Source organism: Triturus cristatus, chromosome 2_1, assembly GCF_964204655.1.
Source record: "Triturus cristatus chromosome 2_1, aTriCri1.1, whole genome shotgun sequence".
Taxonomy (NCBI): Eukaryota; Metazoa; Chordata; class Amphibia; order Caudata; family Salamandridae; genus Triturus; species Triturus cristatus.
In genome coordinates this window covers 46,696,000-46,840,178 of record NC_140581.1, presented here as the reverse complement: position 1 = coordinate 46,840,178, position 144,179 = coordinate 46,696,000, and the positions used below count along the sequence as shown (strand labels likewise).

Here is a 144,179-nt window from a genome sequence, read left to right as displayed (position 1 = left end):
AAACCCAAACACTTATAAATTCACCAAGATACTATCTTTGCAGTACTCTAATCATTCAGTCAGTGCCTAAGTATTCATACACTGAGCCAGGCCTTAGCACGTGGACTGCTTCAAAGCCCTATGCACTATGCATGCAGTCTTCTAACCACCTAGACACTTGTCTTTCACACTTTCAATTTCCTAGTCAGTATCCATACAGTCCAGCACTTGTCACTGCCTTTGCACTCCTCTAGTGACCCATTCAGTACCAAGTACTAATCTATTCTCTGTGCGAAAAGCCTAGCACTTATAAAGTCACCTAGGCACTCTCCTTGCTGTACGATAATCATTCAGTCAGTACCCAAGTAGTCATGCAGTGAGCCAGGCCTTAGCACATTGACTGCTTTAAATGCCTATGCAGTATGGATGCAGTCCTCTAATCACCTACACAGTTGTGTTTCACACCTTCTATTCCCTAGTTAGTATTCATACTCTTCTAGCAAACACCCTGTGAGTCACCAAGTGTGTCTCCTTATACTACTGTAATCATTTAGTCAGTTAGCATGTAGTGTTTTAGTGAGGCAGGCTTTAGGGCATGAACTGCTTCAAAGTAGTATGCACTATGCATGTAGTGTTTTAATGATCGTTACACTTGCGGTTCAGGGCTATAGTTTCATAGTCAGTTTTTATTTAAAATGTGTTTGTACAGTAATGGAATAGTATAAATTTGAAAGTTATTAATATACATGTATTTGTGATTCTTTTTTACAGATACAGAACAGGAGTGTTTCTCATCTGTTTGCACTCTTCTCGTGCAAGATTATTTGGATGAAGGGTCCTTAGGTGTTTCATCAAACTTGCTGTGCCGCACGAGTATTTTTTGTTAGGATCTCCTCGTAACAGAACTCTTTGGCAAATCTTGTGAGTGACGAAGGTGGCATTGGTCTTTGTTTGCTCCTTGGAAAAAGTAAAAAATTTCCTCACCACTGAAGAAAAACGTTGTTTGTGTGGTGGCTTCTGCAAAACATTTTCTGCAGATTCGGTAAATATTTTAAAGCGGCAACATTTACAGTTTTTGTAAGTTAAACTTATAAACTTTTGTTAGCTGTATGCATTTTATATATCTGTGATTTGTTTCTTGTGGTATTTAGTTGAGAATACCATGTTTTTGTTTTTTTAACAATCTTTCTTATTTTCCAGGTCTGTCGTCGACATCCATTGTCCCCATAGTAGTGTTCCGCCTTGTTGTTTTTTATTATTGTTGTTACATTTTGTTTATTAGTTTATTATTCATATATATGTTAATAAAAAAATAAAGTTTGAAAATAGTTTTTCGTTTATATATTTATTATTATAAAAAAGAAAGTTTGAAAAAAGAATTAATAACGTTTTTGGTTGTTCTCTTAACTGCTGTGTGACTCTTTCTTGTTCTTATTACTGTTATTTGATGGAGTACACCATGGTGTTAAATTTTGGGGGACTTATTGCTGGAATACTGGTGATATCTGCAGTTTGCACTAACTTCTGAATAGTGTGTTAGATTTATCTCAACTTTACTTCCGTTATAGTGCTGATAATGAAATGGAGAGTAGCTGTTCCCGTGCAAAAAGACACGAGGTGCACCTTCCGATTTATTCTAAATACTAAAATCCTGTATTGAATTGCACTGAGGTATTGGCTGCAGTTACAGTGTACACACAAAATCTATTAAGAAATCTCATTGTATTTATATTGATTGGGAATAGTGCGTCAGGTGCTGGATCTTTGATGAGATACACTGCTCAGTTCGTATATTGTTCTGCACACAAAAAAAATCCCATCACAACTTTCACACCAATTGCAATGCGAAACAAATTCCGGCGATAAGACACGTTAGCACCAGGGATTTTACACCTGCTTTCTGCTGGTGTTAAGCAGGACAACTACCTGCACCATGAAAGGGAACACAGTCAAGAGCCACACCAGAACACCCACAGGTACCATAGAGTCAATGAGCATGATACAGGGATACCCGTGAGGGACAGAAGACTCATCTCAACAACTCCAGGACCGCCAATGCCCCCCAAACCCGCATCTGTGCAAGTGTGTCCCTGTGGTCATTGTCTTAGCATGAAAGGCATGAGCCCTGCAACATCACAGTGTGCTGTCACCTCAGCGTTGGCAGTGAGCCTGGATGTGTAGCTACGCACGCATCCTCCTGCATGCACAACTGGCGTGTGCTGGTCTGGGGTTCACAGGTCAGTGCAGGGGTGTGCCTATCCGGCAAAGGGAACGGGGTGTCTCGGACATGTCCGTGTACAGGAAGTGCGGTAAGTGTGTCTCTGTGTTCTGGTGTGGCCTGCTACAAGAGCCGCAGCAGTTGATGTTGTAAACTGGCATGCACCACCTCCAAACGGCACTGTGATGTTGTAGTTGGAATGTAGCAGGACATGCGCAAATAGGCATTACAATGGCGTGCCGTACGAGTGCACGAGATACAACAGCTCACCATACAAAAGTGTGGGGGCTCGTGGGAGGGAGGAGCAGCCGTTTGGCAACATAACACACAGTGAACTCGACCATGTGCCACATGCTGGGCATCTCATCCATGATGACCACGGTCGCAGACATCCCACAACACCAACGACTGACCTTTGTACACATCCTGTATGAATGCAGCGTGGTTTTCACTTCTATGCTCGTTCAGTGGTGTGATGTTGGCGGGTTGTGTGACTTGTGCTCCTTGTTGGTGTGTTTCATTTTGGACATTGTTATTCTATATGTGTGTTGTACTTAATTGTGCATGTGTGACATTCTGCCCATCTTCCCCCTCCCCCCACTCCCTGCTTCTTCCTCTTCATAGTGCTGTTGTGCCTATAATTTTGTTCCTGCACACATAAATACATGTAAACAATAAATTAGAATAGTTCCTTGATTCTTTTAGGTTTGAAAACTTCTCTATTGATTTCCTTTTAATTTTCCATATGAACCGTTTTTTTAATATTCAACAACACATAGAAGTCAGAAGTGCAACGTATTCTATCAACACACTTTCTAGAACATTCTACAACACGTGCAGGTTAAAAGTTCATCAATTTTTTAAAACTTAACGATATTTGTTTGTAACATTTTCTTGAATATTTAACGACACGTGCAGGTTAAAAGTTGATGATTGTTTTAAGTTCCAACAGTGCCTTCCAAATGCAAGTAGCAGGTGTGGTTGATCTGAGCAAATTTTATCCTATGATATGTACTCCACGTTGAAACTGCTTTTTCTTAATCAATCACAAAGATGCTTTTCCACAAAACTAATGTGCACCCTACTTTTAAAAAAGAATGCTTTTCATGATATCTTTAGAGATAAGTTATAGATAGGAATTAGCATTTAAAAAACCTTTGAAATTCACTGAAAAAAACATAGGTTTCAGGGGCGTTATAGTTAGGAATTGGCATTTAAAAAACCTTTGAAATTCACTGAAAAAACCATAGGTTTCAGGGGCGTTATAGTTAGGAATTGGCATTTGAAAAACCTTAGAAATTCACTGAAAAGTGATGTCATCAGTGATGACATTTCAGATGTCATCAGTGATGTCATCAGTGATGTCACTGACCATGTCATGAGTGATGTAATATGTGACGTCATCAGCAGTGCATTGCGGGGGCGTGAGTTACAGTTACCTGAACTAACTATAACAGGGAAATTTCTAGGGTTTTGTACGATGTCCAGCTAACTATAACGCCTCTGAAACCTATGTTTTTTTCAGTGAATATATATATATATATATATATATATATATATATATATATATATATATATATATATATTCACTGAAAAAACCATAGGTTTCAGGGGTGTTATAGTTAGCTGGACTTTTCACTTCTACAAAACTATTGAAATTCCCCCGTTATAGTTAGTTCAGCTAACTATAACTCGCGCGCCCCCAATGCACTGCTGATGACGTCACATATTACATCACTCATGACATGGTCAGTGACATCACTCATGACATCACTGATGACATCTCAAATGACATCACTGATGACATCATCCAGTGAATGTGTGTTTTTCTGAAAAGTAAATAATTTTTATATATGTATATCTCAAGGTCGATGGAAGAATAAATGGGTATATAAGTGTCTAAATGGATGATTTGTTTTTGAAAAATTGATTGTGTAACTGACTGATTAAGTATATCATAGTGAATACATGGCTTAGTGAGTAATGTTTAAATATGTCAATATCTGTATCAGTCTCTCATTTTGTGTATAAGTGGCTGCGTGGGTTGGTGAGTAGCTACATGGGTGTCTATATAGGTTATTAGTTGGGTTTTTGAGTATCAGTCTGAGTGTCTGCATGGTTCGGTGGGGGGTATTACGTAGTGCATAGGTGCATGAATGAGTGACTCACTCTTTGTATGTATTGAAGACAGCATGTGTGCAGGACTGTATGGGTGGATGAGTGTGTGTTAGTGAGTGAATGACTGTCTCAATTGTCTTTATGAGTAACTACATATGTTTTAAACTAGTATATGTGACTATTGGTGTATATAAGTGAGTATATGTGAGAGTGAGAGATTGAAAGAGTTCCTGTATGAATAAGTATGTGTTTCTATAAGTGATTGTTTAAAAGACTAAGTATGTGTAAGTTTCCGAAGAAGTAAGTGTGGTGGTGTGTGTATAACTGAATATGCAAATAAATGTATGTTTGATTCTTTATTAGCATGAGTGACTATGTGTGTGAGTAACTCTATGGATGAGTGGCATTGTGTAACAGGATGTATAGGTGTATGAGTACATATGATGAGTGAATACATGCATGAGTGAGTGTATAGGACTGTTGGTGAATGAGTGGATGTGTATGTGGATCTTAGAATTACTGAAGAAGTTGTTGTAACTGGTATTGGTATGTCCATTGTTTTGAAAAGTTTAGTCTCTATTTTTGAATGTGTGTATCAAAGGTTATATTAGGGTGAGAGGAGGACTGCCACTCTATCACAAGGATGATGTCATCAGTGATGTCATCAGTGATGTCATTTGAGATGTCATCAGTGATGTCATGAGTGATGTCACTGACCATGTCATGAGTGATGTAATATGTGACATCATCAGCAGTGCATTGTGGGCGCGCGAGTTATAGTTAGCTGAACTAACTATAACGGGGGAATTTCAATGGTTTTGTACAAGTGAAAAGTCCAGCTAACTATAATACCCCTGAAACCTATGGTTTTTTCAGTGAATTTCTGAGGTTTTTTAAATGCTAATTCCTAACTATAACGTGCCTGAAACCTATGGTTTTATTCTGTGAATTTCAAAGGTTTTTTAAATGCTAATTTCTAACTATGCCTACAGAGATAGGACATGTGAAGAAAGAAGAAAAAATGCACAGAAAGAAAAAAAAGAAGTGCAGAAAGAAGCAACAGAAGTCCTCAAAGACGAAGAAAATTGCAGGAAGAAGGATAACGTGCAGAAAGTACAAAAATAAGAGCAGAAAGAAGCCTTGTTGCAAAATCATCCTGTACCCTCAACTTTTTCAGACGGATACTGGTGGTAACTGAGTCTGACTAACCAGTTCTAGAGCCAGTGCTATGTTAAAAGACACTTAGAATACAGTGAAAACACCTACATACACTAGGGAACATTATGCGTTGGGGTCCCCCTGTGATTAGCATGACCTCCTCTGTAAGCCCCTAGTACATAATAGGGCAGGGGGATTAAAACGACCTCTTAAAACAGGCCACAGGGCGTTTTTGCACACGTTAACTCAGGCCCCGTCCCCTCCCTTCACCACTGTGTAAACACACCCTGTGTCCGTTTTTAGTTGGGAGATTAAGTTCATTTGAATCCTGAGGGTCCCTAGGGTCCAACTAGCCCACTAGGTACCTCCAGTAAGTGCCACAGAGATGCATTGCAGAGAGGTGTAAAAAGTGGCACGGCCTGGACCACCTCTCTGCAATGCAGCTCAGTGGCGCTTACTGGAAGCACTTGGTGGGCTAGTTAGCCCCCAGGGGCCCTCAGTATTGAAGGAAAATTATATCCCCGATTTAAAACGTGCCATAGTGCATGTTTGCACACGTCACCTCAGGCCCCGTCCCCTCCCTTCACCACTGTGTAAACGCGCCCTGTGGCTGTTCTAAGTTGAGAGATTAAGTCCCCTTGAATCCTAAGGGTCCCTAGGGTCAAACTAGACCACTAGGTACCTCCAGTAAGCGCCACAGAGCTGCGTTGCAGAGAGGTGTAAAAAGGGGCTTGGCCTCAGAACACCTGTCTGCAGCGCTGCTCCCTGTTGCATACTGGAGATGCCTGTTGGGCTAGTTGGCCCTCAGGGACCCTCAGTATTGAAGAGGAATTAATTCCCCAACTTACAACTCGCCAGGGGGCGCGTTTGCAGAGTGCTGCAAGGAGGGGGCGTGGCCTCCGGCACGATGCCAGTCTTTTATTTATTTTAATTTTTTAAGAAGGGGGGCTGTGTGGTTCCCCTTCTTATTCTAATTTATTGGCCCTGATGACCCCATCCCCCAGGGCCTGTCTCCTAATTATATTTTTTTGACCCCAATCCCCAGGGCCGGCCACTGTTTTTTATTATTTTTTAAAAATATATATTTATAGACACACCTAGGACATGCTGGACAAACCGTACGTACCTATCACCATGACGATTTGCGTGATATTCATTAAAAGGCGACTATGCATACAATGGATCCACGTGGAATGTATTTACACCACTAGTATTGCTCTGACATGTCTGATGCCCTACCGTGCCTAATCCCGGTAGACACCCTTGTCGTTTATTTATACAAACATGGGTAGCTATTGACGGGCACATTTAATACACATGCACACCAAGCCATTCAAAGGGGATTCGACAAAAATTCAACCAAAACTATGCAAGAAACCCCCCTCACGGTTAATAAAACACACATCCACTGCCGGATGTGTAATACTTTTTATTTTACTCTCTGGAAAGGGGACGAACATCACTTGAGAGTCACAGCGTGCTCCTGGCAGAGCCCAATGCTGTGTTACACCCACCATTGCCTGCTGAGTGCCACACACCTCTGTGTTGTATTCCACTAGTTAGTGCATATGCTATGACACTCTCTAGCCCATGTGCACTGTAACACCACCCCGTGAATATGTCATGCCACACTTGTCTTCGCACGGGTTATATTGCCCCATCTAACGTGCCTTCCTCGATGCCTATGTTATAACGCACAGTGCTTTGCCATACATATTACAATCTGGGATCCATATCTTTGTCACAGTGCATATGCAACGTTACACTCCCTAGCACATATTTTATATTACAACTTAGGTTACACAACACTGCCCTGTGCATATTACACTCCAAGGCGCATATCGCATAGCACGCGCTAGTGTCTGTGCTATCTCGCGCTCTCCAATGAATCTGTCATTGCGCACAATGTATTGCATATTATATTTCACGCCCGGTTCATCTTATATCACACTTTTTGGTGCATAGTTTATACCATACACTATATCTAGTTTTCATTTTCAATCGTGCTCTCAGGAATATGTTCTGTATAACACTGTGTTCACCTACCCTTTTCACGGGCATTACATTTTGCGATAGGGGGTGGAGGGTCAGGAGGTGTTTCTGCCAAGTGAGCCCGGAGTCACAGTCACAAACGTCCTCTTCTTCCTGAATAAAAGTGAGATTATGCTGCATACTTGTTCATATTTTAAGTAGTTCGCACAGACACACGTTTTAAAAACAATAAAGTTCCTAATACCCGCCTTCTCTGAACAGTTAGCTTGCTGCCCCATCCCCCTCCTCCCTATCCTCTGTTGTGTGAATCCATGGACTAGCCTCCTCCCTCCTGCCATGCATGGTCTGATGTGCTGCCACTGCCCTCAATTTAGTATGATGTACCAGTCCACTCCTCCTGCCCTCCATTGCCCAATTCTATGCCCCATCATTGACCTCCTGCTTAAACTCTGTGCTTAGCTTGCTGCCCCTATTCTCCTTCCCCCTGCCCTCCGATGTCTTTGTGTATGCCCCTGCTCCATCCTTTTTGCCCACCATGTTCCATGGACCTGCCACTCCTATCTACTCTGAGTGTTCTGTTGAGCTGCCACTCCCCTCCCACCTGCCTAGCATTGTCAGATGACTGTAACATGTCCCTGCCACCTCCACCCTGCCTGTCCACATGCCATGCCCCTATCCTCTTCCTCCTGTCCTACATGGTCCATTGTACTGCCACACCCTTCTGCCCTCCCTGGTCTGTTGTGCTGCAACTGCTCCTCCTGCCTGCCCCGTGCGGTCTGTTGTGAGGCCCCTTCCCCTGAACTTTCTTGTCTGTGCACAGGTCCTGACCCTCCCTTCTATCCTCCATCGTCCTTTGTGCATGCCCCTGCACCCTCCTTCTTGCCCATCATAGCCATTGTGCTACCACTAACCCTCCCACTTGCCATGCATGGTCTTCTGTGCTGCCATGGCCCCTCCCACCTTCCCTGTCTGGTCAGTTAGCTGCCCCTGAACCCCTCCCACCTTCCCTCTCCATGGTCTGTGTGTATGCCATCACAGTCTCACTGTTGCTCTTCATGGTGTGTCTTGCTTCTAGTGCCCATCCTGCCTGACCTCCATTGCTATCTTGCTGCTCCTGCCCTGCCCCCTTGCCCCCAGCCCCCTGTTTACATGTGCAGACCCCTACTCCCTCCCTCCTGGCTTGTCTGTTCCATTGTAATGCCCCTGATCCATCCCTCCTGCCCTTTATGGTCTGTTATGCTGCAGCTTTCTCTCCTGTCTGTCCATTATGGTCCTGCCTCTTGCCCCTCTGTTCTCTGTTGTCCATGTGCATGGTCTTGTCCCCTCCCTCTTGCTTTCTATGGATTGTTGTGCTGCACTCCCGTCCCGCATGCCCTGTGTGGTGTATTGTGCTGCTGCAAACCCTGATGCCTGCCCTGCAGGGTCAGTTTGGTGCACCTCTCCATGTCCCTCCTGTCCTCTGTTATCCAAGTCCATGTCCCTACCCCATTTCCTTCCATGATCCAATGTACCATACTTGCGAACATTTTGAACTTGGTAAGAGGGAGGTTTTGAAAAAAAACTGGGGTATTGATTTTCCCCTTTGAGTTACATTGAAAAAGAGGAGATTGTAGACAGGAGACAGATAAAATAAAGCCCATTTGAGCTTAAAAACATTGGACGTTTCCTGGCTGAATCGGATCTTTTGGCATGTATGGTTGTACTACCATTGCCTCTTCCTTCTGCCCACAATGGTCTATTACATTGCCACAGCCTCTCTTGCAAGTCCTGTATTGTTGGTTTGTTGCCCCTGCCCCCCTTTCCACTGCCCTCCATAGTCTGTTGTGCTGCCACGGCCCTTCCTGCCTGCTCACTGTGGTTAAATTGTTGCCTTTGCACCCTCCTACCTGCCTTCAATTTTCAGAGTCCGTGCCCCTGGCCTCTGCCTCTCAACAGTATCCTAATGAACAACTAGATTGCTAACATTCTATATTTATTACAAAAGTGTGGAACGCCTGACGTCATATTGATGTAATCAAAACTGTAATACCTAGAGCATTTCCTTTAGAAATTACATATATGAGAGGGTCTTATTGGCATCAAAATTATGGTTAGTGCTCTAAAAGACTAAAATAAGGACATATTTTCTGAGTTTTCAAATAGCGAGAAAGCACTTTTAAATTATTTGTTACCTTTATGTTTTTTTATCCAGTTGACCACTTGATTAAATGTTGCACCTAGGGGAGAGGATGTGGTGTTACTTCCAGAACTGCAGACTTTGCAACTGGGGAACCAATTTGGAGTTTCTGCTTCAGCTCGACATTCTGTGATTCTGGTCAAATCACTTAGTCTCCCCATGTCTACAACCAAAATGAATTTGTTCTTGTGTGATGTAACCAATGCTCATGTAAATCACTCCAATACCTGACAAGTCTGCACTATATAACACTGCAAAAACACAAAATAATAAGTGTTTTGCACACTTCTGTCATTGGGCTATATTTGGGCTACATCTGGGTGATTTTGGGCTACATTTGGGCTCTTTTGTCTCCGGTGGCCATCTTGGGAGATTTATTTGTTATGAAGTTTCCTAATTTCCTCATGTACTGCAGTCTCCTCAGTAGGAAATGCTTTCAGTTTTTTACTTTGATTCCATCATGAAGGTATTCAGATATGTCACACATTTGCCATAAATTCTGAATGTTAGCACTCTAGTTGCTCATTAGATCACTGTAGTAAAACTACTGTTCACCATGGAAGTCTGCTCCTGGTATTAAAAGTGCATGTTTCAGTCTGCATGTCAGAATTTTTTAATGAAATAGAAGAGGATTTGAGAAGTCACTCAAAATGTGCCCTCATTTTCTTTCTTCAGCATTAATCATAATTTCTATGGCAAAATGAACCCCCTCATTGTGTTCCTTTTTAAATTAAATGTTTTAAGTGTTACCAGTTTATTCCAATCAAGATGGCTTCAGGTGTGCCATACTTTTGTCATAATGAAGACAGTAAGCACTCTAGTTGTTTTTAAGAACACTCTGGAAAATTCTGTCATTGGGCTATACTTGGGCTACATCTCGGTGATATTTGGGCTACATTTTGGCTCTTTTGTCTCTGGTGGCCATCTTGGGAGACTTATTTGTTATGAAGTTTCCTAATTTCCTCATTTACTGCAGTCTCCTCAGTAGGAAATACTTTCAGTTTTTTACTTTGATTCCATCAAGAAGGCATTCAGATGTGTCACACATTTGCCATAAATTCAGAATGTTAGCACTCTTTTTGCTCATTAGATCACTGTAGTAAAGCTACTGCTCACCAGGGAAAACTGCTGCTGGTATTGAACGTGCATGTTCCAGTCTGCATGTCAGAATTTTTTTATGAAATAGAAGAGGATTTGAGAAGTCACTCAAAATGTGCCCTAATTTTTCTTTCTGCAGCACTAATCATACTTTTTATGGAAAAATGAACCCCCTCATGTTGTTCCTTTTTAAATTAAATGTTTTAAGAGTTACCACTTTAATCCAAGCAAGATGGCTTCAGGTGTGCCATACGTTTATCATAAGCTGGACTGTTAGCGCTCTAGTTGTTCTTTGGAACACTCTGGGAAGCTGCAGTAGAACACAAAGGAATCAACTGACAGTCACTGCCCTTGTTGGATGTACATGTTTTACTGAGAATGTCAGACTTCATTCTCACATGACTGAGAAAGATAATGTGAATTTACAGAAAATAAGCTCTCAGTTTAGCTTATAGATCACCTTCCAAACCTCTGTGGTTTATAAAGTAAAATCACATATATATCTGGGCGGAGCCTAACCACACATCTCATCGTGAGATCTGATTGGCTGTCAGCACTTCATCCAAGAAGTGTTGGCAGCCATCTTGGGACCAATATACATGATACCACCTCATTAAAAAGCATTGCAGTTAATAGGTGGTTTTAAAACTTTAGTTACATTATAAATCATTTGTTGATGGTACCATACCCATTTTAGGAATTGTTGTATGTTCTAAGGTGATTTTACCATGTGAAAAAGCCTTCTGCTGGGATATCATGAATCATGTTTGAGAGAAAACTATTTTCACATGCTTTTCCCACAGGTGTTTGGAAGGTGATCTATAAGCTAAACTGAGAGCATATTTTCTGTAAATTCACATTATCTTTCTTAGTCATGTGAGAATGAAGTCTGCCATTCTCAGTAAAACATGTACATCCAACAAGGGCAGAGACTGTCAGTTGATTCCTTTGTGTTCTACTGCAGCTTCCCAGAGTGTTCCAAAGAACAACTAGAGCGCTAACACTCCTACTTATGATAAACGTATGGCACACCTGAAGCTATCTTGATTGGAATAAAGTGGTAACTCTTAAAACATTTAATTTGCAAAGGAACAAAATGAGGGGGTTCATTTTGCCATAGATAATATGATTAGTGCTGCAGAAAGAAAAATTAGGCACATTTTGACTTCTCAAATCCTCTTCTATTTCATTAAAAAGTTCAGACATGCAGACTGAAACATGCACTTTGAATACCAGCAGCAGACTTCCCTGGTGAACAGTAGCTTTACTACAGTGATCTAATGAGGGACTAGAGGGCTACCATTCAGAATTTATGGCAAATGTGTCACATCTGAATGCCTTCTTGATGGAACCAAAGTAAACAAGCTTTGAAAATGCAATAGGTCTCGCCCTCGTTTAAGTTAAAGCAAATCTGTTTGTAATTAGGTGGCTTTTTAGCTTTGCTTTTATTAGTGTTTTTCAAAATTTCATGTACATAACATGCATATATGTATATGTATGCATGCATTTATATTTGTATTTATATAGATATGAAGATTATATATATGTTTATATATGTATGTATTTATATGTACATATACATATATATAAATGCATATGCATATATGTGCATATGTGTGCGTGTAGAGGGGTAGAGAGAGGTAGAGAGGTAGAGGTGTAGAGGTAGAGACTTAGAGGTAGAGAGGTAGAGAGTAGTAGAGAGAGAGGTAGAGAGGTAAAGAGTAGAGGATGAGTAATAGAGAGTAGAGAGAGAGTAGTAGAGAGTAGCAGAGAGAGTAGCAGAGAGTGAGTAGTAGAGAGTAGTAGAGTGAGTAGTAGAGAGTGAGTAGTAGAGAGTAGTAGAGAGTGAGAAGTAGAGAGTAGTAGAGAGTAGTAAAGAGTGAGTAGTAGAGTGAGTAGTAGAGAGTAGTAGAGAGTGAGTAGTAGAGAGTAGTAGAGAGTGAGTAGTGGAGACTGAGTAGTAGAGAATGAGTAGTAGAGTGAGTAGTAGAGAGTAGTAGAGAGAGAGTAGTAGAGAGTAGTAGAGAGTGAGTAGTAAAGAGTAGTAGAGAGTGAGTAGTAGAGAGTGAGTAGTAGAGAGTAGTAGAGAGTGAGTAGTAGAGAGAAAATAGTAGAGAGTGAGTAGTAGAGAGCAGTAGAGAGTGAGTAGTAGAGAATAGTACAGAGTGAGTAGTAGAGAGTGATTAGTAGAGAGTAGTGGAGTAGTAGAGAGTGAGTAGTAGAGAGTAGTAGAGATGAGTAGTAGAGTGAGTAGTAGGGAGTAGTAGAGAGTGAGTAGTAGAGTGAGTAGTAGAGTGAGTAGTTGAGAGCAAGTAGTAGAGAGTGTGTAGTAGAGAGAGAGTAGTTGAGAGTAGTAGAGAGTGAGTAGTAGAGAGTGAGTAGTAGAGAGTGAGTAATAGAGAGTAGCAGAGAGTGAGTAGCAGAGAGAGTAGTAGAGAGTAGTAGAAAGTGAGTAGTAGAGTGAGTAGTAAAGAGTAGTAGAGAGTGAGTAGTAGAGAGTGAGTAGTGGAGAGTGAGTAGTAGAGAGTGAGTAGTAGAGAGAGAGTAGTAGAGAGTAGTAGAGTGAGTAGTAGAGAGTGAGTAGTAGAGAGAGAGGAGTAGAGAGTAATAGAGATTGAGTAGTAGAGTAGTAGAGAGTGAGTGGTAGAGAGTAGTAGAGAGTAGTAGAGTGAGTAGTAGAGAGTAGTAGAGAGTGCGTAGTAGAGAGAGTAGTAGAGAGTGAGTAGTTGAGAGTGAGTAGTAGAGAGTGAGTTGTAGAGAGTAGTAGAGAGTAGTAGAGTAGTAGAGAGTGAGTAGTAGAGAGTGAGTAGTAGAGAGTAGTAGAGTGAGTAGTAGAGAGGGAGTAGTAGAGAGAGAGTAGTAGAGAGTAGTAGAGCGTGAGTAGTAGAGAGTGAGTAGTAGAGAGTGAGTAGTAGAGAGTAGTAGAGAGTAGTAGAGAGAGAGTAGTAGAGAGTGAGTAGTAGAAAATAGTAGCGAGTGAGTAGTAGAGAGTGAGTAGTTTAATTTAAAAGGAACACAATGAGGAGGTTCATTTTGCCATAGAAATTATGATTAGTGCGGAAAAAAGAAAATTAGGGCACATTTTGAGTGACTTCTCTAATCCTCTTCTATTTCATTCAAAAATTCTGACATGCAGACTGAAACATGCACTTTGAATACCAGCAGCAGACTTCCCTGGTGATCAGTAGCTTTACTACAGTGATCTAATGAGCAACAAGAGTGCTACAATTCAGAATTTATGGAAAATGTGTGACACATCTCAATGCCTTCTTGATGGAATCAAAGTAAACAAGCATTGAAAATGCAACAGGTCTCGCCCTCGTTTAAGTTAAAGCAATTCTGTTTGTAATTAGGTGGCTTTTTAGCTTTGCTTGTATTAGAGTTTTTCAACCTTTCATGTACATACCATGCATATGTATGCATATATGTATATGTATATGTTTGTATGCATTTATATTAATATAGATATGCAGATTATATTTATATGTTTATATATGTATATATATATATACACTTACATATATAAATGCATGTGCATATATATGCATATATATATGTGCATATGTGTGCATGTACAGAGAGGTAGAGAGGTAGAGAGGTAGAGGTGTATAGGTAGAGGTGTAGAGGTAGAGAGGAAGAGGTAGAGAGGTAGAGAGTAGTAGAGAGAGATGTAGAGAGAGGTAGAGAGGTAGAGAGTTGAGAGCGAGTAATAGAGAGTAGAGAGTGAGTAGTAGAGTGAGTAGTAGAGAGTAGTAGAGAGTAGTAGAGAGTGAGCAGTAGAGAGTAGTAGAGAGTGAGTAGTAGAGAGTAGTAGAGAGTGAGTAGCAGAGAGAGAGTATTAGAGAGTAGTAGAGAGTGAGTAGCAGAGTGAGTAGTAGAGAGTAGTAGAGAGAGAGTAGTAGAGAGTGAGTAGTAGATAGTAGTAGAGAGTGAGTAGTAGAGAGTAGTAGAGTAGTAGAGAGTGAGTAGTAGAGAGTAGTAGAGAGAGAGAGAGTAGTAGAGAGTCAGTAGTAGAGAGTAGTAGAGAGTGAGTAGTAGAGAGAGAGTAGTTGAGTAGTAGAGAGTGAGTAGTAGAGAGTAGTGGAGTAGTAGAGAGTGAGTAGTAGAGAGTAGTAGAGAGTGAGTAGTAGAGTGAGTACTAGAGAGTAGCAGAGAGCGAGTAGCAGAGAGTAAGTAGTAGAGAGTGTGTAGTAGAGAGTGAGTAGTAGAGAGTGAGTAGTAGAGAGAGAGTAGTAGAGAGTGAGAAGCAGAGAGAGTAGTAGAGAGTGAGTAGTAGAGTGAGCAGTAGAGAGTAGTTGAGAGCGAGTAGTAGAGAATGAGTAGTGGAGAGTGAGCAGTAGAGAGTAGTAGAGAGTGAGTAGTACAGAGTGAGTAGTAGAGAGTAGTAGAGAGTGAGTAGTAGAGAGTAGTAGAGTGAGTAGTAGAGAGTGAGTAGTAGAGAGAGAGTAGTAGAGAGTGAGTAGTAGAGTAGTAGAGAGTGAGTGGTAGAGAGTAGGAGAGAGTAGTAGAGTGAGTAGTAGAGAATAGCAGAGAGTGAGTAGTAGAGAGTAGTAGAGTAGTAGAGAGTGTGTAGTAGAGAGTGAGTAGCAGAGAGAGTAGTAGAGAGTAGTAGAGATTGAGTAGTAGAGAGTGAGTAGTAGAGAGTAGTAGAGAGTGAGTAGTAGAGAGTGAGGAGTGGAGTGTAAATAGTAGAGAGTGAGTTATAGAGAGAGAGTAGTAGAGAGAGAGTAGTAGAGAGTGAGTAGTAGAGAGTGAGTAGTAGAGAGAGAGTAGTAGAGTAGTAGAGAGTGAGTGGTAGAGAGCAGCAGAGAGTAGTAGAGTGAGTAGTGGAGAGTGAGTAGTAGAGAGTGAATAGTAGAGAGTAGTAGTTGAGAGTAGCAGATAGAGAGAGTAGTAGAGAGTGTAGTAGAGAGTGAGTAGTAGAGAGTAGTAGCGAGTGAGTAGTAGAGAGTGAGTGGTAGAGAGTAGTAGAAAGTAGTAGAGTGAGTAGTAGAGAGTGAGTAGTAGAGAGTGAATAGTAGAGAGTAGTAGAGAGTGAGTAGTAGAGAGAGTAGTAGTAGACGGTGAGTAGTAGAGAGTAGTAGAGCGTGAGTAGTAGAGAGTGAGTAGTAGAGTGAGTAGTAGAGAGTAGTAGCGAGTGAGTAGTAGAGAGTGTGTAGTAGAGTAGTAGAGAGTGAGTAGTTGAGAGTGAGTAGTAGAGAGTGAGTAGTAGAGAGTAGTAGAGTAGTAGAGAGTGAGTAGTAGAGAGTAGTAGAGAGTGAGTAGTAGAGAGAGTAGTAGAGAGTCAGTAGTAGTGTAGTAGAGAGTAGTCAGTCAGTGTCAGTGAGTGTCAGACAGTCAGTCAGTGTCAGTCAATCAGTGTCAGTCAGTGTCAGTCAATCAGTGTAAGTCAGTCAGTGTCAGTCAATCAGTGTCAGTCAGTGTCAGTCAGTCAGTCAGTGTCAGTCAGTCAGTGTCAGTCAATCAGTGTCAGTCAATCTGTGTCAGTCAGTGTCAATCAGTCAGTGTCAGTCAGTCAGTGTCAGTCAGTCAGTGTCAGCTAAAGCAGCTCTGCTGACCTGGTTCTCTCTAAAGCAGCTCTGCTGACCTGGCTTTTCTGGCTCTACAGCAGGTCTGCTGACCTGGTTCTCTGGCTCTAGAGCAGCTCTGCTGACCTAGTTCTTATGCTACAGAGCAGCACTGCTGATCTAGTTCTCTGGCTCTACAGCAGCTCGGCTGACCTGGTTCTCTGGCTCTAAAGCAGCTCCGCTGACCCAGTTCTATGGCTCTGAAGTAGTTCTGCTGACATGGTTCTCTGGCTCTAGAGCAGCTCTGCTGACCTGGTTCTCTCCCTCTAAAGCAGCTCTACTGACCTGGTTTCTCTGGCTCTGCAGCGGCTCTGCAGACCTGGTTCTCTGGCTCTAGAGCAGCTCTTTTGACCTGGTTCTTAGGCTCTAAAGCAGCTCTACTGACCTGGTTCTCTGGCTCTAAAGCAACTCTGCTGACCTGGTTCTATGGGTCTAAAGCAGCTCTGCTGATTTGGTTCTCTGGCTCCAGAGTAGCTCTGCTGACCTGGTTCTCTGGCTCTAAAGCAGCTCTGCTAACATGGTTCTCTGGCTCTAAAGCAGCTCTGCTGACCTGGTTCTCTCCCTCTAAAGCAGCTCTGCTGACCTGGTTTCTCTTGCTCTACAGCAGCTCTGCTGACCTGGTTCTCTGGCTCTAGAGCAGCTCTGCTGACCTAGTTCTTAGGCTCTAGAGCAGCTCTGCTGACCTGGTTCTCTGGCTCTACAGCAGCTCTGCTGACCTGGTTTTCTGCACTCACGATGCACGCACCCGACTTCGCGAAAATATATTTAAAAATAATATACGTTTATTATAAGTACAAATATATTATTTTGATGAATATCTTACATAATCTCTTGCCTTAATACGTATATTAAAGACACATACATATCATTTTGGAACATAAATTTTTTTTGCGGGAGTCGCGCACCCAGCGCGCCCCAGCAATTAAATGATGTCACGCGGGACCCGCAACCGCGCAAACATCTCGTACCGTAATGCGCATGTGTCGGAAATGCGCAGGAGCAGGAGTCGCAGACTGGCCGCATACCAATCACGCATATCACGTGATATTAAATGTATATGATGTAACTGAAAAATACGCAGCCGTCGTACACCATACGCGGATCCTTCATGACTTTTCTAAAATGGCGGCTAGAATGCGTGCACCCACCGTACTGTGTACACTTTGAGTGCGCTACTCCGAAAAAAAATTGAATTTTTTTTAAAGAAAATAATATAAATATATTAAAATAAAAAATGAAAACAAGAAAATGAATCAATATTTCAGTTTTATTTAGAAAATGGTTTTTTTGTGCAATTTTCAGAAACATATATAATGTTATTTAATGAATAAAATATTTATAAATAAACAGTTAAAAAACTGTAGAAAATCAGTACAAAAAAATAGATTTAACTACTATCACACTTAAAAGTTAGCATTTAAAAAACCTTTGAAATTCACTGAAAAAAACATAGGTTTCAGAGACGTTATAGTTAGAAATTAGCATTTAAAAAACCTTAGAAATTCACAGAAAAAAACATAGGTTTCAGGGGTGTTATAGTTAGCTGCCCATTTCACTCATACAAAACCATAGAAATTCCTCCGTTATAGTTAGTTCTGCTAACTATAACTCACGCGCCCGCAATGCACTGCTGATGATGTCACATATTGCATCATTCATGACATGGTCAGTGACATCACTGATGACATCTCAAATGACATCACTGATGACATCACTGATGACATCATCCACTGAATGTGGTTTAGTTTGAAATTTAAATATGTATTATAGATATACCAATCTGTATTGAAGATTGAGTGGATATATAACTGTCTGGATGGAGGATTTAGTAGCTGTCTTTTTAAGTGAGTAATTAAAAGTGTCTCACTTAATACATGGATTAGTAACTAACTAACTGATAGACTGTAGGAAGGGGCTTGTCTGCAGAAAGAATTACAAATGCACATCTATTTAAATGCACTGTAAACAGAGACTATTTCTGTAAATTTATGTTCACAGCACAATCTTCTCTGTAGCTCTGTAGAAGGATGTTCAGTGTTTCAAAGAATGCAAAGTATTTTGCATTTCTTTTTTAAGTTCTGATGTTTTTTTAAAGTGTGGCATAGTGAAACATAAATAGATAAAGTAGCATACAGGAAAAACAGGACTAGTCGGTTATGGATTTTTTTTGCTCGCAGGAAGTTTGAAGTCAGAATATTTATAACCAAAATGTCATCTGACATTAATATTGTGACCTAATAATCGTCCACTCGGTTTACATTTACTATTGTAATCTTCAAAGGACAACATTCGGATACACAACAGGACAAATAAGTTTTCTCAGATAATATTTAGCCTCTTGCTGTTCTTGGACCATTCCCCATCAGGCCATGGTAAACCCACAGCTGCAGCCAAGTTTGAAAACAAAGGTGGGATAAACATAATAAAGGAGATGCTCCTATTATTTCAGGAAGCACATACATGTGGTTTATTCTTTGATGTAGTGGAAGTGTTAATATAATGGTTTACCTTTGCTTCAATGTTATGTGGCATTGGAATTCAATGTGATTATGTGATTTTGTGACACAACCAATGTACAGAAAGGTCTTGTCACAACAAACACAGGCATGGTAACCAGCAAGGAACAGGAGACCAACATTTTCTGCATTTGTCTTCACAAATGGGTTTTCTAAATAATAATGGCTTTTTCAATCCTCACATTGCAGTACCTCCAGGATTGGTGCACTAGTTCCAAGCCCAGGGAAAACAAAGTCAAGACAAAAAAAATAGCGCTTCACTGGCAAACTCTGTAAAAGTGGTGCTAATGTGCTTGGGTGTGAATAAAATCAATCTGGACAGTTTGCTACCACTCTGTCTTACTTTATTTAGTTATTTATTTTTCATATTTTTAAACTTTTATTCCCGATGCTGAATTTTGGAATTAAATGTCAGAAAAATACGACATTGATTTCCAGCAAAAGTGATTTTCTTTTTTGGATCCATTTCAAAGGGAAGCAAATAAAAGAAAGGAGGAGACAGTGCGCACTGCGCACAGGCACCTCCGCCTAAAAGGTTAGGTTGCTCTGCGCACACTGGCCCTGTTGGTGTCACCCCATGTGAGGGTGTCACCCGGTGCGGTCCGCACCCCTCGCACCCCCATAGTGACGCCGCTGAGACAAGGTATTCCATTGCAGAGGAGAAGTCCTCTGCCCGACAAAGCCCAGTCCACCCCCCTCACTAAGGGATGGGTGGACTATAAACAGGCCATTGACGAAGCCAACTGGGCCGGCGGTCATCTCCACATTTGGTGGCGGTCGACCTTCTGGGTGGCAGAGATAACGCCCTCCACCGCCCTAATGGACTGTACTCAGTCTGCCAAGCTCTGACTCGAGCCCGAAACAACCAATCATTGCAGAATACCAACTATCGTGTGTGGCATCTACCAGCGGGTGAAGGTGATGCCCACAATCATACACCGAGCAGATGCGAAAGCATCTCTGACTCCTAACACTCTCTGTAGAATAGAGCGTTACTCATTAGACAGATGTGGGATCGACACCTTGCATGTCTACGGAGATCTGCAGAGAGGGCCCCCCCCCCCCACACCGCGGAGAACACAGCAATTGACACAGTCTGAGCCCAGTAACAACTGGTTGCCCTTGGACTCCTGAAAGAGTTGACAACAGTGGCCGATGCTGTAGGCGGCTGCAGCTCAGTCTGAAACCCCACACAGTGGTATCACCCACCACTACCTCAGTGCCACCGGTAGGGGGGGGGGGGGCTGAACACGCTTGTGCTTTCTGAACTCTGCTTGGGTTGGGTATTCGGGTGTCAGTGTTCTCGCCTACTGTGTGGACCGCCCTTGACTTGGTGGGGAGGGGATCATGCGGATACCCAGGTACTGCAACGCTGTCTCAAATATACCAAGGAGGGGCCACGGCACTGATCTGCTGCGCCCCGCCCATCCGCATTAACCACTGGGGCCTCTTCATTCAATATCTTCTCTTCAATATTCTGGAGAGTTGAGGTGAAGAGTCCAGCCTTTAGGCTCAGGACAATGATGAATCCGGAGCCATCAGATTCCATTTTACTGTGATTTCAGTGCCTCATGGAAGAGGTAACTAGTCACCATTTAGGTAATAAATAGACCAAAAGGAATCTAAATATGTTAATGTGGCTTCAAAAATGCAGTTATGTAAATTTAAAATGGCCGCGATTACATCATAAAATCGTTTCCCAATAATATGAACAGAACAACATTCAGACAGAACAGTTGGTTACAAACACTCAGTAATTTGTTATGAAAAGACCCCACATCAGTCCAAAATACATCTTCATTGCATTCTAAAAGCCTCTCACAGAGTTTGCTACAGCTGGGCATAACTTTCCCACTCAAACAATATTCTGTTTCTGACTTGTACTCAAAGTCTGCCCTAAACAAAAAAATGTAACATATTGTAATATATTTTCTCCATCTATTGACGAATAGTTTTTACCCCAAAATGCCCTGTTCTGTACTTTTTGGGGGACCTGACCTGCCAGGTACTCCTGCATTGCAGTAGCTTCTTGAAATGCTGTAAGTCGTTGCATGTTTCATGATTGTGTTATCGTGTACAGAAACTGTCATTATAATATATTTACAGAACATAATGCACCTACAGCAATCAGATAAAACCGTGTAACCCTCCCCTGCCTATGCAGCGTGAAGGCAGAAGTGACTGCCCGAACCCTGCACAGAGGATACCATTGGAAGCCTACGGGAAGAGGGGGGGGCTGTGCTGTCTGCACACATGACTGCCACGGACTGTGTCAGTAACCTCTGGCAGGCTAGTGATGTTTAAAAGTCCTAGTAAGGTGACGCCAAATCAGTTTTAACAGCATTCTGCACACATATAGACTGTGCATCGAGGCGCACTGCATATGGAGTTAGACTTGTAAATCTACACTTGCCTATATGTGCTTCTCTTGGCGATACTGTGTCGAGTCAATATATGTACAGATCTATATTGTATATAGAACCAATCTGGTCAGCAAAGGTTACCTGCCCTGGGGGCAAGCCCCACCCTGCCTCACGCAGAAGATATAGAAATCTGACAAGGAAGAGATGCAACGTCATGCTCGTATGCACCACTTTGTCTGCGTTGGCATTATTTTAAAGATAGTTGGGCACTGCTATAAAGATGCTTCTAGTTAAAAAGAGATGATTCGTTTACTTTTTTTGGTTCTTCAGGAACGATCTCAGGTTCCTTTACTGATGCTTTAATTATTGTACTTCCTAAACCAGATAAGGACCCCACTCTTGTTTCAAATTATCGCCCTATTTCCTTAATTAATCAAGATTGTAAATTGTATGCTAAAATACTTGCTTCTAGACTGTCCCCTATATTGGATTCTATTATACATCTTGATCAATCTGGTTTTATGAAGAATAGATATTCTACAAATAACACAAGAACCTTATTACACATTATTGAACAGAGTTCCACTTTAAGTTCCCCCGCAGGAATTTTGGCTTTAGATGCAGAGAAAGCTTTCGACAAAATCCATTGGCAATTTTTATTTCAAACCTTATTATCATTTAATTTTGGTGCTTTGTTTATACGCATGATTTCTGCTTTGTATTATGCCCCTACTGCTCGTTTATTTATTAATGGTCAAGTATCTAGTCAGTTTTCTCTTTTTAGAGGCACAAGACAAGGTTGTCCCCTCTCTCCACTTTTATTTCTCATTGGAATTGAACCTTTCCTTACTCATATAAGAAATTGTGTTAATATCAAAGGTATTCAGATTAAGGAGATTAATATCAAAACGTTAGCCTATGCTGATGATGTGCTGTTATTTATTAGTGAACCTCTATCCTCAATGCCTGCCCTATTAGAAATTATTACAAAATATTCCATGGTTTCTGGTTATAAACTTAATATTAATAAAACTGAATTCTTCCCTTTAAACATTTTTTGTACTCCTGATATGTTACCCATGGCTGATATTGTGTGGCAAAAAGATACATTAAAATATCTTGGGATTCTATTTGCGTCCTCCGTAAAAGCAACATTAACAATAAATAGTAATTTTATTCTGAATTATATTAAAGATAAAACGTCTAAATGGTCTTCACTTCACCTCTCTTGGTGGGGTAGAATGGACTCCATTAAAATGACTATTGCTCCTAAAAATTTTTATACGCTTGCTATGATTCCTATTCAATTTCCTTTACAATTCTATAAAAACATTGATAGACTTCTCTCCAAATTTCTCTGGAATAATAAATCAACTCGTATTGGTTATAAAAAATTAAAAGTACCTAAATGCAATGCTGGATTTGGCTTGCCTGACTTTTTTCTATATCACAAAGCATTTATACTGAAACAAAGTTCCATATGGTTTTCTCCTTCCTCTTTAAAGAATCAACCTACATGGTTTCATATAGAGCAGTCTCTTGTGGATCCTTTTCCATTAACCACCTTGCTAACAATGTCCAATAGGTCAATATATGTGCATAAATCGGTTATTATTAAATCCACTAAACTCATTTTTAATGACCTGGATTCAATCTTTTTGATCCCTATGACTCATACTGAAGATATGTCATTGTGGCATAGTAATGTGATTAAATTGAATAGAAATGTTACTTTTTGGAATGCTTGGATTAAAGCTGGTATCTTTTATCTTAAAGATATCTATTTTGACAATGTTTTTATTTCTTTTGAAGCTTTACAAATGAAATTTAATTTACCTCAATCTGATTTTATTAAATATGAATCGTTATGTAATTCAATTTTAGACTCCTTCCCTCATGGTATCCCATTTAATGTTAAAGCAGATTTAGCACTATATATTCGAACTATCTCTACGTCATCTCATACTGTCTCTATTTTATATAAAAAATTATCTAATTCTATAGGAAACAATCTAAATATTATTTCAACATTTTGGAATGATGAGCTTTCCCTCTCTTTGTCCAACGATACATGGACGACTGTTTGGCTTAATAGTATTTCAGGATGGCTGCCTGTTTCACTTTACCAAACCAATTCTTATATTTTATTTAATTGTTTATGGACCCCAGTGCGTTTATTTCGTGCTAAGCTGATGAAAGACGACATTTGTTGGCATTGTAAATTACTCCCTGGTTCACTACGACATATGCTTTTTGAATGTCCATTAATTTTTAAATTTTGGTCTGATGTTTGGGATATTATTCAACAAATATTTCATATTCATGATGTTATTTCTTACAAAATATTAATATGTAAAGCTGTTGATCTTACGCATAACTTAACTGAATTAGAAGGTAAACTGTTTAACTTCCTAATATCAGCTGCTTTAAAGTCCATTACATTTTGCTGGAAGGATATTTCGTCTTTATCGGTTCATGCTTGGTGGTCATGGGTCATTTTTACAAGAAGAGGTGCTCAATTATCCCTGAAAGGGATCAATCACAATTCTAGTTTGTTTCACTCATTTTGGATACCCATAGATGTATACTTATCTTTATAATTGTATATTTATACTTGATTCACCGTTTTACAGTCATTCTATTTAACGCCTTATATGATGAATGTAGCTCCTTTTTTTTTTTCTAATAAGTTGACATTGCAATTCTTCATGGCTCCCTCCCTGCCCTTCTTTTTAGTTTATCTTCCCTCCTTCTAATTGATTATATATACATCTTTATCTATTGTATTTAGAATTGCTTTTAGAAATGTTTTATTTTATATAGGTATTTTCGCTTGTGATAAATTTTTTCTGTATTGTCTGTATTTGTTCATTCTTATGGAAAATCTAATAAAACATTTTGAACTCAAAAAAAAAAGAGATGATTCTGATGCCCATGGACTAATGAGGGCCCTTTCTGAGGGATGAGATCAGTTTGAACGATTGAAGATAAATATAACTGAGTTATTGTGATTGTAATATTTGATTATCAAGTTCTAATGCTAGTGTCGAAGGTTTCCTCTTTTGGTGTTTACATGGTTTAAAAGATAACCCATACGAAACTATTAAAATGATAGATATATAGCTAGATAGCTATATAGATAGGTAGGTAAATAGGAAAATACATAGATAGACAGACAGACTGAGAGACATAGATAGATAGATAGATAGATAGATAGATAGATAGATAGATAGATAGATAGATAGATAGATAGATAGATAGATAGATAGATAGATTGATTGATAGATAGATAGATAGATAGATAGATAGATAGATAGATAGATAGATAGATAGATAGATAGATAGATAGATAGATAGATAGATAGATAGACAGACAGACAGACAGACAGACAGACAGACAGACAGACAGACAGACAGACAGACAGACAGACAGACAGACAGACAGACAGACAGACAGACAGACAGACAGACAGACAGACAGACAGACAGACAGACAGACAGACAGATAGATAGATAGATAGATAGATAGATAGATAGATAGATAGATAGATAGATAGATAGATAGATAGATAGATAGACTGTATTTTTCTTAAACGAGATTGTATATCATTGAAAACAAATAAAACAGTGAGCGAGCAGGGCATCTGTTAGCCTCAAGAATCAAAGAGAGAGAAATAGCTACACGTATTAAAAATATCCAAGATCCAGATGTTGGTTTAGTGTCCGGGGATGGGGACATTTTGCTTGCTTTCCAAAACTTTTATCAACATCTGTACAGTTAAGATATTAGCGATAATGATATGCATCAGGTGGAAATACAAGAGTATCTGCGGGAGGTCGGCGTTGATACACTACCTCCGGAAGAACGTGATGTATTAGAGGCTGAAATAAGTATGGAATAGCTCTTACAAGCTATAGATTCTCTCCCGGGGGGGAAAGCTGTTGGCCCAGACTATTTGCCAGGAGAATTCTATAAAATATTTTGTCTTCAACTTATCCTGTTATGTTGGCTTTATTTAAGATAGTGCAGAAAGGGGAATCTTCCCCTGAATCCTGGCAAAAGGCCCGAATTATTACATTCTTAAAGGAAGATAAGAATCCAACGGACATGGGATCATACCGTCCAATTACGCTTATCAACAGCGATGTTAAAATATATGCAAAGGTGCTCGCTAGGAGATTTTCGGGTCTGATCAAGTCGTTGGTTTCTGTTCACCAACATGGTTTTGTTCCAGGACAGGAAACAATCAATCATATTCGTCGCACAATTACATTATTTGATTATACTAGGGTTGCAGGGGACCCTATGGCCTTAATTCTCCTGGACGCGGAGAAGGCGTTTGATAGGGTCTCCTGGCCTTTTTTATGGGCGGCTTTGAGGCATTATGGTTTTGGAGAAGGATTCATTACTGCAATACAAATTATGTATAGACAACCCACAGCGCGAATTTCAATTATGGGGACCCCGTCGGGAACTATCAATATCTCAAGAGGTACTCGACAGGGTTGTCCCTGCTCTCCTTTATTATTTGCCATTTATATAGATCCTTTAATTAAAACATTTCTTTTGAATAATTTGATCAGTCCAGTGAGATCTAAGGGTGGTAAAACTAAAATACGGGCTATGCAGATGATCTTGCTATCTTAACAGATTTGCCTGAACTGGCTTTGTTGGAAATTCAAAAATTGACATCTCAATTTGGCAAATTGTCCGGCTATCATCTTAATGAATCTAAAACCCAAATTATTTGCAATGATAAGATCTCACTGGTCGACTCTAGGGTTACTGAGACTGCGAAATACCTTGGAATTTTAATAAACTCAAATCCAGAAGTAATCGTGGAGATTAATCTTAATCCTATGTTGTGTACGATTGAAAAGATGCCCGGAGGATGAACAATCTTCACCTAACACTCATGGGGAGATGCAATGTTGTAAAGATGCTTTTTCTACCAAAGATATTGTATCTCCTCAGAGCTCTCCCCGTTTTGTTTGATTTAATATGGTTTAAAAAAATAGAACGTATTGTCTCATGGTTTCTTTGGGCAGGGAGAAGACCCAGACGAGCTTTTAAATTTATGACGCTACCAAGAGAAAGGGGTGGCTGGTCTGTGCCTAATTTTCAGATCTATTATTGGGCTATCACCTTGAGACATATCTCTGTGTTGCTAGACTGTCCTGATTTTGAGGACCGGGAGAATTCAATATATAAACTTGTTTATGGAGAAGAAGTGTCAGGGGTTTTATTTAAGCACATAGATTTTGCATACTTTAAACGTGTGAGGTTTAAAGGTCTATTAGCCGCTTTCAAAATCTGGACCTCTATCCGGAAATTATTTAATACAGGTAGAATACATATATATACTCCAGTTGACGGAAATATTCTCTTGCCTCAAATTTTTGCTGATGGATATTTTAGAGAATGGAGGGCCCATGGTGTTAACAAGCTAGGGGATTTAGTATCGGATGATGGGGTCAGGACTTTTGAATATCTAAAACAGAAATTCAATCTAAATAACTAACATTTTTTTAAGTTTCTACAGATCCGGGATTTTCTTTCTCGGAAGACGGTTAGTTGGACTTCTCTTTCGTTACTTGAGGCTATTAAAGGTGGATATTCCACTATATCCTCAATCTATAAATTGATCAACGAAAGAAGGAAAGATGACTTAGATAAACACTTTGGCCGATGGTATATAGGATTGCATGCTGGACAGGAGGTCTGTGAAAAGTCATTACGGCTTAGCTATATCTCCACCTTATCTGCAAATCTCCAAGTCCAATGCTTTAAAACTTGGCACAATTTGTACATCACCCCACAGCGCATACATCAATGGGGCGGGATTATGGGAATTAACTGTCCAAGATGCGGTGAGCTGGCGGTTGATATTATTCGTATGTTCTCTTCTTGTCCTAATTTAACTCCTTTGTTAAACAAAGTTAAACGACGTTTCGAGATATTGTTTCACCGTACGCTCCAACTTTCATCTCAGGAAGTTATATTGGGGGTAATCGATGTAGATATGACGCTCCCAGAGCAAAAGTTATTTTTTGTTTCCATGGCTATACTTAGATTATGTTTAGCAACTGTTTGGCTAGATCCATCCCCTCCTTCAGAATATGAGTGGTTTAGTAAATTTATAAATGTTGGGAAGTGGGAGCTTTTGGTTTTCAGAAAGAGAGGCCCAAGGGCCCGCAGAAATGGGGAATTGATTTGGGCACCTTGGATTAACTGGCTGGATCGTGCAAATTAATGATTCTTGAAAGTAATGAAGTATGATAGTAAAGTATATATATTGTGTATATTGTATATATTGTGTTCTGTAGCTATGAATTTATTGAGATAATTGGTTTACGGTTCAATTGATTTCTTCTATGTATATCTCCAGTCCTCAGCCCTCAAGGGTGGGTTGGGTGGGGTTTAGGGAGGGGTCTCAGGGGTAAAATTGTTAAAATAAGAGCTATGATACAGATGATGTAGATAATGAAAGTTGTGAAATAAAAAAATTATTACAAAAAAAAAAGAAAACAAATAAAACACATCTATATGTTTTGTTGCACCTTTATTTCCTTAGATAGATGGAAGGATGGATGGATAGATAGATAGATAGATAGATAGATAGATAGATAGATAGATAGATAGATAGATAGATAGATAGATAGATAGATAGATAGATAGATAGATAGATAGATAGATAGATAGATAGATAGATAGATAGATAGATAGATAGATAGATAGATAGATAGATAGATAGATAGATAGATAGATAGATAGATAGATAGATAGATAGATAGATAGATAGATAGATAGATAGATAGATAGATAGATAGATATATAGATAGATAGATAGAGAGATTGAGAGATAGATAGAGAGATAGAGAGATAGAGAGATAGAGAGATAGATAGATAGATAGATTGAGAGATAGATTGGTAGATAGATGCATGTTTAATGGTTGGTAAAGGCTGATAAATGGCTACTCCACTGTACACCTTGAGAGCCTCCTGACTACAGCCTCTACGCTGCTAAAGTTTCTTTTATCTTTTCGTTGGCCTGCTCTAGCTTGTCGATGACAGTATACAATCTAAGAGCGATTAGGAGTCGGTAAGTGCTATCGTTTCGGACTAGAGGACGCACGGCCTTCACCAGGCCATCCAAGACTGGGACCAAGGAATCAAGAAGCTGCGGAACATTTTTCAAGTGGGCCTCCAGTTTGTTCCCATTGATTTGGTCAATCATTGTGCGAAGGAGAGCATTGCACTGGCTCATCGGGATGAGGAAGTTGGTGAACTGCTGCTGCACCAAGGTGTCCTGCTTGTTAAACCGAGGAAGTGCCTGGATTTTCTTCTTTATAGCATCAATGGCGCGTAGAGTGTCATCCACTGACTGTCTGCAGGATTGGCTTTGTGTCACATACATGTTCATGGTGTTCAGCTGAGCGTTCAGACTGCGCTGCGCTTCGTTCACTCGGTTCCGGGCAGAATTAACAGCTCCATTGTCGCTGATCATGAAGTTAACCTTAAACAGATCTAGGAGGAGAAACAACATGAAGTTAAGGTATGGGTGGAACCTTCCTATATAATTCATCTACTTCAAAAAACATGCATTCTTCTGCAGCTTTGAGGTTTGAAGGTGCCTGGAATGAAGGTGTCCTGGACTTTAAAGGGGCCATCTGGTGAATGATGTCACACCTGCTTATCAAACCCCAGCTGAAGCCACCTACAGACATGCATTAATGAGGCCTATTGTTGGTGATTGCAGGAGATCCAGGACCGGGCCAAGGGTTTTATTTCCCTCTACACTGGATGCCCCTTTAATGGCCTTAACACGAGGGAAAAGGAGTTACATGATGACCCAGGTCATACCTCTTGCACATGATTCAATGTCATACCACACTGCCCCATGCCATGTTTGTGATGGAGTCTTGCAGGAGCATCAAGGCAGATTTTTAGGTGTCAGGTAAACATTTGAAATGTGTTCTGGCCCTCAACATTGGCTCCACTGCACAGGTCTCAATTCCCATGCTCTCCTTGCCCACTCCCCTCTGACACATCTCCTCAAGACTCATGCTTCTCCTGCCCCAGTTCACCATCATGCGTGTTAACATCTTTCACCCACTCGCCCAAGAAGTACCTCTCATATCAGCCACTAGGACTGGCCATCCTAAAACCCAACATGCCTACCTGATCTTCTGCACGAATGATGACAGCTGCACAGCTTCAGGGACCCCTAGGGTGGCTGAGCACACGCGTGCCACAGCCTAATGCATTGCTCATGTAAATGCACCTGTTTCAGCTGTCAAACATGACCAACAGGCACCGACGCGTTTCAGCCAGGATGCGGTTTGTATTCTTCGAGGGTGAATCCCAGAATAAGAAATCACAGTCCTGGTTACTAATTTCAGTCCATTGTCTCTGATTCCCCTTGCTACCCCCTGTAATGTGTGAAGTCACTCTGAATGAAATATCATTATATTGACTCTTATAAACGCAGCGTTATGACATGCCATAATAAATACTGGACGCCATTCCCTGACATCCCATTGTTTCTCTTAAGAAAAGTGATGCACCTTCTATATGATTCCATATATCTCTGACTCATTTTTGTTATAGTGCAGTGAGCTGCCTTCAGAAGCCCTGCAGAATGCAAACCCGGATACATATAAGGGACTTTGCGTTTCTGATTCATCATGGTAACAGAAACTCCTGCAGTGCAACTTTACCCTTTAGTGTATCCAATACCATATAGTATTAGGCTTGTGTTACCTACCAGGAATCTACATCACTCTGTCTCCCGCTCCTCACCCCAATACTTAGGTCCATCAGGTGATATCACCTCCTCTACGCAGGCTCGCGACCCCAGCTAAAGGAAAAATGAATATATCCCCTACGCCTCTGGTCTCCTGCCACGTAGACCCCATCCTCATACTTGGAGCCTTAGCGAGGAGTACGGCCAGCCCCATATGCATTGTTTTTTATCAAGTACTATCAATCACGGTAATGGTAGAGGGATGAAACCTGGGGGTAAGTAATTGATCTGACCATTATCTCTTTAACGCTTGCCTCCTCCCAATCCTTACACCTATGAGGTTATACCAAACCTGATTGTTCGCAACATGACACTCCAGCAAAATACTTACACTCTAAAGTAATGCCACACATCTGTTTTATTTTATTTTAACTAAAGTACTATCAAAGAGGAGCTGTCGGACGGATTACAACAAGAAATGTGTACTCAGAATCCAATTGTTGCGGATCACGCACATGAATTTGTATTTGTATTTGTATTGGCATTTATAAGGCGCGTAAATCACCCATAGGTTTCAAAGCGCCTGCAGAAACTCCAATGATGGACAGGTAATCAGACCAAATTAGAACAACCAGGTTTTCAGCAGTTTGCGAAACTTTAGATGATTTGGTTCAATCCTCATAGGGAGAGGGAGGGAGTTCCAGATAAGAGGGGCTATTTTAGAGAAAGATCTGTCTCCGTTTCTGACCGTTCGAACTTTGGGGACGCAGAGAAGGTGCTTGGAGGATGATCTGAGCGTTCTAGTCGAGTGATAGGCAATGAGTTTATTGGCGAGATATAGCGGGCCTTTGCCATTTAAGGTTTTGTGGACCAGGCAACAAAGTTTGAATTGGATGCGCTTTTTTATAGGAAGCCAGTGTAGTGACCTCAAGCTTGGGGCCGAGGGAGTGCGAGAGGGGAGATCAAGGACCATTCTGGCGGCGGTGTTCTGCAGGACTTGGAGTTTATTCAGAAGATTTTCATTTATGGATGCAAAAAGTGCATTGCCATAGTCCAGGCGGCTAATAATTAGTCCCTGGACCAGAGGCAGGCGGGAGGGAAGGGGAATCCATTTGAAAATTTTCTTCAGGTTGCGCATGAGCCCGAAGCTGGAGCGCACAATGCTATTGATATGGTCAGACATAGAGAGTTTGTTGTCCAACACTATCCCCAGATTTCGGGCTGACGTTTTGGGAGGGGGACACGGGCCTAAAGTTATAGGCCACCAATCGTCACTCCAAAATTTGTTTGCATTTCGAAGAGTAGTATCTCGGTTTTGTCTGCATTCAATAACAGATAGTTGTCTGACATCCACTCTTTTACCTTGATCATACACTGCTGGAATCTAGTTTTAACACTGGTGGGATCAATTCCTAGAGTGATGAGAATTTGAGTGTCATCGGCATAGGACACGGTTTCAAACCCGTGTGCTTTGATTAGTCTAGCCAATGGAGACACATAAAGATTAAAAAGCGTGGGACTTAGTATGGAGCCTTGTGGCACGCCCTTGTCTACTTCCTGATCCGAGGAGGTGAATTTGTCGATTTGTACTTTCGAGCTACGTCCAGTCAGAAAACTTTTAATCCATCTTAGGCTGAACCTTCGACACCCACCTCCACAAGACGTTTTAGAAGGATACTGTGTGAGATGGTGTCGAAGGCAGCAGACAGGTCTAATAAGACCAGAATGGAGGGCTGTTTGTCATCCAGGGCAAGTCTTATGTTATCCACCATCTCAATTAGAGCAGTTTCAGTGCTGTGAAATGCTCTGAATCCAGACTGAGAAGGGTCCAGCAGTTTGTTGGCTTCTAAATGTTTGGTGAGTTGGGAATTGACCAGCGATTCCAGGACCTTGCCAAACAGGGGGAGGAGGGAAATGGGACGGTAGTTTAGAGGCAGAGTTGGGTCAGCAGATGGTTTTTTCAGAATGGGCCTGATGACAGCTTTCTTCCAGTGAGCAGGCACGATTGATTGGGAGAGTGTGAGGTTAAGGGTTCTGGTCAAGTGAGGGATGAGGATAGGGGCAATTTTGGAGATGATTGAAGATGACGCAGGATCAGTGGGGGAACCAGAAGTAATTCTAGACAGTGTGGATGTTACATTTTGTTCTGAGAATGAATGGAAGTCCTTCAGAATGGTCGAGGGAGTAAGAGGGGTAGAGCTTATTAGCTGCTTGTCGGGTAGGTCAATAGTGGTGGAGTTAACAAAGGTTTTATAAATATCATTTACTTTGTTATAAAAGAATGAAGAAAGAGCATTGACCCATTCATAGGAAGCAACTGTCGGAGGCAGACAGGACGTGGGACTAGAGAATTCTTTAACTATTTTATAGAGTTCTCTATGGGAATTAGCAGCCCGATCTATCCTGGCACCCAGATAGTCTTTTTTTGCAGAGGCAATATCCCTCATATATTGTTGATGGGATTGTTTATATTGTATTCTGTCGTGGGGATTTTTAGAGTGCCTCAACTTGCGTTCGAGTGCCCTGACAGCAGATTTAGTTATTTTAAGTTCGGGGGTGAACCAAGGAGATAGTTTAGTTGGACATCTGCTGGATTTGATAGGAGCAATAATATCTAGGGCTGCGGTAATGGCTTGATCAAGATCGATTGCAGCCTGGTTAGGATCTGTTAAAGGTCCGATAGGTGTAGGGGAGAAATGCGCGGAAAAGGCTTCTGGACTGATCTTGTTCCAAGGTCTGCTTAGGCTGACTCTTTTCTTAGGGGAGGGGGGGGGGGGGGATTGAGTTAAGATAGATACGGAATTTGATGGTGTAATGATCGGACCAAAGGACCGGTAGCAGTTGTTCCAGTTTTAATTTGTCAGATTTGGTGAATAGAAGATCTAGAGTGTGACCGGCGGTGTGGGTAGGGCCGGTCACCAGTTGGTTTAGAGCTAGTGTGTTCATACTTATAATAAGTTCATTAGTGTGAGGGTCCTGTAGAGATTCGGCATGGTAGTTGAAATCTCCAAGGAGAAAGAAATTGTCAGAGGAAAGAGCGAAGGAGGCGATAGTTTCCGTGAGTTTGTTAACAAAATTCGTTTTTGTTCCCGGCGGCCTATAAAGAAGGGCGCCTTTCCAGGATTCATTATTCCCTAAGGTAATTGTGAAAGTGCAAATTTCACCCCAAATAGCAAGATGTGAATCATTGAGGTGAAATTTGATATTGGACCTGTAGGCAATAGCAATTCCTCCACCTTTTCTATTCGTCCTGTCCAGCCTCGAGATTTTGTAGTCATGGGGGAGGGCTACTGCTATGTCGGGTAATGCAGAGTCTGAGAGCCAGGTTTCCGTAATGAAACACAAATCTGGCTTATCTGCATCATGAAGCTGCGGAACCGGGTTCGAGGCTCCGTAACGACGCTCAACATCCTGTGATTCTGGGCACATTACGTAATCTCTCCGTGCCTAACAAAAATGAGTGTGTCCTTCTGTAACGAAACCGATGCTCATGTAAAGCGCTCTGATACACGATGTCTCGGGTCTAGTTCACGCTATTTAAAACTCAACCAAAAAAAGGTATGTACCTGAATTTCATCTGTTTACAGATGAAAAAATGTTAAAACCATTTTTGAATAAAAACATTTGATATATTAATATTCAAATATGGAATGCAGGAACCAAACTTCCATTTCAGGAGCTGCAGGATATAGCACACAAATATTTTGCGCCACAGTCGAGTGTTCGGCTGTCTGAAAAGAATCATGAGTATAGTTTAAAAGCAGGTTACATAAATGTTTTATTCACCCATGAAAATACATTGTCTTTTTTAATGTTCGTGATCCTCCTTTCGAAGTCATCTGAGGCCTGGGCTCTTTTTGGGCTTCTTATGGAGGGCCTTGAGCTTGACTTAGGCTTCTTTAGGAGGGGGTGGGGGGTGCTAGCTTAGTATTTCAAACCCAGCAACACAAGAGCAGTTGACAAACAGCAGCAAACTGGGAATGGAGACAGATAGAGGATATCAGGGCCCCAGAGGGAGGGACATGTATAGAGGCTGTTGGTGCTTTGGGGGCACAGTGCTCCGGACACGTGAAGTATATTGAGTGAGACACAGTAATGGGGATTGGGTGGAATGGGGAAGTGAAAGTTAGAGGCTGGTATGTAAGGCATCTGGGAAATTCACTGGAGGCTGATTGCTGCCTGTACATAATCACACCTTTTCATACTATTCACCCACCAGAGGAGGGTTCAGGCAGAGGAGGGTTCAGGCTTATTGGCTGCGTCTCATGAGTGGCCCTTCACCACAATGACATCTTAGTTAAATGCAAAATGTATCTTGGGAATGTTTTTTTCAATTTTTAATTGGCTAAGCAGTGTTTTAAGTGGGCAAGTGCATGTGTTTACTGAGCCCTCATGTATGTCCTTGGCAGTGCTGTCTCAGCAAAAGAAAATGGAAGCCACAAATAACATCTGAGTGACATGATTTGAGGCTGAGAACACAAAGAGTGAGGACCAGAAATAGGAAAACCAGACTGAGAGTGAGGAAGACTAGTGCAATGGGACCTCAGAATCAAAAGGAGATGGCCAGGCAGCTAGAGTCAGCAGAACTAGAGCAGGACAAGGAGGACCACAACCAAGGGGAAATGTAGATCAAGCCACAGAGGCTCGGAAGCAACAGGACCTCGCATACCAGCAGAACAAGAATCAGGACGAGAAGGAAAAGGATGATCAGGACAAAGAGGGCCATGATGACTGGAGCCAGGATAACCAAGCCAGGTGACTAACAACAGGATTGCCTGAACAATGAGGATCAGGACTAGAGAACCAGGGCCAAGAGTATCATGAAAACTTGAAGGAGGAGCAGAGGAAACTGGTCAAGGCAGGGGCAGGCGGACTAGAGACATGGAGATCAGGGACAAGACTGAGGTGGGTTAGGAGAACTACAAGGATCAGAATAAACAGCAACAGGCACAGGGCTAGGAGGACCAGAGGGGTCACAACCAAGGGGACCAGGACCTGAAGTACCAAGTAGAGCAGGATGAACAGGAACTGAGGTTTCAGGCTCAGGCCTTCAAGGATCACTGGGACCAGGACAACCAGAGCCACAAGGGCCAATATGAGCAGATCAGGACCAAAAAGAATGCGCCGAGCCCAAGAGGACCTAATAAGGAGGACTAGGACCAGTGGACCCGGTAATTGGTGGTCCAAGAAGACAAGGCCCAGGGTAAGTAAAATCAGGATGACCTAAACCAGGATGACTAGGACTGTCAGATCTAGAAGATCCAAGACAGCATGATTAGGTGGAGATGGACCCAGCTGCCCAGCAGGCTCATGGTGAGGATCAGTAGTTGCAGAATCAGGAGGCTGAGGATGGGCTAATACAAGGAAGGGCCAGGAGCAGAGTCAAGAAGACAAGTGTCTGGAAGGACAACAACCAGGAGAGCCAGATTCAGGAAACCAGCATCGAGTGAACAGAACTAGTTGGACCAGGATGAGGATCAGGTGAACCAAAATCAACTGAGAAAAGGAGGGGTGGGAAAGAACCAGGAGGAGGAACCAACAGCAGAACACACAAAAGGACCTGGCGGAGACGGGAGTTGACCAGAGACAGGACACCTATGTGATCCTGTGCTACATATATTAGGGTATCTATTTTGTAAACGGTTCTTATTCATGCTTCTTGAGCTGTCAACCCTCAGACATCTCCACCTATTTTAGCCCACATATAAAACTGGTCTGTATTTTCTCAAAATCAGTGCATGCATTGGGAATAAAAAGCCTGGGCTGTTACACTCTGACCTCTGAGTAATAGCAGACACTGTCTGATGCTGGCCCAGTAGTCTAAGGGTGGATCTGGTGCAGAGGTGTCTAAGGGTGAATGTGTAAAATGGAGTGTGGTCTGCAAGAATGGCACAGAGGGATTTCAGATGGCTGAAGTGAGCAAAAATGCCATTTTGAGTCTGTGCAAACTTACTAACCTACATGTTTTAAGGCTTTTCAACAACTCTTCTCTAATATTTTCGCATACTGAGAAATGTTGGAAATGTACTCCTGACAATGGCAGTAGTAAACCTTATTCCAGAGTTGGGAAAAAGTGGTTGGAGGGAAAATGAACTTCCAAACACTTAGATTTCTGCAGGAGCAAATCTACACATGCATATTTGCTCATGCTAAAATGCAGTTCACAAATATTTTCTAGGAGTACTATTTCTTGTCCTACTTCTGTAAATTCTTGGAAAATCATGAATGGCGTATAGCAGCAATAAATGCATGGGTGCACTTTTGAGACTTTCATTAATAATTTGTCCCCTAACTTGATCTGGTCATGAGCATGGCCTTTTGCGTTTATTAAAACTCTGTCTCTCTTCTCCTGGCTTTACTGTGGGCGACAGCATTCTGATCTTTCACCAGAAGCATATCGGCACATAAAGCAGTTGTGTTCAGTGCCAGTCACTACTGTGCCAATGTGTGCTTTTTGATAGCAATTTTTTTTTTTGCAGTTGCCAATATTTGTTTTAATGGTGAGGGCCTGGCAGCTCCCACACCAATAAGGTTTTACAAAAACCATGCCAAAACAAGTCACACATTGACAGAATTAAAAGCTGACCACCAATTTCAGATCTACTTTGCCAATGCTTGTTCATTTTTGTTTCTCATAATCTTATTGCAAATCGTTACACTGATTTTCCATTATGAATATTTTTGGGAAATACTAGCATGCATCTCAACACGTTACCAAATGATGCTGCAAAGAAACGGTATTTTAAATTTTACAGTAGTTTTACAAAATATTTTTTTTCCCCGCTTTCATTTTTTTATGAACATTTTATTTTGAAAGCAAAGAATCATCATTCTTGCTTTCAAGCTTCTGCAAATATTTGCATCAAACCATAGAGCATTGTGGGAGAATTATACATAGCCTCATATTGCTAAACTTTGTAAACGTGTGTACACATTGTGAGTTTCCTTGAAGTTTACAAGGGTAAAAATAAATTCATACTTAGGTGGAGCAGGCTGGCGAGGTGTGCATGAAACACATTCTGGGCCTTCTGTGCCTGTTGAGTCAGTTGAGCCAGTGCACCATGTGCTGCGACCAGGGCCCGGCGTGCCGCCTCCGTGCCCTGTTTGCTGCTGCTCTCTAGCGCCTGGAGGCCCGAGAGCCGCTGCTTCAGGCCTCTGAGCTGCGCTTCCAGGAGCCTCAGCTGATCTTCCAGTGCCTTGATACCGTTTAGGCGCTTCTCCTCACAGGATCTCATGATGCTGAGATGGCCCTGGCACACCTCTTGAGCCCTGCTCATGCCCTTCCAGCTGGCACTGAGGCCCGGAAGTAGATCCCTCTGGAAGTCAGGCTGGCGACCCCCGCAGCTCTGCAGGGAGTCCGTGAAGGCCTGCAGGGACTACAGCCCCTCCAAGAAGGCATGCACAATCCTCTTCGACGTCACTTCCGAGAGGGCCCGAGTCTGAGTGGGAAGAAGAACCGCTGGCCCTAAAAGGAAGAGAGAGAAGTGAAGGATGGGATTGAGAGAGACATTAGGGCGCGTTGAGCAAATGTTACGGTTCAACGGATATTTCCATTACAACCCGGGCCTATGATAGAAACATGCATGCCAACATCTGTAAACATCAAAAAATATTTGACAAACAGGGAGTCTATATACCCTTTTGGCTGAAGCAGAGGCAACTTTAGGCAGGAGAAAGCTATAATATACCCACTTTTTTTTTACTTTACAAACCGGGAGTTTCCTGCTGGATTTCAGGTCTGTTGGCATGTGTGCATTAAGTGCCCTGGGCAGCCCAATATGCATTTGTGCTTCTTATCTCTACCTTGGGGTATTAAGGAAGGGGCCACAGAAGCTCGTATTATAGGGGCAGGAGTAGAGACAAAGAGACAGTCACAAGATGCCCTCAGATGTGGCGCACAGTCAGCGCGCTCCTGAGGCTCCCCCTTGGGAGGGAGGAAAAGAGGCCCAGCCTTCACCGCACATTCCTTTAGGGGGTCTCTGCCTCCCTTTTCAAACAGGGCCATTGCTTCAGGGAGGTGTTAGGGTTGTTACATCCTCTTCTCCCCAGTAAATGTATTTTCTGATGAATAGTGGGGCACAGGTGCTCTCAGTGGGGTGTGGTGAATTGTCTGTCTGATTTCACCTCGGATTTTTGCATGAGTACTCTGTCAATAACACACACAATCTCATCTCTGTTTTAAAAGTCCAAAAGAATGTTATTTTACAAAATATTGTGTTTCTCTCACTCAGTACTCCTACCAATCCTCATTCCTCTCCCTTTCCACTGCCCCTTAAGCCCCTCTCATGCACCCTGCTTGTCGTTTAATGTATTTAAACATTATATGCCAGGGTGATTGTCGGGGAATTGGACGGTCATCCCCCCCACCCCCTCGATCTTAATGACAAAGCTACGCCATGGTTTTTAAGGTGGAGGCTAGGTCGGCGCCTGCACATTAAAAGATGGGTTAGCTGGGTCAGCCGCTCTGGTTCACTTATGCTTTGGGACTGGACCTGCTGTCCGACACCCAAAGGAGTCCAGAAGGACTGGACCTGCTGTCCGACATCCAAAGGAGTGCTGAAGGACTGGACCTGCTGTCCGACATCCAAAGGAGTCCAGAAGGACTCGACCTGCTGTCTGACACCCAAAGGAGCCCAGAAGGACTGGACCTGCTGTCCGACACCCAAAGGAGCCCAGAAGGACTGGACCTGCTGTCTGACACCCAAAGGAGCCCAGAAGGACTTGGCCTGCTGTCCGTCACCCAAAGGAGCCCAGAAGGACTGGACCTGCTGTCCGACACCCAAAGGAGTCCAGAAGGACTGGACCTGCTGTCCGACACCCAAAGGAGCCCAGAAGGACTGGACCTGCTGTCCGAGACCCAAAGGAGCCCAGAAGGACTGGAACTGCTGTCCAACACCCAAAGGAGCCCAGAAGGACTGGACCTGCTGTCCGAGACCCAAAGGAGCCCAGAAGGACTGGACCTGCTGTCCGACACCCAAAGGAGCCCAGAAGGACTGGACCTGCTGTCCGAGACCCAAAGGAGCCCAGAAGGACTGGACCTGCTGTCCAACACCCAAAGGAGTCCAGAAGGACTGGACCTGCTGTCCGACATCCAAAGGAGTCCAAAAGGACTCGACCTGCTGTCCGACATCCAAAGGAGTCCAGAAGGACTCGGCCTGCTGTCTGACACCCAAAGGAGCCCAGAAGGACTGGACCTGCTGTCCGACACCCAAAGGAGCCCAGAAGGACTGGACCTGCTGTCTGACACCCAAAGGAGCCCAGAAGGACTGGGCCTGCTGTCCGTCACCCAAAGGAGCCCAGAAGGACTGGACCTGCTGTCCGACACCCAAAGGAGTCCAGAAGGACTGGACCTGCTGTCCGACACCCAAAGGAGCCCAGAAGGACTGGACCTGCTGTCCGAGACCCAAAGGAGCCCAGAAGGACTGGACCTGCTGTCCGATACCCAAAGGAGCCCAGAAGGACTGGACCTGCTGTCCGAGACCCAAAGGAGCCCAGAAGGACTGGACCTGCTGTCCAACACCCAAAGGAGCCCAGAAGGACTGGACCTGCTGTCCGACACCCAAAGGAGTCCAGAAGGACTGGACCTGCTGTCCGACACCCAAAGGAGTCCAGAAGGACTGGACCTGCTGTCCGACATCCAAAGGAGCCCAGAAGGACTGGACCTGCTGTCCGACACCCAAAGGAGTCCAGAAGGACTGGACCTGCTGTCCGACACCCAAAGGAGCCCAGAAGGACTGGACCTGCTGTCCGACATCCAAAGGAGTCCTGAAGGACTGGCCCTGCTCCCTTTTGGACGCAGGATAAAGAAGTGAATACCAAGGGTCATAGGGCTGACCTCCTGTTCAAGCTACAGGGACACTGCATGCTACAAGAGGCCTTTTGTGAAGATTACTAGCAGACAGGTTTAAATTGGACCCTGCTGGTGGCCCCTGCTGGAGTGAGCCCTGACCCCCAAGTGCTGTTCCTGAGTTCCAGGAACCCTTAACTGTGTCTGGTTGGAATGCTCCATTGTGGCCAGCTGTAAATCAGGCCTAGGTACCAGTTTACCGTGACAAGTTGAGTGCACTATTTTTATTTAAAACTCAAAACATTAATATCTCCAGTTCCTCTTATTTGATTTGTGTAGTGTTGGTATAATTGTAATTATTACAATGTGTTTAATTTGCTTTATGATTTTCATTTTATGGTTCCCCACTTCAGTCGTTTAGTAGCCCCACTGTGGCTGCTGCTGCTCTCTTAACTGCCTTAGATGCTTGGTTTTGGCTGCTGACCTGGGGATTTGGGGGTATGGCCATAGCAGTTAGGAGTGTCCTTGGGACCGGCCTCTGCGGGCCGGCATCCATTCATCAATGGCACCTGCTTTCCATGAGGAGGGCCTTTGGCCACAACTGCCTCTCTTTTGTTTTCCGGGGCAATGAAGGTGAGATAAATCTCTGAAGCTGTGCAGCAGGTAGTGTACTACAATTCATTTAGGGAGACGTTATGTTACGATCTGGAGTAGCCTTGCGTCTTGTACAATAGACAGTCATCAGGGACATCCAGGAATCTTTGGTGTAGGTCCTTATCCCTGCTTCGGTTTAGTCCTGACAACTTAACTAATCCCGCTGAAGGTACCATGAAGTGCCTGACTCCTTTTATGTCATTCACCTTAACCAGGAGGTTAGGGGAGTAAGATGAATTATTGTCAAGACCCTCTCATCTGGCAGTGTTAACTGATAGGTGAGCTCTTTACTGAGGTTGTTTCGTTTTCACTAAGGGGTCTCTTTGCTTCATTAGTAACTCTTCCTTCTCTTACATCTTGGCTCTTCTTACACATCAAGGTCATTACCAGCCATGTAACTATAAACAGATCAGCAATGTGTCCTTTAGCTTCAGACCTTTTGACTAAGGAGTGAATATGGTGATTGTCCTTCCCAGTCATGTGCCTAAACACCGAGCAACAATGGGGCATATTTATGAGAAAATGTCGGAGCACTCCAACATCTTCAAAATGCAGGGACGCACTGTATTCACAAGAATATGGCGCACACCTGTGTTTTCCTTAGCACTGCTGCTAAATTTAGCTGCCTAGCGCCAACGCAGGCACCATAGTGTGTTGCAGGGAATGTGTCTCTTCCTGCAAATAAACAATCACGAATGGCAATTTGTTATAACACATAGGAGTAGCAAATCGTCATTATTTAACAAATGTTTTGTATACAGGAAGGGATACCTTCTTGCACATATACAGTCATTAATAGCGTTGTTAGACTTGGCGTCTTTTGGCGTGTTTCCCCTGTCTTTTGGCTTTCTGACCTCCTAGTTTTGACTCTGGTTTTGCTGGTTTGGTGTCTCTGTGCACTTTCTCACTGTTGGTCAGTGTTTAAGTGCAGGTGCTCCTGTTGTAAAGTGGTATAATGAATTGGTGTTTCCATGACTGGCATATTTGATTTACTAGTCAGTCCCTAGTAAAGTGCACTGAGTGTGCCAGGGCCTGTGAAACAAATGCTACTGGTGAGTCTGCAGTACTGATTGCGCCACCCTCATGAGTAGCCCTGAAAATGTAACCATTGCCATTGCACAGCCTGTGGGCAGTCTGGTACTGCCATGTTGACTTGGCAAGTGTACTAGGAGTGGGTGGAATTTGCGTAGTCACGCTTAGCAAAGATCTGCAAAACGGTAAAAAATCTCTGCTAGCACACAGACTTCTCCGAACACGTGGAATTGCTTGTTCCGCCCGTTCGTGATGCTTTTTACCTGTTTGCGAACGCTGTTTGCGTGCACGGGGAGAAATATCTCACAAACACACATTTTGAAAGCATGAACAAGCAAAAAATTCAGTGAAGCCGCGGATTGTGAAATTTTGGGCAAGTCCACGTTCACAGCGGAACGAGAAATTACCCAAATTCCGCAAATTCCGCGAGCGGAAAGGAATTTACCGCCCAGGCCTAAAGTGTACCCACTTGCCAGGCCCTAATCTTCCCTTTCCTCAAATATCAGTCTCCCCTAAGGTAGCCCAATGTACCCCTGAGGGCAGGGTGCAGTGTACGTAAAAGGTAGGACATGCTCTGGTGTGTGTGGCATGTCCTGATGCTGAATTACTGCCAGTTTCGTTTTTCACTATTGCAATGCTACCTCTGCCCATAGGACAGAATGGGGAGTTTGTTTATAACATCTTATAAACATAAATACCCCTGGGAACAAGGTAGAAAGATACAGTTTAGTATGCCTGAACTCAGAATCTAAAGATGCTTCCTTTAGTAAAGGTGATGTTTGCATTCTGTTTTCGAAAATACCACTTTTAGAAGATATTTTCTTGCTTAGCCATCCAGTATGCTTCTGCTAGGTTTGTGGATTGACTGTCTGCCTTTGGGATGATAGGGGCTGGGGAGGAGCAGTGGCTCCAGAGAGTGTAGATGGGTCAGGGATGGGCTGAATAGACCTGGGCTGCATTTAGAGTAAGGGGAGGAGATTTCCTTTCACATGAATGGGCCTGGTCTGCCTCTGACAATGCTGTCTCCACCTCCTGCCAGGAAGCTGCACCAGAGAGGATAGAACTGGTTCTGGCTGGGACAGACACTCTCTGCTTCCAGAGAACAAAGGATTTTGTGGTATAAATATTGGGGCCCAGACCTCAGAACTTTGGAACTCTTTTGGACCAAGAAGACTGCAAAGAAGAGCTAGAGAAGCTGTGAGGAGGAACTACCACTTTGCTGAGTGTTTTGCTTTGTTGGACTGCAGTGGCTGCTTCTGACTTGGGCAGTGAAAGGACTGGACTGAACTTTCTGCAACTTCTTTATTGAGTATCTCCAAGGGCCTGAAATAGAGCTTGTTTCCTGTTCTGTAGTCTCAGGGACTGCACAAACTTCACCAACCTCTGGGTACCACTTCTGGAACCACAGTTTCAGCTGCCACAGAGAAGGGAAACACAACCGACTCATTTACCAACTCCATTGCTGGCTCTGTATCCTGACTTCTCCGCAGACCGCACCATCCCCATCTCGCACCGCAAACCTGGTCCCCCTGTCGACAACGACTGATGCCACCGCCACCAAGCCGCTGCTTGCACCGTGACCTGTGTGCACCGCACTCCTCACCGCCTCACTTCACTTCGCCTTCCTGGTCTCACCTACGCCATCGCTGCTGCTGACTTTGACACGCATCATGGCTGGGAACACCGATCATAAGTTTCGCAATGCACAGCCTCGTCCCACACAGCCTTCTGGGCTGAACGATGCCAGCTGCCGCTAACCGGCTGTCACCTGCATGGCAACCTGCCAGCACCGCATCGAGCACCGTCTCACCTTGCACTGTAAGCCTTGGTCTCACCAACGTCGTCTAGACAATTGTCACCGAGCTGCTGCCTGCACTGCTTCGAGAGGACACCGCACCCTGCACAGCATCTATTTTGCAACGCAACCGTGGTTGCCATGACCAGCTCACACCAACTTGTCAGCCGCAACGAGAAAGGTACTGTTACCGTGTCTGTTCACGCTTTCTCTGACCCATATCGACGCGGTCGGCTGGAACTGTTAGACTCTGTTATTTTCAGCATCACGGTAGCCCTGGACGGTGCTACCGACTTTTACGAACTGTGTTTTTCAAGTATTCTTGCAAAGATTACCTTTTTAGGTACTGTATTATGGATTTTTATCGTTTTGGTCTTGTTTTAGGTATACAAAATATTGGATATTTTTCTAAAACTGGCGTGGTATCCTTTTGTCGTGTTTTCACTATATTACTGTTGGTTATGTGTTATGCTTTACACACTGCCTCTAAGATAAGCCTAACTGCTCGTGCCAAGCTACCAAGGAGGTGAGCAGGGGTTATTTTAGGAGTGTAACTCCCTTATCCTAACAAGAACGAAGGGTCCCTACTTGGGCAAAGGTGCAAACCCTTGCCAACTAGAGACCCCATTTCTAACATTGGTTGTCAACGGGGAGGATAGGAATTGTGGTTGCACTTGACTTGCAGTGATTGGTGTGCACTACTACCATATTGCAGACCATTACGTACCACATACTTTTTTTTGGTGGTCTATTTTTGACTTTCCATTGGTCTTAAATCTGAACTTTCCAGTACAATATGACTGAATCGATTGCATCATCTGCTTCATCCTTGGAAGTGGCCTTTGAGGAGGAGAGGTTAGAAACCTTCAATGTGAAGGAATTGAAGGCGATCTGCAAAAACCTTTAAGTCCAAATCAGGGGCCTCACCCGTAAAGAGGAGCTACAAAAGGCTCTGAGGACCTGGGTAGCAGCCAGACATGCTAGTGAGCTGTCTATGGATCTTGTTATGGAGGTAGAGGAGGAGAAAGGCTGATGTTAGACCATGATATCAGGATAAAGAAGCTGGATCAGAGAAGTAGTTCCAGCTCAGATGGTGGCAGCAATTTGTCAGGGCAGGCAGACAGAATCGTGCACATCCCCAAGAATGTAGACAAGGAGTACAAGAACGTTGATGACAAACAAAGGTGGTTTCAGGGTTATGAGGCATCTATACACATGAATGGGTCCCTGAGAAAAATTGGGGGGCAGGATTGTGGCCTCTTTTCCCAGAAGAAGCAAGGGATAATTTGATACCTTGGGTAAGGGGTATAACCTCTCCTATGCTGAGATGAAGGAGGCCCTTCTCACCAGGTATGGTATCACTCCTGAACATTACAGGGATCAGTTTAGGTCCAGTAAGAAAACTGATGCCAACACTTGGTTGGAATGTGTGGATTCATTTTGCAGGTCAATGGATGGCTGGGTGAAGGGCAGTAATGTGACAGACTATCAGATGCTCTACAATTTGATTGCATGGGAGCACTTGTCTAGTCTATGTTTTGCAGAGATGCAGCACTTTGTTTATAGTAAGCTGACTGACCCCAGGAAGCTTGCAAGGAGACAGGCTGCTGTGTGAGAACCAGGGTCCACAAGAAAGCATTTGGGGGACACTCAGTAGAATGTGGGCAGGGTCCCCAGCAGATAAGTGGAGGGGCAAAGTTAAAGCTCAGGAGTTCTCTAAAGGTCCCAAACTAATACCCAGTGTAAAGGTTCCCATCCCCCAGGAGACCATAAAGCAGTGGTCTCTTCAGGAAAGCCTGCAGAGACCAGCGCCCGCAAGTGCTTTTCCTGTGACCAGGTGGGTCACTTGAAGGGGGACCCCAAGTGTCCCAAGAGGGCACAGCCACACACAGGTGGGCAGAAATGGTGTTGGCTAGTGTAGTGCTTGGGGTAGAGGGGTGCCCACAGGAGGGTGGGGATCCCGCATAAATTACCCTTGTCTCACAAGGGGACAGTGAGGCGGTCCAAGGGAACCAGGTGCCCCCAGACACAAATAAATACAGCACCTGGGTGACCATTAATGGGAAAAGGGTAGGGGCTCTCAGAGATACTGGAGCCAGTGTGACATCAGTCCGGTGTCACTTGGTCTCTGAGAAGCAAGTAGTCCCCGGGGCATTCCACCAAGTAGTTGCTGTGAACAACTCAGCGTGCCAGTGTATGGTGGTGCAGGCTCCCTTTGAATGGGGGGTCTCAGGTCCCTTGAGGGTGGTTGTGAGCCCTACTATGCCTGTAGATTGTCTGCTAGGTAAGGACCTGTAGCAGTCCTTGTGGAAGGATGTTGAGGTCAGGTCTCACTGGAGATGCTGGGTTGCCAGAGTGGTACAAAAAGATGTGGTGATGGACGGAGCATCAGAACCAATCAAACACTCACACCCAGTCAACAGATCTGGGTTTGATCCATCACCGTTCTTTAGCCCACTCTGCCACCCCAGTTCAGACATGGCCATATGCAAATCAGTCTGACCCTGTGCCTCATGGGAACAGTCCAGCCCGAACTGCCAAGCCATGCCTTCCCTGGACCGGAAACAAGCTTCCTAGGACCGGTTTCTGGCATTTCAGCCGTCTTCAGCCAGGCTTGCTTGAATCTAGTGGCAAAGTGAGCAAGGGACTCAACGTCTGAGCATACCCTGCCAACTTATGGCGAACAAAGCGGTACAAAAAGATGTGGTGATGGACGGAGCATTAGAACCAATCAAACACTCACACCCAGTCAACAGATCTGGGTTTGATCCATCACCGTTCTTTAGCCCACTCTGCCACCCCAGTTCAGACATGGCCATATGCAAATCAGTCTGACCCTGTGCCTCATGGGAACAGTCCAGCCCGAACTGCCAAGCCATGCCTTCCCTGGACCGGAAACAAGCTTCCTAGGACCGGTTTCTGGCATTTCAGCCGTCTTCAGCCAGGCTTGCTTGAATCTAGTGGCAAAGTGAGCAAGGGACTCAACGTCTGAGCATACCCTGCCAACTTATGGCGAACAAAGCGGTACAAAAAGATGTGGTGATGGACGGAGCATCAGAACCAATCAAACACTCACACCCAGTCAACAGATCTGGGTTTGATCCATCACCGTTCTTTAGCCCACTCTGCCACCCCAGTTCAGACATGGCCATATGCAAATCAGTCTGACCCTGTGCCTCATGGGAACAGTCCAGCCCGAACTGCCAAGCCATGCCTTCCCTGGACCGGAAACAAGCTTCCTAGGACCGGTTTCTGGCATTTCAGCCGTCTTCAGCCAGGCTTGCTTGAATCTAGTGGCAAAGTGAGCAAGGGACTCAACGTCTGAGCATACCCTGCCAACTTATGGCGAACAAAGCGGTACAAAAAGATGTGGTGATGGACGGAGCATCAGAACCAATCAAACACTCACACCCAGTCAACAGATCTGGGTTTGATCCATCACCGTTCTTTAGCCCACTCTGCCACCCCAGTTCAGACATGGCCATATGCAAATCAGTCTGACCCTGTGCCTCATGGGAACAGTCCAGCCCGAACTGCCAAGCCATGCCTTCCCTGGACCGGAAACAAGCTTCCTAGGACCGGTTTCTGGCATTTCAGCCGTCTTCAGCCAGGCTTGCTTGAATCTAGTGGCAAAGTGAGCAAGGGACTCAACGTCTGAGCATACCCTGCCAACTTATGGCGAACAAAGCGGTACAAAAAGATGTGGTGATGGACGGAGCATCAGAACCAATCAAACACTCACACCCAGTCAACAGATCTGGGTTTGATCCATCACCGTTCTTTAGCCCACTCTGCCACCCCAGTTCAGACATGGCCATATGCAAATCAGTCTGACCCTGTGCCTCATGGGAACAGTCCAGCCCGAACTGCCAAGCCATGCCTTCCCTGGACCGGAAACAAGCTTCCTAGGACCGGTTTCTGGCATTTCAGCCGTCTTCAGCCAGGCTTGCTTGAATCTAGTGGCAAAGTGAGCAAGGGACTCAACGTCTGAGCATACCCTGCCAACTTATGGCGAACAAAGCAGTACAAAAAGATGTGGTGATGGACGGAGCATCAGAACCAATCAAACACTCACACCCAGTAAACAGATCTGGGTTTGATCCATCACCGTTCTTTAGCCCACTCTGCCACCCCAGTTCAGACATGGCCATATGCAAATCAGTCTGACCCTGTGCCTCATGGGAACAGTCCAGCCCGAACTGCCAAGCCATGCCTTCCCTGGACCGGAAACAAGCTTCCTAGGACCGGTTTCTGGCATTTCAGCCGTCTTCAGCCAGGCTTGCTTGAATCTAGTGGCAAAGTGAGCAAGGGACTCAACGTCTGAGCATACCCTGCCAACTTATGGCGAACAAAGCGGTACAAAAAGATGTGGTGATGGACGGAGCATCAGAACCAATCAAACACTCACACCCAGTCAACAGATCTGGGTTTGATCCATCACCGTTCTTTAGCCCACTCTGCCACCCCAGTTCAGACATGGCCATATGCAAATCAGTCTGGCCCTGTGCCTCATGGGAACAGTCCAGCCCGAACTGCCAAGCCATGCCTTCCCTGGACCGGAAACAAGCTTCCTAGGACCGGTTTCTGGCATTTCAGCCGTCTTCAGCCAGGCTTGCTTGAATCTAGTGGCAAAGTGAGCAAGGGTCTCAACGTCTGAGCATACCCTGCCAACTTATGGCGAACAAAGCGGTACAAAAAGATGTGGTGATGGACGGAGCATCAGAACCAATCAAACACTCACACCCAGTCAATAGATCTGGGTTTGATCCATCACCGTTCTTTAGCCCACTCTGCCACCCCAGTTCAGACATGGCCATATGCAAATCAGTCTGACCCTGTGCCTCATGGGAACAGTCCAGCCCGAACTGCCAAGCCATGCCTTCCCTGGACCGGAAACAAGCTTCCTAGGACCGGTTTCTGGCATTTCAGCCGTCTTCAGCCAGGCTTGCTTGAATCTAGTGGCAAAGTGAGCAAGGGACTCAACGTCTGAGCATACCCTGCCAACTTATGGCGAACAAAGCGGTACAAAAAGATGTGGTGATGGACGGAGCATCAGAACCAATCAAACACTCACACCCAGTCAACAGATCTGGGTTTGATCCATCACCGTTCTTTAGCCCACTCTGCCACCCCAGTTCAGACATGGCCATATGCAAATCAGTCTGACCCTGTGCCTCATGGGAACAGTCCAGCCCGAACTGCCAAGCCATGCCTTCCCTGGACCGGAAACAAGCTTCCTAGGACCGGTTTCTGGCATTTCAGCCGTCTTCAGCCAGGCTTGCTTGAATCTAGTGGCAAAGTGAGCAAGGGACTCAACGTCTGAGCATACCCTGCCAACTTATGGCGAACAAAGCGGTACAAAAAGATGTGGTGATGGACGGAGCATCAGAACCAATCAAACACTCACACCCAGTCAACAGATCTGGGTTTGATCCATCACCGTTCTTTAGCCCACTCTGCCACCCCAGTTCAGACATGGCCATATGCAAATCAGTCTGACCCTGTGCCTCATGGGAACAGTCCAGCCCGAACTGCCAAGCCATGCCTTCCCTGGACCGGAAACAAGCTTCCTAGGACCGGTTTCTGGCATTTCAGCCGTCTTCAGCCAGGCTTGCTTGAATCTAGTGGCAAAGTGAGCAAGGGACTCAACGTCTGAGCATACCCTGCCAACTTATGGCGAACAAAGCGGTACAAAAAGATGTGGTGATGGACGGAGCATCAGAACCAATCAAACACTCACACCCAGTCAACAGATCTGGGTTTGACACATCACCGTTCTTTAGCCCACCCTGCCACCCCAGTTCAGACATGGCCATATGCAAATCAGTCTGACCCTGTGCCTCATGGGAACAGTCCAGCCCGAACTGCCAAGCCATGCCTTCCCTGGACCGGAAACAAGCTTCCTAGGACCGGTTTCTGGCATTTCAGCCGTCTTCAGCCAGGCTTGCTTGAATCTAGTGGCAAAGTGAGCAAGGGACTCAACGTCTGAGCATACCCTGCCAACTTATGGCGAACAAAGCGGTACAAAAAGATATGGTGATGGACAGAGCATCAGAACCAATGAAACACTCACACCCAGTCAACAGATCTGGGTTTGATCCATCACCGTTCTTTAGCCCACTCTGCCACCCCAGTTTAGACATGGCCATATGCAAATCAGTCTGACCCTGTGCCTCATGGGAACAGTCCAGCCCGAACTGCCAAGCCATGCCTTCCCTGGACCGGAAACAAGCTTCCTAGGACCGGTTTCTGGCATTTCAGCCGTCTTCAGCCAGGCTTGCTTGAATCTAGTGGCAAAGTGAGCAAGGGACTCAACGTCTGAGCATACCCTGCCAACTTATGGCGAACAAAGCGGTACAAAAAGATGTGGTGATGGACGGAGCATCAGAACCAATCAAACACTCACACCCAGTCAACAGATCTGGGTTTGATCCATCACCGTTCTTTAGCCCACTCTGCCACCCCAGTTCAGACATGGCCATATGCAAATCAGTCTGACCCTGTGCCTCATGGGAACAGTCCAGCCCGAACTGCCAAGCCATTCCTTCCCTGGACCGGAAACAAGCTTCCTAGGACCGGTTTCTGGCATTTCAGCCGTTTTCAGCCAGGCTTGCTTGAATCTAGTGGCAAAGTGAGCAAGGGACTCAACGTCTGAGCATACCCTGCCAACTTATGGCGAACAAAGCGGTACAAAAAGATGTGATGATGGACGGAGCATCAGAACCAATCAAACACTCACACCCAGTCAACAGATCTGGGTTTGATCCATCACCGTTCTTTAGCCGACTCTGCCACCCCAGTTCAGACATGGCCATATGCAAATCAGTCTGACCCTGTGCCTCATGGGAACAGTCCAGCCCGAACTGCCAAGCCATGCCTTCCCTGGACCGGAAACAAGCTTCCTAGGACCGGTTTCTGGCATTTCAGCCGTCTTCAGCCAGGCTTGCTTGAATCTAGTGGCAAAGTGAGCAAGGGACTCAACGTCTGAGCATACCCTGCCAACTTATGGCGAACAAAGCGGTACAAAAAGATGTGGTGATGGACGGAGCATCAGAACCAATCAAACACTCACACCCAGTCAACAGATCTGGGTTTGATCCATCACCGTTCTTTAGCCCACTCTGCCACCCCAGTTCAGACATGGCCATATGCAAATCAGTCTGACCCTGTGCCTCATGGGAACAGTCCAGCCCGAACTGCCAAGCCATGCCTTCCCTGGACCGGAAACAAGCTTCCTAGGACCGGTTTCTGGCATTTCAGCCGTCTTCAGCCAGGCTTGCTTGAATCTAGTGGCAAAGTGAGCAAGGGACTCAACGTCTGAGCATACCCTGCCAACTTATGGCGAACAAAGCGGTACAAAAAGATGTGGTGATGGACGGAGCATCAGAACCAATCAAACACTCATACCCAGTCAACAGATCTGGGTTTGATCCATCACCGTTCTTTAGCCCACTCTGCCACCCCAGTTCAGACATGGCCATATGCAAATCAGTCTGACCCTGTGCCTCATGGGAACAGTCCAGCCCGAACTGCCAAGCCATGCCTTCCCTGGACCGGAAACAAGCTTCCTAGGACCGGTTTCTGGCATTTCAGCCGTCTTCAGCCAGGCTTGCTTGAATCTAGTGGCAAAGTGAGCAAGGGACTCAACGTCTGAGCATACCCTGCCAACTTATGGCGAACAAAGCGGTACAAAAAGATGTGGTGATGGACGGAGCATCAGAGCCAATCAAACACTCACACCCAGTCAACAGATCTGGGTTTGATCCATCACCGTTCTTTAGCCCACTCTGCCACCCCAGTTCAGACATGGCCATATGCAAATCAGTCTGACCCTGTGCCTCATGGGAACAGTCCAGCCCGAACTGCCAAGCCATGCCTTCCCTGGACCGGAAACAAGCTTCCTAGGACCGGTTTCTGGCATTTCAGCCGTCTTCAGCCAGGCTTGCTTGAATCTAGTGGCAAAGTGAGCAAGGGACTCAACGTCTGAGCATACCCTGCCAACTTATGGCGAACAAAGCGGTACAAAAAGATGTGGTGATGGACGGAGCATCAGAACCAATCAAACACTCACACCCAGTCAACAGATCTGGGTTTGATCCATCACCGTTCTTTAGCCCACCCTGCCACCCCAGTTCAGACATGGCCATATGCAAATCAGTCTGACCCTGTGCCTCATGGGAACAGTCCAGCCCGAACTGCCAAGCCATGCCTTCCCTGGACCGGAAACAAGCTTCCTAGGACCGGTTTCTGGCATTTCAGCCGTCTTCAGCCAGGCTTGCTTGAATCTAGTGGCAAAGTGAGCAAGGGACTCAACGTCTGAGCATACCCTGCCAACTTATGGCGAACAAAGCGGTACAAAAAGATGTGGTGATGGACGGAGCATCAGAACCAATCAAACACTCACACCCAGTCAACAGATCTGGGTTTGATTCATCACCGTTCTTTAGCCCACTCTGCCACCCCAGTTCAGACATGGCCATATGCAAATCAGTCTGACCCGGTGCCTCATGGGAACAGTCCAGCCCGAACTGCCAAGCCATGCCTTCCCTGGACCGGAAACAAGCTTCCTAGGACCGGTTTCTGGCATTTCATCCGTCTTCAGCCAGGCTTGCTTGAATCTAGTCGCAAAGTGAGCAAGGGACTCAACGTCTGAGCATACCCTGCCAACTTATGGCGAACAAAGCGGTACAAAAAGATGTGGTGATGGACGGAGCATCAGAACCAATCAAACACTCACACCCAGTCAACAGATCTGGGTTTGATCCATCACCGTTCTTTAGCCCACTCTGCCACCCCAGTTCAGACATGGCCATATGCAAATCAGTCTGACCCTGTGCCTCATGGGAACAGTCCAGCCCGAACTGCCAAGCCATGCCTTCCCTGGACCGGAAACAAGCTTCCTAGGACTGGTTTCTGGCATTTCAGCCGTCTTCAGCCAGGCTTGCTTGAATCTAGTGGCAAAGTGAGCAAGGGACTCAACGTCTGAGCATACCCTGCCAACTTATGGCGAACAAAGCGGTACAAAAAGATGTGGTGATGGACGGAGCATCAGAACCAATCAAACACTCACACCCAGTCAACAGATCTGGGTTTGATCCATCACCGTTCTTTAGCCCACTCTGCCACCCCAGTTCAGACATGGCCATATGCAAATCAGTCAGACCCTGTGCCTCATGGGAACAGTCCAGCCCGAACTGCCAAGCCATGCCTTCCCTGGACCGGAAACAAGCTTCCTAGGACCGGTTTCTGGCATTTCAGCCGTCTTCAGCCAGGCTTGCTTGAATCTAGTGGCAAAGTGAGCAAGGGACTCAACGTCTGAGCATACCCTGCCAACTTATGGCGAACAAAGCGGTACAAAAAGATGTGGTGATGGACGGAGCATCAGAACCAATCAAACACTCACACCCAGTCAACAGATCTGGGTTTGATCCATCACCGTTCTTTAGCCCACTCTGCCACCCCAGTTCAGACATGGCCATATGCAAATCAGTCTGACCCTGTGCCTCATGGGAACAGTCCAGCCCGAACTGCCAAGCCATGCCTTCCCTGGACCGGAAACAAGCTTCCTAGGACCGGTTTCTGGCATTTCAGCCGTCTTCAGCCAGGCTTGCTTGAATCTAGTGGCAAAGTGAGCAAGGGACTCAACGTCTGAGCATACCCTGCCAACTTATGGCGAACAAAGCGGTACAAAAAGATGTGGTGATGGACGGAGCATCAGAACCAATCAAACACTCACACCCAGTCAACAGATCTGGGTTTGATCCATCACCGTTCTTTAGCCCACCCTGCCACCCCAGTTCAGACATGGCCATATGCAAATCAGTCTGACCCTGTGCCTCATGGGAACAGTCCAGCCCGAACTGCCAAGCCATGCCTTCCCTGGACCGGAAACAAGCTTCCTAGGACCGGTTTCTGGCATTTCAGCCGTCTTCAGCCAGGCTTGCTTGAATCTAGTGGCAAAGTGAGCAAGGGACTCAACGTCTGAGCATACCCTGCCAACTTATGGCGAACAAAGCGGTACAAAAAGATGTGGTGATGGACGGAGCATCAGAACCAATCAAACACTCACACCCAGTCAACAGATCTGGGTTTGATCCATCACCGTTCTTTAGCCCACTCTGCCACCCCAGTTCAGACATGGCCATATGCAAATCAGCCTGACCCGGTGCCTCATGGGAACAGTCCAGCCCGAACTGCCAAGCCATGCCTTCCCTGGACCGGAAACAAGCTTCCTAGGACCGGTTTCTGGCATTTCATCCGTCTTCAGCCAGGCTTGCTTGAATCTAGTGGCAAAGTGAGCAAGGGACTCAACGTCTGAGCATACCCTGCCAACTTATGGCGAACAAAGCGGTACAAAAAGATGTGGTGATGGACGGAGCATCAGAACCAATCAAACACTCACACCCAGTCAACAGATCTGGGTTTGATCCATCACCGTTCTTTAGCCCACTCTGCCACCCCAGTTCAGACATGGCCATATGCAAATCAGTCTGACCCTGTGCCTCATGGGAACAGTCCAGCCCGAACTGCCAAGCCATGCCTTCCCTGGACCGGAAACAAGCTTCCTAGGACCGGTTTCTGGCATTTCAGCCGTCTTCAGCCAGGCTTGCTTGAATCTAGTGGCAAAGTGAGCAAGGGACTCAACGTCTGAGCATACCCTGCCAACTTATGGCGAACAAAGCGGTACAAAAAGATGTGGTGATGGACGGAGCATCAGAACCAATCAAACACTCACACCCAGTCAACAGATCTGGGTTTGATCCATCACCGTTCTTTAGCCCACTCTGCCACCCCAGTTCAGACATGGCCATATGCAAATCAGTCTGACCCTGTGCCTCATGGGAACAGTCCAGCCCGAACTGCCAAGCCATGCCTTCCCTGGACCGGAAACAAGCTTCCTAGGACCGGTTTCTGGCATTTCAGCCGTCTTCAGCCAGGCTTGCTTGAATCTAGTGGCAAAGTGAGCAAGGGACTCAACGTCTGAGCATACCCTGCCAACTTATGGCGAACAAAGCGGTACAAAAAGATGTGGTGATGGACGGAGCATCAGAACCAATCAAACACTCACACCCAGTCAACAGATCTGGGTTTGATCCATCACCGTTCTTTAGCCCACCCTGCCACCCCAGTTCAGACATGGCCATATGCAAATCAGTCTGACCCTGTGCCTCATGGGAACAGTCCAGCCCGAACTGCCAAGCCATGCCTTCCCTGGACCGGAAACAAGCTTCCTAGGACCGGTTTCTGGCATTTCAGCCGTCTTCAGCCAGGCTTGCTTGAATCTAGTGGCAAAGTGAGCAAGGGACTCAACGTCTGAGCATACCCTGCCAACTTATGGCGAACAAAGCGGTACAAAAAGATGTGGTGATGGACGGAGCATCAGAACCAATCAAACACTCACACCCAGTCAACAGATCTGGGTTTGATCCATCACCGTTCTTTAGCCCACTCTGCCACCCCAGTTCAGACATGGCCATATGCAAATCAGTCTGACCCGGTGCCTCATGGGAACAGTCCAGCCCGAACTGCCAAGCCATGCCTTCCCTGGACCGGAAACAAGCTTCCTAGGACCGGTTTCTGGCATTTCATCCGTCTTCAGCCAGGCTTGCTTGAATCTAGTGGCAAAGTGAGCAAGGGACTCAACGTCTGAGCATACCCTGCCAACTTATGGCGAACAAAGCGGTACAAAAAGATGTGGTGATGGACGGAGCATCAGAACCAATCAAACACTCACACCCAGTCAACAGATCTGGGTTTGATCCATCACCGTTCTTTAGCCCACTCTGCCACCCCAGTTCAGACATGGCCATATGCAAATCAGTCTGACCCTGTGCCTCATGGGAACAGTCCAGCCCGAACTGCCAAGCCATGCCTTCCCTGGACCGGAAACAAGCTTCCTAGGACCGGTTTCTGGCATTTCAGCCGTCTTCAGCCAGGCTTGCTTGAATCTAGTGGCAAAGTGAGCAAGGGACTCAACGTCTGAGCATACCCTGCCAACTTATGGCGAACAAAGCGGTACAAAAAGATGTGGTGATGGACGGAGCATCAGAACCAATCAAACACTCACACCCAGTCAACAGATCTGGGTTTGATCCATCACCGTTCTTTAGCCCACTCTGCCACCCCAGTTCAGACATGGCCATATGCAAATCAGTCTGACCCTGTGCCTCATGGGAACAGTCCAGCCCGAACTGCCAAGCCATGCCTTCCCTGGACCGGAAACAAGCTTCCTAGGACCGGTTTCTGGCATTTCAGCCGTCTTCAGCCAGGCTTGCTTGAATCTAGTGGCAAAGTGAGCAAGGGACTCAACGTCTGAGCATACCCTGCCAACTTATGGCGAACAAAGCGGTACAAAAAGATGTGGTGATGGACGGAGCATCAGAACCAATCAAACACTCACACCCAGTCAACAGATCTGGGTTTGATCCATCACCGTTCTTTAGCCCACTCTGCCACCCCAGTTCAGACATGGCCATATGCAAATCAGTCTGACCCTGTGCCTCATGGGAACAGTCCAGCCCGAACTGCCAAGCCATGCCTTCCCTGGACCGGAAACAAGCTTCCTAGGACCGGTTTCTGGCATTTCAGCCGTCTTCAGCCAGGCTTGCTTGAATCTAGTGGGCATGCGTGACCAATCGGTCAATGACGGCCAGTAAGGGTGATCAGAAGGACCTAGAACCTGAAACAGTGGCCCAGGTCCCTACCAAGAGAAAGGGCAGGGGGTGAAGGAAACCAGACCCGAGGTTCCCACGATCTGGGAGGAGGCAGACCTTGAGGGCGACATCCCGGTACCTACAGGGGCGAAAAGCAGCTGAACTAGGAGACATCTCTGAGCTGGCCCATTAGCAGCAAGGTGGTCCCACCAGGGAGGAATTTTGCAGGGAGCAGAAAGAATGCCCTTCTCTAGAGGGTTTGTGGCAGCAGCCTGCAAACCAGGCAGCTGGTGATCAGTCTGGATCACATTAGATCTACTGAGCCTAAGGTCGCTGAGCCTGGGTCAGCCCTTGTGCTGGTGGCACCCCAGCGCTTCAGGACCTTCCTACTGGGTCTGGTTCATGACCTGCCTTTGGCACGACATTTGGGGCAAGACAAGACCTTTGACAGGCTTGTCACCCACTTCTTTTGGCCCCAAATGTGAAGGCAGTCAGATGGACAGATGCACCAAAATGGCCGACTGATAGGAGCTCTCCGGAGGAGCTCCGTGCACTTGGGATCCCTGAATCGGATTATCCCTGTTAGTGGCAGCCAAGATACAGAACCAAAACCACAAGCGTAACAGGATCCATTAACATAGTACTTGAAATTACTCCGGAATACGTCGCTCACCTGGACACGTCTACGGGAAGACCGCCATCATGAACACAGATCTGATCGGACTCTGATTCTGGACTGCGGGCGAGTCATTGGACTTCTGAGGACACCGGTCGGGGCTGCAGTCGACCCCCGGTAAGTCAGACGAGGTTGGAGCGGACTGCTGCGTCCAGCGGACAGGGCTGCTGACAACCGGAGGGGCGACTCCGAGGCACGAAACAGGATCGCAGCGTGAGCCGGCACGCGTAGGTCTCTTCCTCGCGATCAGAGTGGCTGGGAAAGCCCAAGGAACGGCAGGATCACCGCGAGGAACTGTAGACATCGCGCTCATTTACGAGGCAGGCCGGGAAGCTGTGAATGCGAGATCGGGACCAGACTGGGCAACACTCTTCCTAGTTCAACGGAGGAGACTGCTGCACGGCCCCGCCCCCCCTCTGGATAGGCACATGATAGCACCAAGAGCACACAAAGACCACAATAGACTCGTCACTACCAATCAGTCAAACATGGATACATGAATCATGACTGCAGAGCCCGGGATCTTATAAAAGGATGATCTTATCGTGGCTCAACTACATAAGAGTTACATTGAGGGCAACAAAAGCATTGGGGATGCCTCAATATCACTTTGCTTAGGATATTTCTATACTAAGTTTTTTTTAGCATTAACTTCGAGCTAAAATGGCTGACAATGTTTTTTGGGGCATGGATTAGCATGCATGGCTGACCACTACAACAACAACTAGGATAAGAGACCCTCCCCCTACCTTTGGATCACTCTGGGCCAACATAATACATAACAACTGAAACAGGACTAAAACAAAAGGAGGAAGGGAAATGTGATTGGAAAGTGAAACAAGACTACACCAGGACACCCAGGGTCACTGGCATCGACATAGGACTGTACAGTTCTCTAAGTGGCTCTACCCGAAGGAGGCGGCCATATTGGAACGGCTCCATCACAAGGATACAACACTTAACTTACATCCACCGTTCATCATACCCATCTAGTACAGGTCATAATTTCTTTTTACATCTCCTTCTACCTAACCTGTCCCCGATCCTACCCTACCCACATGAGACACCAATAATGCAATCACTCGGACTCTAGAACCAATCCTTCTTCCATACTATAACCCTTCCACCACTACAATTGACACCTTCCCCCACACCTCCCCCCACACTCCCATCCACCCCATTAAGCCAGCCCACCACATCCTATTGCACGGACCTCTACCCGAGCCACAGACACATTTCACACCCCTTAACATCTCACCAAATATACTGTTCACACTATGGAGCTCACAGGCACATACACCTACACCTACACCATCATCTACCCCTGAACCTCTCAAGAAACTCAGCCAAACGATTCAAACACAATTTGATAAAACGTCACCCTGAAATACCCATCGCCGACCCCTACTTCTCAACACACATCAGACACATAACCAATGATATCATCTTCCACACTAAACGAAGAGCTCAATGGAGAAACACATTCCTAACCTTATTCTCTATCTCCTCCACTAGGAAAACTGCTCATGGTATAGTTATTTACATCTCCCCCTCACAGCTTTTCCAAGCGACTGCAACCATCACCATCTACAATAATGGAACCATTCTTATGCAATCCACGGACCGTAGTTTAAACCTCCTGGATAAAATCTTCCCAGTCATCAAAGAACAACTGTGTAAACCCCAAACGACCACTCAGGATATTCCCTCCACCAGTACACAATAGTCCCCTTTGTCTATCCCCTCGGACAACCACTCCCCACTACTTGCACGAACGTCACCTGCATCCGAGTCAAACGTTACTCCCGCCCGGACCTCCCCCTACACCAACACACGGCAAATCACTTTATCAAATCCCCCACCAATCTTGTTCCTCCACTACACAGACCACTATTCGCACTGGAGACACATACCACTACCACGTCGCCTGACACACACATACTTCACCTACCCGACACTACGGCAATCACCTACACAGATCCAATAGATAATGCACACCCCTTAACTACATTCACAGATGCCCCCTCGGCAGATACCATCCCCCCCACATTAACACTCATGCCACCTCATCCTTGTTGAACATCGACACTACTAGCATGCACATCCAACTTTCTAGACCACCACTCCCACTTCAGGTGCTAGGACAAAATAGGACACCCCATTACCACACAGAAGACATGTTACCCTACATTAACACTCTGCACCCAAGCATACTGACTATACCCACAGCCCAGCCATCCACCCCCACAGCCCACCCACCCACATCTAGAACACTTCCTACACCCACATCCCAACCATCTGCCACCACAGCCTTCTCATCCATATCTACAATACACCCACCCACACCCGTAATACCCCTCCCTACTCCACCCACACCTGCCCCAGACCACAAACCCGACCAAACTACATCGTAGGCATCCACACCCATAACACAACCCTGACCCAACTCGTATCCGTACCTAACCCCAGATTTGATGAGATCATGATCTCCTTAATTCAAATCAAAGCTGAACTACAAGCACTCGATCGGATATCGAGAAACCCGTGGTTTACTAGAGCTACAAGACAGTCCAAACTTGGCTGGCCCCTGAACCATCTAACAGTCTCTTCGAAACTCAATCCGCCCAGATGGAATTCAGTCCCCTCCTGTAATAATTCAACCCGACCAATCAGAAGCACTAATCCGCTGTCAGAGAGCGACCTACTCTCTCTGTTAAACTGATATGAACCCGCTCCCTTGAACAAGCTCACTCCCGCCTCAATGATGATCCCTACTATCCCCTCCAACCCTCACAGGACTACTAAACCCATCACTAGAGGCATTATTAACAAAAACCTAAGAAGAATCCCCCTCACTCAGTAACCTACCTCATCCCTCATCACGCCCCGGCTAAAATGCATACTCCTAAACTGTAGATCGGCATCTAGACACGCAGCTGACATAGCTGACCTCATCCTCACACAGGAACCGGACCTGTTACTGCTAACTGAAACCTGGCTAAAAGATTCCTCTACACCAATCATGGACATATTAGTACCCCCAAACTACGACATCATTAGATTAGACAGAACCAATAAAACAGGGGGAGGTATCGCCTGTATACATCGTATCAATATTTCAGTAAACAGAGCCATATCCCCTGTATTCCCCTCTTGCGAATACTTATGCCTCGACATCACCTGCAATGGCAAACCATTATGTTCTATACACACCATCTATCATCCACCTGGTGAGGACCTAGCCTTCACCGAACACTTCATGGATATGGTATCAACGAATATGGGGCGCCAAAACACCCAAATATTCCTTGGAGACTTCAATCTACATTGGAACGATCACAATGACACAGTGGTTAATAGTCTTAAAAAACTTTCTAGATAACCTAGATCTAACCCAAATATGTAACAGCCCTACACACGATAAAGGTTCAATCCTGGATTTAATCATCTCTAAAACCGATTCCATTCAGATCGAGTCGATCCAACACTGTGACTGGTCAGACCATCATATTATTATCTTCTACATCAAGGAAATGGTGAAATTTAACCCTGCGCAATCCACGAGACCTAAAATATGGAAAAGAGACCTGAAAAAAATCAACCCTAACACTTTGCCATCCCCCAGTTACAACCTACTTCGGCCCCCTGCAGGGTCTTCTGAAGTACATGATCTCACCAATCACTACCTCTACGCCATGACCTCGATAATGAATGAGGTCGCACCTCTTCAACTAAAGAGAGTCTCCATAAAAGACTCTAAGCCCTGGTACAATAGAATACTTAATGAGGACAGACGTTCGCTCAGAACATCTGAGCGCACCTGGAGATGTGTTCCATCCGCCAACCACCTCAAGATCCTTAGGACAAAGAGAAATGCATATTACTGAAAGATCAAGCGCACCAAGGCTGACTTCTTCAGCCTCCAACTAGACCAAGCAAGAAACCGCCCCAAAAACTTTTTGAATTAATCAAAACCCAATCCAAGGATGCACCCCACCGTCCACAAGACTTATCATGCCCGCACCCAAACTGTGAAGAATTCTCCGTCTTCTTCACCCAGAAGACTGACACCATCAAAAAGGACCTCCTAACTGATCTAACCCTACACGCGGGACCGCACACAAATACCCCAGCATTTCCAATTGCCTCATACCAAATCCCTTCAAAGCTTGACCTAAAAAATGACGCAGCCTGGTCTTCCTTTACCACCTATTCTGAAGAAACCATATGCAAAATACTCAGTGCCCTGAACCCTGCCAACCACTTCACTGATCTTCTCCCCACTAATGCCGTCAAAGCCCATTCTCCTCTGCTTCTGCCTCTCTGGACCAAGATCATAAACAGCTCACTTCAACAAGGCTGCATCCCAGACACCCTCGAAGCTGGCCAGGTATCACCTAAAGAAGCCCACGGCCGACCCTACGGACTTAGACAACTATCGCCCTATTTCCAACATTCCTACCTTGGCCAAATTATTCGAAAAATGTGTTCACCTACAATTGACGAGGCATATTGATCACTTTGACCTCCTTAACAAACACAAATCAGGCTTCCGAGCAGGTCATAGCACTGAATCAGCCATGACACACATAATTGACGATGCGTTACAAATCCTTGATCAAAATGGATCCTGCTTACTCATCCTACAAGACTTCTCCCCAGCCTTTGATATGGTCAAACACGAGAACCTGTTAGACCTCCTGGAACATAGAATGTGATTGTCAGGAGCAGTGCTAAAGTGGTTTACTTCATTTCTCCATAATCGGACACACCAATTCAAGGTTAATAACTCCTTGTCCAAACCCGTCCCAGTAACTCTAGGAGTCCCACAAGGGTCTTCACTCTCCCCGACATTGTTTAATCACTTCATGGAACCACTCACCGAAATTCTACCCGCATCTAACGTACAATATCACATGTACGCCAACGACACACAACTATACCTTAAGATCCACACCTTAGAAGATATCAAATTGCTTAATATAACGCTTAGGAACACACAAACTTGGTTAGCTGAGAAAGCCATCTCAAATTGAATGCCCTAAAAACAGAATTCCTTCTTATAGCTCCACCCGCCCAAGTCCCCATAATGCAAGATTGGATTAAACACCTTACGGCACTCAAAGTTCAACCTACCATCGTGGACTCAGCGATTTCACTCGGAATTACTCTTGACAGTAACCTCAATATGCAAAAACACATCAGCAATGCTACAAAGGGAGCAAACTTCCAGATAAACACACTAAGGAAACTTAAACCTTTCCTACCATTCAACGACTTCAAGCAGGCAGTACAAGCTCTAGTTATACCTAGACTGGAATACAGTATTATCTCTCTTTGTGGCCTACCCAAAGTATCAACTGCACCGTTAAGATCTTCTATCAATTCTGCAGCGAGACTCATCACTGGCTCTAAAAGAAGTTCCCACATCTCCCCGGATCTACAATCCTTGAACTGGCTACCTCTGGAAGCCAGAATTCATCTGAAAATAGCGTGTATGACGCACAAAGCCATGCATCACAATGCACCCACCTATCTGGCACAGAAACTGACGATCTCTGGTGGGATCAGATCTTCAAGAAGTGCGGATAACCTACTACTGAAACCACAAAGGTTCCATAAGAAGAAAACATATAACCAATCCTTCTCTGGGATGGCGCCCAGAATCTGGAATGCCTTACCTCCTGAAACCAGACTTAACCCCTCTACTGCTTCTTTCAAAAAGGAGGTAAAATCAATCCTCATGGCCAAATTCACTTGAGTATAGACTATAGATATCTGGAGGCAATCACATCCGTGCCCCTATCTATTTTGTGATAATGGACCATTTAATCAACCTAGACATTTTTTCTTCCCGCTGTCAAACACAACAGGATAGTTTTTGCATTTCTCCTGATTGCTTTGCTTCTACAAGATGCTTTGTATATGTGCTTTGTTTGACATCTATTTGTTGTATAGTAACTTTATTGACTGTATAGCGCTCTGATATCCGTTTAGGATCTTGTTCGCGCTCTATAAAACTTTCAAAATAAATAAATAAATAAATGGACATTGCAGGTCTTGCCAAACTTGCCAGGCAAGTGGTAAGAGTGGGAGGAAGGTAAAATCTCCTTTCCAACATTTCCAGTTGATGGAACCCCTTTTGAAAGGGTCAGTATGGACATTGTGCGGCCACTGGATCCCAAGAGGGCCATGGGCAACAGGTACATTCTGGTCTTGGTGGACCATGCCACCCGCTACCCGGAGGCAATTCCTCTCAAGACAACGACGGCGCCAGTGGTGGGCCGGGAGTTAATGGGGATCTTTTCCCACGTGTGTTTCCCCAGAGAGGTGTTTTTTGACCGTGAGACCAATTTCAGATCGAAGTATATGACATTCCTGTGGCAGGAGTGTGATATAACCTACAAGTTCACCACTCCTTACCACCCACAAGGTAACAGTTCAGTGGTGACATTCAACCAAACCTTGAAAGGCATGATCAAGGGTCTAACAGAAACCATGAGGCATAAGTGGGACATCCTCTTGCCATGCCTTCTCTTTGCACACGGGGTGGTGCCTCAAAAGTCTCTTGGGTTCTGTCCCTTTGAGCTCCTGTATGGTCACCCTGTGAGAGGACCTCTGAGTTTGGTGAAGGAAGGCTGAGAGGCAGCTCTCAGGAAAACTACCCAGGATGTGTTTAGCTACATGCTGGCCTTCAGAAACCAAACTGCCCGCTTAAGGAAACTCACTCAGGAGAACCTGAAAGCAAGCCAGGAAGAAATTAAGTGCTATGACCAGAATGCCACTCAGGACACATTTTAACCTGGACAAAAAGTGTGGGTCATGGCCCCAGTGGAACCTTGTGCCTTGCAGGACAAATGGACTGGGCCATTTGAGGTGGTTTAATGTAAAAGTGATATCACCTACCTGATGAAGTTGTAGACTCCCAGGAAACCTATGAGGGTCCACCACATAAACCGCCTCAAGCCACACTTCGAGAGGTCCGAAGTGAGCATGCTCTTGGTGACAGATGATAGGGTGGAAGAGGAGAGTGAACCTCTCCCTGACCTCCTGCCCACCAATGAGCATGAGGAGTCAGTGGAAGCGGTGATACTCTCCCCTACACTGACCCCAGAGCAGTAGGGTGACTGTCACCAGTTGTTGGGACAGTTTGCCCCACTGTTCTCTCTGACCCCAGATGTTACTCACTGGTGTACCCATAACTTGGACACTGGTGACAGCCCTCCTGTAAAACACAAGATTTACAGGTTGACTGACCGAGTCGGGGCCAGCATCAAAGAGGAGTTCTCTAAGATGTTGGCGTTAGGGGTGATAGAGCCCTCCAACAGTCCTTGGACCAGCTCAGTGATCTTGGTCCCGAAGTCTGCTGTACCCGGTGCCCCTCCAGAACTGTGATTTTGTGTGGAATACCGTGGGCTCAATGCCATCACCAGGACTGATGCACACCCTATCCCCAGAGCTGATGAGCTCATTGATCGGTTGGGAGCTGCCCGGTTCCTCAGCACGTTTGATTTGACGTCTGGGTACTGGCAGATTGCCTTTATCGATGGGGCCAAGGAGAGGTCACCATTCTCGACCCCAGAAGGACATCATCAGTTCCGGGTGATGCCCTTTGAGTTGAAGAATGCCCCTGCCACCTATCAGAGGTTGGTCAACCAGGTGTTGTCTAGGCTGGAGGATTTCAGTGCTGCATACCTGGATGATATTACAGTGTTCAGTTCCAGCTGGGAAGAACACTCGCAGCACCTTAGGGAAGTGTTTAGGTCTCTGCCGAGGGGAGGCATCATGATCAAGGCCAGTAAGTGCCAGGCAGGGTTCTGTGGTGTACTTGGGAAACCAGGTAGGAAGCTGCCAGGTGCCGTGCCGTGCCTACAGCCCAAGATTGACACCATTCTGACACCATTCTGGCTTGGGACCTCTCCAAGATCCAGACAGGGGTGAGAGTCTTTTTAGGCCTCACCGGATTCTATAGGAGATTTGTTAAGGGCTATGGCACCATTGTTGACCTATTTAACAGAGCTGACTTCCTGGAAGCAGCCCAAGAAGGGGATCTGGACTGAGTCGTGCCAAAAAGCTTTTGATGCCCTGAAGGCAGCCATGTGCATGGCGCCCGACTCAAGGCACCCGACTTCTCCAAGAAATTCGTTGTGCAGACCGACGCTGCAGAGCATGGTGTGGGAGTGGTGCTCTCACAATTGAACAAAAAAGGCCTAGATCAGCCTGTAGTCTTCCTTAGCAGGAGACTACTCACCAGGGGAAAGAGGTGGAGTGCCATAGAAAGGGAAGCTTTTGCTGTGGTCTGGGCACTGAAGAAGCTAAGACCCTACCTGTTTGGGACTCACTTCAGAGTTCGGACAGAGCACAGGCCCCTCAGATGGCTGATGCAAATGAGGATTGAGATCCCAAAACTGTTGAGGTGGTACGTCTCCCTACAGGGAATGGACTTTACTGTGGAACAGCGCCCTGGCACAGAACATGCCAATGCAGATGGTCTGTCCAGGTTCTTACGTCTTAGTGAACAGAACTAATAGGCGGTTGGGTAATTCTCCCTACTTTCAGCTGGAGGGGACATGTGTTACACTTGGTATCTTTTGGCGTATTTCTCCTGTCTTTTTGCTTTCTTACCTCCTGGTTTTGACTCTGTTATTGCTGGTTTAGTGTCTCTGCGCACTTTATCACTGCTGATCATTGTTAAAGTGCAGATTTTCATAGTGTAAAGTGTTATTATGGATTGGCGTTTCCATGATTGGCATATGTGATTTACTAGTCATTCCCTGGTAAAGTGCACTGAGTGCGCCAGGGCCTGTACCTTAAATGCTACTGGTGAGTCTGCAGCACTGATTGTGCCACTCGCATGGGTAGCCCTGAAAATGTAACTCTGGCCTGCCATTACAGAGCTTGTGTGCAGTCTGGTACTGCCATGTCAACTTGGCAAGTATACCCACTTGCCAGGCTCTAACCTTCCCTTTCCTTATATATCAGTCACCCCTAAGGTAGGCCCAAGGTACCCCTGTGGGCAGGGTTCAGTGTAAGTGAAAGTTAGGACATGCCCTGGTGTGTGTGTCATGTCCTGACAGTGAATTACTACACATTTCGTTTTTCACAATTGCAAGGCTACCTGTCCCCACAGGACAGAATGGGGAGTTTGTTTATAACATCTTATAAACATAGCTACCCCTGGGAACAAGGTAGCAAATAAAGTTTAGTATGCCTGAATTCAGAATCTAAAGATGCATCATTTAGTAAAGGTGATTTTTACATTCTGTGTTTGAATGTACCACTTTTAGAAAGTAAGTATTTTCTTGCTTAGCCATCCAGTATGCCTCTGCTGGGTTTGTGGATTTACTGTATGGTTTTGGGATGATAGGGGCTGGGGAGGAGCAATGGCTCCAGAGAGTGTAGATGGGTCAGGGATGGGCTGGATAGATCTGGGCTGCATTTAGATTAGGGGGAGGAGATTTACCTTTCACCTGAATGGGCCTGGTCTGCCTCTGACAATACTGTTTCCACCTCCTGCCAGGAAGCTGCACTAGAGAGGACAGAACTGGTTCTGTATGGGCACAGACCATCTCTGCTTCCAGAGAACAAAGGATTTTGTGGTATAAATATTGGGGCCCAGACCCAAGAACTTTAGAACTCTTTTGGACCAAGAAGACTGCCAAGAAGAAGAGCTGGAGTAGCTGTGAGGAGGAACTACCACTTTGCTGAGTGCTTTGCTGTGTTGGCCTGCAGTGGCTGCTTCTGTCTTGGGCAGTGAAAGGACTGTACTGAACATTCTGCTACTTCTTTATTGAGTATCTCCAACGGCCTGAAATAGAGTTTGCCTCCTGTTCTGAAGTCTCAGGGGTTGTAAAGACATCACCAACCGTACCAACCGTACTGCTTCTGGAACCGCTGTTTCAGCTGCCACAGAGAAGGGAAACGCAACCGACTCTGTCACCAACTCCGTCACTGGCTCTGTGTCCTGATGGTACGGCAGACCGCAGACGGCACCATCCGCATCTCACCCAGCAACCCTGGTCTCACCGACGACTGCAGCCGCCACCACCGGGGCGCTGCTTGCACCGTGACCTGTGGGTACAGCCTCGCTTCATGCCATCGTTATCTCATTGACGCCGTCGCTGCTACTGACTTCCACACCCATGACTGCATCATAACTGGGGGCACCGTTCATAAGTTTCACGACACACTGCCTCACCCCACACAGCCATCTGGGCTGACTGATGGCAGCTCCCACTAAACCAGCTCTATCACCTACACCACAACCTGCCAACACTGCATAGAGCACCATCTCGTCCTGCAACGTCTGAATGATAGTCACCCAGCCGCTGCCTGCACCGCATCGAGATGAGACTGCACCCTGCAGAGCTTCCATTTTGCAATGAAACCGCAACGGTTGCCATGACCGGCTCTCACCACCGTGTCAGCCGCAATGAGGAAGGTACTGTTACCGAGTCTGTTCACAGTCGCTGACCTGTACCGACGCTGTCGGCTGGAACTGTAAGACTCTTTTGTTTTGAGCAGCACGGTAGCCCCGGATGGAGCTACCGACTGGTACGAACTGTGTTTTTCAAATATTCTTGCCAAGTATACCTTATAAGTACTGTATTGTGGATTTTTATCGTTTTGGTCTTGTTTTAAATATATAAAATATTGGATATTTTTCTAAAACTGGTGTGGTGTTCTTTTGTAGTGTTTTCACTGAATTACAGTTGGTAATGTGCAAATGCTTTATACACTGCTTCTAAGATAAACCTGACTGCTCGTGCCAAGCTACCAAGGGGGTGAGCAGGGGTTATTTTAGGAGTGTAACTCCCTTACCCTGATTAGAAGGAGGGGTACCTACTTGAGTAAAGGTGCAAACCCTTGCCAACTAGAGACCCCCATTTCTAACAGGTGTTTTGCTCTTTCCATGTGTGCTTCATAAATAAAGGTTTTTCTCCTTGTATCGCCATTCTAACGCCTGCTCTTGCATGGCATTAGTTTTTGGTGCTGCCTCAGATGCACCTCCTTGTGTATGTGGGCAGCGTCAAAAGCAAGGGGTGTTGCACTGGAATGCCCTAAGCAACACATTTTGCACACCTCTTTCATGCTAAATGATGCTTGTAAAGGGGCTTATACACAAGACGGTGTTTAGCCACAACAAGTGGCTTAACACAGCCTTTCAAATCTGGAAAAGGGCATAGAGGCACCCAACGTGGCTAAACATTATGTTCTGTTGGTGCTATCCCCTTGTAAACATGTCCCAATGGGTCCTTTGGCGCCAGTCCCTCCTAACAAGAGGTGAAGAATCTTACTTCACCTTCACGTCCTAAGTTTTATTGGCTTATAAACCACTGGTGACTGCTCTGACTTTTTTATGGGGGTAATTGCGCCACTGCTTTTCTGGAATTGGGGACCCAGTTGTTACCATCCGGTACCCTTAAATAATGCATTGTGGTACGACTTGTTAGTCCGTTTGAAATTGATGGGTGACGTTGTACCTAAAGTGGGCATTCTTTTTTCTTCTCGGCCTCCGAGATCTGGCTGAAGGCTGCATAGGACAAGGACGAGGGGGTGAGGCTCTTATCGGACTAATTACAAGTTACACGGTTCACTCCGGTTCTCTTTCCCTTGTCATAGGGACGGACCTCCTTCTCTCTAGTTATTCCATAGCAGGAGTCCCAAGAGAGCAAGCACTGTCAGAAACCTTACCCGCTAGTGAGAGCGGCGCCTGTGGTGAAGGCGGGCATACCACACTTGTACAACTATTATACCAAAGAAGGGAGAATCGGTGCAGTCAAGATTGCTGTAGTGTAGTTTCTATATCCCTGATAGGCTCCGCGCATTGGAATAACATACACTATAGATTTGACATAGGACTAAGGTCAGTATGTCTCTATCGAGTGTATTAAACTTCATTACTTGTGTGTGCCAGCTAACTCAGAGGTCACTAGAAACTTCTCAAAATTACAAGAAGGGATTAGTCTCTGACAACCACATAAACATGACAACTTTGTTTCCCGTTAGAATCAGAGCAGTCTCAGAATCGTGGAAACACTAGATAACAGTTTCACTCAGTCAATCGTGCGTGGTTTGTTTCTACAGAGTTGTACAGAAATAGGGAGACGGGCGTTTCAATAAAAGGGTTTATTGAACAGTCTTATTTCTCATGCAAGAGAAATGAATTGCTACAATCGTAAGACAGTCTACAAAGTACAATATGTATGAGGTTAGCAGTAAGAAAAAATAATACTGCAATAGCATGGTTTGTAGCTATGACATATATTAATCAAAATACATACATAAATAACATATGCTAAAATATGATACTCATCTGATGCTTCTAAATTGTTCTACCCCAGTGTACCTAACCTAAGTGCAGTACAAGGTTTGAAGTAGGTGCCAATATTCAAAGTATACCTAGCTATATTTTAGTTTAGCCAAGAGTTGCCAAAAGTTTCTCTACATTCTAGTACGCTCCATACCTATGAATGAGAGAGGTTGGAATCTCTTTTCTGGACTCGATAGTCTTACCCCTCGCAAGGGAAGTCAGAGAGCACTGGAGCTGGATTCTCCGTGACGAGGATGGCAGCGTCAGGTCAGTGCATCAGGCTGGAACTCGGAATTTGCCGTGGCGAACCGCGTAGTCTAGGTTGGATCGAATCCTCCGGGAACCGCAATTTGCCAAGGCAAGTGCTGGTATATTTACACCTTGAAGGTGTCTAGGAATGCCAGTATTGACGTCGGGCAGAGGAACGTCATGAATGAACCCCTAAGGAATAGATGTTCATGCATACTTAATGAGTTCTTGGAGAAATCAATATTCAAGCTGCAGGAAATTTATTAAGGCTTAAGGGTCTGGTTTTCCAAGAAATCGTTGTGACGTGGATGGACGGATGGACGTGGCCATGCCTGTATTTGGTTTGTATGGACAATGTCTAAATAAGGGCCGGATGTCTATGTCCAAATAAGGGCAATGTGAATTGTACCTATATAAGGGCATACATCGGGATACCTATAAACGGAATCTAAATCTACACACAACATTACTGCTTAGCATTCCCACCTTTGTAGCTTTTCCATTAAAAACCCTGATTACAGAAACTTGATATCAGGGTTTTTAGGTTTTGCAAAAAACTTAATGCAAAACACAAAATGATATGTCCTAGATAGTGATAGAAAGGTAGAACATTTGATTGATCGTCGTAAGGTTCCGATAGCCCTGAACAGATTCAAAGGCACTTGAGGGCTGTCCACTCATTATAGAACAATGTAATGTTCCATCAAGACACACTCTCCATACAGGACTGCAGCCTCTCTAATGGGCTCTCCAGAGTAGAGAAACCACAGTTCTTCTTACCCCGTCCTGCCCCCCCAGCACTGGCTGCAGGACTTCTGGAGTGTTGCTTGCTTTGATGACGTCTACTGGTGTTTTGAGATGTTTGCTGGAGTCATTCTTTAGACTACCCTATTGATTTGCAATGTACTGATGGGTTAATGAAATACTGGGGACTCTCTTGCTTAGTGCACTGTTTTCTATTCAGCTTCTATATCCTACAAGATGCATTCCACCAGATTTTGCGGTGTGAAACCTGACCAGGGCGTATGTACCATTCCATCCGCTGGCTGCCCCTACATGCGGTAACCAGGCACATGCATGTGCTTTGTGTGATGCCTCTTACCTGCAAGCAGGGCCAATAGGAAGCCGCAGAGCAGGGTGTGTTCCATGGCTGAGCTGTGGTCACTGAACTGAAGCAATCCTGCTCCCTGCAAAACAGTAAGACAACACGTTTTCAGAACCGAAGGGTTGGGTCAAAGCTGTGTTCGATCCTCTACTGTTGGGAACAAATGGAGCTTCTAACTGAGGACTTTGTTCTCCCATTGACCTCCTTCAGAAACAACATTATTACCATTATGACTGTTTGTTGAAACATATGGCACAGAATCACCCTTATAACCCCTCATCCTATTGACAAGGCCGTAAACTATGGCTTGAGGAGACGAGGTCCTATGGCGTCATACCTGTGTTTATGTGATCGCATGCTTGTTCTTGCATTACATTGTATTTGGGTATATGTTTTTTGCAGTATTCGTGTGTGTATGTGTGTGTGTATGTGTGGGTGTGTATGTGGGTGTGGCTGTATGTCCGTGTGTATATGTGTGTGTGTGCGTATTTGAATCAGTGTCCTACCATTGCTTCGAATCCATTCCATATTTTCAACATTTGCACCCTCCAACACTTTAGCCAAAGCATTTGTACTTCGACCTTTATGATGTGTAATTTACAGTTAGGGTAGGAATACAACTTTTTGTTTGAGTTTCAATTGAGTTTAATGCTGCACTTTAAGTTAGGGATCTTAACAATTTAGGGGCATATTATCAAGCACGGCGTTAAAATTATCGCCGCTTTATCGGCAGAAAACTGCAGCTAAAGCGGCGATAATGGGCTTGATAATATGCAGCAGAGAATTCCAATAGAGGCCCATGTTGACACCAGAACATGGGCTTCTATGGGAATTCTCTGCGGCATATTATCAAGCCCATTATCGCCGCTTTAGCGGCAGTTTTCTGCCGATAAAGCGGCGATAATTTTAACACCGTTTCTTGATAATATGCCCCTCGGTTATTTTACTAGATGTTCTGCGATGTCATTCAATCAGGATTATATTTAGCGTTATTTGGAACTAGAATAAGACATTTTATTTTAAAGACAGTGAATTTAAATTAATTTAAAAATATGACACTACCCACTCCAATAAAATGAATGTAACGTTATGTAGGTTAAAGTCCATTACACATGACCATTACATGGACTTTTTATAGAGGCACACATTTCTGAGTTTACAATGTTTGACTCAGACTAAAGAAATACGTCTGATTTTCATTTCTTTCTGGAACTTCACTATTCCGAATAAAGGCAGACGGTGATTATATATTTAAATAACTTCGTAATAGGCCAGTCTTTTGTCTGGCGTGGCTGTGAACAAACAAGCAGACAGAGGAAAAGCTTGTTGAGTGAGGGTCAGCTAAGCAGTGCTTCCCACACTCAGACTTTGTACATAAAATGGCAGGTGGATTTACTGAGCATCTGAGGCAGACACACAGGATTCTTCTTGAACTAGAAATGTCTATTGCTTGTCACAGCTGAGGCAGGCCCACCGTTGTGCATGGATTCTTACTGAACTAGAAATGCCCACTGCGCATCACAGCTGAGCAGAGACATAGTGATGCATGCATTCCTAATGAACTAGAAATGTCCACTGCGTGTCACAGCTGAGGCAGACACACAGTTTTGCGTGCATTCTTACTGAACTAGAAATGTCCACTGAGGGTCACAGCTGAGGCAGACAAACAGTGGTGCATGCATTCTCCCTGAACTAGAAATGTCCACTGCATGTCACAGCTGAGGCAGACACACAGTGGTGCATGCATTCTCCCTGAACTAGAAATGTCCACTGCATGTCACAGCTGAGGCAGACACACAGTGGTGCATGCATTCTCCCTGAACTAGAATTGTCCACTGCATGTCACAGCTGAGACAGACGCACAGTGGTGCATGCATTCTTCCTGCACTAAAAAATATCCACTGTGTGCCACAGCGGAGGCAGACACAAAGTGGTGCGCGCATTCTTACTGAACTAGAAATGTCCACCTCTTGTCAAAGCTGAAGCACACACACAGTGGTGTGTGCATTCTTCATGAACTAGAAATGTGCACTGTGTGTCTTAGCTGACACTGACACACAGTGGTGCGTGCATCCTTCCTGAACCAGAAATGTCCACTATGTGTCACAGCTGAGGCAGACACACAGTGATGCGTGCATTTTTCTTGAACTAAAATTGTCCACTGTGTGTCACAGCAGAGGCAGACACACAGTGGTGCATGCATTCCTCCTGAACTAGAAATGTCTACTGCGTGTCACAACTGAGGCCGGCACACAGTGGTGCGTTCATTCTTCCTGAACTGGAAATGTCCACTGCATGTTAAAGCTTAGGCAGACAGACAGTGGTGCGTGCCTTCTTCCTGAAATAGAATTGTCCACTGTGTGTCACAGCTGAGTCAGACACACTGTGGTGTGTGCATTCTTACTGAACTGGAAATGTCCACTGTGTTTTACAGCTGAGGCAGACACACAGTGGTGCATGCATTCTTCCTAAACTTGAAGTGCCCACTGTGTGTCACAGCTGAGGCAGACACAGAGTGGTGCATGCATTCTCCCTGAACTCGAAATGTACACTGCCTGTTGCAGCTGAGGCAGACACACAGTGTTGCATGCATGCTTATTGAACTAGAAATATCCACTGCTTTTTGCAGCTGAGGCAGACATAGTGGTGAGTGCATTCTTCCTGAAGTAGAAATGTCCAGTATGTGTCACAGCTGAGGCAGACACACAGTGGTGCGTGCATTCTTCCTGATCTCAAAATGTCCACTGCCAGTCACAGCTGAGGCAGATACACAGTGGTGCGTGCACTGTTCCTTAACTAGAAATGTCCACTGAGTGTCACAGATGATGCAGGAAAACAGTGGTGCATGTACTCCTAATGAACTAGAAATGTCCATTACGTGTTACAGCTGAGATGAACACACAGTGGTGTGTGCATTTTTTACTGAACTTGAAATGTCCACTGTGTGTCACAGCTGAGGCAGACACCCAGTGGTGCGTGTAATCTTCCTGAACTAGAAATGCCCACTGTGTGTCAAAGCTGAGGCAGACACACAGTGGTGCATTGGTGGAAGGCGGACCTCTGGGGAGTCGGCGGGACCACCCAGTGGGCCTCCTTACTGCAAGGAAGTAGCCGAGCGCCGCTGAGAAGCCTCCTAGGAGAGGTCCTTCCCCTATGATCGTACTAGCCCAGTAACACCACCACACAGGACTCGACACTGGTATCAGTTCTCATATATTTGTATCGGTAATTATCGTAGGTTTCTTTGGCAATATGTACAGGTGGATCAAGGGATCCAAAAAGAGTCTCAATGTCTTTTTGGGGAAGAGGTAGCGGGACAGTCTCAGTACCAGCCTGGTACGGGGGTACCCTGCGCCCAGGTATTAAGCCTCAAGCTGGGAAGGACTCCGGGAGTCGGAGCGTCGGGTGCCGGACACAAGGGCGGCTCGAAGAGGTCGAGCCGCGACATAGTCAGCAGGGCTCGGAGGGTCAGTTCAGCTAGCTCGAGCCGCGACGAAGTCAGCAGGGCTCCGATGGTAGTTCCGCTAGGTCGAGCCGCGACGAGGTCAGCAGGGCTCCGGTGGTAGTTCAGCTAGGTCGAGCCACGACGAGGTCAGCAGGGCTCTGATGGTAGTTCAGCGAGGTTGGGCCACGACGGCGTCAGCAGGGCCCCGAGGTACAGTTCCAGGCAAGAGTCTTTTCTCCGTTGGGTCAGCCGCGATCCGATCAGCAGGGCTCTCGACTCCAGGATACAACTACTGTCCTGGTGCGGGTTCGCCCCAGATATAGGTCTGGAGCCCTTTGATGTCCGGACCCTTGCATCCGGGGGGCGGAGAGGCCGGGCTGGGAGAGGCCAGACGCCCAGCGGGAGAGGCGCCAGTGCCCAGGGAGGCCGGAGAGCGATCGCACCCAGGCGTTGGGGGACAGTTGGGGGTCCCATCGAAACTCCCCTCCTCCGGGATCGGGGGATTGGCCACGTGGTGCCCCCTGGCCGTATCTTGGTGCTTCGATGTCGGGGTTTCGCTGGGGCTGCGGCCGGGGGGAGCCGGGTCATGTTGGCTGGTGCGGGTAGATGTGTACAATCCAGGGGGGACCCCGAAGGGTGAAGAGGTCCCCGGTCGGCCTGAAAAGGGGGCCAGGACCACGCCACGAGGCCGGGTCCAACAGGCGTCCCCCCCAGCCGAAGGCAGTGAGAGTCACCCATCTCCTTGGGGGTTCTCCTCGCCAAGGCGGAAGAAACGGGACAGGCCTTCGGCATTGGCGTGGTCGTTGCCGGGGCGGTGTTCCACTGTGAAGTCCATCCCTTGCAGAGAGATGGACCATCGCAACAACTTCGGGTTTTCTCCTCTCATTTGCATTAACCACCGCAAGGGCCGGTGGTCGGTTTGGACCCGGAAGTGGGTGCCGAAAAGGTAGGGCCGGAGCTTTTTGAGGGCCCATACCACGGCGAAGGCCTCTCGCTCGATGGTGCTCCATCTCTGCTCTCGGGGCAGCAGTCGCCGGCTGATGAAGGCCACTGGTCTGTCAAGGCCTTCCGAATTTACTTGGGACAGGACCGCCCCAACTCCATACTCCGAGGCATCGGTCTGTACTATGAATTCCTTGCTGTAGTCGGGGGCTTGCAGCACAGGAGCGGTACAAATTGCTGTCTTGAGGGTCTCGAAGGCCGCCTGGCAGCGGGGCGTCCAGTTCACCGTTTTGGGTTGCTTCTTGGACGTAAGCTCCGTGAGGGGTCCCACAATGCTCCCATAGTTTTGGATGAACCGCCGGTAATAGCCTGTGAGGCCCAGGAAGGCCCAGACAGCGGTTTGGGTGGCTGGGGGCTCCCAGGCCTTGATGGCGTCCACTTTTGGCTGGAGGGGAGCCACCTGGCCGCTCCCCACTTGATGACCCAGATAGGTCACGGATCCCTGGCCTATCTGGCATTTGCTGGCCTTTATCGTGAGTCCGGCCCTCTGGAGGGCGGCCAGAACCTCCCCGAGTTGCCCCAGGTGCTCGGCCCAGTGGCTGCTGAATACAGCAATATCGTCCAGGTAGGCGGCGCTGAACGCTTCCAGCCCGGCCAGGACCTTGTTCACTAGTCTTTGGAAGGTCGCTGGGGCATTCTTCATGCCGAAGGGCATCACCCGAAAGTGGTAGTGCCCATCGGGGGTGGAGAAGGCGGATCGCTCACGGGCGCCGGGGGTGAGCCTGATCTGCCAGTATCCGGCAGTGAGGTCGAAGGTGCTTAGGTAGCGGGCGGCTCCTAGGCGGTCGATTAGTTCGTCTGCCCGAGGAATGGGATGGGCATCGGTCTTGGTGACGGCATTCAACCCTCGGTAGTCCACGCAAAATCTGAGTTCCGGGGTGGTGCCTGGGGAGGCGGCCTTCTGCACCAGGACCACTGGGCTGGCCCAGGGACTGTCGGACGGTTCGATGACCCCGAGGGCTAGCATCTTGGCGACCTCGGCTTGGATGCAGGCACGCACTCGGTCGGGCACCCTGTAGGCTCGGTGTCGCACGGGGGGGCTGTCCCCGGTGTCGACGTCGTGGACGCACCAGGGAGTGACCCCGGGAGTGAGGGAGAAGAGGGCAGTGAAGGGTTGCAGCAGCTGTTGACAGTCGTGGCGCTGTTCCGAGGTCAGGGTGGTGGAGAGTTTGACGCCCTCTATGGAGCCGTCTTGGTCGGAGGTCCTCAGGAGGTCGGGTAGGGGCTCGGAGTCGCCTTCGCCCCCATCGTCGGTAGCTAGCAGCAGGCTTAGTTCCGTTCGGGCAAAGTGGGGTTTGAGCCGGTTTGCGTGTAGAACCCGGAGGGGGTTCCTGGGGGACTCCAGGTCGACTAGGTAGGTGACGGGGCTCTTCTTCTCCACCACCTTGAAGGGCCCGGTCCATTTGTCCTGGAGGGCACAGGGGTCCACGGGCGACATGACCCAGACTTGCTGGCCTGGCTCGAACTCAATGGAGGAGGCGTTCTGGTCATACCAGCGTTTCATGTCCTCTTGGCTGGCCTCGAGGTTGGCCTCGGCCAGTGCCCGGAACCTCCGGGTTTGGTTCCGCAGGGTCGGAGGTACGTCGGAGGTACGTCGGGAGGGGCATTTCGGATGTTCGTCTCCCAGCCTTCCTTGACCAGGCTGAGGGGACCTCGGACAGGGTGTCCGTACAAGAGTTCGAAGGGGCTGAACCCCAGAGACTTCTGCGGGACCTCCCGATAGGCAAATAGGAGGCAGGGCAGCAGGACGTCCCATTTCCGCCTCAGGGGCTCTTCCAGGCCCTTGATCATCCCTTTCAGTGTTCTGTTAAAACGTTCGACTAGTCCGTTCCCCTGGGGGTGGTACGGGGTGGTGAACTTGTAGGTGACCCCGCATTGTTGCCATAGGGACCGCATGTATTTCGATATAAAGTTCGTTTCTCGGTCGCTCACCACCTCCCGGGGGAACCCCACTCTCGAGAAGATTCCCATCAAGGCCCGGCCCACCACGGGGGCTGTCACAGTTCGGAGAGGGATGGCCTCAGGGTATCGGGTGGCGTGGTCGACGAGAACGAGGATGAAGCGGTGACCCAGGGCGGTTCGGGGGTCCAGGGGCCCCACTATGTCGATCCCTACTCGCTGGAACGGGGTGTTGACTGCCGGGAAGGGCTGGAGAGGGGCTTTGAGCCATCCCCCAGTCTTCCCGCTGGCTTGGCAGGTCTGGCAGGTCCGGCAGTGATTGTCCACGTCCCTACGCATTCGGGGCCAGTAGAAGTGGGTCACCAGGCGGCTGTATGTTTTGTCTTGCCCCAGGTGTCCGGCGAGGGGCACATCATGTGCCAGTTTGAGGAGGAAACCTCGGAATCGGAGGGGGACCTCCAGCACTCAACCGGCCCCTAGTTCTGCGATCTTCTGCTCGCTGTAGAGCAGGTCATTGTCCCAATAGACCCAGTGAGTTCCCGTTTGGTCACCGGCGGCCTGGGCGGCCGCCTGCTGTCGGGTCCCCTCGAGGGAGGGGCAGGTTTTCTGTTCTAGCTGGAACTGTTCTCTTGTGGGGCCCCCGTCGTGGCGCCATTGTGCAAGTTCAGGGAGTTCGCCGAGGGAGGTGATCTCGTTCGGGGGAAGTTCGGACGGCCCGGCATCCGCGTCGGGTTCCTCCTCGACAGAGGGAGGTGGTGGTTCGGGCCCCTCGGGCTCGTCGGGTGCCGCCGCTACGGTTGGTCGGTGGGCCTGAGCGGTCATGGACCGGGTGGTGGCGCAGGCCCATTCGGGCAGTCCTAGCATCCCTAGATGCTCCCGGCGCTCAACCTGGGCCCAGGAGGAACTTTCCAGGTCGTTCCCCAGAAGGCAGTCCACCGGGGCGTCGTCGCGGACGGTCACTTTCAGCAGGCCTGACACTCCTCCCCACTCGAATGGAATCCGGGCCATCCGGCACATGCTCTCGGTGTTGTCGGCCGTCCGGACGGGGCACAGTACATGAGGCAGGATCTGTTCGGAGGTCACCAGGTGGCAGCGGACAGCGGTCACGCTGGCTCCAGTGTCATGGAGGGCTTCGGCCCGGCGTCCGTTAATGGTGACCCACTGCTGGTATTTCTGGGTGTTGCTCGGGATAGGAGTTTGGGGCACCATTTCTCGGCTGCCCAGGCATACGAGGGACATGGCGGCCGGCTCCCACTCGGTGGACCCGGCGTCGGTGTTCTCTTCCTCCTCCTCCCCTTCCCCCAGGGCGGTGGCCGCCAGCTGTCGGGGCGGGGGCCCGGTGGTCCCGCTTCGTCGGTTCATGGGGCAGGTGGGGTCACTGGCATAGTGCCCTGGTTGTTGGCAGCTGTAGCAGGTTACCGTTGGCCGAGGTCCTGGTCGGGCTGGGGTTGTCCCCCTTCGTACTAGGGTCGGGGACGTGCGGTTCGAGGGCGGACCCTGAGGAGGACTCCGGGGCGGCCCTGCTGTAAAGTCTCGGTTCCGGTATGACCCTTCTCCTCCGCCGCGCTGGCGGGGGGGTCCTGTGGCATTCCGCTGGTACTCCCCCATCGAGTTCCGGGGGACCCGGGTGTTCACCCACCGATCGGCCTCGGCGGCGAGCTTCCGCGGCTCGGTCAGTTTGCTGTCGAGGAGGTGCTGTCTCAGCTCGACGAAACAGTTGTTGGAGAGATGCTCCCAGACAATGAGGTCGAACAGCTGCTCGTAGGAGGTGACTTTGCTGCCCTTGATCCACCCTTCCAGGGCTCTGCTAAAAAAGTCGACGTACTCCACCCAAGTGGTACCGGGGAGTTTCTTGCAGTCTCGGAAGCGCTGGCGGTACATTTCTGCGGTGAGGCCATAGCGGGTGAGCAGGGCCTCCTTCATGTGATCGTACGAGGTCATCACGTCGTCCGGGAGCTGTAGGAATCGTTCCCATAGGCCGGCACCCAAATCCTTCCGGGGTATACGATGGGAGGTCATGGCCACTTCGTAGGCTTTGAACCATTGTTGGATGTCGTCGTTCTTGTAGTATTCTTTGACGACATCCTTGGGGATATGTACCTTCGCCTCTGTCGGCGGAGGAATGTCCTTGTTTCCGGGGGTGCCGGTCTCCCCCTTTTTGGACTTAAGTTCAAGCTCCTTGAGGCTCCGCTCGTACTCGAGGGTTAGCCTTTTCTCCTCCAGTTCTCTGTGCCGTTTTTTTTCCTCAATCTCTTCTTGCAACCGTAGTTGCTCTAGGGCCAACTTCTTTTCCACCAGCAGGAGTTCTCCGTCCAGCCGGAGTCGTGCGAGTTCTAACTCATGGGTCCGGACCCTCTCCCGCTCCCGTATCTCTTCTGGGGATAGGCCGGCTTCCATGCTGTTTCTTCCCCCATTTGCCGGGGCCGTGGTTGGCTGTAAGGCTACGTTTAGTTCTGACGTTCCTTCGCTTTGGGGCGACGCTACTTCGGACTCTACCCAGGCTCTTAGGGCTTTCTGCATGTCCTCTTTTGAGCCTAATCCGGTGGTCGAAATGCCTTTGTCTTTACAGAACTGTTTGAGTTCTTTGTGGGTGTATTCCTCGAACCGTTCTTGTTGGAACCCCACGGTCGTGGTGGTCTCCTGGCTGCTCATGGTTATTCTGCGTCTGGTTAGGTAGCGGGTGAGTTACTTGCTGTACGATTTGCGTCCGGCTCGGATCCCGTCGCTGGCCACCAAATGTTGGAAGGCGGACTTCTGGGGAGTCGGCGGGACCACCCAGTGGGCCTCCTTACTGCAAGGAAGTAGCCGAGCGCCGCTGAGAAGCCTCCTAGGAGAGGTCCTTCCCCTATGATCGTACTAGCCCAGTAACACCACCACACAGGACTCAACACTGGTATCAGTTCTCATATATTTTTATCGGTAATTATCGTAGGTTTCTTTGGCAATATGTACAGGTGGATCGAGGGATCCGAAAAGAGTCTCAATGTCTTTGTGGGGAAGGGGTAGCGGGACAGTCTCAGTACCAGCCTGGTACGGGGGTACCCTGCGCCCAGGTATTAAGCCTCAAGCTGGGAAGGACTCCGGGAGTCGGAGCGTCGGGTGCCGGACACAAGGGCGGCTCGAAGAGGTCGAGCCGCGACAGAGTCAGCAGGGCTCGGAGGGTCAGTTCAGCTAGCTCGAGCCACGACGAAGTCAGCAGGGCTCCGATGGTAGTTCCGCTAGGTCGAGCCGCGACGAGGTCAGCAGGGCTCCGGTGGTAGTTCAGCTAGGTCGAGCCGCGACGAGGTCAGCAGGGCTCCGATGGTAGTTCAGCGAGGTTGGGCCGCGACGGCGTCAGCAGGGCCCCGAGGTACAGTTCCAGGCAAGAGTCTTTTCTCTGTAGGGTCAGCCGCGATCCGATCAGCAGGGCTCTCGACTCCAGGATACAACTACAGTCCTGGTGCGGGTTCGCCCCAGATATAGGTCTGGAGCCCTTTGATGTCCGGACTCTTGCGTCCAGGGGTCGGAGAGGCCGGGCTGGGTGAGGCCAGATGCCCAGCGGGAGAGGCGCCAGTGCCCAGGGAGGCCGGAGAGCGATCGCACCCAGGCGTTGGGGGACGGTTGGGGGTCCCATCGAAACTCTCCTCCTCCGGGATCGGGGGATTGGCCACGTGGTGCCCCCTGGCCGGATCTTGGTGCCTCGATGTCGGGGTTTCGCTGGGGCCGCGGCCGGGGGGAGCCGGGTCATGTTGGCTGGTGCGGGTAGATGTGTACAATCCAGGGGGGACCCCGAAGTGTGAAGAGGTCCCCGGTCGGCCTGAAAAGGGGGCCAGGACCACGCCACGAGGCCGGGTCCTACATGCATACATTCTCCCTGAACTAGAAATGTGTACTGCGTATCACAGCTGAGGCAGGCACACAGTGGTGCGTGCATTCTTTCTGAACTAGAAATGTCCACTGCGTGCCACAACTGAAGCAGACACACAGTTGTGCATGCTTTCTTACTGAACTAGAAATGTCCACTGCATGTCACAGCTGAGGCAGACACACAGTGGTGCATGCATTTTTCCTGAACTAGAATTGTCCACTGCATGTCACAGCTGAGACAGACGCACAGTGGTGCATGCATTCTTCCTGCACTAAAAAATATCCACTGTGTGCCACAGCGGAGGCAGACACAAAGTGGTGCGCGCATTCTTACTGAACTAGAAATGTCCACCTCTTGTCAAAGCTGAAGCACACACACAGTGGTGTGTGCATTCTTACTGAGCTAGAATCTCCACTGCATGTTACAGCTGAGGCAGACACACAGTGGTGTGTGCATTCTCCTTTAGCTCCAAATGTCCACCGCGTGTCATAGCTGAGGCAGACAGACAGTGGTGCGTGCATTCTTAATGAACCAGAAATGTCCACTGTGTGTCATAGCTGAGGCAGACACACAGTGATGCGTGCATTTTTCTTGAACTAAAATTGTCCACTGTGTGTCACAGCAGAGGCAGACACACAGTGGTGCATGCATTCCTCCTGAACTAGAAATGTCTACTGCGTGTCACAACTGAGGCAGACACACAGTGGTGCGTTCATTCTTCCTGAACTGGAAATGTCCACTGCGTGTTAAAGCTTAGGCAGACAGACAGTGGTGCGTGCCTTCTTCCTGAAATAGAATTGTCCACTGCGTGTCACAGCTGAGTCAGACACACTGTGGTGTGCGCATTCTTACTGAACTGGAAATGTCCACTGTGTGTCACAGCTGAGGCAGACACACAGTGGTGCATGCATTCTTCCTAAACTTGAAATGTACACTGCCTGTTGCAGCTGAGGCAGACACACAGTGTTGCGTGCATGCTTACTGAACTAGAAATGTCCACTGCTTTTTGCAGCTGAGGCAGACAGAGAGGTGAGTGCATTCTTCCTGAAGTAGAAATGTCCAATATGTGTCACAGCTGAGGCAGACACACAGTGGTGCGTGCATTCTTCCTGATCTCAAAATGTCCACTGCGTGTCACAGCTGAGGCAGATACACAGTGGTGCGTGCATTGTTCCTTAACTAGAAATGTCCATTGAGTGTCACAGATGAGGCAGGAAAACAGTGGTGCATGTACTCCCAATGAACTAGAAATATCCATTACGTGTTACAGCTGAGGTGAACACACAGTGGTGTGTGCATTTTTTACTGAACTTGAAATGTCCACTGTGTGTCACAGCTGAGGCAGACACACAGTGGTGCGTGCATTCTTCCTGAACTAGAAATGTCTACTGTGTGTCACAGCTGAGGCAGGCACACAGTGGTGCGTGCATTCTTTCTGAACTAAAAATGTCCACTGCGTGCCACAACTGAAGCAGACACACAGTTGTGCATGCATTCTTACTGAACTAGAAATGTCCACTTTTTGTCGCAGCTGAGGCACACAGTGGTGAGTGCATTCTTACTGAAGTAGAAATGTCCACTGCGTGTCACAGCTGAGACAGACACACAGTGGTGTGTGCACTCTCCCTGATCTCAAAATGTCTACTGGATGTGAGACCTGAGGCAGACACACAGTGGTGCGTGCATTCTTTCTTAACTAGAAATGTCTACTGAGGGTCACAGCTGAGGCAGACACACAGTGGTGCATGCATTCCTACTGAACTAGAAATGTCCATTACGTGTCACAGCTGAGGAAGACACACAGTGGGGCCTGCATTCTTAATGAACTTGAAATGTACACTGCCTGTTGCAGCTGAGGCAGACACACAGTGTTGCGTGCATGCTTACTGAACTAGAAATGTCCACTGCTTTTTGCAGCTGAGGCAGACAGAGAGGTGAGTGCATTCTTCCTGAAGTAGAAATGTCCAATACGTGTCACAGCTGAGGCAGACACACAGTGGTGCGTGCATTCTTCCTGATCTCAAAATGTCCACTGCGTGTCACAGCTGAGGCAGATACACAGTGGTGCGTGCATTGTTCCTTAACTAGAAATGTCCATTGAGTGTCACAGATGAGGCAGGAAAACAGTGGTGCATGTACTCCTAATGAACTAGAAATATCCATTACGTGTTACAGCTGAGGTGAACACACAGTGGTGTGTGCATTTTTTACTGAACTTGAAATGTCCACTGTGTGTCACAGCTGAGGCAGACACACAGTGGTGCGTGCATTCTTCCTGAACTAGAAATGTCTACTGTGTGTCACAGCTGAGGCAGGCACACAGTGGTGCGTGCATTCTTTCTGAACTAAAAATGTCCACTGCGTGCCACAACTGAAGCAGACACACAGTTGTGCATGCATTCTTACTGAACTAGAAATGTCCACTTTTTGTCGCAGCTGAGGCACACAGTGGTGAGTGCATTCTTACTGAAGTAGAAATGTCCACTGCGTGTCACAGCTGAGACAGACACACAGTGGTGTGTGCACTCTCCCTGATCTCAAAATGTCTACTGGATGTGAGACCTGAGGCAGACACACAGTGGTGCGTGCATTCTTTCTTAACTAGAAATGTCTACTGAGGGTCACAGCTGAGGCAGACACACAGTGGTGCATGCATTCCTACTGAACTAGAAATGTCCATTACGTGTCACAGCTGAGGAAGACACACAGTGGGGCCTGCATTCTTAATGAACTTGAAATGTACACTGCCTGTTGCAGCTGAGGCAGACACACAGTGTTGCGTGCATGCTTACTGAACTAGAAATGTCCACTGCTTTTTGCAGCTGAGGCAGACAGAGAGGTGAGTGCATTCTTCCTGAAGTAGAAATGTCCAATACGTGTCACAGCTGAGGCAGACACACAGTGGTGCGTGCATTCTTCCTGATCTCAAAATGTCCACTGCGTGTCACAGCTGAGGCAGATACACAGTGGTGCGTGCATTGTTCCTTAACTAGAAATGTCCATTGAGTGTCACAGATGAGGCAGGAAAACAGTGGTGCATGTACTCCTAATGAACTAGAAATATCCATTACGTGTTACAGCTGAGGTGAACACACAGTGGTGTGTGCATTTTTTACTGAACTTGAAATGTCCACTGTGTGTCACAGCTGAGGCAGACACACAGTGGTGCGTGCATTCTTCCTGAACTAGAAATGTCTACTGTGTGTCACAGCTGAGGCAGGCACACAGTGGTGCGTGCATTCTTTCTGAACTAAAAATGTCCACTGCGTGCCACAACTGAAGCAGACACACAGTTGTGCATGCATTCTTACTGAACTAGAAATGTCCACTTTTTGTCGCAGCTGAGGCACACAGTGGTGAGTGCATTCTTACTGAAGTAGAAATGTCCACTGCGTGTCACAGCTGAGACAGACACACAGTGGTGTGTGCACTCTCCCTGATCTCAAAATGTCTACTGGATGTGAGACCTGAGGCAGACACACAGTGGTGCGTGCATTCTTTCTTAACTAGAAATGTCCACTGAGGGTCACAGCTGAGGCAGACACACAGTGGTGCATGCATTCCTACTGAACTAGAAATGTCCATTACGTGTCACAGCTGAGGAAGACACACAGTGGGGCCTGCATTCTTAATGAACTAGAAATGTCCACTGTGTGGACAGACACACAGTGATATGTGCACCGTTTGTCAAATAGAACTGTCTACTGCGTGTCACAGCTGAGGCAGACACACAGTGGTGCATGCATTTCCTGAACTAGAATTGTCCACTGCGTGTCACAGGTGAGGCAGAAACATAGTGATGCTTGCATTCTTCCTGAACTAGAAATGTCCACTGCGTGTCACAGCTGAGGCAGACACACAGTAGTGTGTGCATTCTTCCTTAAACTAGAAGTTTTCACTGTGTGTCACAGCTGAGGCAGACACAGAGTGGTGTGTGCATTCTTCCTTAAACTAGAAGTTCTCACTGTGTGTCACAGCTGAGGCAGACACAGAGTGGTGTGTGCATTCTTCCTAACCTAGAAATGTCCATCTGCCTGTCACAACTGAGACAGACACACAGTGGTGCGTGCATTCTTCCTAACCTAGAAATGTCCATCTGCCTGTCACAGCTGAGGCAGACAAACAGTGGTGTGTGCATTCTTCCTAACCTAGAAATGTCCATCTACCTGTCACAGCTGAGGCAGACACACAGTGGTGCGTGCATTCTTCCTTAACTACAAATGTCCACTGAGGGTCACAGCTGAGGCAGACACACAGTGATGCATGTATTCCAACTGAACAAGAAATGTCCATTACGTGTCACAGCTGAGGAAGACACACAGTGGGGCCAGCATTCTTAATTAACTAAAAATGTCCACTGTGTGGACAGACACACAGTGATATGTGCACCGTTTGTGAAATAGAACTGTCCACTGCGTGTCACAGCTGAGGCAGACATACAGTGGTGCGTGCATTTCCTGAACTAGAATTGTCCACTGCGTGTCACAGCTGAGGCAGAAACATAGTGATGCTTACATTCTTCCTTGAACTAGAAGTGCCCACTGTGTGTCACAGCTGAGGCAGACACAGAGTGGTGCGTGCATTCTTCCTAACCTAGAAATGTCCATCTGCCTGTCACAACTGAGGCAGACACACAGTGGTGCGTGCATTCTTCCTAATCTAGAAATGTCCATCTGCCTGTCACAGCTGAGGCAGACACACAGTGGTGTGTGCATTCTTCCTAACCTTGAAATGTCCATCTGCCTGTCACAGCTGAGGCAGACACACAGTGGTGTGTGCATTCGTCCTTAACTAGAAATGTCCACTGATGGTCACAGCTGAGGCAGACACACAGTGGTGCATGCATTCCTACTCAACTAGAAATGTCCATTACGTGTCACAGCTGAGGAAGACACACAGTGGGGCCTGCATTCTTAATAAACTAGAAATGTCCACTGTGTGGACAGACACACAGTGATATGTGCACCGTTTGTGAATAGAACTGTCCACTGCATTTCACAGCTGAGGCAGACACACAGTGGTGCTTGCATTTCCTGAACTAGAATTGTCTATTGCGTGTCACAGCTGAGGCAGAAACATAGTGATGCTAGCATTCTTCCTGAACTAGAAATGTCCACTGCGTGTCACAGCTGAGGCAGACAAACAGTGGTGCGTGCATTTGTCCTGAACTAGAAATGTCCACTGCGTGTCATGGCTGAGGCAGACACACAGTGGTGCGTGCATTCTTCCTGAACTAGAAATGTCCATTGAGTGTTCCAACTGAAGAAGATACATAGTGGTGCCTGCATTTGAAATATTTCCGAGTCTGTGAATTACTCCCATTCCGAATCCCTACTGAAATAGGAAGTTACACATAATTGCTCTACTTGGAAAGACTGAAAGCTACCAAATATTTTCCCAAAATGTTCAGATTTTTAGGGTTTTAAATCTAGGAGTTATGACGTCAGGCAGGAAGATTCCCAGCATGAGGCCGCTATGTGGGAAGGGGAGGATGATGAACTTGTGTGGTGTGGCAGCTGGTAAATAACTTGCTGTCTCTTCTGCATTGTGACCTCAGAATAATAGCTCCAAACACGTAACTCAACATGCCGGAAAGTGCATGGGCCGTAAAGTGATCTATAAGACCATCAGGCACATGCATCAAGAAAAGCTTTTGCGAGTCCTTAATTGCGAATATTAAGGAATCGCAATTAAGGACTCGCAAAAGCCTATGCTTGTAGGAATCGCTATTAAATCGATATAGCGATTCCTTAACATTCATTAATCGCGACTCACAAATTGCGAGTCGCAATTAATGAATGGCTTCCCATTCATTCCTATGGGCCTCCAGGCCCATAGGAATGAATTGGAGATTGGAGATGGAATTGGAATTGGAATTGGAGATTGCGGGAGCAATTTGCGAGTACCAGTAGGTACTCGCAAATTGCTCCCGCAATTTCTAGGGTGTAAGGGTGTCAAAATGACACCCTATTGCACCCCTGTATTTTAACTCTGCACATATGTTGCATACACACATGCTCTAAGGGCATGTGTGTGCGCAACATGAAACTTAGAAAAATGCAAATAAGTGCATTTTTCTAAGTTTTAGCAAATTACCATGAAGTCCAGCTTCATGGTAATTTGCTCCCGCTAATAGCGAAATCGCTATTTTTTAAACTGTAATGCATTGCATTTAAGGAATCTCAATTTGGGATTCCTTAAATGCAATCGCTATTTAAGGGATCGCTATTTTGAGATTCCTTAAATAGCGATTTTTGCATTTGGCATGATGCATCCCAAATGCAAAAATACCGGTCGCAAAGGGGCAGATTCTGAGAATCTGCCCGTTTGCGACCGGTTTTGTGGTTGATGCATGTGCCTGCATGTGTCATATATTTGCCCCCATTAAAGTTGTTTTTCTATAAGACTACTTTTTGTTTACCGTCCCTAAGGGCCAGGTTGTAAGTGTAACTTTTTCATGTGAGTAATGCCAGGCTGCTAGAGGACTGCTTTGTAACTTGAGTCTTGCTAGTCCCTATCCTGACCCCCTTTAATTTTACTTATCTTCTATTTCTAGGAACCAGGCCACTTGAAGTGTGCTCTTTAGCTGGTTTATTGCCCCCCCTTATCACCCACCCCGTTGCAGAATACACTTTACCTGGCACCTGTTACTTTATGGCGGACCCACAAGTGATGAGTTGGACAATGAAATATTACAGGGGTTGGAAAACAAACAAATGAATTTGGCCGGCCATAGCGATAAAAGGTCTCTAACCTAGCAGAGGCCCTTGAACAGCATTAAGCATGACCTTGAGGGCTCAACTATTCAGGAATTCTAACTGGCTGCTATGAACTGCACAACACACTTTAACTGCTGCTCCTTTTGTATAACGTCCATTTTAACACCTCCACACTTTAAGCACTGGTCACCTTGTGGGCACAAGTGTCCTTGATCTTTGGCAAAAAATATCCCACCAAGCTGCACAACGTTCAAATGCTCGCCTGATTTTAAGCCCTTTTTACTTCTGAAGCCCATGATTCTGTGGTCTTTAATCAATCTCTTTTTTAGGTCTCGCCTGAGCCAGCGCTTATAGCGCTGCTCTGGCGAGAGTTTTAGTAAGCGTGTTTTGGAAGTGCTAACCTAGTGGCTTTTTTCAGTCCTCCAGCTTGCGTTCGCGATGTCGTGCACGCGCACACCTGCTATCCTGGTTTCTAGCATTCCTTTCCTCGCATGGCCGGCTTTCCTCCCCCTCTCTCACACGCTTCTCCCCCTCCCTTACTGCATGGAAGAGTTTCGTTAGATGCTAAGTTCCTCTCTTACTTCTCTTCCTCACGCAAGCCTGTAAACGCAATGAAGCTGTAGGACTGAAACTTTGTGCGTGTTTTGCTTCTCTGACAGGAAGTCGGGCGTCCTCGAGTTGCATCAGCAGCCAGTGCTGGGCCGGGCCTGAGTCACATGCCGGCTCTAATCTCTCCTCAGACGCAGCCATGCGTCAAGCGTGTCATGGCATAGACCACCTGGGGACGGTTTACAGGGGGTTTTGAAATTCTGCCAGAATGTCTTTTACACGCCACCCTTTCCACACTGTATACTAAACACTTTGAAAGAAGTTTCCACCACGTGCTTTACTCGCAGTAAAGCCTGTAATTTAGGCGTTCATTAGGAGAACATCGGAAATGGCATTTCTAGCTTACTTTGGTTCTGGCCACAGAAGACGGGGGTAAGAATAGTGCTGGAACATTTTATTTCCAAGTACTTTCCCAGTACACGTACACGTTTCAACAGAGAAAGCAAGCATTGTCACAGCCAATAGGCCTCGCCATGCAACAGTTAATGTTGTTGCAGTAAGGATATTGTGCTGCATAACTAAATACTTATAAGGTCCCAAAGGCGAGACCTATTGGCTATGCCAATGCTTGTATTTTATTGTTTATGCTACTGTTCCATCTTTCCTCTTACGTTTAAAGCACTACTGGTAGCGCCCCAACTTTCTACTGTTTCCTCTCCATTCTCTTTCCTTCCTAGCTCTTTAAATTGGTCAAATAATCACTCCACTGCAAACAAAAAAACATAACTAAGAACACTGTCATTTGCAACGCCAATGGCTCTAACTTGCCCTAATGCGAGACCGATTGCATTGCAAATGCTTGTTTTTTAAATAGATCATTTAACTTATTTTATGGATGCATATAATGTCGTGTATATGCAAAGATTTTTATTAATCATGCATGATAAACTTTATAATTATGTAACATGCCTCAAAGCGCTTACCTCCAATCACCTCACCCAGGGTTGCTCCTTTCCATCACATAGAGGCCCTCTCTCTCTCTCTCTCTCTCTCTCTCAGCCCAATGCAACTTACCTACCTGATGTGGGTATACGAATGACCATTGGTGACTCTTCCTCTCATAATGCAGTCAGAAGGATGGCCCGAGTTCTGGAAATAAGCAACTGCCTCTGCCCATTCGCGCCCACCTTTTCCCAGGACTTTAATACTTTGCATATACCTTTTTCCCTATACCAGTTTGATTCAGTGTACTGTTGAGGGCATGAAGGCAGGCAGGTGCTGAGCCCCACAACTGAGTTTCTGTGGGAGATCTCAAGTACTTCAGATCAAGTGAAATCAAAAACAGGATTTTAAAAAAGTGGCTAATAGCCCCCGAGGGAATCCAGGCGCTGAGGGCCATCCTGCTTTGGGTGGGTTTAGTTGAACAGTCAGGTCTTGAGTCCTTTCAGGATTTCCAGAAGAGAGGTGGCGGTCTGAAGGTGAAGGGGAAGTTCTTTCCAGGATTTAGCGGTGAGGTAGAAGAAGGAGCACCTCCACTGTTGCTTTGGAAGATGCAGGTGAGTGTGGGAGAGGGAGGTGGAGCACAGGTGTCTAGAGGATTCGTGGAAGCTCAGGGGGTGGTTGATGTATGCTGGCTCTAGGTTGTGCAGGGCTTTGTAGAGGTAGATCAGCATCTTGAATTAACATCTCTTCTAAATGGGGAGCCAGTGAAACATCTAGCAGTGAGTAGTGTTGGTCCTTTTAGGGACATCAAGGATGATTCTGGCCACTGAGTTCTGTACTGTTGGAAGTCTTTTCAGGATGTTAGTAGTGATTCCTGCATAGAGTGCGTTGCTGTAGTTCAAACGGCTGGTGACCAGGGCTTGAGTAATGCTTCATCTAGTGTGGACGGGGAGCCAGTTGGAACCTGTGCAGTGTGATGTTAGTGTGCTCATCACCATTTAAGGGGCTACATTTGGTCCCCACGTAAGCACTCAGAAAGGGGCTGATTTATAATGCATTTGCACTGGTACTTACTTCATTATGCCTCCTACCTCTTCTGGGGCATAGGCCAACAACCAGGACTCTCCAGCCATCTCTGTCCTGGCCTTTTCATTCAATCTGACTCCAGATGTAAGCCATCCCCTTGCAGTCAGCCTTGAGGCCTTGGCGACAGTAGTTTCTTTGCCTTCCTCTTTTCCTTTTCCCTTGAAGGTTCCGGGTGAAGGCTTGCCTGGTGGTGTTTGATGCTGGCTCTACGGAGGTACGGAGGATGTGATCTATCCACTCCAGCATCTTTTCTTGATTACTTCATTAGCAGGGAATTGGAAGGACTGCTGCCATAGGTCATGGTTGCTGATGGTGTTTGGTCAGTGGATTTGAAGGATTTTCCACAGACAGGTGTTGATGAAGGTCTGGACTTTGTTGGTACTGGTGGTTGTTGTCCTCAAAGTTTCTGCTCCATACAGAAGGACTGATTTTACATTGGTGTTAAATAAACGTGAAGTTGGCTTGCAGTGTTAGGTGCTTGGAGCTCCAGATCTTCTATAGATGAATGAAGGCAGCTGAATGAAGGCAGATTCTTGCCTTGATGTTGGCATCTGTGCCACACTACTTGCCTATGACACTGCTCAGGTAGGTGAAGGCCTCAACCTCTTCCAAAGCATCCCCTGCAAAGGTGGCTGCAGTTGTGCTGGCTGTCGTAGCCTTCAGGGTCTTTGTTTTACCCCAGTGGATGTTGAGGCCATGTTGTGCTGATGTGGCTAACACATTGTCAGTCTTCTCTTGCATCTGCAGATGGGTATTAGAGACTAGGGCCAGGCCATCGTCAAAGTCCAGGTCATCAAGATGCGTCCAAGGTGTCTACTGTATTCCAGTTCTTCTCTTTGCTGTGGATGTCTTCATGACCCAGTCTATGGGTAGCAGGAAGAGAAAAAGAGAGAGCAAATAATCCTGGAGTTCTTACTTGTAAGGCTTCAGTGAGTTGTCCCTCTTGGACTATCCTACAGGTCATTGACTCGTAAGAGTTCCTGATGATTCTCAATAGTTTACCTGGCTTACTGTAGCGGCAGAGGCATTTCCAAAGGGTTGCACTGGTGCAAAGTCACAAGAAGTGAAGCAAACTGGTGCAATATCTTGATAAACTATTTACCTCTTTTGGCGCTGAAAAGTTGCCTAAAAGTAACACTATTAAATGCTTTGCATTAAGGGGTGTACCATGGGTGGTATGTGGGCTCTCCAAAATGGCCGCACGTAGGTTTTGACAAAAAATCCTGAAATATTAACATTTGTATACAGTGCTTTTGTGCCAAAGCATTACACCTCCCCTAGGCAGGTGTAAATTTGGAGAAAAGTGATTTTTTTCATCAAAGTTTTCAAACCTTGCATTTGTGTTCTACAACACACAAACAAAATTGAATGATTTCAAACGTATGTCTAGTATAGCATAGCTGTGTGTACTGAAAGGGTAGCCTTCTAGTACAAATCCTATGCTAGAAATGGCAGAAACATATCAGAGTGGCACAAGACATCCTTAAGGTGCATCAGAACTGGGGATGAGAGCTGCAGGGGCTACTCCCTTAGTAGATATGGTGCTGTCCTGCTCTCTCCCTTTCCAAAACCAGCGTTTAATTTGTAAAGTAATAAGTGCCATTGGCCAAGGTTTTTCTCAGACGCCTGCAGATGGCGCTGATGAGTGTCATTGCAGATGAACACCAAGCCTGGGGGGTCTTGAATCTACCTCATGCCTCTGTCTTCCACCACTGTTGCAGGTTGTTTCCCATCTCTGTATTTTCTCTTTGAAAATGTTTTTCTCTTCCTTCACCTTTCCTTCTTGTATGTTTTTCTCTATTTTGCTCTGAGTTAAAGTTTGATGAGAAAAAGTAGGGTCTGGTCCCCAAAAATGCGTACTGGTGGATCTCACCTGCAAACACTGCTTCAGATTTACAATTTCCACAATGCTACTGTACCCCATTTTCAAACTAAGGATTTCTCTGGTATGTACATTTTCAAGACTCACAAATCCTGTCCATATGTCAATCCCAGATGCACTGTAAACTGGTTCCTCCAAAGGTGAGGGGCCTGAAAACCCAGTCACTGCCATATAATGGTGTCAACCGCATCATTCACAGGGTCAGTCACTGAAAGGAAGGAATGCTGAGGAGTCAGACGGTGTGGTTCCTGCGACCCTATTGTGGCCACAGTGTCTCAGAGTTATTTTGAGGTTTTATGTAGCCCATACAAGACATATTTGAAGGCCCACTGATCAGAAACATATACAATTGGTTATGTATGTTTTAATAATTGAAGCCTGCTTGATGCCAAACAATATTTAATAACACTTTCACTGTCACATAAAACAGAATTTGGTGCTAAGCGCCATTCAGAAAGATTTGCAATACACTTTCTACCTTAAATGCAGATAGTATAATCAAAAAGAGTTCGGCTCAGTATACATTTTATCCCAGTCTTACAAAGATGTTGCATTGGACTGTGTCGCTTTTTTAACAGTCAAGCACAAAATGTTTTTGGGTATTTAGAAAGCCAATCAAATGTTAATTTATGGGGCTTTTTAAGAAAATGAAAGGCAAGGCGGTGCAATACCATGGCTTGTGCCTGGTCGTTCTTGTGCATCCATTTAGGGATTTTGAAGCAAACCCATACTTGCAAAGAGATGTGGACATAGTGCTCTTGTCTGAGGCTGGCAGAATGAGGAGAAATACCCTCATTCTCCTTACATCTTCTCGCGATTGTGCTGCATTCTGCAGGACACATACAGAGCAGGAACAGCCTCTAAGGAGAGTTTGTGTGCAGGGAGGGTGTCCCTTGCTGCACAATAACTATCACGCAGCAGACACCCTTGTACAATGGGGCAAGAGTGCCAGCATTGGCGTTAGGCAGCCTAAAGGGCACCAATACATGCAGCAAGAAGACCTGCTTCTTTACTTAGAAGATATGGTGCAGCCCAGCTCTCTCCAGGGAATTCAAGGACGCACCTTTATGGTGGGGCCCACCTCTCTGCAGGGGATGCAAGGCCGCACCTTTATGTTGGGGCCCACCTCTCTCCAGGGGATGCAAGGCCGCAACTTTACTTTGGGGTCCAGCTCTCTCCAGGGGATGCAAGGCCGCACCTTTATGGAGGGGTCCAGCTCTCTCGAGGTGATGCAGGGACACACCTTTGTGGTGGGGCCCACCTCTCTGCAGGGGATGCAAGGCCGCACCTTTATGTTGGGGCCCTCCTCTCTCCAGGGGATGCAAAGCCGCACCTTTATGGTGGGGCCCACCTCTCTCTAGGGGATGCAAGGCCGCACCTTTATGTTGGGGCCCAGCTCTCTCTAGGGGATGCAAGGCTGCACCTTTATGTTGGGGTCCAGCTCTCTCCAGGGGATTCAAGGCCGCACCTTTATGGTGGGGTCCAGCTCTCTCCAGGGGATGCAAGGCCGCACCTTTATTATGGGGCCCACCTCTCTCTAGGGGATGCAAGGCCGCACCTTTATGTTGGGGCCCAGCTCTCTCCAGGGGATGCAAAGCCGCACCTTTATGTTGGGGCCCAGCTCTCTCCAGGGGATGCAAGGCCTCACCTTTATGGGGGGGCCAGCTCTCTCCAGGGGATGCAAGGCCGCACATTTATGGTGGGCCCACCTCTCTGTAGGGGATGCAAGGCAGCACCTTTATGGTGGGTCCCACCCCTCTGCAGGGGATGCAAGGCCGCACCTTTATGTTGGGGCCCAGCTCTCTCCAGGGGATGCAAGGACGCACCTTTATGTTGGGGTCCAGCTCTCTCCAGGGGATGCAAGGACACACCTTTATGGTGGGGCCCAGCTCTCTCCAGGGGATGCAAGGACACACCTTTATGGTGGGGCCCAGCTCTCTCCAGGGGATGCAAGGACACACCTTTATGGTGGGGCCCAGCTCTCTCCAGGGGATGCAAGGCCGCACCTTTATGTTGGGGTCCAGCTCTCTCCAGGGGATGCAAGGCCTCACCTTTATGGTGGGGCCCAGCTCTCTCCAGGGGATGCAAGGCCGCACCTTTAAGGTGGGGCCCAGCTCTATCCAGGGGATGCAAGGACACACCTTTATGTTGGGGTCCAGCTCTCTCCAGGGGATGCAAGGCCTCACCTTTATGGTGGGGCCCACCTCTCTGTAGGGGATGCAAGGCCGCACCTTTATGGCGGGGTCCAGCTCTCTCCAGGGGATGCAAGGATGCACCTTTATGGTGGGGCCTACCTCTCTGCACAGGATGCAAGGCCGCACCTTTATGTTGGGGTCCAGCTCTCTCCGGGGGATGCAAGCCGCACCTTTATGTTGGGGCCCAGCTCTCTGCAGGGGATGCAAGGCTGCACCTTTATGGGGGGCCCACCTCTCTCCAGGGGATGCAAGGCCACACCTTTATGGCGGGGTCCAGCTCTCTTCAGGGGATGCAAGGCTGCACCTTTATGGTGGGGCCCAGCTCTCTCCAGGGGATGCAAGGCCGCACCTTTATGGTGGGGCCCACCTCTCTGTAGGGTGTGCAAGGCCGCACCTTTATGTTGGGACCCAGCTCTCTCCAGGGGATACAAGGCCGCACCTTTATGTTGGGGCCCTGCTCTCTCCAGGGGATGCAAGGCCGCGCCTTTATGTTGGGGTCCAGCTCTCTCGAGGGGATGCAAGGACACACCTTTATGGTGGGGCCCAGCTCTCTCCAGGGGATTCAAGGACGCACCTTTATGGTGCGGCCCTGCTCTCTCCAGGGGATGCAAGGCCGCACCTTTATGGTGGGGCCCACCTCTCTGTAGGGGATGCAAGGCCGCACCTTTATGTTGGGGCCCTGCTCTCTCCAGGGGATGCAAGGACACCCCTTTATGGTGGGGCCCAGCTCTCTCCAGGGGATGCAAGGCCGCACCTTTATGGTGGGGTCCAGCTCTCTCCAGGGGATGCAAGGACACACCTTTATGGTGGGGCCCAGCTCTCTCCAGGGGATGCAAGGCCGCACCTTTATGGTGGGGTCCAGCTCTCTCCAGGGGGTTCAAGGCCGCACCTTTATGGTGGGGCCCACCTCTCTGCAGGGGATGCAAGGCCACACCTTTATGTTGGGGTTCAGCTCTCTCCAGGGGATGCAAGGCCGCACCTTTATGTTGGGGTCCATCTCTCTCCAGGGGATGCAAGGACACATCTTTGTGGTGCAGCCCAGCTCTCTCCAGAGGATTCAAGGACGCACCTTTATGGTGCGGCCCTGCTCTCTCCAGGGGATGCAAGGCCGCACCTTTATGTTGGGGTCCAGCTCTCTCCAGGGGATGCAAGGACACACCTTTGTGGTGCAGCCCTGCTCTCTCCAGGGGATGCAAGCCCACACCTTTATGGTGGGGCCCAGCTCTCTCCAGGGGATGCAAGGCCGCACCTTTATGGTGGGGCCCTCCTCTCTTCAGGGGATGCAAGGCCGCAGCTTTATGTTGGTGCCCAGCTCTCTCTAGGGGGTGCAAGGCTGCACCTTTATGTTGGGGTCCAGCTCTCTCCAGGGGATGCAAGGCCGCAGCTTTATGTTGGGGCCCTGCTCTCTCTAGGGGGTGCAAGGCCGCGCCTTTATGTTGGGGCTCAGCTCTCTCCAGGGGATGCAGGGACACACCTTTGTGGTGCAGCCCTGCTCTCTCCAGGGGATGCAAGGCCTCACCTTTATGTTGGGGCCCAGCTCTCTCCAGGGGGTGCAAGGCCGCACCTTTATGTTAGGGTCCAGCTCTCTCCAGGGGATGCAGGGACACACCTTTGTGGTGCAGCCCGGCTCTCTCCAGGGGATGCAAGGCCGCACCTTTATGTTGGGGGTGGTTACCATCAACAGTTTTGAGGGGACCTTTACAGTCCTATTTCACACTTTCCGAATGAGGGCTGCAACCTCCATATCCTACGTCCAACCTAAAATATTTCCTCGGGACCGCTTACCCATAAAAACTTGCTAATTTAAAACTCATCAGGCATGAAAAGTAAAACAAACATGGCAGAGATAAAGAACAAATAACTATGTCCCTTGTTTTAAAATAAACTCTAAGAGTGCTAGGTTCTACTCTTCTCCTGCACACACAGACTCTGCCGCCCCTGCTGGTAATTGTAGGTATTAACACCACTTGGATGAATTTGTAATCTTCACTCTGGGATGAAGCAAGGCACAGCAGAAAGAATGACCTGGTTCTGTGCTGCAGCCCACGTTCAATGTGTACATTTCGATGTTTTGGGTAGATATACAAATATTGGTCTTTTAAAGTTAAATATGCAAATCATGCAACAGATGAGCGGTTGTCTGGCATGCACAGAGAATCGATAATTATACAGAAAAGGCTGCAGACCTGATACAGGTTGGTGAATGAATGATTGAATGCCAGTCTTGCATTTACTTTCCTACATTATCATTGATTAACTCTCACCCTCCTGGGTTACTTTTCAGTTTTCATATTAAGAATTTGTGGCAGCAAACTAACTCGAGTTATCCCTTACCTTATATCTGATGGGAGAGCTGCTGCAGGTGCCTCTGAGCAGAGGTGCTTCCGGTCTCTTCCAAAGGGTCTCTCTGCTCAGGCCATGGCTCTGAGCACAAGACTTACTCATATGAGGAGCCTGGGATGCAAATTATGAGGAAAGAGAAGGATGCACCATCAGGACAGCCACACCCCGCACCTGTAGAGCAGGTCTTCATCTGTGACAAAGACAATGGGAATAACATCCTAGCTTCACATGTACAAGAGACATCAATCCACAAAAATATAGCATATGGTCATTCAGCACTCAAACACATCTGTTTCTGCAATATTAGGGGAATTACTCTGTTCCTAAATACTTTCGTTGGTAGTCCTGCCACACGATGCATTACAACAGTATATTGTGCTTTTCTTTGTTTTATGAGCAGATTTTTGTTTTGCTGACTTGGCTGGTGTTCATTTTTTCACGGTCTGAGTTAGGTGCAGTCTGTTCAGAAGTGTGTTGGTTTATTTTTAAATTTAATTTTTAGCTTGGAGTTGTTTCGTTTTACTTTATTTGTAAACTATCTAAGTATGAGGTAGTTTTTTTTGCACTTTGAGTATTTATGGTGTGCATATTTTTATTATTTTTTCCTTTTAAAGGTTTTTTTCTTATGTAGGGGATGCTCTTGTGAGTTGAAGAAATACATATGTATTTACCGTCTTAAAATAGTTTTGGCTACCTATTATTTTGTCATGATATTTTTTCTTGTCAAACGTACTTTGTTTGTGGTATTTATTGGTTCTTTGCAGTGTTGAGATCTTCTTTTCTAAATACTAATCATCCATGCTTTAAAGCGCCTCTTTTGATCTACGTGAAAGACTTGGACACACTGACTCTAGTGGAAACAGCAGCACGTCAGCATTGTAACTATGATGGGAGGAGCCACACAGCCGCAGGTAAAATGCAGTTCAGAAGACTGGAAATCATCAGCACCATGGTGGCTCCCAGGGAAGACGGGGTACAGATGCCCTGAGAGCACAGTCCACCTGGATGGCCCTCGGGTTTCATTTTGTGGGGTGATGCGAGCCTCCAGGGATTCAGCACTCATCTGTGCCTGCTGTGGAGGGATATTTCACTTTATTCATTTGGGCAGTCTAGCTAATGTTGATGGTCACAGAGGGCCACTCTGCAGCCTTCCACCCACAGCTGCCTCTGCCCCCCTCTTTCACTTCACAGTCTGGAAGATAATTGTTTTTAATATGTGTTGCCTTACCCACAAAGCCCTGACAGAAAAGGGTCCCAGCTGCTTAACCTCGAAGCTCACTTACTATCATCCTCCCAGACTCCTTGGATCTAGGGATAAGGTTCTCTTCATGGTTCCACAGGTCAACAAGTCCCAATCCGGGGGTGTGTCATTTTCATACCTAGCCCCTCTATATTGGAAAGCCTTACCCCACCCCGTTCGTATGAGCTCAGAACACCTTCATCTTAGGAAAGCACTTAAGACTACACTTTTTAAACTCTACTACCCTTGCTTGCATTTGAACTGTCGAGGGGCCAGGACACCCCTCCAGGGGTGATTTGCGCGCATTGCAAATTGAAATAACATAACATGCTCTGACCACTATAAGATCCAAAGCCATCAGGTCCATTTGTGCTTCCAGTTGTTGCAGGGATTCTGCTCAGGAACACAGCTATGCTTGGGACCACAGAACATCAGCATGTAGGGACTGAGTCACAATACTACTTCAGAATCTATCAGCCCGAGCCCCAGTAGCTGTAGTGCCTCACTTGTCCTCCTAACCTTTCCAGAGAAACAAATGAGCTGGCACCCCAGAACACTACACGCCATCCCTCTCCGGGATCGCGGTAACAGGACACACCCTTTCAATCTCTCACTCGTACTTGTCCACAATAAGATAACAAGAGACACAAAAGAAGTTTCTAATATTCATTTTAACTATCATTCAATTCGCTAAAATGCAGTATTTGCACCACAATTAGAAAACAAATGCATACCACAAATATCATTTGCTTGGTTAACAAACCAGAGGCCATAAAAAACATGTCATATTATAAGACAGATGAGCCTAAACTGCCTAACCCCCTTGTCTATATATGATATATCTCGGGCATTGGTGGCGGACCCCATACCTTTGCATAATAGATGGATGTTCTAAATCTCAGCGGACGCAGCGCTCTTGCTTCAGGGCCTTCACTCAGTGTCTGTTTTTTCAGGACCCCTCTCCTCAGTTTTATGACAAGACGTGTGTTCACAGACAGCGGCTGCCCTTTCTTTCTGCTTCTAAGCGTTAGAGTCTGACCAGAGAGAATAAGAAGGGGCATTGTTGCTTGACCTTGTCTAGTGTGTTCAGACTAAATCCCAAGAAAAGAACAAAGTATGAAAACATGCGCAGGTTCGGTGTGAAAATACAACGCAGCCCACACATATGCATGTTATGTAGTAACGTGTACGAAAATAAAAGCGGCCTACAATGCCCAAAGCTAGGCTAACATAGGAAAAACAACAATGGGCCAACGAGGAAACATACGACACAGTGAATTCCTAATATCCTTTGTTCCTGACTAATGATTTCTCAGGTACAACCCACTCTGATAATGCAAATCCACGATTACTGGAAGATGGCTTAGTGTAGCTATCCATGTCAATAGGACTGGAGTGGCGAGGTGAGCAAAAAAACAATGGATTAAACCCAGATTTATGATTAGGGGTGAATGTTTGCATTGTTCAGCATTCTGTCCATCATGTGTTCTTTTTGCTTTTGTCGCCCTAGGTGGGAAAGGTATACCCAAACATAGGTCCCGTGCTCGCTAGGCCATTGGATTCAAGCTAGCCTGGCTGATGAGGAGTGGTACCCCAAAGTCGGCCCCAGGATGTTTGTTTTCTGGTACAGGGATGACCTGGCTTGGCAGTTTGGACTGAACTGTTTCCATCAGGAGCAGGGTCAAGCCTGATTTGCATATGGCTGGGTCCAAACTGGAGTGACATGGTGAGCAAATGAACAATGGATTTAACCACGATCTCTTAACTCGGGTTGAGTGTTTGGAAAGTTTCATTACTCCATCCATCATATTGGTGTGTTTGCATAGTTTTAATGCTCTCATATTTTGACTTGGTAGCTGGGGCCAATTTGGTGGGGAGGATACTCCATCGCAAGAGCCCTCTCCACCAAACTGAAGGTCAGCCGGGTTTATTTATAGATGGGAGGACATTAAGCATGTAGACAGCGGAGACTACTCCATCTCCACTGCCTACATACTCCTCCAACAATCTGACAGAGTAAGGCCCGACTGAGGTAAGGGCATGTGTCTGCTCACCTTATTTAGAGTGGTCAGTTTCTACCTTTACAAACCGTCACCCAAAATATTATTTGGAGAACTTTGGGATTTTACATTTAAAAAATAAAATAAAAAGATAATGCAAGTGTGAATTGTGTGGAGTTGTTATGTTGACTGAACCACACAACTCACTTCCAATGCATTAACAGTGTCACAGTGGTTGCTGTAAATACAAGGGATGTCAGCTTGTTCGCCGGACATCTCTAAATTTGGTGGGCAGAGTGCTCTTGCCATGGCGGGAGTAAAGTACGCCACCATGGTGCCGATACTAACATCATCTGCCAAAATTTAAACCATGCCCTAATATTTTATTAACTGTATTTATAAGAGAATATTAACATACCAATGCATAAATATGAAATGGATGTATCAGTAAATAAATGTAGCAAAACAACACTGTGTCACTTGTATTCAGAGCAATAACTATAGTAGAAACAATTCAAAGTAATAAAAGAGCCCCATGGCTCTTAAAGTTAAAAAGTCAGATTGCTCTCAGCTGAGCAACAAAAGCAAAAATAAGCAGGTATCCATGGAGGTAGGGACAACATTGGTTGATGCCCATAGCTCGCATGATGCTCCAAAGAATCTTCATACAACAATGTCAAAGAAATACAACTGAGAATTTGTATTTTTCCTTAATTGGCAAAACACAAATCACGACACAATGATTATGCAATCCATCCTAGAAAGGTGTTGGACTAGTGTATTCCTATATTGAGTAGACATCAACTATACCCTCTGGTCAGAATTATAATTTATTACTATGATGATATTGTTTTGTCTACAGATATTTTCCCTTTGTAGTAAAAATATGATTTATTTCGGTTTTTTGTTTGTTAAATCCGTTATCACCAAAAAATGCCCAGCATTGCATTTATATCAATCAATGGATAGAGGCCTTGTACACTAAGGTGCTACTCTCATAAACATATATCTCCATGAACAGGTAGACTCGAGCAATCTAATCGATGATTTTATTTAATCTGAGTTTTAGTTTTGTAGAAAGCTCAAATACCCTAGGACATCTTGCTGCTGCTTCGGAAATTAAGAAGGAAAAGCTAAACTAATTGCTGAAAAGCCAGGTTTAGCCAAGCAGCAGTGTGCATGCACTGCTCGGTCTGGGATACTGCAGTAGTAGAGTATAGGAGAGAAGCCACGCCCACTCTCCTCCCATATTTTTCATTGGCTTGTGTCAGTGTCTTTCGTAAATGCTGCCTTTGGATTCGTTAATAGGCTTGTTAGTCGCTCCTTAGTACGGCCTTTTCCTCATTTGTACCCTCCCATGGTGACTGGTCCTTTTACTTCGGTTGTTACACAGGACCTGTTATTTAGTCTGTAAGCACTATTTACTTTATTGAGTTTCTCTTAATGATGGCCGGACGTGCATTGCTTCAGCTGAAACTGCTTGTGTTTTTTTAAGCAGCACATTTGCCCCATAACACGGCTGCCTGCTTTCAATCACATTAACCCGGCATTATCTTGCATCTCTTTCAATACCACAAATTAAATGGATTTAGAAATGATGAGCGAATTACGTCATGTGAATTCCAGGTAGCACATAATCCTGTGCTACTCAGCTGAATCTGACAACAGCACATCTGTGTTAGATGTCATCTGTACTAAATCCACCTGATGGGTTGTTTTCAAAGGCCTGTTTTATTAACAACAGCACCACCACCACCACCAATACCACCACCATCAATACCACCACCTCCAACAATACCACCATGACCAATACCATAACCACCACTACCCCACCACCACTACCACCACCACCAATACCACCACTACCAATACCACCACCACCACTAGTAATACCACCACCACCAATACCACCACCAATACCACCACTGCCAATACCACCACCACCACCACCACCAATAGAACCACCACCACAAAAACCACCATCAACACCACCATACTCCCACCAATACCACAACCAATACCATCACCACCACCAATACCACCACCACCAATACCACCACCACCAATATGACCACCACCAATAACACCACCACCAATACCAACACCACCAATACCACCACACATACAACCACCACCAATACAACCACCACCAATACCACCACCACCACCAATACCACTGCCAATGCCAATACCACCACCACCACTAATACCACCACCAATACCATCACCAATACCAGCACCACCAATACCACCACCAATACCACCACCACTACCACCATACCACCACCACCAATATCACCACCACCGCCAATATCACTACCACCAAGACCACCAATACCACCACCACCAATAACACCACTACCACCAATACCATCACCACCACCAATACCACCACCACCACCATCACTAACACCACACCACTACCACTGGCACCAATACCACCACCAATACCACCACCACCATTGCCACTACCATCACCACCAATACCACCCCCACCAATGCCACCACCACCAATACCGCCACCAAATCCACCATCACCAATATCACCAATCCAATACCACCACCACCAATAGCAATACCATCACCAATATCAATACCACTGCCAATGCCACCACCACCAATACCAACACCACCAATACCACCACCACAACTAATACCACCACTACCAATACCACCACCACCAATACCCCCACCGCCACCACCAATACCACCACCACCACCACCACCACCAATACCCCACCACCACCAATACCACCACCACCAATACCATCACCACCACCACCAATACCACCACCAATACTACCAAACCCGCTACCACCACCAACACCACCACCACCACCAATACCACCACCACCAATACCACCACCACCACCAATACCACCACCATCAATACCACCAACACAAATACCACCACCAATACCACCACCACCTCCAATATCACCAATACCACCAATGCCACCATCACCAATACTACCACCACCATCACCACCAATACCACCACCACCAATATTACCACCACCATTACCACCCATAACACCACCACCAATAAAACCACCAACACCAATACCACCACTGACACCAATACCACCACAACCAATACCACCAATACCACCACAACCACCAATACCATCAACACCAATACCACCATTACCACCCCCACCAATACTACCACCAATACCACCACCACCAATACCACCACCATCAATACCACCACCACCAATACCACCACCAGCAAAACCACCACCAACAACAATACCACCACCAATACCACCACCATCAATACCACCACCACCAAAACCACCACCAATACCACCACCACCAATACCATCACCACCAATACCACCACCACCACCACCACCAATACCACCACCACCAATACTACCACCACCATCACCACCAATACCACCACCACCAATACCACCACCAACACCAATACCACCACCAATACCACCGCCAATACCAATACCACCACCACCAATACCACCACCACTACCACCACCAATACGACTACTACCACTAATACCACCACCACCAATATCACCACCAATACCACCACCACCAATACCAATACCACCACCATCAATATCAATACCACTAATACCACCACCATCACCTATACCACCACCAATACCACCAACACTACCTCCACCAATACCACCAATGCCACCACCACCAATACCACCACCACCAATACCAATACCCCCACCGCCAGTACCAATACTGTTGGACAGGCCTCACAGACGGTTTGCTCCCTCCCCGCACGACAGGGCCCGAGCTCCGGCCCACCTGGCATATCTCCGCGAAAAGCACCTGTACCCCGTCTCCCGACGGATCTTCTGCCCTCGGACCCCTCCTCATCACGGGGCCCAGCCCCACCGGCTTCCCCGGCCGGGTCAAGCCGCCATCTTGGGCCCTGCACCACGCGGCCGCGTGGCCTCACCTCGACCCTAACCCCGGGCCTGGCCGGCCCCGACATCCCGGCACCACCATCCACCCAGGAGGTGAGCGGACCACTTGGCAGGTCAATGGGAGAACGAAGTGTCAAGGGCTCTCCCCCGCCAGGTGCCGATCGCCCCAGCTCCCCCAAGCACTGGCTCCACCCCCTGCTGGGTGTCTGGACACCTTCATACCGGACCCTCCGACCTCCAAGTGCGAGGGTCCGGACATCAAAGGGCACCAGCCCTATAACTGAGGCAGCTCCAGAGCAGGAAGGCAGTTGTATCCTGGAGTCGAGAGACACCGAGTGAACTCAACCTTGACGGTCTACTGGCGCTGCCGTAGCCGCTCTTGTGATCCATCGTCCTGCCTGCTGGCACAACCGCGGCCCTCTGCAACCTTCATCCTCACCTGGGACCTGCTGGCGCTGCCGCGGCCCGTTGTAACGACCATCTTCACCGGGACCTGCTGGCGCTGCCGCGGACCGTACATCTTCCCGGGACCTGCTGGCGCTGCCGCGGCCCGTTGTAACGACCATCCTCACCGGGACCTGCTGGCGCCGCCGCGGACTGTACATCTTCCGGGGACCTGCTGGCGCTGCCGCGGCCCGTTGTATCGACCATCCTCACCGGGACCTGCTGGCGCTGCCGCGGACCGTACCACCTAACCACCCAAGCTCGAGGATTGTGAGCTCATCATCATCTCATCCGAACTACCTGATTGGTAAATAGACTGTCCCGCTACCCCCTTCCCTACCTTGCGAGACTCTAATCGAGGGGACCCCTGAGTCCAGACCTCCTTGTACCATTCAACCGTACCTTAAATAAGTGCTTATAAAGAACACTGAACCTTATCCGTGTGTGATATCTGTCTGTGGGGGGGAAGTTACTTGTCTGTACGATCGCTGGAGACGGCTCTCCCCGGAGACCTCTCCTCCTGACCCCGGCCGACCCTCCCGGTCCGTCTACCTTTTCTAACATTGGTGGCCAGCGGCGCGATCCGAATCAACGCGTAATCGTACAGAGAGTAGCTCACCCCACGACATAAGCACGATGTCGACCAAAGATAGCAGCTCCACCGAGAAGTTCCAAATGGAGAAATTAGAAGAATACAACCACCGCGAACTGAGACAATTTTGCATAGAACTTGGCATTGCTACCACCGGCCTGAGTACCAAGGATGACCTAAAGCGCGCTCTTGAGTCATGGACAGAAACTGGGGTCGCAGGACCCTCCGACCAAAGCACCGTCACACCAGACCAAAACAGCATCACACCAGAGGGGAACGCCACGGCTCCCGAGGAGCGGGGAACGGGCCTCTCGCAGGAGGAGATCCGAGAAAGAGACAGAGTCAGATTACACGAGTTGGAGATGGCACGACTCAAGATGGATGGGGAACTCAAGTTAGCTGAACAGAAACTCAACCTCGAGCACATGCGGCTTCGAGAGGAACGAGAAGAGAAGCAGAGACAGAGAGAGCTGGAAGAGAAAAAAATAACGCTCGAGCACGAGCGCCGACTAGCGGAAATAGAACTGCGCAAACAGAATAAGGAACTGGGGGTGCCTGAGCGACCACACACCCCGGGGCCAATTGAGAAAAAAGTTCATATCCCCAAGGATGTTGTCCGCGAGTATGTCCGAGAAGACGACATACAACAGTGGTTTAAAGCCTATGAGATCGCAATGACCTCCCACCGGATCGACCGGAGTGATTGGGGAGCCGGACTTTGGGGGAGATTTATCAACGAGGGTCGCGATGCCCTGCTGCAGCTCCCGATCACCAAATGTCGTCCTACGACCACATGAAGGCTGCCCTCCTCACCCGCTACGGCCTCACGCCCGAGATGTACCGCCAGAGGTTCAGAGATTGCACCCGGATCCCAGGTACAACTTGGGTAGAATACGTGAACTATTTCAGCCGGGCCTTCGAGGGTTGGATCAAGGGAAGTCAGGTCACCACCTACGAACAACTCTTCAACCTTATGGTATGGGAGCACCTGTCAAACAACTGTTTCGTCGAGCTCAGGCAGCACCTACTCGACAGTAAGCTGACTGACCCCCGGCAGCTCGCCACCGAAGCTGACCGGTGGGAAAGCACCCGAGTGGGCCGGAAAGGGCCCCACGACCAGAACAGAAGCAACCCAGGCCAGCACCGTCCTCGGGGAGGAGGAGGGGGCCAGGGGCGAGGGAGAGACGCCTTGCCAGCAACACCCGTGGCCAGCACCCCGCCCCCGGCCGGCCGGGGCAACCCCCCGTTGCGGCCTGGGTACCGAGCCAACGTCACGTGCCACCGGTGCCAGCGACTAGGCCACTACGCCAATGACCCGAGCTGCCCGCTAAACCAAACACCCAAGCCCCGCCAGGTAGCTGCCGCTGCCCTAGGGGAAGAGCAATCATCGGAGGGGCCCGAAGAGTATGAGCCGGCCCAGCAAGGGTGGGAACCGGCCGCCATGGTCCTGGCATGCTTAGGGGGAAGAGACATGATCCCGCGGGCTCCCCTACCCGCCAACACCAGAAAATACGGTCAGTGGGTGACCATTAATGGACAGAGAGCCGAGGCCTTGCGTGACACCGGCGCCAGCGTGACGGCCGTCCGCTGTCACCTGGTGAAGCCCGAGCAGATCCTGCCGAACATTCTCTGCCCCGTCCGCTCGGCAGATAACTCTGAGAGTATGTGTAAGATGGCCTGCGTCCCGTTTGAATGGGGAGGGGTCTCCGGCCTACTGAAGGTGACGGTCCGGGACGATGCCCCAGTGGACTGCCTCCTGGGGAATGACCTCGAGAGTTCCCCGTGGGCCACCGTCGAGAGGAGAGAGCACCTGGGGATGCTGGGCCTCCCGGACTGGGCCTGCATAACCACCCGATCCATGGCCGGCCGTGCCGCCCCCCGATCAGAAGAAACCGAATGGCCAGCACCTCCGCCCCCGGTTGCCCCCGTAGAGGACAACGGCGAGTCCGACCTCCCGGACCCGACTACCGAAGAGGACGCGCCACACCAGGACCTTCCGGATCTGGCTCAGTGGCGTCAAGAAGGGGGGCCCACCCAAGAACAGTTCCGCCAGGAACAAAAGACCTGTCCCTCCCTCGAGGGACTCCGCCAACAAGCCAGCACCCAAAACGCCGGGGACACCACCGGAACTCACTGGGTCTACTGGGATAACGACCTGCTCTACAGCGAGCAAAGAATCGCCGAGCTGGGGGCCGGTCGAGTTCTGGTGGTACCGCTCCGCTTCCGAGACTTTCTGCTCAACCTGGCCCACGATGTCCCCCTGGCTGGACACCTGGGCCAGGACAAAACGTACAGTCGCCTGGTGACCCACTTTTTCTGGCCGAAAATGAGGAATGACGTCCAGAACCACTGCCGATCTTGCCCCACATGCCAAGCCAGCGGGAAGAGTGGTCGGAAGCTGAAGGCCCCTCTGCAACCCTTCCCTGTGGTCACCACCCCGTTCGAGAGGGTGGGGATAGACATTGTGGGGCCTCTGGACCCCCGCACGGCACAAGGACACAGGTTCATCTTGGTACTAGTGGACCATGCCACCCGCTACCCCGAGGCGGTGCCCCTACGGACAGTGACAGCTCCGGTGGTTGGCCGGGCCCTGATGGGGATCTTCTCCCGGGTAGGCTTCCCCCGAGAGGTCGTCAGCGACCGAGGTACGAATTTCATATCCAAATACATGAAGTCCCTCTGGCAACAATGCGGGGTCACCTACAGATTCACGACCCCTTATCACCCCCAAGGGAACGGACTAGTGGAGCGGTTTAACCGCACTCTCAAGGGGATGATTGGGGGATTGGAAGAGCCCCTCCGTCGCCAGTGGGATGTACTGCTCCCGTGCCTCCTCTTCGCCTACCGGGAAGTTCCCCAAAAGTCCCTCGGGTTTAGCCCCTTCGAACTCCTGTACGGGCACCCTGTGCGAGGGCCCCTCAGCCTAGTCAAGGAAGGTTGGGAGATGGCCCCCCTAACGACCCCTCCAGACGTCTTCAAATACATCCTGGCCTTACGAAACCAGACCCGGCGCTTCAGGGAGATGGCCAAGGCGAACCTCGAGGCCAGCCAGGAGGACATGAAGAGGTGGTATGATCACAATGCCACCTCCATTGAATTCGAGCCTGGGCAGCAAGTATGGGTGATGTCCCCCACCGAACCATGTGCCCTGCAGGATAAGTGGACGGGGCCCTTCAAGGTGGTCGAGCGCAAAAGCCCCGTCACTTACCTCATCGACATGGGGTCCTCCCGGAATCCCCTTCGGGTCCTCCACACCAACCGGCTCAAACCACACTTTGTGCGCTCAGAACTAAGCCTCTTGATGGCTACAGACAGTGGTGCAGAAGAAGACTCCGAGCCCCTCCCGGATCTCCTGAAGACTCAGGAGAAGGACGGCTCCGTGGACGGGGTCCGGCTCTCTGACGCCCTCACTTCAGAGCAACGCCAGGACTGCCGGGACCTCCTGCTGCAGTTCGCTGCCCTGTTCTCCCTCACCCCCGGGGTCACCCCTTGGTGTTTGCACGACGTAGACACCGGGGACAGTCCCCCTGTCCGGCACCGGGCCTACCGCGTACCAGATCGGGTACGGGCCTGCATACAGGAGGAAGTGGCCAAGATGCTCACGATCGGAGTCATCGAGCCCTCGGACAGTCCCTGGGCCAGTCCGGTTGTATTAGTTCCCAAGGCCGCTGCCCCCGGCACCGCACCTGAACTGAGATTCTGCGTCGACTACCGGGGCTTGAACGCTGTCACCCGGACCGACGCTCATCCCATCCCCCGAGCAGACGAACTGATCGACCGGCTGGGGGCCGCCCGCTACCTTAGTATCTTCGACCTAACGGCGGGCTACTGGCAGATCGGCCTCACACCCAGGGCTCAGGAGCGGTCAGCCTTCTCTACCCCCGATGGCCACTATCAATTCAAGGTCATGCCCTTTGGCATGAAGAATGCCCCCGCCACGTTCCAACGCCTTGTGAACCAGGTCTTGGCGGGGCTCGAAGAGTTCAGCGCTGCCTACCTGGACGATATCGCTGTGTACAGCCGCCACTGGTCCGACCACCTCCGTCACCTCCAAGAGGTCCTACAAGCCCTTCAGCGGGCCGGCCTCACCATTAAGGCCGGCAAGTGTCAAATTGGCCAAGGGTCGGTGACCTACCTTGGACACCAAGTGGGAAGCGGGCTGGTGGCCCCACTACAACTTAAGATTGCTGCCATCCAGTCCTGGCAGCCCCCCGTCACCCAGACCGAGGTCCGAGCCTTCTTGGGGCTCACCGGCTACTACCGGCGGTTCGTGAAGGACTACGGCAGCATCGTGGGGCCCCTCACGGGTCTCACATCCAAGAACCAACCGAAGCGGGTCAACTGGACTCCTGACTGTCATGCGGCCTTCGAGAAGCTGAAGGCCGCCCTGTGCACCGCCCCTGTGCTCCAGGCCCCCAATTACAGTCGGGAATTTGTGGTGCAGACCGACGCCTCCGACCACGGCATCGGAGCCGTCCTCTCTCAGTTGAACCCCGAAGGTCATGACCAGCCGGTGGCCTTCATCAGTCGACGTCTCCTGGCCCGAGAACAGCGTTGGAGCACCATCGAGAGGGAGGCGTTTGCAGTAGTGTGGGCCCTCAAAAAGCTCCGACCCTATCTCTTCGGTACCCACTTCCGGGTACAAACCGACCATCGACCCCTGCAATGGCTGATGCAGATGCGGGGGGAGAACCCAAAACTCTTGCGCTGGTCCATTTCCCTGCAGGGAATGGACTTCACCGTGGAGCACCGACCAGGCCAAGACCACGCCAACGCGGATGGCCTGTCCCGCTTTTTCCGCCTCGACGAAGAGAGTCCCCAAGGAGATGGGTGACTCTCCCCGCCTTCAGCTGGGGGGGACGCATGTTGGACAGGCCTCACAGACGGTTTGCTCCCTCCCCGCACGACAGGGCCCGAGCTCCGGCCCACCTGGCATATCTCCGCGAAAAGCACCTGTACCCCGTCTCCCGACGGATCTTCTGCCCTCGGACCCCTCCTCATCACGGGGCCCAGCCCCACCGGCTTCCCCGGCCGGGTCAAGCCGCCATCTTGGGCCCTGCACCACGCGGCCGCGTGGCCTCACCTCGACCCTAACCCCGGGCCTGGCCGGCCCCGACATCCCGGCACCACCATCCACCCAGGAGGTGAGTGGACCACTTGGCAGGTCAATGGGAGAACGAAGTGTCAAGGGCTCTCCCCCGCCAGGTGCCGATCGCCCCAGCTCCCCCAAGCACTGGCTCCACCCCCTGCTGGGTGTCTGGACACCTTCATCCCGGACCCTCCGACCTCCAAGTGCGAGGGTCCGGACATCAAAGGGCACCAGCCCTATAACTGAGGCAGCTCCAGAGCAGGAAGGCAGTTGTATCCTGGAGTCGAGAGACACCGAGTGAACTCAACCTTGACGGTCTACTGGCGCTGCCGTAGCCGCTCTTGTGATCCATCGTCCTGCCTGCTGGCGCTGCCGCGGCCCTCTGCAACCTTCATCCTCACCTGGGACCTGCAGGCGCTGCCGCGGCCCGTTGTAACGACCATCCTCACCGGGACCTGCTGGCGCTGCCGCGGACCGAACATCGACCATCTTCACCGGGACCTGCTGGCGCTGCCGCGGACCGTACATCTTCCCGGGACCTGCTGGCGCTGCCGCGGCCCGTTGTAACGACCATCCTCACCGGGACCTGCTGGCGCCGCCGCGGACCGTACATCTTCCGGGGACCTGCTGGCGCTGCCGCGGCCCGTTGTATCGACCATCCTCACCGGGACCTGCTGGCGCTGCCGCGGACCGTACCACCTAACCACCCAAGCTCGAGGATTGTGAGCTCATCATCATCTCATCCGAACTACCTGATTGGTAAATAGACTGTCCCGCTACCCCCTTCCCTACCTTGCGAGACTCTAATCGAGGGGACCCCTGAGTCCAGACCTCCTTGTACCATTCAACCGTACCTTAAATAAGTGCTTATAAAGAACACTGAACCTTATCCGTGTGTGATATCTGTCTGTGGGGGGGAAGTTACTTGTCTGTACGATCGCTGGAGACGGCTCTCCCCGGAGACCTCTCCTCCTGACCCCGGCCGACCCTCCCGGTCCGTCTACCTTTTCTAACAAATACCATTACTTCAGTGCCTCTCGCTCACTAGTAATAGCAGGGGCAATTTACGAGGCCAGAGCTGCAGCCGAGTCTATAGCTCCCTCCCTCCATGCCTGCCATAAAGCACAGCCCGCCCAGCAGCAGAAGGTAAATCCAGGACCCTACTACAGCTGTAGCTTTTTGTATTAGGCCAAAGTTAGCAATGACATTACGCAATGCCACACTGCACAGGGCAGGAACTAGCCCCCCCTCCCGCTCTACCTCCTGAGCCGTGACAGTTTAATCACAGAGCGAAAGGTGTTGGAGTGCTTTGTTAGTGTTTGTAGCTCAGATCACATGTAACTTCCACTTCACACTTTCTGTCTGTGTAATTTACTACACTTACACATCGTCTTCACTGCACCATTTACTACTTTGAAGACGTAGCACGCCGGTCTATTCCTCTGATATTTACAATCTAACAAGTGGTCGAGAAGGCCCTTTATTGCAATTCAATAGGTCTCGCATTTGTGAGAGTTTAAGCTATTAGTAATGTAAATGACAATGCCTTTTATTTATGTTTATAAACCCAAAACATAAATAAAAGGCATTGTCATTTACAATGCCAATAGCTCAAACTCACGTGAATGTGCAACCTGTTGCATTGCAAATGCGTGTTTCACCAGAAGTCAGTGCAATTTAGCAAGATCCTGAGAGGCAGATTGGTAATAGGAATTTATGAAAATCAAATGAGTTTAACAGGTTCATGCAGCATTGATTTGCATGCATTTCACTAGTATGTCATGTGTTTCTTTTATGTAGGTTCTTACCCATATTGGCTTCCTCATGTGGTCTTTCCCATTGGTCTTCCTCATTTCTGTAGCAGAAAGAAATTAGACAAATGAGAAGCAGTGTTGATGGAGTTGTAACTATTTGTTTCACCTTTAAGAATTAATAGAACTGTGCTGCAGTGTAATGCTTGTATTCTGGCCTAAGGCAAGGGTCATTTGAAGGGCAGGTGCTGCTGAGATGGCCACAGGGAAGCACTGGAGGTCCTGTTTGAACAAACCTTTGAAAAGAAGAAGTGCATCCTACTTTTATTAGAACACATTTCTCCCCATGGAACGCAGCGGCCTGCTCTCACCACAGGACCTTGGTAGTGTAGATGAAAATCCTGCATAAAATTTGAAACAACTTAAAGCATGGTAAATGAGCATTACTTTACTGTGTCAGTGTTATTTTGGGAAAATATTCTTGGACCTCACTGAAAGATATCAACTCTGAAGTCAAGCTCAGAGAGAGAGAGAGGGAAAGCCATAACTTTAGGCCTCATGCTCCAGTGCTCCACAGAAAGTTTCAGTATCCAAGCAGGACAGCAATATTGCTCCACCTGCATTTGTAACGTATCCTGGACCTCCAAACACTGAGTAGGAAGAATGGATAGAGAATTTTAAAACTATTTAGAAGTTCTAGATAGCTTAAACTTCCCTCCTACCAGAAATAAACCATTGTTGCTCAGCTCTTTAGGTAAAGAAGGCCAACACATATTCAAGTATTTTCCACAAGCTTTTTATGCCCAAGGTGAAATAATTAAAGATATACATAAAGAAGCAAAATGGAGGGTAGAAATTAGATTTGGTAAATCACTCAACAAAGCAATGACCAGGCAAAATTTCTATACTTTGCCACAAAAATGTGATAAAAGCATTGATACGTTTGTGACAAGACGAAGGGAGTTGGCCACAGATTGCAATTTAGTAACATGACAGCAGAGTTGATCAGTGACCAATTAGTTGCACAGTGCTCTAGTAAAATAAAGTACAGGAACGTCTGTGGGCTGGAAACAAACCCAAGCTTAAAGGGGCCATAGCTATAGCAAATGTGTTTGAAGAGTCACAAACGTACATGAAAGAGATGCTGCGTTTAGGAGCAATGAAAATGCAAAGAGTAGCTGTAACCGAAGAGGTTCAACAAGACACAAGCTGGAAGAATAACACTCCTTAGTACAAAACTACATTGTATAACAACACAAAGGATGGAAATCAAAATAAAATTCAGGATCAGCTCTGAGACCCTCCCTCAAATGTGGGAGCTTCTATCATTGTCCAGACTCTAAGAACTCCTTTGTAATTGGGAAAAAATGATGAAAATGTGGCTGGAAGGGCCTCTTCGCTAGGGTATGCCATTGAGGAAAATATAGGATTCCAACAGTGGATTTGGAACAGGATAAGATAGCAACTAGAGTTTTGAGAGTGGGAGATCAGGATGATGGAGGGGACAAACCAAAGAATACTGTGTTAGAACCTGGGTGTCTGGTTGGCAGAGGTATACACCCTGTCCAAGTAGAAACCAAAAACCTAGTCAGGGTAAGTCATATACACACTCTTAATTAACCTGTGCTCACCCCCTGATAGCTTGGCACACAACAGTCGGGCTTAACTTTAGAGGCTAACAGCTTAAAGCACCAACAGAGGCTATCTGTTCACGCTAAACCATGTCAAATCAGAAAGTTCAGGCAGAACACAATGGAGCGTGGGTCGGACACAGGGACTAGCCTTGGCCCACTGAAACACTATTTGGGTTTGCAGCTTCATCGATGTTAAGGACGAGATGTGAAGAGCAGAGGAGGCGATGCATCATTGCCAATCCCTTCGGATGTAGCTGATGCATCAGTTCTGATCCCCGCAAGTCAGAAATCCATAGTTATCGAACCCCAAGATGTAGGCGATGCATCATAGTCGAGCCACTAAAGTTGAGGATATATCAAGAACTGGTGGTGATGCGCTGGCAAGTTGGTGATGCATTGTCTTCTTGTGGCAGCAGTGATGCGCCAGCGTCGATTTAGGTATGCCAGTTCCGAGATGTTTAACAGTATTAATGCATGGATTGATGCAAGGCTCCAGAACTGGATTGGCACCACTTGGCAGGACAAGACTCTGTAGCAGGGTTATTGGAAGTCTTTGATGTCCCTGAGATTTCAGAACAGGAGGCAAGCAGACAAACCTTTGGAGTCATTTGAAGTTTAAGTGGTGTATGTTTACGCCTTCTCTCCCAGGCAAGCAGGCCAGCATAGCCAGAAAGCAGTTCTTCCAGAGCGGAAGTCCAGCAGAGTGGCAGTCTTTCAGCAGCACTGCAGTCCTTCTTCCTGGCAAAATATCCACAGGTCTATAAGTGTACTGAATTGGTAGGATCAGAAGTTTCTTGTTTTTATTCCCAGTGGTACCTTTGAAGTGGAGGAGACTTCATAGAGAGGCTTTGAGGTGCACAGAGATCCTCCCTTCCTGCCCTGGCTCCAGACTCACTACTGGGGCTAAGCAGCCCTTTGTGTGTGGATAGTAAACAGCTAATTCAGATGTAAGTCAGGCAGTGCTCAGCTCTGCCCACGTCAAGCATGTAATGGCCCATTAAGGCCCATCAAGTCACACCTAAGCTCCCATTATGTGTGCCTGTCTAGAGGGAATACACAAGGCCCAGCTGTCACCCACAGCAGACGTGTATTTCAGAGAGACAGCAGGCACATAGGGCTAAGAGTAGAAAAATGCCAACTGTCTAAAAGTAACATTTGTGCAATTGTAATTCTAAAGTCAACTTTACCATTAAAGAGGATTTATCATTACAATTACATAGGTACTAAACATGATAGTTCTTCCAATTGGGAATTACACTTATTAGATGTAACAAGGTATCCTCAAGGTTAAACTATAGGAGGAGTAGGGCTCACAGTAGTGAAAAACTAATTTGGGACTTTTTCACTACCAGTACATGTAAAACTTAAAAGTACATGTCCTAACTTTCACATAGTACCCTGCCCTATGGGCTACCTAGGGCCTATCTTAGGGGGAACTCTATGCAATAAAATGGGAATTTAAGGCTTGGCAAGAGGTTTTAAATGATAAGTCAACATGGCAGAGTAAACTGCCCACATAAACTCTGCAGTGGCAGCCCAAAGTATGTTTTATAGGGAAACTTAAGTGGGTGGCACAATCAGTGTTGCAGGCACACTAGTAGTATTTAATGTACAGACCCTAGGCACATGTAGTTCACTTTACTGGGGACGTATAAGTAAATTAAATATGCCAATTGGGTATGAGCCAATGTTACTAGGGGGCATATCAACAAGCAGGCGATATAAAATTATCGCCACTTTTGCGGCCGTTTTCGGCCGAAAAGCGCCGATAATTTTATCGCCTAATCAGCAAGGTCACGCTAACGCGTGAAACCTTGCGTTAGCGTCAGGATTCCTAACGCCCAGCTTTGCATCTCTAATGAGATGCAAAGTGGGCGTTCCTGACCTGGCATAACAGGAGAAATGTCTCTAAGCGTCATTTCTCCTATCAGCAAGCCTAACGCTATGAAGCATAGCGTCAGGAAAAGTAGCGATAACCCCTGTTATCGCTACTTTCCTTACGCCTGCTTCAGGACTGACTTAGCCATGATATCCTATGGAAGGTGGATATCATGGCTAAGTTTGTGAGTCCCTATCAACTAGCTAACGTAAGATTATCGCTGGGTTTCCAGCGATAATCTCACGTTAACCAGTTAGCGCTAGGATTTTTATCGCTGATGAGATAAGCGTTGCTAATAGCACGCTATCTCAGCGATAAAAATCGGCGCTAGCCGGCGATAATTATCCGAGCGCTAAGTGCGCTCAGCGATAATTATCGCCGGTTGTTGTTGATATGCCCCTATGTTTGTAAGAGAGAGCACATGTACTTTAGCACTGGTTAGCAGTGGTAAAGTGCTCAGAGTCCTAAACCCAACACAAATGAGGTCAGAAAAAGAGGAGGAGGAAGGCAAAAAGTTTGGGGTGACTCTCTAGCGAGGACCATATTCCAACACAACACCCCTCCAGCCTGACACCAGTGGAGACTGATCAGTACCTTGTTCGACTTCTGTACTTACGGCAATAAAATATGGACAAAAGTCCACTACCGCAGGGGCTCTTGCCAGTTCTGTGCCTCCCTACACCCAGTTGGAGCCCTCTGTCTATACTCTCAGGGGCTACTGACCTGACCCATGGGGAACCCTACTCCTCACCTGTGGATCCCATCTGTGCAGCACCTAACATTAACTTGCTTACAGATGCTTCCCAGTAAGTGCACAATACCACCATGACCAACAAGGTGATGTGGCTCATTCCACCCCTTGGCTCCGGCTTCTGTTCCCAACTCAAGGAGAATTCTGTCCAAATTGACAACAACCAAGAGAGGTCACTGACAGCTGTCAGTGTCATGGGCCAGGACCCAGGCCCTCCAGGGGTCTCTTACCTCTGTGGTTTTTCAAAGTGGGGGGCAGTAGACCCAGGTGTCTTGCAACCTTCCTCTCCTCTACGAACCACCAGTCTAAGGGTGGTATCCTGAAACTGGTCCTTCTTCCCAGGGTCTGTACTCTTAGGCTGATTAGGAGTCAGGGGTAAGGCCTTCCCCCCTTTGCCTATCTATCTAGCCTACTGTCTGCTCCTCTTGGGAGTGGTAAGCCCAGATGGCTGAGCTGTCAGGGCACCCTGGGAAACTGCCCCTCCTAAGTCTTCCATCACTGGTGGCAACACATTGCCCAGAATATAGTCAATGGGCATCTGGGGACTAACTTTGACCCTCCTCTGAGTCACCTTGCCACCCCACTCCAGGGATACCTGGGCCATGGGGCAGACAAAGTCCCACCCCTGGGCATCAGTTAACCTACGGACCTGACCACTGTACTGCTCTGGGGAAACCAGTCTGTAGGAAAGTGCCTCTTTTTGCATGGCTACCCCCTAACCTCTTCCAGATACCTGATGCCAACTTGACTGAGTGTGTGCTGGGACCCTGCTAACCAGGCCCCAGCATCTGTGTTCTTTCCCAAAACTGTACCTTTGTTTCCACAATTGGCACACCTGTGGGCCTCATGGAAATCCCTTGTAAATGGTACCCCTGGTACCAAGGGCCTTGTGACCAGAAAGGGCCTCTCAGGGCTGTAGCACGTATTATGCCACCCTTATAAAATCCTCACCTTTACACCCACACATTGCCATTGCTGGCTCTGTGTTTTGGTGCAGACCAAACTGAAGAGTCGACATAGCACACATCCCTGTGTGCCATGCCCACCAACACTGCTCTATGTCATGGGTAAGCTACCCCTATAGCAAGCCTTACAGCCCTAAGGCAGGATGCACCCTACCACATGTGAGGGCATAGCTGCATGAGCTATATGCCCCTACAGTGGCTGTGCCATTCACAGAGATTGTAGGTGTAGTGAAGCCATTTTGAGTACTGGGGCTAGGAGTTTGTCATTATAAACTCCACAGCTCCAGGATGGCTTTACTAAAAACTGGAAAGTTTGGTACCAAATCTCTCAGCATAAGAAACCCATACTGATGCCGGGGTTGGATGTATTATAAAATGCACTCCTCCCCTGTCAGGAACAGCAACACTTGGCTGAGAGCCTCAAAGGCTTTTGTGATGTGCTGACTTGGGCAGCTCCAACTAGTGGAGATGTTCACCCCCTGTCCAGGCCACATTTAATTAGCAGGACAGGCAGGAAAATTGATAAGCAGAGTGGGAATGTCCACCTCTCTCAGCCTGGCACACACCCAGGGTTACAGGGAGCTGAGGTGAACCCCTAGGCCTAATAGGAACAGGGATGTGCCCCTTTCCCCAAAGGAAGGGGGCACCTAAGGTATAGACACCTAGGGGACAGTAGCCATTTGCTACTGGCCCGACCTCAGTAACACCCTTAAATTTAGTATCTAAGGGCTCCCCTTAACCTTGCTCTTCAGATTTGATGGACCAAAGAAGAAAACGGACTAGGTCCACTGCTGCTGGACCAGGAACAGAACCGCTGCAGACTGAACCCGGCAAAGATTCCCACCACCTGTTCAACCACTGGCCCTGCTGTCCTTCCAAAAACCCTAACCAGCCTCCAAGATACCCCAGAGACCCCACAACCTTTGCCAAAAGTGCTCAGAACCTGCCTCCAGACTATAGGCTCTAGTCCTCAGCATCCATCGGTGCAGGACCTACAAGAACCACTACAGGGATGACCGACACTTGAGTTGACATGACTCCCTGCTACAAGAAAACTCAAGCGCTTGTGCCAACACAACTCTACCCTGCCAGAAGAAAGAACCACAGCTGGATGGCCTCCAATACCTCGCGGGATCCTTCAGACTCTATGACTGTAGCTGTTAACAGCCCCATGCCTGACAGCTAATACCCTCCTGCAAGTGGCCCCGTCAGCCTCTTCTGCACCGCCTACCTCACAGCGACCACTTCTGCCCCAGGACTGTAGATGCCTACATAAACCAATTCGATCTACAACAACCAACTACCAGCAACTGCAATGGTACTTGTGTTGGCCACCTGCTGAAACCTATCCTGTTCATTGCCCCTGCCGACCACGAGGGTAAATATCATTGCCGCTTTTGACTGCATCGGTTTTGAGACTGAATTCTGCACCATTTGAGTGATCACAGGCCCCATGACTGACACCACAGTCAGTGGTGGACTGTATAGAAATTATCTTCTATTAGACTAAAACGTGTTTCATGTACAGGAAAAGTATTGGTTGAGGCTATACAATTCTATTACCAAAATTATTGAAAATATTGCATAATTAGAAGGTCAACTTGCCTGTAACTGAGTTCACTTACTTCCTAAAATAAAGTATTATTTTTACAACCATTGGCCTGGAGTAAGTCATTGTGTGTCTTGAATGAGTGTGTACAACAAATGCATTCACATTTCGCTCTGAAAAGCATAACTGCTCAGCCCAGCTACCAGTAAATTGAGCGTGAGGTATTATCTACTTTAACCTCTCCCATACCTTTGGGGACTCACTGGACTCTGTGCGCACTATACCTCTTTTTGGCATAGTATATACAAATCCAGCTTCCTACACAGTCTTTCCACTAGCATGGTCTGGCTGACCCAGTGCCTCTTAGAGCAGTGATAGATTTAGCATTCACCGTCACCTGGCACAAGTGATGACTCCCAGCCACAGGGATCACCAGCTCGTTTTCTGAGTCCATCAGCCAGGTGAGGGAGATCATTGCATGGTCTATCTCCTGCCCCTGGGGACTACTTACCTCTAAGGCCACATTGGTTACTCCTGTAGAGATCCCACAATGACTGGTGTGTTTAGACAGACAGAGTCCCCCTGCTTGTGTCCTAGCTTGTAACAATTGAAGCAGCTTGGTTGGAAATGGCGCACCCTGTGCCACCGCCTACCAGAACCTCCCTCTTTCTTCTCAGAATGGACATGGGAATCCTTTCCTTCCCCCTTCAACTGACTCTTGTCTGGGTCAACCTTGAACCCCCTCACTCTGCTGGGGAGAACCTGAACCACCCTTCCTGAAGTCACTCCCAGGTGCCTTTTTGGACACTCTGGTACTGACCCAGAGGTTCGTATCCTCAGCAAGCTTCCTGGGGTCAGTCAGCTTGCTATCAACCAGGTGTTCTCTTTAAAACAAATACCTAGAATGTGCTCCCTTAGAATGAGGTTGTACAGCCTATTGAAATCATCTACCTTGCTTCCACTCACCCAGCCCTCCAGTGTCTTGTTGAAATAAACTAGGAAGTCCACCGAGGTCTGAGTGGGTGGTTTGTGGCTGCTCCTGGATCTCTGTCTATTACTCTCAGAGGTCAACCCAAACTAATTGATAAGGATGACTTCATGAGAGTATATTGTGTGTGGTCCTCTACACTTAGTGTCAGAAGTGTGTCCCTCCCCACAAGCTACACACCACTACTCGTCAGGAAACTTGTGCACCCTTAGAGCCAATTATTCTGAGAATTACTTATCAATGCCATCTACCATAACATAACTGGGTACCAAATCCTTTGGGATGAAAAACTTCCTTTCCCCAGTGTTGCTGCAGGTATGCTGCTACCAATACTGCTGGAGTCCACTTGCATGGCGTTTATGTCCAGCTGCCTGAGGCCCAGCTCATGAGCCATTCTCTTTTCCTCCAATTACATTTTGCCAAGCTCTAGCTTAAGCATTATCTTCTCCCTGCCATCCACCAGTTCCTCTGGAGAGAGGGTGTCTGGGTGATACACTGCTCCTTTCCCTGGGTGGAATCTTGTAGGCAAGTGCAATTTTTTGCTTGGTTACCCCCTAACTTTTTGCCAAATAACTTACACAAACTTAACTGGGCCTGTGCTGGGATCCTGCTAACCAGGCCCCAGCACCTGTGCTCTTTCCTAAAAACTGTACCTTTGTACCCACAATTGGCACACGTCATGGCCACCTGTAAGTCCCTTGTATCAGGTACCTCTAGTACCAAGTGTCTGAAAAGGCCTCTGTGGGCTGCAGCATGTACTATGCAACCCTGAGAGACATTTCACTTTAACACCCCCATCCTGCCAATGTAGACAGGGCGTTTTTGTGCAGACCAAAACAAAGAATCGACATGGCACACATCCTTATGTGCCTTGCCTAACTACACTGCCTGTGGCATAGGCAAAAACTATGCCACTTCCTTTGCAGATTGATGATGTTAATGTGTCCTCTTAAAAACAGTTTTGGTGGAAAACCAGTGATGTCACTTCCAGTGCTGATGGATTTAGGAAAATCTAGTTGTCACTTCCTGTGCAGATGGATGATGGGAAATCTAGTGATGTCACGTCCTGTGGTGATGGGAATTCCAGTAAAGTCCCTTTCTGTGAAAATGGATGGTGTGACTGGACTTCCTTTGAAGATGGATGAATGGGAAAAACAAGGTCACTCCCTGTGAAGAGTGAAAGAATCTTTCATTTAGGCTCCTCGTTCATTGTTCTTCTGTTGCTCTTCCTTTAGATCGACAAGTGTCCACAGAAGCCCCGAATGAGGGGGTCCAAACTTGTTGTAGTCCAGGGCTAGGTTGTATTTATTATTTCTCAACCATTGGTTTGCCGAAACATATTGAAGACACTCAGCAAGTGAAGTGAAGAAGTGATCTTACCTGACCTTTGACCTCAAGGCATCACAAGAAGTGAGTTTAGAGGAATGAGCATCACAGAAAATCACAATAAAAATAAGTCTAGAAAGAATCTAAAATGCGTTTATGGTCTAAATAGAAAGACTGTAAACTGAAGATAAAACTATTGCTAAAATAAAAAAGTAATTAAAAGTGCTTAACTAAAATACAAACGTATGCTCAACAACTCACATCTTTCTGAAACAAAGCTATTTATTTTACCAACCGGCAGCACCAGCAGCACTGCGGTAGCAGTGGGGGACTCCAAGCTCCAAGAGTCCTTGCTCTTTGGGTCCCTTCTGGTTGGCGGAGGGGCTGCCTCTCGCGCTAAAAGCGCCATCGCCTGCCCGCTGAGCGGGACAAGCAAGAAGGCACCGGCAGCACCAGCCTCACTGTGGGAGCAGTGGGAGACTCCAAGCCCCAAGAAGCCTTTCTCTTTGGCTCCCTTCTGGTTAGGGCAGGGGCTGCACAATGCGCTAAAAGCGCCATCACCTTCCCGTTGCGCGGGACGCACAAGAAGACACCGGCAGCACCAGCAGCACCGCAGGAGCAGTGGGGGACTCCAAGCCCCAAGAAGCCTTGCTCTTTTGCTCCCTTATGGTTGGGGAAGGGGCTGCCCGACGCGCTAAAAACGCCATCGCCTTCCCACTGCGCGGACGCGCCCAGGCCAAGGGCGGGCCCATCCTTGCCCGTCATTGCCAGGAAGAGGCAGGGCAGGGCCACCACCTTTGATCCAAGTGTCATCAAACTGTGAGTTCAACCCTCATTGACTTTGATTCCATCGTTGACTTTGAATTTGCTTTTTGACTCTGTTCTTGGCCCTTAATAGCTGCCACACAATTTGAGCACCTGAACTTGACCGATTTGGCCCATTAATTTCTTTGGGGTCGCATATTACTTGTCTTTCAACCACCTGGGTTGCTGGTAGCCGCCTGCAGCCAGCTTATTTGCTGTTTTTGACCCATGTCTTGTTTATTTTTTGCAGCATAAAATGTTTTTTTTGTGCGGGTATAGCGTGGGTATAGTGTGGGTATAGTGACTTGTGATCAGTTCTGTAGCTCCTTGTTGCTTACTGTAGTTGTGATCTGTGAACTCCCTAGACTGCTTGTCGGGTCTACTAGCATTAACCTTTTCTCTAACTACAGACTAAAAAGGATTTAGGTAAGTAACTCTGGTCATAAGACTTGTAAGGCATTAAAACCCATAATTCATCATGGGGAAAAAGAAGTCCAGAGACTTTGAAAACGGTGATGGAGGGGCACAACCGAAATCAAAATAAAATAAAATTAGCAAAGCGCGCAAGTCGGCAGGAGGTAATTGTGTTCTTGATCACATAGATGACCTTCGTGTTGAATGCGAAGATATCCTATCCCCGCCAGCCGACACACCATTAAAGCCTTGTCCATCGTGCTCACCAATCCACTCCAGTAGTTCAAAGTCCTGTAGGCCCAAACATATTCCTTCTATGTTTAGAAAGCCCAAAACACACAGCACGAAAAACTGTTCTCCAGACCACTCACTAGCACCCAACATTGTTGTAGAAGAGGCAAATGTGGGAGGGGGGCGCTAGACTCTGAACTCTCAGTCAGGGTCCCAGACAACGCCTTAGTTGTTAGTAATTTAACCACCAATCTAACCCTCTCGAATATGTTCCTCCCACTTCAGGTCATCCATTAGCCTCCAGTGATAGTGGAGATGGGGCAAGGTGAGCTTCGTAGCCTAGATGTTGGGAGACAGGAAGTAAGAGCAGACCAAGGGTCCTGAGACACTCCAACATGGTCATTATGTGAGACTGCTATTGGCGACCAGGTCCTTTAGGGCCAGGATCCACTTAAGACTATCGCCGATCTGAGGTCAAAGGTAGATAGTTTGAAAAAGGCAGTTCAAGAGCTAACAGATCAAATTAAATTGTTAATTCAAAATGGTGACATCGAAGACCAAATGCCCAAGCAGCTTCCCATGAATTCTTTGATCCATACAACTATCCCTGAGAGTACTACTGTTCCATCTCTAGGCTTTCTTGCAAATTTAATCTGCAAGAATTCCTCTGTCCCCACTCCTAGGAACACAGCTCACAGTCGAACTCCAGTCCAGTTGCCATCTAGTGGTCCACTAATTTCTCTCCCTATTGATACTCACCTCTGTCGAGTTATACCTAGTAGGCGAGTCACACCACAAGGACCCCCTAAGAGTATCTTTCTGACCAATGTCCCTAGATTGTTGCCTACCACGAGACATGAAAACAAAGACTCCCTTGTTAACAAAAGTATTCATTGGATACGCCACATGAGGGGGTGCCAATCAATAATCAGGGAGGACATCTAGGGGGCCAAAAGAATAAATGGAGCTAATTCCAAGACAGATTGTATAGAATTGCTCTTTGGGAATCTGAACCTTGCACATGATTTGATTGCATTAGAAACTATGTTCAATCCTTCCACTTCTACGGGGATACAGATGAAATATCGCCCTGTAATGCATCCATTATTGCCAACTACCTATAGCCTGGCTCGTCAGCAGACCCCTGGTTCAAGTCTTGATGTTAATGATTTATTTGCACACCCAACCTTCCTAGAAGGCTCTATATCACTCCCTTTTACCCCAACTCCGCTTTTTCCTGTGACAATCTGCGACAATGACTTAACCCTACCCTTAGCAATGGTCTTGGTCACCTTAACTGGCGATGGAAATCTGACTGCAACCAATTGATGTAGTGAGGGGGGTAGCCCCGAGGAACATGGGTCGGGCTCCCAGGGAGGAGGTATGGGAGAGGGTAATATTCCTGTATTTCTAGGTAATACAGACCACGTGACCAAACTCTCTCTACTGTCAAGGAGTGTTGCCGTGGTGTGACCAAAACTCATACTTTCCCACTGGATCCAATACGTGGAAATGCACGACAACTGTATTCTCCAAGAAACGTGATGCCATTCTCCCATCTTTATACCGGGTATATTACATTCCATAGCTCTGCCACCGCTAGTATATCTGGGCGCCCAAGCAGGGGTTTACTAATTCTAATCAAAATTGATCTCCACTGTTCTGTTAAAGAACTTAAGACCAATGGCCCAGACATACTAGCGGTCCAGATACGGTTAGAAGATGGACTGGGGATGGATCTTTTTAACGTGTATGCCAGAGGGACGAAAGAGGGAAGTACCTCTTTCAGATACCTGGCAGCCTAACACTGGAACTTTCTACCTATTGCCATAATAACAGAGCCTTGTGAAGCCACTTTCCAGAAAAAGCTGAAGACATGGCTTTTCCCCACCAGTAAATCAGATTAAACGCCCTTGAACTCCGGATACATGCCCTTGGAATATGTGACATGCTTTACTCGCCATTTCATTGCAATCTGAAACTCTAGTACTAGTGCTGGGACACACCAGTGGTGTAACCATGCGCTCTATAAATGGAAAAAAACTAAACAAAAAAAACTAAACTTCAACCCTCCAGGAGCTGGAGAACCTCCTAGATGCTAGAGATACTTTATACCAATAATAGTCGCAGGAGACTTCAACTTCACCTTGGAACCTTTGGGGTTGGAGGACATGTGTGGAAGTAAGGAAGAAGAGGAGCTATAGCACATTCCCCCCTTCGATCTTACTCCCATTAAAAAATAGTCTCAAACCCCTCTGCAGCTTAATGCAAGAAAACTTGAATTTGGTTTAAGGGCTGCTAACGGACGAAACCAATTCTGACAAGGCATGAGCAAATATTTTTAATCTAACCACTAATATTAGTCGAATCGACTATTTTGTGCTAGATTGAAGACTGTGGCTGAAAGTTGTTGATATGATTGTAGGGTCTACCACGGATAGTGATCATAACCCCCTTGAGCTAACCCTAATCTCTCCTTTGGCTAGACGCCTAAATTCCACTGATATTACTCTTGCCACCAGGGAGGTCTATTGTACCAATAACAATAGGTGCCTTAAATGGGCATGTGTCGCAATGGACTCGGAGAAGTTAGCTCTTATCAACACAAACTTGGAGGCCGATACTAGACTGATGCTCAGCCTTACAAAACCTTCGGGTGATCTGGGCAAGATTGCTGACTGCCATACTAATTTTTTTAACTTGATGGCCAATTATTTTAAAATACAAAAAAAAAAAGGGAAAAATGCTCAAAATGGAAGTTGGCTTGGTTTACGTGAGAATGCGGGGACCTCAAAACCCAGCTGGCCTTGACAATCAGTTCAAACAATGTAAATCAAGTGAGGGAAACCAGACGAGCTAACAAGATGGGCACTGATTAGTGATGCTTGTGCAAAGAAAGACACACAACGGTTCTGGCTTTTAGTAACTAGGGAAATGAAAATAGGTCCCAGTCACCCGTCAACAATATTGCTGTCAAAGAATGTCATCACCATTTCTCGTCTTTATATACCGGAGAGCCTACTGAAACTAACGAATGTCAAGGATCGGACAGGTGCTCACCTGTTGATTTCTGCAGAAGCGCCCTGGAACTGATGAATAGGTTCACAACTTCTCCGACCCCGTATCGCGCCTATCAAACTCTAGGCAGTGACATGAGGTCCGGGGAAGAAGGGAAACAAAACAAGGAAAGTGGGGGATCTTCAGATGATGGCACCAACCAGGAGTCCTCACAGAAACGGAACTGAAAAGGAATAACAAACAATGTATCTCTACGCTCTATGAAAGGAATCTTACTTCTAAAGAAAGTATTGATAGGATGATACCTAAAACCACCCTTCTTCTTCTTAGGCTGGACAGACTCCCTCTTACTAGGTGTATACACTATGAAGGAATGGAAAGACAGGTCAATATACAGGGTAACAGTTACACAAAGGAAAATGAGACTCCTTGTTCATAAAGCTTACTGGGCTAAGTGTGTGGAGCCTCAATGTAGTGGGATTCGGATGTAGATAAGAACCAGCATTCGACTGCTCTTCCTTCAGAGAAATCTGCCTTGGATTACTTTCTACACCATTAAATACTGAAGTCCCCATAAACACAATGAAAAAAAGGAAATTAAAGCAGCGAGTGATCGCTGTTACCGTATCCCCTCAGGCAGATGCCGTCCTCACAAATGTCCAACATGAGGGAAATGCGGAATGATAAGCAAAGGAAATCAAGACTCTTTCGCTGGGAAGTCTCTTCCACTTAATAGGGAATGAAGGCCAGTTCTAGGGGCTGTGGGAACGGGCTGTCACGTCGACCCTAGTCTCTATCCAGGAGAATGAGCAACCCCAGTACAGACGCGAGTAACACCCGGAATCCGACCGGTCGAGGAACTCCGCTTCACTCGACTAGAAGACTCCCAATGCACTCTGCCTGTTTAAGGAACTGCCCCTCACCCGGACTTCAACCAACGAGCCTACCGTGAAACCTTGGGAACGGACTGCACAGGAGGCCGCGGCTCTGAATCTCGGCCCGGCCATGGGCACTAGCAACCACAGGACGGAAGATTTCCAAATTGGGTCCAAAGGTCGACAAATCGGAACTCGGAAGGCACCAGATGATTCCGTAGAATCCAGGAACAGAAATGACGCGAAGCGCATTTCCCGGCGGAAGTCAGGCTTTTGTTGACGGCCTGACCTCCTCGCGCAGTACTCTCCCATTGGTTGCATCAGAGTTCAGACGGCAATCCTGACAACGAAGACCCAACAGTTGTTCACGGCAGCTCTGAGACTGACAGGTTCTTCAGCTTAGCGGAAATAAAATTTAGTATTAAAGCAATTATTAGCTCTAAAGCCCGTAGGCCAGATGCCATTCCTAGCGACCTATTTCTCAGTGATATTGAAAACTGGTCAATGTTTATTTTACCCCTGGCAAACGGAATAGCCGCCAGCTCAGCTATTCCGTCTTCATGGAAAGGGGCTGAGGTCATCCCAGTGTTTAAGAAGGGTGATCACTCACTGTCCTAGAACTATGGAACTATTTCAGACAGAAAGTCAGCACTGTCGATCAGGTCTTTCGCTTCCTATTACTAACATGGAAGACAGTGACAATCTCTAAGGGAAGCCTAGATGTTGCTTTCATTGATTTACGGTCTGCTTTCGGCCTTATTCCTAGACAGAAACTTTGGTGTGTCTTGAAGGAAATGGGTATCCCACCTGAAATTCGATCACTGACCATTCGCTTGCACGAGAACAACTATGCAAGCGTACTTTGAGGTAATCAAGGTTCATTGTCAGATCCTATTAGGGTAGATAGAGGGGTCCCTCAAGGGTGTGTAATGGCCCCTACTCTCTTCTCACTCTTCATTAATGGTGTTGTCCAGTTTCTCGACGAGAGCCCAGTCAATGCGCCATCCCTGGGGGAGGGTCAAAGTTACAACCTTACTCTTTGCAGATGACACTTTGATAGTTTCCAAGGCCCCGAGTGGCCTTTAATCCCTTCTAAAACGCTTCGAGAACTTTTGTGTATTAAGAGGGCTTGAGATAAATACTGCAAAGACTAAGTTGCTAATGATCAACCCTCATCCATCATTTAAGGGGAAGCTTTTCTGGAGGGGAGACCACCAGAGAGAGTGAGTACCTTTGATCATCTGGTATCACTCTCTCTGATGACCTCTCCTGGAGATTTCATGTCAAGCGGCACAACCTACAGTTAAGACGTATCTCAGGGGTTTTGATCAAGGAGCATAAGATCACAGTGAACAAGGCAATAGTTGCCCCCATTTGTATTTGCGATCAAAAAGCCGTGGGAGCAGCTTTGTATGGGGTGGAACTCTGGGGGTTTGAAAAACTGGACGCACTCTTAGTGACCGAAAATACATTTTTGAGATCACTTTGTTCCCTCCCACAGAGTACCCCCATGCAACTGCTGAGATTTGATTTGGGTAGATTTATGATTGTGCAAAAAGCTCAGCTACGCCCTTTGTTCTTCTAGCTACGTCTAAAGACAACCCCCGAGCTACATCCATATGCTGCTGCTTTGGACGAAGTCTATGCGTTAGATCGCCACAAGAAAATTGGTTGGATAACTAGGGTGAAACTACTGTTGTCTACTCTAGGAATGGAAGGCATATGAGATATCGATACCCCAGAATCGCTTCCAACGAGAGCCCAACTTAAGAAACACTACTGGGACTGGGTGGCACAGTCCCTTATCACTCATTAAACTGGGGGTCGATTGACCCTTGATTTTATGGAGTTCAAACTGGAAGGAGCATTTGAGCAATATCTGGAGGTTATCACAAACGCCCAGGATAGGAAACTCTTCATGCAATTCAGATTTGGCTCCCTCCCTGTTAACACCTTTGTTGCCTCCTGGTCCCAGCACTCTTCTGCATCTGTGATCTGCCCCGGCTGCTCACTTTCAGCCGAGTCCATCAGTCACATACTTTTTGCATGCCCTAGGTACCACCATTTGAGATCCAGGTGGATAGGTCCTATCTGCAAACAGCTAGGTACCCGCTGTCACTGCGATGTGTTACATTTCTTAAAATCTGACTCCAGCACGCTAATTGTCTTCGCAGTTGCAAAATTTCTAGTTAAGATGTGGATTAGTAGAAGACACGCATTGACCACGCAACTGACGTAACCCTTTTGTATTTTTATATTTCTTAAATGATTTTATATAAGTAGCTATTTATTAATTTATTTTTGTACCAAACATGGAATTCCACTGCATGACGGGCCATGCCATGAACTCTTACGACATAGACTCTTGCTGCTACACTTCCCGGTCTTGATTATAATAGTTTTTATCGCTCTTGTTATTGTATTAGATAGTTTGAACCAAACCAGCTTTTGGATCTTTGTGATCAACCTTCTGACCCTTTTGCACTTTAGGCACTGGCACTTTCAAGGCCCTTACTTGTCAATTGGGGTTCAGGCAGACTTTACTAACTCTAGGCTCCTGATTTTGTATGATGGTTATTAATTCATTTTATCCAATACACATGCACTTTTGTGGACCCTTTCTCTCCCCGGAGCTTTAGGAAGTCTGGACTCCAAGAAGGTAAATCCACATGTTTTTACGGACTGTTTTTTTTAAAATTGATTGTTTACTATTTCTGTACTGTATTGTATGCATGTGATACTTTTATGGCCACAATAGCCGAAATAATGTTATTGACTACCAATCGACTACAAAAACAATCTCTAAGTCTAGGCCCTTTCTTTCACTAGCAACATGAGTAATTTTTTCTTCAGGTTCGTTTGCATATTTCATTGTAAGCTAGACATATCAGGCTGTTGATTTTATTGTGTAAGAAGATACTCACTAGGTTCACACATGCAGTTGGAGGTAGAGTACATCTGACAGCTGCTTTCCTCTGTACATTTGTTTGGGGTCAGTTAGGGACATTTAACACAATTTTTGTCATATTAGCATTTGCAAGGGGTGCTCGTTTCAGTACTAGATTCCACACTTCGAGCTTCTCTTCCATTAGCAATGATACACTTTTATTTCTCGGACCACAGTGTGGCCTCCCCCTTAATGCCACTCTATTTTTGCTCTCTGGGGAGTAGTCGCCTGCTAATGAAGACACCTTGTTTACTGTGCTAACACTGCCCCAATCCCTTGTTCTGAAGTATTAGTCTGAACCACAAATTGTTTTGTGTAGACAGACCAGTAACACTGGTGCTGAAAACATAGCCTCTTTCAGAGTGTTAAAGAACTTCTGACAGTCTAGGGTCCAAATGAGTTTCTTCGGTTGCTTTTTAGAAGTGAGTTCTGTCAGGGGAGTCACAATGGTCACATACTTTTGAACACATCCTCTTTAGTAACCAGTCAGATGAAAGAGTACCCTGACCTGTATCTGAGTTGTAGGAGCTACCCAATCTGAAGTTATTTGAATTATGGGCTGGAGAGGTTGCACATTACCTCTGCCTACCAGGTGATCCAGGTACACCACTGAACTCTGCCCTAGTTAGCACTTACTGGCCTTGATAGTCACACCCACCTGTTGCAGGTCCTGAAGCACTTCCTTTAGGTGGTACAGGTGATCCTCCCAGGTGGAACTGTACAAAGCTATATCATCCAGATACATTGCACTGTACTGCTCTAACACATACAAGACCGTGTACACCAATCTTGTGAAGGTGGCATGTGCATTATTTAAGCCAAACGGCATTACTCTGAATTGGTTGTACCCCTCTGGTGTGAAGAATGCTGACCTGTCCTTTGCTCCTTGACTGAGGGCAATCTGCCAGTAGCCTGGGATCAAATCAAAAGTATTCAGGTACTTTGATGCCTAACCTAACAATGAGCTCATCATCTCTAGGTATAGGGTGAACATAAGTCTTAGTGACTACATTCAATCCTCTGTAGTCTACACAGAACCTTAACTCCTTCTATCCCCCTTGTGGATTAGGTTTGGGTACCAGCACCACTGGGCCGGCCCATGATCTTTCAAAGGGGCAAATTACCCTAAACTCCAGCATCTTAGCTACATCAGCCTTTATGTAGGTTCTAACATGGTCAACCTGTACTGCTTATTTTTGACAGGTTGGCTGTCACCACTGTCAATTTCATGTTTAAAACAGTTGGTGATGCCTGGGATCAAAGAGAACAGAACCACACACTGCTTCAGCATCTGCTTGTAGTCTCTGTGCTTCGGGCCTGTCAATTTGGGAGAGAGCACAACTCCCTTTAATGATCCATCTTGCAAGTTAAGTGAAAAGACGTCTGGCAGTGTCTCAATCTCCTCCTCTCTTCCTTAATGAGTGACCATCTGCATGCTCATGTCTGCCCTGTCTTGGCGGGGTTTCAACCTATTGACATGCAGGACCTGGTGGGGGTTCCTGTGTGTGTTAAGGTCTACCAGGTAGGTAACTTCACCATTCTACTCTGGGATTAGATAGGGCCCAGTCCACCTGTCCTACAGGGCGCAGGGCGCTAGAGGCTCCAACACCCACACCAATTGTCCTGGAGTATACGCATGCATAGCAGCTTCATGAGCTCTTGGCTGGTCTTCCGTTTCTTGTTTGCTATGTACATGTATTCTGCCAAACGAGAGCTCAGGCCTACTTCATAGTCCAGCACATTCTCCTTGGCTTCATTGAGAGTCTTTCCCAAGACTGTCCCACCAAACACAATGGTCATTTTACGGGGTCCCCAAACAAAAAATCGAAGGGGCTGAAGCCAGCCCCCATTTGTGGGACCTCCCTGTATACAAACAGTAGGCATGGGAGGAGAATGTCCCATCTCCTCTTGAGTTTGTCAGACAAGCCTATGATTATGCCCTTCAGGGTCTTATTGAACCTTCCCACCAGACCATTAGTCTGGGGATGGTATGGGGTAGTGAACTTGTAGGTGACACCACATTCTTCCCACATTGCCTTCAGATAGCCTGACATGAAATGCTTGCCTCTACCCGAGACCATCTCCTTTGAGAAACCCACTTTGAGAAACACAGCAAGTAGGGCCCTATCCACTGAAGGAGCAGTGACTGTTTTGAGGGGTATTGCTTTAGAATTTCTTGTGGCATGGCACACTAACAGCAAGATATATCTTTTCCCCAATGCATTTGGTGGATCTTAGCGATCGACAATGTCCACCCCGCCCTTTCAAAGAGAGCCCCAACCACGGGTAGTTGTATCAAGGTGCCTTTGGCTTTCCTCCTGTCTTGCCACGGGCCTGACTGGTTGCATTGGATCTAAAAGATTCCTTTACTTTGGTAGTCATGGCTCAATGTGAGGAGGAATGCTCCATACGTTTGGGGGAATACCAACCTCCTGGTGGTCTATTCCTTGTGGATTCTGATCTGATTATATAGGACTTCATCATTCCAGTAGACTTTGTGGTATCCACTGACTTCACCCTTCATTCACCTGGAGGCAGTCTGCCTAAGGCCCCAAAGAGTGGGACACTCTCTCAGTCCCTGACACACATCCTTGCTGGGGTGTCCACTAGCTCCTTTCAATGATGCCAATTCAGACAGGTCTTGCAGAGGTGGAATCCCTACCTCGGAGGTCTGCATAGGTTGCCTGGTGATACATACCAGGTATGATCTGCCTTGGGGAACAAGTTTCTCTATGACCATAGTCACACTGGCTCTATATGTCTCAGAGTCTTAACCTCAGTTCCATTGATCAAGCCTGTGCCTGTACCTCTCAATACTGGGAGGCAAAGAGGCCAGGGTTGCAATTTCCACCCCACTCAAGAACACTAAGGTTGCCCCTGTCACACCCTTTCTCATTTCTGGGACAATCTCTACCTCACACCTACACTGACAATCCCCTGGGTCTGCCCACCAGTGGGGGACTTCTTGAGCAGAGAGCATCTCCTCTTTTGAGTCCTGACTGATTACATTTATAACATCTACTCACCGTTGAAGGGTTAAAGAACTTTCCTGTCTTTTCAGAGTCAAAAGGGTTTCCCTGATTAGCCCCTCCCACCTTCAGGTTGGAGTGACTCAGAGCCCTCTCCTTGTGCAGAGTTCTGTGTGTCTTCATTGGATTTTTTTTATCATTGTTCTTCTGGGCTTTCCTTGGATGGGGACCTGCCTTCCTTTCTTCTGATCACCCCCTGGTATTGATTTAAAACCCTAATTCTTATACACTCATTAGCTACCTCTCCCAGTTCCTTGGGACCAGACAGCTTAGAGTCCACAGTGAGGGTTGCAGACCTAAGCACGGGACAGAGACCGCCCTCCTCATGGTCGTAGAGGAAGCGAGAAAAATCTTGGATCAGGGAGGATCAGTGGCAGTGATCCTCCTTGATCTAAGCGTGGCCTTCGACACAGTGTGTCATGACACCCTACTAAGCCGCCTGTCCTGTGTGGGGATCAAGGATAAAGCTTGGGCATGGTTTGAATCCTTTCTGGGGAACAGATCTTTCAGGGTTTTTGATGGCGATTCAGCTTCCTCCAGTAGACCTCTAATTTGTGGAGTTCCTCAGGGCTCCTCTCTGAGCCCTGCTCTATTCAACCTATATATGAGACCACTGGCCAGTGTTGTCCGCCCATTTGGAGTTAAAATCATCTCATATGCGGACGACACGCAGCTGGTGGTCTCACTGGCGCAGGAGGCATCTCGAACTGCGCCAGGCGGGCTCAGAGAATGCCTGGAGGAAGTGAGGAGCTGGATGTCGTCATCATCCCTGAAATTGAATGGAGAAAAAACTGAGCTGATGCTCCTAGGACCCTCAGAGCCGGCACTTCCCCCTCCCCTATGGCCCCCATGCCTAGGACCGCCTCAAACCCCAAAAAACACCATCAAAAGTCTTGGGGTATGGCTGGACAGCTCACTGTCTTTCAATGTCCAAGCCACAAAACTGTCAGCCACATGTTTTGGCATTCTGAGAGTGCTAAATAAAATCTTCCCCCTCCTCCCCCTGGAAGCCAAACAGGCTGCCATTCAAGGGCTCATTCACTCCCGTCTTGATTTTAACAACGCACTTTATTTGGGTGCACCAGAATACACCCTTCGGAGGCTGCAAACTGTACAGAACAGCGCAGCTCACCTTCTACTTAAAATCCCGCACAGACACTCAGTGAGGACCGGACTGACTAGCCTCCATTGGTTACCGGTCCGGCAGAGAGTTCTGTTCAAGGCGCTATGTATAGCCCATCAAGCCTTCTGGGACATGGGACCTATCATTACCCGTGATCTGATCACTCATTACATCCCAAATCGCAGTCTTCGTTCCAGCCAGACTCTCTTAGCAGTAGTCCCAAGAATAAAAAGACCTAGAACCGGCGGAAGGACGTTCATGTACAACGCAGCTAAGGCCTGGAATGCTCTACCACTTCATCTTAGAGCCACCCAGAACCTTACTATGTTTCGCAAGCAACTGAAGACCCACCTTTTCACATCTGCCTGCTAAACCATTGTCTTCTCTTTTTTCTCCCCTTCCCTGCTCTCTATAGGTCACGGTTATCCTAGCGCTTGGACGCCTTCGGGCAACAACTGCGCTCTATAAACAAGTTTACAAAATCTTCTAACTAGACATTCACTCATGTTGGAGTAGGATCTGCCGCATCCCTCTCTAGGGTCAGGAACCTATCTCTCCTGGCTACTGGGATCAACTTGCACTAGAATGAACCCCAGTATTCTTATAAAACCCTTCTCATTTTGAGGACCCTTTCAAATGTAGTCCACCCATCAATTGCACCCCCCTCTACATACATGGAAAACATCCCCTTGGTAATTCTGGGGTCAAACCCACCACCCCTGGCCATCTCATCATCCTCTTCTTCACTGCCACCATTCTTTCTTGCTTTCACCTCTGCCCACCTCATCCTTCTCTAAAGCTAATACATGCCAGCTGAGCTTCAAGCTAGCTCGTGTCCTCTGAGGGCCCTCTATGAGTCCTCTGTGTGGGAAGTCTCCCCTCCCGCCATTAGCTGAGTGTCTAGACCTAGTACTAGTTGCAAGGGACACGTTGCCATTTGAAGGTTTTTAGAGAGGTCATTCCCCCGTCCTCTTATTTTCCTGGATCTGACTCTGCCCTGGCCTTAGAGGACCAAATAATTTCCACTCTCCTAATACTATTAGCAGCAGGTAGCTCCTTGGCCCTAAACTGTACCCTTAGCTCATCCATTGCGAGGTTGGAAAGGTTAGCCAGATCACGCTATGTGGTATCCCGGTTTAACAAGTGCTGACCTAACTGACTAAAAGTCAAATATGAATAATATAACAGGCTTTATCTTGAGACAGTGCACTGTAGCGAATCTTGAACTGTTTTTACCGTGAGCTAGTCAAATGCTGGTACGTGGGAACTAAAGTTTTATGATGACCAAAATTACAGGTCAAAGCTGTAGCACAGGCACTCTGTTGAATCACACACTTTATGAAACCCTCCAAATGTAGATCAACGTAATGGTGAGTCAAGAAAAGATGTCTACTTTAAAAAAATATATCTTTATTTTACATGTTACTGAAAACGTATCGTATACAAAAGGGTGGCATTATGGTGATCATACATACATAGAAACAGATTCATCTCGATATAATGCCATGATAATATGTATAAGAAGGTAAAAAGAGATGAATATGAAGAAACTGAATTTTGAGCTATGAGTAAGAAGTCATTTCAAATCTTCGAAAAAGGGTACTAAATTTGGGTGTTTTGTGGTGATAAAATCACCAAAGGGGGTATTGCTGGAGCGAGGTTTTCCCTAAGAAATGTATACCTCCTCCGTTTCATCATTTTGAATTAATATGAATAACTGATTAACATTAATAGTATTAATTGTTTGCTGTGTTTAATTAATCAACATTACTAATTCGAAAATACACGTGGGAATCGCATTTACATGGCTTGATTGATACGTAAACTAATTTCGTACTCATACTAATATCAGATATTGAGAATTTGCATGTTTAATGTTGCTTTTGTGATGTGATTTGTGAATTGTGCTTAAAATTGTGAGTATAAACTGCAATACGTGTTGCTTTTGGCAAGATAAATACATACACATAGTGGGTTTAGTGAGGGAATAACATTTTGATAGTCATTTCTATGTATTAATTACGTTTTATGTTTCTTTGCTTAAGTTGACCTTACTGGAGTGGCCACAAAATGGCTGCCATCCCTATTCTGACGCCCCGATATGACAGAGAAGTCACTGAGTGAAGTGCGCCTGCGCTAAAAGATGAGCAACAATAACCTCGTCCTGACCCCAGGCAGACTGAAGCCGTGAAGGTCGTCCTGGGAGGAGCGCCAAGCACCGAACAAAGACTTTACTTACACTACGAACTATTAAATTTGATGACAAAGGACACGACCCTGCATGGGAATGAATGAACTAGAAACTGTTGCAAATGTACCCAAAATTTGAGAAGCTGCATCTAATGCAACAGTTGATGTATGAGAAACAGGAAGAATGATCCTGGTTAACCAATTAAAATTGTTTTTGTAACATGTATTGAAACATTTGCCGATAAAAATGTATTATAAAAGTAGACTAGAGAGGGTAGGACATTAGTATTCGTTGTCGTCGGTCCGCTTATTCCTTGCACACCATCACTTTACTAGATTGTCCGACATTATGCTGACGGAGAGGACGGTGACACTGCTGGACAGATGCTGCCAGAGACTCTGATGGACTGATCAGATGCCCAATTACTTTACGAACTGTTCTTTTGATTTATGGGCATAGAGACGAAAGATCCAAATTTGACATAGAGGACGACATTTAGCCAGATTAGGTAAATATCCGAACTAAATATTGAATGCTATATGATTTCCTTATGTTTAAAATTAGATAAACATATTGTTTGCATTTAAAGAACTGTGTCGGGTTATTATTTGAAATATTTCAATGTATATTGTTGTACAGAATTAAGGGTTGCTATTCCCAGCAACTGGCTGATCCATTGGCCAAAAGCATGGGAGGAACTGCTAGGTTATCGTGTATTTGAGATCCTGGTGAGGTAGTGAGGTATAAGTAAACGTGTCGATACTCATCAGGTGATTGGTGCACTCTTCCTCCCATTTCCAGCGCATGGAATAAGAGAAAAGACTCCTCTCTCTCTCGAGGACCATTGATGAATGTTTGGTGTTATGGGCCCCTCCAGTGAATGAGTGAATGAAATGTGGTCCGGTCTGTAGCAAGGGGATTTGTGGCAATCAGCGCTGGAGCAGTTTTCTTGGTAGCAGAATGATGGTTAGCCATTGTTTTGGGTTTAGCGACGATTGCTTGTAAATAGCTTATTGGTTATTGATTGGTATTGATTTATGTACTAACACTCTATGTTGAGTCGCGTCGAGTTACATGTTGTTTGCACGGCTTCTGGGATGTAGGAAGTTGGAAGTTTAACAGTTCCGTAGTAGAGCAGAGGTAGATGCTGCTCTCGGGAAAGACGGGATTGTTGTAGCCCTGTAGGTACATAGGGGAAACGTGTGACAAGTGAAGTTGCACGGCACATTGTCTGGGTTCGATTCGATGACATCGTCGTGTGTTGCCAATAGAGACATTTTCTGTGTGGGAGAAGTGTGTATGACAGCAAAGGTTACCTGTGAAATTTTGGTCTTTAAGTACCAGGAAACCAATTGGCATACCGATAACGCTTATCACTGAAAAGGTAGCAGGTGTTCTCTGAGCTTGTTAGAAGGACAAAGCAGAGGGAAGCGCTGTTTTGTTAACGAGTGTCATAATTCTGTAATAGGACAGACTGTTCGCTGTTCTCGGGAAAGACAGGATTCTGTGCGTATGTACTACATTTTCATGTATGAACGAGTGTGAATGGAAAGGCATTTGGGTTGATTGCGAAACTCTAGGTTATTTCTAAAATGCCAGAGAAACAATTAGCTAATGCTTGCTAGAAGGGTGAAGTAGAGGGATGTGCTACTTTATCAACGGGAGTAATGATTCTGTAGTAGGGCAGAGGTAAGCGCTGCTCCCGGGACAGACGGAATTCTGTGAGAAAGGTCCTTTACTGTTCTTTGGTTAGCGCAGCAGACAATGGAGATGTTTTAGTGTTGTTACTAATCGAGTCGGAAAAGTTACAGTAAGAGTTCACGAAGCGGTCTTGCAAAGGAGGGGTAGACGAGAGCAGAGCAGAGCGAGTTGCCGCAGCGGCTGCTGACGTCAGAACGACCGCGCTGGGATTGGATAGTAAGTTAAAGGCGTAAAACGCACTGGATTGGTGCATTAGTGTGAAGCCGCGCTAGGAGTGGAAGAATACAGAGTGACGTAAACGCTCCCTGATTGGCGCGTTAGTGTGAGTCGCACTGAGATTGGAGGATTGTGATAGTGACGTAGACACTCCTGATTTGTGCATTAGTGTGAGTCGCGCTGTGAGTGGACAGAATAGCGGTACTATTGTAAGAGGACTAAACGGTATACAGAGAACGAGAAAATGTTTTACCAACCACCAGAAAAGAAGAAATCGTGGTTTGGGAAAATTAAAAGATGGTTCAAGAAAGATAAAGTAGTTGAGACTAGGGAAGGACAGTTACTTCCTCCACCGAAAACCCCTGCATCTGCAATGATTGCGAATTATGGGTGCCATACTTGTATTTGGTTAGACAATTGGGTAAAATACACCAAGGACGATGAAGTCCTGGCGTTTCCAGAACATGGTTCCTTTAATTTGGCTGTTTTGAGAAACCTCCGAGACAGAATGATGAACTTAGAACCGAGACCTAGACCGACGCAGTTTGAGGCATTGACGGAATGGGAAGACAAAATGCATGAACGAGAGAAACAGAGAAGTGGTAGGGGTTACAGATATATGTTCGGTAGGTCATACGGACATGAGACACATGACGACAGGATGAAAAGGTGGTGGAATGCAAGTATGACTGATGGTATGTATCCCATGAGAATGATAGGAGAGAATGAAGGGAGAAAATGTACCGAGAAAAGGCGGAATACGGATTCGAGTGGGTATGATGTGAATGAATCAGAAGATGATGTTCTTGATGAAGTGTTTTACAAAAACCCACCACCGTATCGACCAGAACCAGAGCCATTGACACCAAGTGCCCCAATGAGAGAAACGTTGCAAATAATTAAAACAGAGACCATGTCACCAGAACTAGGGAAAAGTAACTCTGCAAGAGAGACAGAAAAACAGACAGGAAGTAGGGTAAATGATGAGAATTCAGTAGAACTTGCAAAAACTACCCTAGAATTAACGGAGAAAATAAGAGAATTGACCAAGAATCTAGAAGCTGTGACAGTTCCAGTAACGATAGGTCCGGTAATGCCCATATTTGAGAAACAGAAAGATACTGAACATTGTTTGACAGTGCCATACAGAGGCCAAAATACAATTGAGAATACTGAACGGAGTCAAATTGACAATCCGTGGGGACCGACAATGAATATGTTTGAACCAAATGTTTCAACTAATCCATTTGTGAATCAAGTTTACGCTGAAAAGAGCAGAATGACAATGGAAACATTATTAGAACCGCAAAAAGCCCCAGAACAGAATAATGTAAATAATTCAGTGGGACCTTCCGTAGATGAGTTAAATGAATGGATCAGGGAGTTACAGAAAAACGATCAAGAATCCCAGTCAATAGATGTGGCAAATTTACGAATGGTATTGGAAGAATTAATAGTAGGAACCATCCCTACTGAGAAATTGAGAAATTACCAGGATGAGGAATTGTTGTTTCTTTGCAAGAGTGCAACCTGGAGAGCGAAAAACCTGCATGAAAGATTAGAGGAAATTGCAAATTAAATGGGAATAGATTTTGACAGAATAAAAGCACTGCAAAAATCCTATCAAGTTGATTTTACTGAGAAGGATATAGAGAACCTGAATACCGCAGGTAGGATAGGTCAAATTAAGGACATCATTGGTTTGTTGAGAAAATGGGGAGATGTTGACAGATGGAGAAGCAAGTGGTGTAAAAGACGTGATTATATCACAGAAAAGACATTTCCAGCATTTCCTGTTAGAGAGAAAGAAAAGGTGACGACAGAATACCCCATGAGAGAGATTCCAGGGGGAGGGTATGTCCATGTTCCGTGGACAAGACAGGACATTTTGTCTTTCACAAATGATTTCCCTCAACTACGCAAAAAGCCCGTCGAGTGGTATCGGCAGGTAGACAGATTTGTAAAATTGGCAAAGGTATTATGGATAGATTTGAATAGTCTATTTGATATAATAGTACCAGCAGATTTATGGACAGAATGCAAGCTGATGATAAATTGGCCTACTCAAGAGTATCCTAGGGACCCTAAGACAGGAGCTCCCGATCCAGAGGTAATGAAGAAATATGAGCAAGTTTTGGCATTCCTGAAAAAAGAGGTACCCCCTACAGAAACTGATTGGGTAAAAATTGACAGGACCCAACAGGAAAGCAAGGAGTCAGTACATGCATATTATCAGAGACTAATTCAGGCATTTAAACAGTTCAGTGGAGACGAGAACCTGAGTGATAAAGACTTGAGCCATTTCGTATACAGGTTTGTATATGGTTTACGGCCAGAAATTGGTGATATGATAAAGCAGCATACAGTTGATTGGCAAAATAAGAAGATAGATGAAGTTTTGAGACATGCAAAATAGTTCAGTGATGAGATTTAGGCAAAACAACGAAAGCTGAAAGAAAAGGCAATGTGGGCACAGCTAAAGGTAGCCGAACGACAGGAAGCTCAATTGGTAGAACAAGCGAATAATCCAGGAGTGAAACCCTGATTTGGTACAGGGAAAGGGAGAGGTAATATAGAAGAAGCTAAAAAGAAATTCCCATGTCACAATTGCGGTGAGTTAGGGCATTGGAAATCCGAGTGTAAGAACCCTCCAAATACTAATATTGAAAATCGATCGTTGAATCCACAGGTGCGGAAAGAGGTGGGTGGTCAACAGCAGCAGGTGGTTACTTCCCAGAACCAGGTGCCAAAACCACCTTTACCACAGAACAGAAACTCACAGAAGTATAGTAAAAATTGGGATTCTACAATGAAGAACAGGTAAATAAACCATCACGTGCTCGCACTGTTTTGCAGTATTGGCTGCAACACGATGAGAGTGATTCGGAAATGGATTATTGACGGTGACGAAGGGAGGAAGAAGAGTGCGTACTTGGCGCAACTCTAGAACTAGACCAGACAGGACCATTTGTAGATGGGATGATTAATGATGACAACATTATTTTCCTAGTGGACACTGGCGCTACTCGATCTACTGTTAGATCAGTAGATGTTAAGAACCTTCCTCTTTCGGATGAAACAATCCAAGTAGTTGGTGTATCTAACCAACAGTTAAAAACACATCTCACAGAACACGTAAAGGTTAGTATAGGGAAATTTTCTGACATGCACCGATTTGTGGTGTGTGACACCAGTCCTGTGAACTTGCTAGGAAGGGACCTGTTGTGCAAAATGAACTGCACTATATTTTGTACTCCAGATGGAATAGCTTTTGAAACACCAGATGAGCATGTATTGTATAAAATAACCATAGCTAACAGAGAATGTGAAACTATTGGAACATATGCAGTATTTAATCCAGATGAATTGCCCAGAGAATTGAAACTGTCCGTAAAAGCAGAGGTTTGGGATTTCACCGGAGAAGATGTAGGGCTAATGAGAAATGTAGACCCAGTAAAAATTACTGTTAAAGATGGAGTTAGTTATCCAAACATTCCTCAGTACAGATTGACACCTGAAATAATTGAAGGAGTAACTCCAATAATTGAGAAAATGATCAAGCAAGGAATTCTGAGGGAAATATTGAGTAGCCCATGTAATTCACCCATAATGGGCCTGAAAAAGCCAAATGGGAAATTCAGAATAGTACAAGACCTGAGAAAAGTAAACAAGATTGTTGTACCATGCTGTCCCATTGTGCCAAATCCATCAGTGATTTTGTATCAGATTCCCCATGATGCAGAATGGTATACAGTAATTGATTTGTGCCATGCGTTCTTTTCCATTCCATTGCATCACAACAGTCAGCAAATTTTTGCATTTCGGTTTGGAGACCGTATTTTGGCATGGTGCCGAATCCCACAGGGGTATACAGAAAGCCCCTCAATATTCAATCAATTGTTGAAAAAGTCATTGGAGAGTCTGCAAATGCCCGAGAGTTCAGAACTAGTGCAGTATATCGGCGACCTCCTTGTGGCGTCGAAAACTCATGAAGCTTGTGAAGTAGACAATATAGCCTTACTAAATCACCTGGCAGATGGAGGACTAAAAGTGTCTCCAGCCAAACTGCAGTATTGTAAGAAGGAAGTACAGTATTTGGGCCATAACATTGAAAAGGGATTGAGGAAAATAACAATAGACAGAATCAGAATCATAAAAGGAATGAGAGCCCCCATGACTCAAAGAGAAGTGAGAATGTTTCTGGGAATGGTAGGGTACTGCCGCCAGTGGATCAGCAACTTTTCGCTGATTGCAAAACCTCTGGTACGGCTAACAAGGAGTGATGTAAAGGATCCCTTTGAATTAAACAAAGAAGAATTGGCAGCATTCAAACGATTGAAAGATGGATTGTGTGAAGCCCCAGCATTGGGTATGCCGGATTATGAAAAAGAATTTGAGTTATATTGCAGTGAAAGAAATGGATGTGCACTTTCTGTGTTAATCCAGAAGCATGGAAGATTGAGGAGACCGACTGCATATTACTCATCAATGCTTGACCCAGTAGCTGTAGGCTTACCTGGATGTCTGAAAGCAGTGGCTGCAACAAGTCGAAGTTTGGAGCAGAGTGAAGGAATCGTGATGGGATATCCTTTGAAAGTGTTTGTACCTCATGATGTGGCGATTCTTTTAACAAGGAGTCGTACTCAGTATATGACACATAGTCGGCTGACTAAGTATGAGAAAGTCATATTAGGTGCAACGAATGTGAGCCTTGCTAGATGTGGGAATGTGAATCCAGCAACGCTGTTACCTGATGGTGAGAATGTGGAAGTGAGAGATGAAGCAGATCATGATTGTTTGGATGTGCTTGAGTATTGTACGAAACCACGACCAGACATAAAAGATGTACCTTTGGCAGAAAATGAGTATGTAATGTTTGTTGATGGGTCATGTTTTAGGACAGAAGAAGGAGTATTGAGTGCAGCATATGCAGTGTGTACGGTTTCCTTAGTAATGGAAGCATCCTATTTGAAAGGAGTGAAATCTGCCCAAGTAGCAGAGTTAGTGGCTCTGACTCGAGCATGCAAAATTGGGAAAGGTGTGAGAGTGACTGTGATAACTGACAGCCAGTATGGCTTCGGAGTTGTCCACGATTTTGACCAATTGTGGCTGCAAAGAGGTTTCCTGACCTCAAGTGGAACTCCTATAAAGAATGCTGAAGTGGTTGGAAAGTTGATTGAGGCGATACAGCTGCCTAAACAATTGGCTGTGGTGAAAAGTGCTGCTCATAACCAAGGGGAGGATTATGTTACTGTCGGCAACCGTTATGCCAATGACATGGCACAGTACTGTGCTAGAAATCATTATTCAGTCAATCGGGCTAAAGAGAAGGAAATGACTTCTTGTTCCTTATTGTTTACTAACGTTGTAGGGACATGGGAAGAAGTGAGGCAATTGCAGGAAGAAGCAGGAGATGAGGAAACCAGGCAGTGGGTAAAAGCAGGATGTGCACCAAGGGAAAAGGATCATGTGTGGGTCTATCGAGATGGAAGACCAGTTATGCCTGATAGCATGTTGTCTACCATGGCACGGATGTATCATGGCCAGGGACACATAGGGAGAGATGCTATGATCAGGTCATTTAAGCAGACCTGGTACAACCCAAAATTCAGAATCACATCAGAGAGCCTATGTCAGAGATGCTTAATATGTCAGCAGTAAAATCCTGGGAGAAAGACAGTGGTAAGTCTGGGAACTATAGGCCGAGAAGGAGGGCCTTTTACCAGAATGCAAATAGATTTCATTGAGATGCCAACATGTAACAGATTGAGGTACGTTCTGGTCATAGTCTGCCTATTCTCCAGGTGGGTAGAAGCATACCTGACAAGGAGAAATGATGGATTGACAGTAGCAAAGCTGCTATTGAGGGAGTTCATCCCCAGGTTCGGGTTCCCAGAGACCCTTGAATCAGACAGAGGAGTGCATTTCTATAATGAGATTGTAAAATGGGTCAGTGAAGCATTGAATGTACAACAGAAACTGCACTGTGCCTACTGACCAGAGGCTTCTGGTGTGGTTGAGCAAATGAATGGTACAATCAAGAACAGAATTGGGAAAATGTGTTTAGCCACAGGAATGAAATTGCCTGATGTCTTGCCTCTAGTTTTGATGACCATACATGCAACCCCAGATAGAATTACAGGGCTAAGTCCTCATGAAATAATCATGGGACGTGCGATGAGGCATGCATACATACCAGTCACCAAGCTGATGACAATTTCTGATGACATGGTGTTGAAATACTGTAAAGGCCTGGCTGACGCAGTTCATTCTGTGTTTCTTCAGGTTGGAGCGGATGCCACCACCCTTGAAAAGAAGCAAGCCCATGATTTAAGCCCAGGAGATTGGGTGAGGATAAAGGTCCACAGAAGAAGAAACTGTTTGGTTCCCAGGTGGGGAAAATCAAGACCAGTCATTCTGACCACAACGACAGCTGTAAAGTGTGCTGGACTGAAAAACTGGATCCATGCCAGCCACACCCTGAGAATACCAAATCCAGTGGATTGCAAGGAGAAAGAGTACTATGACGAATCAGAGTCAAGTACAGAATCAGATCACGAAGAACCAAAGACACGTGAAGATCCTGAAAGGGGGGAAAACGAACCAAAACAGATTCTGGTCCCCAGAAGTGTCTCTCTGAGAAGAAGACTGCAGATTTCTGAAAGCTCAGATTCCGAAGACGAGCAGAGAAAGAAAGGTCCCAGTAAAGAACATAAAAAGAAAGAAGGAAAAGACAGAAGAAGAAGCAGTAAAAGAAAGACAAAGAGAACAGATCCCAGATGAAATCTTGAGAGAAATTCCACCTGAACTAATAGATTTGAATGAAGAAGGGACAGTTACAGAGAGAGAGGGACAGATTGCGGAAGACCCCCGAGGAGGTGTAGGGAATTGCAACATCCAGCTAGGTGAAGGGACAAGTAGTCAGCAGGAAGATTGCGTGCCGGAGATCCGAGGAGGGAAAGAAGTAGGGAAACCAGAACAAGTGGTGGATAAAGAAACTGGTGAAAAGGAAAAGCAAGTTGGGACAGAATCAGAAGAGAGTGGAAACGAAATACCTGAAGGTCGAGTTCTGAGAAAGAGAGCTTGGAGAGAAGAAAAGAATGAAAAGAATGTTAAAGAAAGTAAAGTAAGAAAAACTGTAAAACCAGAAGTTTGGCCAAACAAAATAAAAAGACTGAGATATCGACTGTCTCGAGTGAAATCACCCAGAGCTGAACAGGTGAATGAAGTCACAAGTCAGGAAAAATCAAAGGAGAAAGAAACAGTTGTAACAAAAGAAACTGGAAGAACAAGAAAACCTAACCAGAAGTATAAGTCGCCGGAATGGACGTATGTGGCCCTGCCTGAAGAATCCCAAGAGGCAGATAGTCAAGGAAATCCAGAGGAGGCTTTGCTGAAAGTGGTTAAAG

The 144,179-nt window shown here is 47.0% G+C and overlaps 1 protein-coding gene across 1 annotated transcript; it reads right to left on the bottom strand.

Moving 5' to 3' along the window:
- Positions 1 to 28,102: 28,102 nt before the first annotated feature.
- On the bottom strand, positions 28,103 to 96,223 carry LOC146863698 (uncharacterized). The gene is made up of 4 exons (XM_085640669.1): positions 96,097 to 96,223; positions 70,194 to 70,278; positions 36,912 to 37,397; positions 28,103 to 28,713 (listed from the first exon to the last, which is right to left on the bottom strand). Exons 3-4 carry the CDS (start codon positions 37,207 to 37,209, stop codon positions 28,202 to 28,204), a joined length of 810 nt encoding a protein of 269 aa, XP_085496795.1. The 5' UTR covers positions 37,210 to 37,397; positions 70,194 to 70,278; positions 96,097 to 96,223; the 3' UTR covers positions 28,103 to 28,201.
- Between the last annotated feature and the right edge of the window lie 47,956 nt (positions 96,224 to 144,179).

Bases quoted from the DNA above. Each gene is read 5' to 3' on its own strand.
- LOC146863698 (XM_085640669.1), bottom strand. From the start codon at position 37,209: ATGAGCAGGGCTCAAGAGGTGTGCCAGGGCCATCTCAGCATCATGAGA. The intron at 28,714-36,911 runs GTATGAATTTAT...TTCTCCTCCTAG, and splicing joins CGCCAGCCTGCTCCACCTAA to ATCTGTTTAAGGTTAACTTC.